The following is a 120,429-nucleotide window of genomic DNA, read 5'->3' on the forward strand; positions in this document are numbered from 1 at the left end:
ACAAAGCTAATTTAAAACATTTTCCACTGATTGATCATGGCAACCCGAGCTACTCTCGTCTCATTCATTTATCGATTCTTTCAGGGTGCCATGGAATTTCATTATCAATATTTTCTATTAAACAGATTTAGCTACTTTTTATTTAAAGTAACCAAAAACTGTACTTTTCAGATCACCCATTAAAAAAAAGTACCTAGTGTTAGCTAACATCAGCATGTCCCACAGACAATAATAACATGTTGTGTAATGTTTTTACCATCTTAGCTTACCGTGTTAGCATGCTTAAGTATAGCTGAGACTGATGTGAATTACAATCCTGACCTGTTGATGTTAAAGTCACTGGAAAGTCATTAAGTACATTTACTCAAATATTATTATAGATTACCATAATACAAGATATATTTAATCATCTCAGGCCTAGCTATATAAAGTAGCATGCCTAGTCCAATGCAGCCCCACTATTTAGTCTTTCATGGTGAATTTCATTACCATAAGGACATTCTTGTGACTTTAACCATACATCACAAGGTTACTTTTTATTTAAAGAAACCAATTACTGCACTTTTCAGGTCACCCACTGAAAAATTTATCAGCTAATGGCATGTCCAACAGACAATGCTAACATGGTGATGATAGACACGTCTAATGCTTACCGTGATCACCATCTTAGTTTACCATGTCAGCATGCTCATTTAGGCTTAAGTATAGCTGACTACAAGGTTCATTTATTGATCCCTGGAGGGAAATTCACAAGCTAACCAGCAGTAGGCTAAACAAAGTAGCCTAGTTACATTAAGCTGCATTTTTTATTCTTTATCTTAGAATTTCATGATCAATTCTTTAAGTTATCACTTTCTTAGATTTTTACTGTAGCCTTCATCAGAGTTACTTTTCATTTAGCCTATAGTAACCAACTAGGCTACTGTATGTTAGTTTTAGCTGAACATTACCATCAACATGCTCACAAAGACATGCTAACATGCTAATGTTTAGTACTGGAGTGTTTACAGTGTTCATTGGCTTTGTTTACAATGTTAGCATGCTAATGATTGCTAATTAGTGCTAATGTAAGGTTAGCTGAGGCGCAGGAGTTACTCAACCTGTTGATGGTGTACTTTACCTGGGTAAAGGGCATCACAGTACTTTCAGCATTATAAATAGGCTACATGTTGTTGCTAAGACTTTTGTGCTTTTACTTCCTTAGTTCACTTACTTGTAGGCTGCTAAATTCTGAATGGACATTTTTCTACTTTTTCCTACAAATTAGTATTGCTACTTTTATTTAATTAAACTGGTAAGAGCCAAGTTTTTTTGCTTCAACATTTCATTATGAAGTAAATGTTGATTGCATAATTTAATGGATATAGAATAATGAAACTTTCAGCATTTATGTTGGTTCCCTTTAAACCTTGCTGTTTACTGGTGATCCATTTCTCTTAGACTAAATGATTGAATGAGCTCAATCATTAAAGTTATTTCAATTTATCCTGAGGGGGACATTATTATTGCATTATTTTGCACCAAATTTTTAATGGCAATCCATCCGAGAGTTGTTGAGTAATAGACACACATTTATCGCTGTCTCCTGAACATCACGTCATCAGAGCTCATGGGGTTTGCTCAAAGTCACCTTGAAACCTCAACCTGCTCAAATGTTGTCATGACAGTTGCATTTTTTCCCCTTCGGTGAGTATTTTGTTGTGTCCTCCAAGTCAGTCCAGCGTACAAGTGCATCTAGGAGCAGCTGGGTTTGAAGTGCCTTGCTCAAGGTCATGTTGACAGTTTGGGTTAAAGGAGGCGACAGCACGTCTCCTTCATTTCCTGCACTCTGATTTAGCAGCTTGCAAGGAGATTTAAGCCGATGGCTTTCCAGTTTCAATCTTTACCTCAAGACTGCTGCTGCTGCTGCAGCGGTGACTCTGCAAAATGCTGAAGTGGGTTATAAACCGGACAGTGATGGATTCATTTGGACTGCTGAGATGAAGACTTTCACACTGCATAATCATCAACGTCTCATCACTTCATGATTGCAACTTACAACAAATTGGAAGTGACGGCAGTCAGCAATAAGGGTCATGAAGAAGATTGTGTTTCGCCACTTTTGGGAGTCATCATCAGTTGGCTTAAAAATATTAAGTGAGACCATCTCATTCATCACTTTGATGTGGTGGACAACACCACATGGAGTCACATTGTGTCTCAGTGCAACAAAGACTTTTAATGTGGTGCCACAGTGACTGATGCAGTTCTACTCACTTGGATTCAGAAAAGTAATATGGGCTTCATTTGGGTTTCATTCACTAAATGATATGACAGTTGTATTGAGATACGACATCTGATATGAGACTCCAGTGTTTGCGTTCTATATGCAAAGCCCTGCTTGGCTTCACAGTGACTCTGCAGTCCCACTGTGTTCCTGGATGTCCACCTGTCTCTCAGTGGCTCGGCCACTCCGGGCCTGTCTGCCAGCTTGTGGACATCTGTTTACTTCCTCCTCCATCAGTCGTCATGGCTGCAAACCCCCTCCACCCGCCCACCAGACCCCCTCTCCTCCCCTCGCCCCAACTCGCCGGCCGGCCTTCTCCACCCCTCTCTCGTGTTTCCCCCAGACACCAGCTGTGAACCACTTATGCTTATCCTGCAGTCCACCTCATTCAGCCCTGTCATGTCTCCAGTCGGCACGGCACTCTTTCTGAAATCGTCAATGTGTTTATTGTTTGTACTGGTTTGCTGATTCACAAATACGCACACTGAAACTGGGTGAAACTGGGTCCATTCGGATGTGGATTAAACAAATTAGATATGGGAAAGTTTGCATATGGTTTAATGTTAGAGATAGGCAAATGCAGTTTTGAACACATCCAGTGTTTCTGTTTACTATACTGCAGGAACTAGCCACTGACACGACGATGACACCTGATTCTGGTGAATTCTGACTAAGCTGCTTCACCAAAACACACCATGTCGTAACATTTGAGAGGCTGATTTTAAATAAATTCAAATGGTCTGTTATAATGAGGCTCTGTATGTGACAGTAATGATGCATGCAAGCAATTGAGGTCATTTTGATTTCATAGTCTTGAATCATTTCGGAACTTTTATTCTTTAGTCGGCTTCTTTAAAGTGTTAATCCTCATTTAAAGATGCTGATGTATATCTGCGCTGTGCATCTGTAACCTCAGTCAGCCCAGGATTGGTTTTACGTATATGGGTGGCCATTTCCCTCCAGGCAAAACATTGGTAATATGAATAGAAAACAAGAAAGAAGTTATCCAGTGTATTCCATATAGCATTCAGGGAACTGTCATTCAAACTCAAAAGATTAGGGAGCTTAGGGAGAGACCATCAGAGAAATGCCTCTAACAAAGCCTTTCATGATGATTTCATAGCTGAAAAAGAAATTACGTGACCAGATTTGCAAAGTTACTGAGGTCCATGTTCAGTTTTGGCCTGAAACACGGTGTGACACAGCACCATACTGAGAGCCAGATATCCAAATCTGCTCCTCTACCCATACGCCCCCGACCTAATAAAGCACCTCCTGCATTGACACTTTCTTCGCCGTCCCCTCTGACAGACTGCAGGCAGTGGACAGCAGCCCATGGGGAGCCCGCTGAGGGAGGTGCGGAGCAGCCAGTGATCAGAGTGAATTAGAGTTATGCGTGACATGCAAAGGAGAGGCTCCAGAATGTGACAACAGCTGAGTGTTAAAGTGAAGCTTTTCCGCCTGAGGGGAGAGGAATAGACGACAAAGAGAGCGCAGCCTGCTGTGAAAGGAGTCAACTCCTTTTGTTGGCTCTTTAAAAACACAAACCTGTTATCCATTGGTCTTCTTGTTCAAAGCGGTGGGCTACTGAAAGACGTCTTTGGCATCAGAGTAGATCAGTCAATTAATGAACATGGCTGCCACATTATAAATCATCTTTACAGCCGGCACTTGTTAACATCCTCACACCTTCAACAGTTTAAATGTGCAAATATCTAAATAATGGACAGAAAGGAGAGCTGCTTGATACATTTCCATCTTTGTCACTTTTATCTATCTCAAATGAAAAGTATGTAATTTCTGCCACTGCAGTCTTCTCAATCAAAACAAAACAAACAAACAAAAAAAGACATAAGTAGCATGGGATCATGGGATATCTTCTTCTCTTCATTTTTTAATAACCAAAATTGCTGATGAATATCTGCATGACTCAGCAGGATTCTTCCTGGATGAGGTCATGTCTTAAAGTTTTATTCTGGTTATGCTTCGTCACGTTAACCGACTTCTGTCCTCAATCCCTGCGTCTCTCCTGGAAGTTAAAGCAACAGGCGACCAAACGAAACACACTGTTACAAGTGCACAGGAAATATATCTCGAGAAAATATACAACACAGGTCTGGTCGAAATGTTACATATTACATCTTTACATTTCTTACGAAGGACTATTACACTTAATTCTGACTGTAAAGGGATCAGATTTATGTCTCTGATTTCAATCCACAAGATCCACCGTGAGTCCCACTGAGGATTTTGTTCGAGGCTTTTACATTTTTTAAGGGGGATGACGTCATACAGTATAATGAAAGACATTTGAAGCTTCATTCAAAAACCTCGCACCTCGTTGACCTACATATCAGTGTCACAAAGATGGACCAAACACATATTTTCATCCTCTGTCTGCGCTGAAGTCAGTGCTGTTCAAGCATTCGCCCAAAGATGAACTTTATGGAACCTTATACATTTGTACTGCGGCCCAGTTTTGAGGCCCAGAAGTCGTTACCGTTCAAGGAATAACATCACAATGGAGTCCATTTGTTTGGTGATGTTACGTTAGTGTTTTACTTGCCACATCTGAGCCTGTTGGGAGTATTGTATGACACCTCTGAAGCTCTACATCTCACCTTTCACCCTGATCTGTGACACTTCCTATGGAGTCTCCTCTAACCTGACTGAGCTTGTCGGCGAAACCGACACCACACTGCAATAACTAGAACAGAGCCTTTTTTACTGAAATCAGTTACATAGCCACAAGGTTCAGAAAAGTTTTCCCTGAGCTTGTAATCTGAATAATGTGGGCTTAACAGTGACGATGTGCTTCGGTTTCTTCAGTTTGACAGTTTCTCCCTGTGTAATATCTTCTGAATGAGCCTGGCAGCCTTATCCACATATCATGCTGCTGCATCTCTCACACAAAGTTCATGCAAAATCAACCACAAACATCAGTTCCCCTGGTGCACAGGGATCAGTTGTCAGTTCCATCACCAGGTATCTTATTTTTCTCCTTATCATGAAGTGCAAACATGTCAAATTACTTCAGCAACTTTGCTTTGGAGCTGTGTGACATATTTTCAGGCTACAGTGGAGGTGTTCTGGTGAAAGCAAAAGCAAGAAAGTAGGCTGAATATGTGTCATGAGTACATGAGCAATATATGAGTCATTCTTGACTAGCTGAGTAAAAATAATAAATACATGGTCCCATGATTATGAAATACTCTGTTAAAGGATAAAGTCACTGAAAAAGAAAATTCAGTCATTATCTACTCACCCCCATGCTGATGAGTAGTCGGGTGAAATTTCATGGCTCACAACACATTTCACAGCAAAACAGCGTTGCAGAGTTTTCCTGAACAACAGAAGTAGAAGTAGTACCCCCCTACCCTGCCCCAAAAAGAACGTAGAGAACGTAGAGATCCCATAATACATTATTTACACTCGGGGTGTCACGATATACCGATAATGACGACAATTATGATATTTAAAAATTAAACATTGATACTGTGACGATAACACGTACATGATAACATTGTGTAAATAATCCAGCGCCTCTTAAATAATCTGTTTCTTTACATTCTCGCATTATCATAGTAGGTGGCAAATGCACCTTTTTCATTTGTTTTTTACGTTTCAAAACAAGTCCCCATCCACTTTGGTTGTTAAGCAGAACGCTGCAACGCTGTTTTGCGGTGAAGCTCCAGAAATATGTTGTGATGTGTACGAAACTTCACCCGACTTTCCAATCGGCACGGGGGTGACTAGATGTTGACCGAATCTTCCTTTTTGGGTGAACTTTTCCTTTAAGAGAACCCAGAAAGGCAGGGAGGTCAAACACAAGCACTGTGGTGGTGCAGCTTTTATTTTCTCTCAACAAAGAGCTCCACCAGACCGAGAGCAGCACACTGCGGTTTGCCTCCCTCGTGATGATCTGCACTGCTGTCACACACAGAAAGCACAATATTTAAGAGTGACGAGAAACTAATATCAGGAGGAATTCCTGGACAAACTCAAGAAAAAGGACATTTAGTTTCACCTCTTGACATAAAGTAGAGCTGCTTCATGCACACATGTGGTCAGATCTCTCAAAGGCTCTTTCATCCTCCACACATCACTCTTAATAACAGCCTCTTTTAAGCCTTGTACTGTCCATCCACCTTCTGCTGAGGCTGCTGTCAGCTCCACCCCAGCTCCACACTCACTGGTACCACCAGCATTACCACAGTGGGCGGGTCCGGGGCTCGTTGGCTTTAGGACCCAGTGGCTCCTCCAGCGGAGGCAGGCAGCGGCTCGGCTCTCAGACTGAAGCAGACAAAGGCGAAGGGAGAGACGGCGTGCCGCTATCCTGCAGCATAGACTCACACATCCACACACACTCCCCCCACGGCGCACACACACCCTTCACTCTGCAAGCAAGCAGCGACGCAGGTGAGTCCGCTTCTGGGTGGGATTATCCGCAGACTTTACGGAGGAAAAGGGAATGAAATTAGTGTGATTTTGCTTTTGGAGTGGGCAAGTTGAGGTGACATTTTAAGGGGGTTTGCGCGCGGAGGAAAATGATTTGAGCTTTTTCTCAGATCATGTGCGTTTTGAGCAGGTGGATGGTGATAAGGTGTGCGCACCACCCAGCCAGCCTCCCCTCCTTTTTCTTTTTTCCTAGAGAAAAAAAAAACTTGACGCTCTTTGCCATGTGGCCACACTCATCCAGCATAAATGAGAAGTGTGGGCTCATGAAACTTTTTTTTTTTCCCCTTCATTTTTGTGACTGATTTAAAACCAGCTGGGTGTTTGTAGACGGATGCTGCCGGTGGATAGATGAGCTCTGACGGGGATGGCTGGAGAGTCGTGGTGTGGTGCTGGTTTGTCAGGAGTGTGTTGTGTGGGTGGCTCAGGCAGGAAGACAGAACCAGCCAGAAATATCAATGATACGGCACAATGTTGCTGCAGTGCTGCTTTTAATGCTCAGGATGAATGCCTTCTGCTGTGGTGGTGATTTATTTATTTATTTTTTTCATTCAGCTGTTGATTGAATACTGCAGTGTGTCAATCAAACATACAGAGATGGCCATCATGTAAAGCTGTAGTTTAACATTAAAAAGCTTTGACAGCATTATTGCCTCTGTTAAGACTTTCTGGAGAATGAGCCGGCTGCTCAGGAGCACTGATGGTGATGTCACTCTGAAGGCAGGCACCCTGTAGGAGACAATGGACTGTCCTAGTTGATGCTCCACTGGGGAAGGGTCACTGTTGGCTCTGCCCATTAGTGCGGCAGATGGGCTCGAAACCTGGCCTTTGTCAGCTGAGGAGCACCGATTCCACAGAAGGCCCACCCCTATCAGTGTGCCTGTCATAAAACCCAGCACAGCCAGGGGTTAGCAGGGGATTGGAGGGCCCCGCCACATGGATGGGTGGCGGCAGCGTGTTTCCTTCTGTTCTGCTAAATAGCCTTTTTGTCATTGTGGTCCTTTTTTTTTTTTTACAGTACTGTAGGTTATATGCACCGTATAGGGCATTAAATCACAGAAGACAATGAAGGATTGCAAAGTGTTAAAGACTCTGTGAGCACATGAGCATGATGAGACGTCGTTTCATTCACTGGTTTGCATGCATGGAATGAAAAGATTTAAAGAGGCTCTAGAGGATTCTGAGGAGATATTTATTTGATTTTCTTTTTTATATGATAAATGTTCATTAGAAGCAGAACTGTGTGATATGTTTGAGATCAATATCACAATTTATTAGTAGAGTGATGCAGTGCTGCAGCTAATGATCTTATTCAATCAGTCATTAGAACATCAGAAAATGTCCACGGTGACATCCTCAAATGGTTTGTTTTGTCTGACCAATAGTGTAAAAGAGATGGATGTATGTTCGTATCGATATAAAACAGAGAAAGCCGAACCCAGAGGTTGACATTTTAGCTGGGAAAATGACCATATCAGTAATAATAATCATATCTTGATAGTTGAATCGACTATTTTGATACAGAGCTCCAGGATGTGACTACTTTGTTATTGGTGATGTGTTATTGGGTGCGCCTAAATAAGGCGTAAGAGTGCAACCAGTTCAAAAAGTGAGTCTGGAGTCCAGTGATAGTTGATCCTCAAAATAGTTGCTGAAATGACATATTGTAACTGTCATTTCAGCTCCATTCAAAGCAGTGGACCGTGTTGAACCTGCTTTGCATATGTCAGACAAAACATCTGAAACATGAAGTGAAAACCTCTTTTTTGTTTCAAAATGTAGTCAAACAATAACAAAATACTGTAAATTCATATTATGACGCTACAGTTCCACTCAAAGTCAGTAAAAGGCTTGAGGCCCTTCTCACTGAGGGTTCGGTTGAGAATTGGTTGGAAGTTCAGTGACAGAAGAGCCAAATAGTGATGGTCTAACATGTCATTTAGGTGATATAGGTGACTAAAACATCGTAAAACACAGTAAAATATAAACACACAGTGTACGTGTTGTTAACGAGCCACTCTGAAATGAGATGTGAATGATCAATGACCTCATAGTCAATATTGTTGGTCCTGTAGGCTCACTGTGACCTGTAAGAGAAACTTGCATGACCCTGTTTCCAACTGGGCAATGAAACTTTAATGACAAGACTATTCACCAGAAAACATACAATGTTACGAAGATAAGAACGTGATCACTCTTTTTTTTTTCAGCATATTGAAATTATACTATGTCAGTGGAGCACAGCTTTAATCTTGGCACAGACAACTTCCTCTTTTATGTGGGTGTTTTATGGGTGTGTGTCAGGGTTCAGTTTGAAGTATATGGTTCAATGATCTTCTTTGGTTTCAGAGGACTGAGCTCATCAGGTGGCGTGTCAACGGGAAGAGAACAGTTTTTGAATAGGAAAGCCTCTGGCCAGTCCCTCCAGTAGCATAAGTAGTTTATTGTTTATTGTTTATTGGCAGGACAGATGCATCGTTTGCATAATTTCCAAGAAACAGGAAGACCGGATCTCCTGTAACATTCAAATGTCCACTATTCAAAGAATCAGGAAAAAAACAGGGTTGACATTTTCCTTTTAAATAATGAACACTTCAGCTAAGGTTCAAATCTAGTCGTGGTACGGCGAAACCTGAACTTTCAGCAGAAATGCACTGATAACACACTTAAATATTAAACACAAGTCTGAGAATAGAGTGTAGATGTACCATTGTGCAACATCACAAGACTGAAACATCTGATCTTATACATGTAGCTTAGTTTCAAATTCAGAATATTATACCCATAACCAGAATCTTGTTGTTGAATACTCAAGTACGTGATTACTGAAGGAATACTCAATAAATATTACAGTTTAAAGAAAACATGCTATACTTCTCTTTAGGGTTACTACTAGAATAGGTTTATATGCTTTAATGCTCAATAAACGCATCAGGTTTCTCATTCTGTCCAGTGATGCAGCGCTGTATTCCTCCTCTGTCTGAAACGGTTTCTGTCCTGTTTCCTCAGGGCCCCCTCCCAAATACCCAGCCTGCTCTGATTGGTCAGCTCACACACGCCTGAGTCAGCAGCACAAACGACAACAGAGCAGCTGTGCTAAATCAATTCTTACGTGCCAAACCAGCCGCTATGCATAAATTATGAAAATGTGTGACTCAGTGACTTGACGTGATGGCGCAAAGTCACAGAATTAAAGGCGAGACTACTGGCGAGGCATTTAGGAGCAGGGTTTTCTGTGGGAGAGAGGAGCTTCTGTTGGTGCGGACTTTGATCTTTTTGACTTTGGAGGTCGTTTCCATGCACAAGAACATATATAAAACCCTGATGAAAAAACAAAAATGAAACGGCATAATAGGTGTCCTTTATACCTGAAATTTTAAAAACCTTTTCCGTTTGGTGCCACAGACACAATGCAGCATATTAACAGCTGGATATATGAACAACAGCAAAGAAACAGAAACATTGATTTCAGTTGTCTGAATCAACGATCAGAAAGTTATCAAATCTTCTACCAAAGGATCATTTTGGATCTGTAAACCTTGAACTTTATTGCTGGCCAAGCGCCAGTTACTGATTCATCTGGGCGAGTGAGACAACTGCTCACAGGTGTATGTAGGCGGAAGAGGAGACAGAGACATATCATATGTGAACCTGCTACATGCAGCCGTGGCCAAAGCAGATGAGACATTGGATTGTTATCTTACTCTAAGCAAAATATAACCAAACACAAATTTTGACATATTTCTGGGTCTAAGCCATTTATGGATGCGTCCTGGCTCAAAGTGTTGAATAAGCAACAATAAATCTACCTTTTTAAATGCATTTCTTTCCAGTTTAGTAAATTATAGTCTTACAATGTTGTAGTGATATTCTACTTGTTAATCATTAAAATCTTTGCCAATGAAAAACCAAATTATTTTCCATTTTCGTGAGTCAGGTAGCCATCTTAATCTCATCCATGTATATAATCCTATTTTTGCACACTTAAATCGACACCATTAGCATCCCCGACTGTAGCTTTCTCATAATTTAAACATGGATTTTAAAGGATTTATCATCGCCAGACCTCCTCGTTAAAAATATGTTACCACAGGGTATCAAATCTGCAGGAGGTGGAGGGGAACTGGATCATCTGTGAAGATGAATTTTTCGTGGAGACTTTCAAACTTTTATCGTATAATCACCACGATGTTCAGCACAATAGTGGTTCGAGGACTAAAAAGCTGCACTGCAGGATCTTTTTTGATAGTACAGCTGATGGTCTTTGATGTGGTCCCTGTTTGAGGCGAGGCTATCATCCGCGGCTGTCAGAAGGACACGTTTGTCTGGAGCCTACAGGACAGTATTCAAAACCAGTGCTTTAGTCTTACTGTAAATAATCAGTGGTTTCATCCATTGTCTGTCTGTATGCAGATGAGACATTTGAGGACGTCATCTTGGGTTTTGGGAAACAGTCATGGACATTTTTCACCATTTTCTGACATTTTGTTGACCCAACAAATTGCCAATTGACAGATTGACAGAATGGAAATAATAGTTGCAGACCTACAGTTGAGCTCACCGAGTGTTTTAGTGAACTAATCTATGGCTGGTGACTGCTAGCAAAAATGTTGTTCCATGTTATTGGAAGCCAAAATAGCAAATCACAGTGTCTTTATAATTTTAGTTATTGCAGTATTTGAGATTACATCCATTGTGTTCTTTCTGTCCGTAGACTCTCCGGAGCTAGTCACCACCACCACACATCTGTCACAACCATCACAACTTTCAGTCATCATGGAGCTAGACTTTGGACATTTTGACGAGCGGGACAAGACGGCCCGTACCCCGCGTGGCGGGCGCATGAACGGACTCCCCAGCCCTACCCACAGCGCCCACTGCAGCTTCTACCGCACACGCACCCTCCAAGCCCTCACCAATGAGAAGAAAGCCAAAAAGGTGCGCTTCTACCGCAATGGAGACCGCTACTTCAAGGGCATCGTGTATGCTGTGGCTGGCGACCGATTTCGCACCTTCGACTCGCTGCTGGCCGACCTCACGCGCTCGCTGTCTGACCACATCAACTTGCCACAGGGTGTTCGCTTCATCTTCACTATTGATGGCATGCGCAAGATTTCAAACCTGGATGAGCTAGAGGAAGGTAAGAATGTTAGGTCGAATGCAGCAATCACTTATTATATTATATTATATCTGATTAAATGCATCAAGGTATCATTTGGATTGTAGGTTTCTTTGTTCCCCAGTTAAGCTGCTGTATTGAGACCAAACTGAAACATTATAGGCCACCATGTTCAAGATGATCTGCAGTTTCTGTGCTGAGAAGATTTGGAAGCAGAACATTTCCGCTTCTGAGATTAGAAGTCTTATCTTTTCGGTCTAGACTCCTGTAATCTCTTCGTGTGATGTATCGACTTCTAATCTGAAGCATTTCTTTGGACATGCGATGTGGTCCACTTCTCTCAGCTATCTGCACATTGTACATTTTGTTATAAGAATGTGAGAGAATGACAAAAACAGACAAATCCTGCTTTGTTTGAACTTAACAGCCACCTTCTCAGAACGCCAACACAACATATTTCTCATATTAATAGCTCTCTCTCATGGTTCTGCTTTCAAAGAATTGTTGAACCTTTGTATCAAGCTGAAAGCAGGTCTTCTTTCTGGGCCTCAGCGGTCTCAGATTTTACATGTTTAGCTTTATACTCTGGCAGGGGATCACACTGAGCTGTAAAGTCAGCTCTCTACAGCTCAGCAGGATGAATGGTTCATTAACAGACAACATTAGTGTCTGATTCTTCAGGCACAAGTGACTTTTTACTGTCAAACGTCTCCATCAGCATCTGTAGTAACAGTGGGGGGAAATCTCAATTAAAACTGCACCTTTCTGCATTTTATAGTGGAGAAAGAGGATTATTCTGATTCAGCAGTCGACATCATGAGATATTTTACACTTTTACTGATCGTTTTTTGATTCTGTCTGATAGATTCATGAGCAGCTGCCGTCATGTCTGCTGTAGTCTATATTTGGAGTCAGAGGGCTGATCTGGTGTGATTTGCGCGCTTGCAGATCCATGTAGTAAAAGTCGCCAAAGATGATTTGGAATCCTTTTTGGTAAATGAATGAAATCTTTACTTGGCACCAGACAAGATGATCCACGCTTTGGCCTGGATGTGGAAAGTCATATTTCGATTAAATCTTCTACTTTGACTTTTCCTCAAGAAGTCAACCAGGGTGCTTGGAGGATACAGTGAAACAGTGAAGGATTACAAAAGGAAAAGTTCTATAACATAATACTGAAGTTGTACTTTGCAGTCAGCTATATTCGTTGAATACTGTTTAACCTGGCAAATCCCCTGTAATCACATGTGTGTCAAGAACCATTTCAAGACCCTGGCCAACTTGCTGACAAACATCACTCTATGTGATTCTTGAATAAGGGGATGAGGTGGAAGGAGTGAACTTGGAGTCGAGCTCGACGATAAACTGCAGCTTAATTTGTTCAAAATAAGATGATCATCTCTGCTTCTTGAGCTGCTTAGGAAAGATAGGAGTGCGTGCGCCTCTATGTGCACTTCTGCGTGGTTGTGTGTGGCGACTGCAGTAAAGACGGGGCTGCACACTGTGGGTGGTGGGGGGCATTTCATTGTGCTTCCTCTTGCGGGATATAATTAATTGCTCAATCTCCTCTGCACTGTGTAATCCCGTTTTGTGCCTTTTGTCTTTGCCGTAATTTCTCCACATTTGGCCTAATTGTTGCCTTCTGGTCCCCCCCCCCCCCCCACCTTTGTCAAAATTTCTCTTTCTCTCCATCTCTCTCGCCCTGCTACATTTTGTCTTTAACTCCTCTCCTTGTCTGGGCAAGTACAGCACAGTCTGCTGTAAAGACTGGAGGTCGATAATGACGAAGAAAATGGAGGATTATTTAGAGAATTGTAAGAATGATGGGCCAATTTAGGAAAGGCTGTAGATTACTTAAACTCCCGGACATTTTCATTTTGAGGAATGGTAAAATAACGCAGAGCCCGTATATGACCGATGTCCTACAAAGAGGTCTGTCATTTTTAAAGCAGGCTTCATCTGGAAGGATGGTTGCTCTAATGTAAATTAACCAAGAGACACATGCTTTAAAATCCAAACACAATGAATTTTTAATAAGTAAAGATGGGTCTCTGCTGTATTGCTGTTGTATTCTTTGACTGATCTGTGCTGTGGTCTCATGTAGTTTAAACTCCAGACAAAGACATGCAGAAATGAGCTACAGCACGATATTAAATCAGTGTCACAAATATCAGCACACATTTCTTAGCTTTTTTCCTTCCCCAAAGGGATTTTGTAGATCACTTTAAACTAGGGATGGACCCAAATATTTGGACTATTCGGGTATTTGTTCAATGGGTAGGTATTTGGTTTTCAATTCAGATATTCATATTTTGTCTTTTTTTTTTTTCACTTTTGCTAAATGTAGGCAATCAATAAAACGCAAAATAGCTTTTATTATACCTTCTTTCTTTAAACAAACCGTTGGGATTACAAACATGCATTTACCTTTGGAAAATGTCCTTTTTATTCAAAATAACAGATGACAATAGAAACAGCAATAGGATCCTTTTAAAACTCTGCAGTCCATCTCAGGTGAGAACAGAGAAATGTCTGGCTAAGTCCTTCCCGTCAGCACTCCCTCCTTCTCCAACCAAAACTTTGATTATTTACTGTTTATTACTGCCGAAGCTCCGGAGCCCCAAAAAATGGTGTTGAGGACAGCCCTACTTTAAACCACATTTTTTCAAAACACATAAAACAACACATGCTTCTCATTTATACTGTAGTTTTGGGGTTTCCATTTCTGAGAAGTTCCTGTAACATGATGGGGATTAATAGCATTTGGTTTTCGGTGATCCAAGGATCAAAAATAACGTAAAAACTCAAGAGCGACGTGTCTGCAGAAACAATCTGGTAACTCAAAGCCCTCCTGTGAACAGTTTTCATTCTTAAAACTTCCTCAAACAAACCTGACACCGTTCTGCAGTATGTGCTGTTTACATCAGCAAAGTAAAACGACTTTGGCTGTTACATTAGATCGATGTGAGATGAAATCTAAGATGATGATAATTTGACTTCCTGCAGGTCTAAATGTTTCTCAGCGGACACCCCTGGGACTCTCAGGTGTCAAAGTTGAACAGCTGAGTGTGTTACAACACACTAACACAATTTTTCCTCTGCCGTCACAGGGGAAAGCTACGTCTGTGCATCGGAGAACTTCTACAAGAAGGTCGACTACACAAAGAACGTCAACCCCAACTGGTCCGTGAATGTAAAGGCCTCAGCAAGCCAGAAGAACATGCAGTCCTTGGCTGCCAAAGCTGCCGGCGAGTCCAGGGAGACCAAGGACTTTGTTCGGCCCAAGCTAGTGACGGTGATGCGCAGCGGTGTGAAGCCACGCAAGGCTGTGCGCGTGCTGCTCAATAAGAAAACTGCGCACTCCTTCGAGCAGGTGCTCACCGACATCACAGAGGCCATTAAGCTTGAAAGCGGCGTGGTCAAGAGGATCTACACACTGGACGGCAAGCAGGTACAGTATGCTTTACCTTTAGCCTAGCGTAGATCACATGTGTTCATTTGGTCACGCCGTGCTTATGAAAAACTCCAAATGCACCAAGCTGCTGATGGCTTATTATGTCTGCATTTGTTTAAAGGACAGAGCCCTCTGTTCTAGAAATAACGTGAATAAAGCGGGCACAGTACATGTAAGCAAAGCAACACAATAGGAAAATTAGTGGTCAGGGTTGAGGACAGATTGCCATTCATACATCCACCTGCACACAGACAGGTATCAGGATCAAAGGAGGGCAGGAAGTGAAACTATTTGCACGTAAAAGCAAAAAAAGACAAGCATTATTGTCCGCGCTGTCAGCAGTGACACGGCAGGTTCATGAGAACCTCTAGCATCCATGAGACCAACCTGTGTACACACTGACCTTCATTGTCTGCAGTCATTCAGTCTGAGGCTACACACTCTCCTGTCTTGTGGTTCAGGTCATTAGTATCGTGTCCACCGGCCTTTGTTGTGGAGTTTTTAGGCCATTGGTATGTCTGACTTGATCTGTCAGTGAAAAGCTCCAAAGTCCTGGGAAATTCTGTCATCCACCTATTATGGTAGCGTACAAAGGGCCAAACCCTGTATTGTTGATTATTTTGTCCCCATTGTTTTTCTATTTGGGATGGTGCACGCTAGATCTAGATGGATCTAGAAAAGCCCATGTTAACATGTGAAGGTAACTATTGTCAACTAGGACACTGAGGAATGTAAACTCAGAGTCCTTTACAGTTAAAGAGTATGCACAAAAGATTCAAGTTGGACATGATGCTTTAGAAGCTAGAATATAGCTTTTTCTTTTTTGTTAGCTTGCTGAGACACATCTGAGGTGGGGGAAAACATTTTTGGAAGAAGATGATCAGGTTCCAGCCATCAGACAGTCCTGGAAACAGTTAGGACTTCAGTGTATCTAAGATGCAGGCACATCTGGATTCTCAGCTTGAATTCCCATTTTGAGATGATGCTTTAGCTGTTGTATGTTGCATGTAACAGAAGCCGCAGAACACAGAGCAAGAGAGAGTGTCTTTAGTAACCTTGACTTGTCTCTGGTGCTCATATAAGGGACCCTTCGGCTGTTGAAGCCAAGCTGAATTCAGGGCACTGCAGTCCCCATGAGAAGAGAAAAGGTCTAGTTTCCACTGGCTGACAGTGGGAAGTAACAACATGCATTGACACCAGACCTGTTTTATATACACAAAAGTATGAGAATAAAGTTAATACAGTGTCTCTGGATTTAAAAACAACAAGATTAGGGGTGTTATTTTGTCACAAGTTGGGAAATGCACATCAAACATTCTTTATTTCAATTTTAGCTCATTAACGGGCCTACCTAAATTGCTTTCTTGCTAAATTCAACCTGCAGAATATATTTTTACTTCAGAGATTTCTTTCCCATCGTAGAAAGTAAATGATGACAGTCGAGCTGCAGCTTCTTGCATTCGTAAGGGAACGAAAATGCTTTCACATGTTTTTCCTTTTAAGACGATTAAAAGCAGATTGTGACAGAATGCATGAGATAGTTTACTTGGCATTAATGCCTTGTATAAGCTAGTATCTACAGTAAAGCCATGAAGATTAGCAGAATACTTACTGACCAGAATTGATATAAATGGAAATGGGACACATCTGTAAATTCGCCAAAGCTGATTGAGTGATCCACACGAGGCACACAACATGCTTTATATTTACCTTAAAGTCACTCCCTGGGGAAGACTATTGTTTTCTCAAGACACTGGCTGAAAGGACGTGATGTTTTATTCATGTTCACGCTTTATTGGAGCAGTTTTAAGGGACAACCACAGCCACCATGCAGGGTCACCCACCTGCAAGGCTGTGGAAAGGTCAGCGAGATGGACAGTCTACTTACTGCTCCTTTTATAATTCAGGACTTGTGTTGCCTTTATAAAGCGATGAAGAAAATGATTGACAAACTGTGGTCCTTAATATTTTTCTGTGCAGTAGGGGAGTGACCTCATGCCGACAAGAACGTTCACCGTCTTGCATACTAACACAACTGCTGCTCCTTTCTCTTGTTAACTCGCACCTGTCACACCTGTAACCGACTGCGTACATCAAATACCTGTGCTTTTCACACTATTGTGAATCACAGTTAATTAACAGAGGCGGGGATGTGGAGCGAGCGTGGAAGCATGTGTGGATACGAACACGGACATCTGTTCCTCAGTCCTCTCTTTGATATGGTTAAATGTTCGCTAATTCTCCTGTGGGGACATTTTTCTTGTATTATTCATTACAGATGGACTGGGGATCATGCCCTGCTGAGCTCCTTTAAGGTGTTGTACTTCTTCAGGTTTTTTTCCCCCCCTCTGTATTAACAAGGCCCGAATCACATGTGGCTTGGAGGAGGGGAGGAGCACAGACATGATAGATGGGGGAATTTGATTTTAATGCTCTCTCCCAGGGGTGCAGTCTGCCTGCCCCGGGTCTTGCACGGGGTTTTCCTACAGAAACACTCACTAAGATGTTTGGATATTGTAATCAAATCAAAGAATATAGAAGGGTTATTTTTATATTGTATTGTTTTTATCTTTGTGGTTGGGCTGTGGTGAGGTTTGAATCCTCTCTCTTGCTTGAATTGCGTCATGCATTTTTAATGCTGCGTATCCACAAAATGAATTTAATAGCCACCATATGTTAGCTATCCCGATCAGAGCATATCGATTCTGTTGTCACCACCGTAGATATAGATTAATTAGTTCATGATTAGAGCCCATTGATCGCCGATCACGACGGGGTTTCCCGGTTCCATAGCAATGCACAGACTGGCGAGAAATGCTGCACACATTATTGCGGTGTCTTTGTGTGCAGAGGCACACTGCAGCTGCTCTGTGGTGGAGGTGATATGGTAGAAGCAATATTGATGCAGTGCCCGCCCCTCCCTGACTCGCGCCGATCCTCCTCTTCCCAGTCCATTGCGATAGCTGCTGGGACCGGTTGCTAGGAGACCACATCCCGGGCACAAAGAGAGCCCAGCTGGTGTGGACTGGTCTGTCAGATACCACATCCTGTAGCGGGTGTGAGAGTTTACCATCAATGCAAGCCTTTAAAAAAAATCACATGTCATGTTTTTTGTTTTTTTTACCTGTGTACATCCCATAATTGGGCGTGAATTGGAAGCGTGGTGGGCTGCAGCGTGTGCATGCAGTGTGTAGTTTTAAAGGATCAGTTTGGAGATAAAAGGTGATCAGGTTTTGGTTTTAAAGCATTTCTGAAACGCCTGCTTTCACTCCTCATTTTCCTCTTTCCCCCCGGTGCTGTGTCGACTCTAAAGACAGCCTGCCCTGCTCTCTTTTGTCAGTGTTGTGAACAAAATCACTCCCATTTTCCCCTCAAATGCTGCTGCTTTTCACTTCAATCGGGAAGGGTGGGGCCAGCGGATTCGGGGCTCATTTTCCATTCTTGGAGCAAATTAGGATCGTTTTATTTCCGCTGATGGCTGATAATTATTCGCCGTGCCTAAAACATTACTTGATTTGCCCTCACTGCTTCTAAAGGCTACATGAAATCGGAGAGAGTTTATTTAATTGCTGGCAGCCATTTTGTATTCACTCCTCTTTGATAGAGGTGTCTGTGTAGCATAATAGGTCTGATTTGCATTTAAGATCAGCTGTGTGTTTATCTAAATTGCACTTTGGGAAGGTTTTCATCTAATAGATGCCACATCCAAATGTTATTTCTGAAATGTGGTGAAGGAACAATGTGTCGGTGTGCAGTTCGTCCCGATGAATGATCTTGACCGTTCTGCAGCATTGCTGAGAGCTCTTTGACGGATTTGAGTGGCCATTATTCTGACCTGTTTTAGAGTCAAGGTTTTCTTTTTAAGCCCTTTTTTTTTTAATCGATTTGTCAACAAAGAGCCACATAAGAAAAGAAATGGATGCTTCGAGCATGCTTCAGGCACAAGGTCACACTGTTATTGTCAGAGAACAAAAGATTCCAGTTTGCTTTAAAAGTTAATAACTTGCAGAGTGAAATTATTCACAGAAAAGGATATGGATGAAGGCACGGGTTCAGGGCTTCTTAACGACTAAAATACATCCAGTAATGGGGAAGAAAAGCCTGCTTTTCCTTGGTTATCAGTGCTCTTGCAGTCTGCCTGCTCTTTGCCATGCTGCAGAAGCAGTTGTCATGGCAATAAGCTCCGCCGTGATGGATTCAGTTTGTGACAATGGCTGTAATACGCTGAGTGTGCTCTTTACATCGGGTCTTACCTGCATGCTCTCTCCTCCTCACCCCTCAATCCAGCTCACTGCTGCAGTCGCATTTCAATCACACATGCACGCACCCCCCCCACACGCACACACACATTGTTAAACGGAGGCAGACAATCAGGCTGACAGAGGGGCGTGGTCCCCATGATGAAGCATCCTGAGCAAGCATGGTAGCCCGAATCCCCTCACAGGCTTCCTGCATGAGCACCACATCAACAAGTGAGCATGACCTGGGGGGGAAGAGGAGGAAGCTCAATTTAATAACGCTGAGGCCACATCAGTCAGCCAAATGGAAAGCCTGCTTCCTCGGGGTTGGGGAGGGGTGGGGTTAAAACAACATCATGTACCAGCTGCTCCCCATGACTGTGCAGATATCGCTGCCTAACTGGCTCATCTGTGCTCCAAATGCAGCCAGAGCACCTACAGTAGCACACAGACGCAGTGGCAGTTCACCAAGGTCAGAGACAGGTCAGAAGGCGACTGGTTATAAAATCATCGTTAGAGTCGGACAAATCACTGCAATGCTCAAATTCTTTTATATTTATAATTGATGGGATTTGATTTATGTTCGGTAATTATATTAATCAAGTGAGCTTTTGTAATTAAAGCAAACACCCTGACATGATTTTGAAGCTATGGTTGATTTAAACACCCTGTATTGTCTGAGAGACCTTCAGTCGAGATGGAGAAAATGGAGACGCTGCGTGTATTCTGGAGGAATATTCCAGTCAGTGCAGAGGCGCTGGTATTGATTAGGTCTGTGTGCTCACAGTGAAGGAGATGGTGTGGGAGTTTCCCCCACGGGCTGCATAGAAAGGTCTTTATCTTTTTTTATACTTCACTTTGCTCTCACATAGCGAAGTAATCCTGAGACTACACAATACTACATTTAATAAAAATGTACTTTGTACACTTTCAGATGTATGTTTTTTGCCCTTAAGCTTTCAGTTAATGCTCCGACTTTGTAACCTTACGCCTTACCAAGAATCACACCCTCTGCTAACGTTATCAAAACACAGCAACATGGAACATTGTGATGAATTATCAGAAAAGGACCCAAACGCATGACAAGGAGGCAGGCAGGTTGAAAAACCAAAGCTGTAGTCCATGAAAGCAAATAGCAGGTAATCAAAAAAAAAAAAAAAAAAAAAGACAAACCAGTATGGACCAAGGAGACGTGAGGAGAACGCAGAGCTGGGTATACATGTGAGACGTAGACCAACCAGCAAAGAGTGAAGAAAAACACACGCTTAAATACACAGGAACTGATTAACTAATGAAACACGGGTGTACACAGACAAAGGTTGGAAAACTGACAAAGACAGGAAGCGGGAGGTGGAAAGTAAATGATGACACATGAGGATATAATCTACAAAATAAAAAACTGGAAATGACTAACCCATAAACGCTGACCATGACAACAGTGTCTTAAATTCAAATGTAAGTATGTAAACAAGAGATGTGGAGAAATATCAGTCTGTATAAGATCGTTATTCTAAATGCTGTGTGTCATTCATGGTTTCTGCGGACATATAACGGTCCGGATCATTTATATTTAATAGAGGTTTTATAGTTGCACATTTTAAAATGACAATGTCCTGTTCTGGGCCCTTATCATTTATTAATGTATTAGTTATATCTATTTATTCTTTATTTATTATCTTCTTTTTTCTACTTTGATCCAGATTATTTGACATTATTTGTACATTTCTCTTTCCTTGCATGGTTTTAGTTGAGTATCCTCTGAATGTTAAACATGAGGTGGGGGATATCTACCTGTCAAAATGAATTATTAAAGTTGTATTAATAAATTCAGAAATAAACTAAATGAGTCTCTTCTAGAAATAATTCCACTGGCGTTATTATTCTTATGATGGCAGAAGAGAACGCTCATAAACTGATCAGAGATTACTCCTCTCTGGTATCTCTCCGAGCACAGCAGATTACTGTTATCAGTTATATTGGATTCTACTGACTGGCCATTTGCTGACTCATTATCGCCTGGTAAGCCTTCACTGTGTCAGACATGTACTGATTAGATGAGCCACCCAGGTCACGACAGAGAGTCAGAATGTTATAATGCCACATTGAACAGCTTTACTTCCGCACAGAGATCAATTAACATGGCTGTGCACAGAGATGAGACGGATAGAGGGACCAGGAGAATCATCAGTCGCTCGAGCTGTGCTGCTGAAAGGATGAGCTGAAGTCAAGACAAGCAGCTGCTTGCAGAAGACAAAGGATGTGTGGGCTTTGTTTGGAGATGTTTCCTGCTGCTTCACACAAAAGCTGAGGCGAGCAACTATTGACCTGAGATACTGAATGTTGTTTTGCAGACCAGATTGTGTAATAGGTGGGCACTGGTTGGTTTAAAAAAACAGTTTGAGTTGCACTTTATCAAGGATTGACTTCAGATCATAGACAGAAAACTTTGAGGCACTGCTCGGCCCAGATTATAATCACTCCATCACTCGAGCCAAGAAGTTCAGCTTCTATATTTACCACTCGGCTACCATGACCTACCTACGTTGGCCGGAGTTGGGCTAAGGAAACTCTGAATAATTCAGTTGTTGTAGTTGGTGGATCCCTGCGTAGCTGCTGGTGGTGTTGGTGGTTTTTGGGGGGTCATGTGGTCCTGACAGCTGGTGAGGCAGAGATTAGGGATGGGCTTGGTGGGACAGAGGGTGGTGGGCACCTGGAGTCTGGAAGGAGCCAGTTCTTTAGAAAACCCCACCCGCCTGCCTCCAATAAACACACAAATAGACCTATAGATATGGACTCTGGTGTGTGCATCGCATGTGATATATGTGAATATGCAACATGACAGAGCATTTGATCATCTTTAAGTTGAATGTCACGTCGTTGTTCTCCTGGATTCTGCTGCCAGGTGGAGCTGGTCGACGTAGGCAACTGACCTTTACAAATTGAGAGAGGAAGGATGCTTCTTAACCCACATCCAAATGTTCCCAAGCTGGCCTGCCCTTTCCTCACTGCAGCCGCGTTTCAAAGGGACTCTGACATTTTACAATTGATCTGATCGCATGGGAAGCAGAGCGGCTTTCTATCAACTGTCAACAGATGTCAGATCAAAATAAACGGAGAGAAACAGAAACTTTTAATTGACTTGCTCAGGAAGTTGCACACATGCAGGCCAGCTCTTGGTGATTGCTGAAGTGTCGGCGGGACATTTGACACAAAATGTACATGAATTATTTGCGAGCTTAATGATGCGCAGGTCAAGGAGCTGCACTGTAACTGGACGGATAATGTGGATCTTAAGTGATCCCTGTAGAGAATAGGATTAGTGGGACTGCTTAAAAGGATTCAGTGTTTTTGCTGGTGACCCTTAAGAAGGATGGGTGCTCTCTGATACACGGGGTGTATCATCATGATACAAGCCCAGGTTATCTCACAGCATGCTGTTTGTCGGGTAAAAACGTGTATGTGTAGCTTTTGGCACGTAGGAATATTGTGGATCGTGTTTGCGATTTAAATAGATTGTGATGTTACTGTGTCGAACTTCTTCGTTTTCAGATATTTATGTTGAATCTCCTCTCAGGTCTGTGATTGGACAGATAAAGTAGTGCTGCGTGTCAAAGACATTTTTGCAGTCAGAGACATGCAGAGAGACGGAGTCTTCATTTCAAGTGGAGATTCTGCTAAGAGAGATTAAGGTAGCAGTCTGTTGGATAAACGCTTTATCCCTTTAATCAGCTCTGTTTTTAAAGCTATTAAAACATGGGCTAGCCGCTTCCCTTCCGCCCCATTCCAGCCCATTTCCATCTCCTCTCCTCCACCGTAGGCCGTAGGGGGAAAAAGAGTGCTCTTAATACTTCCATCTTATGATTAACTGTCAGGTGCCCTCGTTGCCACACAACAGTTTAACCTAATGAAAGTCTCTTGATAATGGACACAGAAGGAAACCCAAATTTGCTGCCTGTGAATTAGCCCTGGCTGGAAAACCAATTAGATTTTGATCCCTGGAGTCAAAGCGCCATCTCCGTACCCCAGCCGGGATCTGCCAGGCCTGTATCCAGGGAATCTTGTGGGACACAGAGAGGGTACAGCTGTTGGATGCCTCGCCAGCGAGTCACCACCCCACACTTTTAGCTTGTCGAGCTGGACAGAGAATCAAGATGGCAGCTGCTGGGGTGGGGTGGTCCCAAATTTATCTGCAGCTCATAGTTTGGATGTGTATCACAAAGGAAACCATGATGCATCTTGGCTCTCCTGGCATCATCCCAACACGTGGTAATCTTTAAAACCGTGGACCTCTCAGAGTGACCAGCAGAGAGTCTTGAGTCAGTGATTGCCTTGTGTTTATAGAAAATTAACCCCGAAAGTAGCCTGGTAAATAAAGACAGTGAATGAATCTCCTGCAGCATCAGTTGATTTGTTTTGATCCAGTAATTCAAGTGAGAAAAAAACTAATTTCAGCTGGTGTTGAAAGGCAAACTGGAAATGAGGCTGAGATGCTTTGTCACAAATCTCATCCGCACCAAGAAAAAAAACAACAAGGGGAAGCACAGCTTTTAGCATGAATGGCTTTAATAGGCGTGCCTGAGCTGGTTACAGGGCCTGTATAATGGAGAGCAGAGGAGAAGGTGTGGCCCAAAGACATCTGTCCACTCAGGACATATTGTGTCAACAGCTGCTATAGAGTGAAAAGTCCCTGGGGAAGGAAGTTGAATCACTTAAACATTACAGCAAAGGTGTAACATTATACTCTCTGATTGGGCTTTTTTGTGCCTTTGTGTGTGTGTGTTTTGTTACATGCGCCTACTGTAGCTAAAGGCATGTTAACATGACAAGTAAAGCACAAAGGCGGCCTACAACTATCTGAAGCCGACTAAATCCTTTGGCTGGCAGACATAAAGACCTTCCTTTTACTCAGAATTCATCCACATTAGGCTGTGTGTTTACACAGTTCATCCTTTTTCGTTTTTTACAGTGTAATCAAAATGTAACCTCTTTATTTCTGTCATCAAATCTGTCAGCACATCATCCACGGTGCTTCTTCCGCACAGCTATTGGCAATGCTTCATCATCCTGGAAATGCCTGTGTGCACGTTATTCAATTATGAATAATAACACAGATATAATCAGATGAATCTGAGCAGATAATCCTCTTTGCAGTTGTATAGTCTTGGGTTCTGTAGCTCTCACATGAGGAGCAGTAAAGGCATTGATGAGCATTCGAAACGAGACATCTTTCCCATGCTGGCAGCGTGTCTCCTTGGTGACGATGTGGATCTGTCAGTCAGTTCAACACTTTGTCACTAGTCTGACTCAGCGGATGCAGACTGTTCATATAAGCCACCCATAGGGTGCCTGTTTCAGGCCGTGTTCTCCTCCCTTCCTCCATCTCTGTGTTACTGTTTTCAAAATTCCTGTTGCTACAGGAAACGGCAAGAACCCTGCGGGCTAGCAACATACACACTGAAAATGACAAGTTGGTAACCCTAGCTCTTACCTTTTTATTTTGCAGAGATTTAGTCATTTTAACTCCAAAGCTCACCTCCCACATGCTAAACAAGTTCACCTAAAGAATCTCCAGATCAGCTGCTACTGGATGCATTGCCATACATTTTTTTACATTCATGGTTCACAGAGGATGAATCCCAATGACTTTTCCTCCAGCACCCCCAGCAGGTTCACATCTGTGTTTTCTTAGTGAAATATCGCAACAACTGTTGATTGGATTGCCATTAAATGTAGCACTTACATTCATGTTCCCATCAGGACGAACTGTAATAACTTTGGTGATCCCCCAACTTTCCAGCACGTGGTTCTTGACTAAATGCTTGCAAAATGAATTACGTTACCACTAGCCTCTGCTGTATTAATTGCTAATTAGCAGATGATAGCATGCTAAAAAACAAAAATAAGATAATGAATATAACAAACTTACTTGCCTAGCATCAGTATGCTGCAATAGTCAATCTGAGCATGTTAGCATGCTGATGTTAGCATTAAGCTCAAGGCACTGCTACTAAACACAGCCTCACAGAGCTGCTGCCATGTCTGCAGACTCTTGGTCTGGCTATGACACCAGCTGATTCATTTATACCAGCTGTTTTAGGGTCTCACGTTTTCTGTCTTGTTTTCCAGGTTACCTGCCTCCAGGATTTCTTCGGTGAAGACGATGTCTTCATTGCATGTGGACCTGAGAAATTCCGCTATGCCCAGGACGACTTCTCTCTGGATGATAACGGTGAGTGTGAAAGTAGTAGCCTGTGTTTTACATCAAGTATAGGCCACTAGCCGTATATATAGGCTACATAATATTATTTTGTCAGACATGATGGTGAAACGGTTCAGCTTATGCAGTATTACTGCAAAGCCATGGCACAGTACAGGCTTTGTAATAATCATGTAGCAACATCGACCTAAAGACAGCAAAATGAGATACAGGATTTTATTTTGGGTTACTACTGGAATAGGTTTACGTGCTTTGATGTTGAAAAAACACATGAGTTTTCTCATGAGTCCAGTGTCCATTTAGCTTTTAACTCCTGAATATGTCTGCTCTGATTGGTCAGCTCACACACGCCTGAGCTTGCACCACTAACAACTACAGAGCAGCTGTGCTAAATCAATATTTACGCACCAAACTAGCTGCTAGGCATAAATTATGCAAATGTGTGATGTCACAAAGTAACTGAATTAAATGTGGGACTACTGACAAGGCGTTTCAGGAGCAGTGTTTTCTGTGGGAGAGAGGAGCTTCTGTTAGTGTGGGCTTTGCCCTTTTTAACTTCCAAGACCTTTGACATGCATAAGAACCTGTATAAAACACTGAAGGAAAGTAAAAAAAACCCATAAAAGCATAAAAGGTCTCTAGACATTTGTAACATCTGAAATGTATCCATATACAGTGAGACACAGGACAGGGCTTTTGCACTGTTTATGTCTGCATTTTGATTTAAATACGTCTGTTAAACTGGCTGACAGCAGTGAGTGGAGGCCGTCCAGTGGAATTTGTTTTGCACATAATTGGGCTCATGCTTTCACTGAGTCACTAAGTGTAAACTGCACAGTGCAGCAAGTGCAATTTATGTTTTAATGTTATTGTTCTATGTGTCATGAGATTGAAATTACTGCGGAGGCTGAGTTTTGCTCATATTCTGGACTCTTCCTTGGTCTTAAATCCCATCCCATTCATCTAGTAAACATAATTTCAATAAAATAATTGAAGAAGGAAACTTATGCAATTTACAAGATCCTTAACATTCAATTTAAGAGAACAAGCCCCTCTTATACTGCCCCTGTTCTCCAACATTGTATTTGAGCGCCTAAAATGAAAATGTCTGCATGGAGTGAGAGCTGGGAATTATTCCTGTGGTGTCGGTTAATTTACTGGATATCTTCTGCAAAAGATGTTATTCTCACATACGAAGCTGTGCGCTTGTTTATAGCGTGAAGAGAAATTATGTGTGTGAAAAGGAGGCCTGGAAAGAAAGGGAGTCAAAGAGAGAAGTCTGTTATCTGCAGCCGGCAGCAGGGATAGAAAAAGGTAGAGAAGAAGAAGAGCCATTAATCTGTCCGGTGACAGGTTTAGGCCAGCTGATCTGTTGCTGCTGATACTGCTGAGGAGTGGAGGAGAGAAAATGTAAAACCGATCCTCTAACAGAGTCTCTCTGCTCCCCGCAGACCTGAAAACCCTATTTATAACAACCCACTTCCATCGGATGTCCCCTCTCGAAACATTCAGTATCGTATAAATGTCTTTTGATCTGAACGCAGCGCTGATACAGGACTGATTTGTCATTATGTTCCCTTCATCCCTTCTCTTTCCTCCCCCATGTTCCTTGTCGAATCTTGGTCGGATGGAGATTCCGGTTCATTTATAATGTTCTGGGTCCTTTTCCTTTCAGCACACTCCCCCCATGGAACCAAAGCTAAATTGTTTCATTCAGTCTATAATAACCTCGGGGGCAATACTAAATAAAATGAGAGTCTCGAGCATCCAGACATCACTGAGTCGGCCTCGGTGGAGTAGGGGAGAGAGAGCTGTCTGTGATGCATCACATGGACATTACAGCAGCGCACAGATCACTCTGGCTGATTTTATAACGAAATCCTGACGTTTTCAAGGAGTTAATATCCTTTATCTGCAAAAAACAGAGACAGACGCGCCATAAAATGTTCCATCTATAGTGTTGTCTATACCAGATATGAACTCGAATGTGTTCTTCTTCTTCGCTTTTAAGCTTTGTTTGGCAGAAAAACTAAAACGGATTTAAATCCGTTGTGGTTATTTTTCGCAGTCCTTGCGTCAAACGCAAGACGGACGTGCGCACATGTGTACCTGCGGCTCTGCTTATGCAGCAACACCATCAGTCGAAGCTCGGAGGGAATCTGCGTAGATACACTCGAGGGGGCTATTTCTAGAGCACTGAGTAGACTCGACAAGCTGCCAGTCTGAGGCATTGTCAAAGGCATGGTGGCACACCTAGCAAACAATGGCACAGGAGTGTATCCAGTAGTGTGTGAAGGTTAAGAGAGAGAAGACAGACGTGGTGCGATCCCAGGAGACGGAGGGAGGACAGATAGTATAATTAGCATCAAAAGTGGAAGAGGGGAGGGGGGGGGAGGAAAGAGAGAGCCTGACAGTACAAACAGAGGGGAAGATGCAGAGGGAGGGGTAGCAATGTCTGGAGTCTGTCTACTCTGATTAATACAGTGACCCAGAATATACGACTTACGTTTCTATATGATTTATATAAGCGCTCACTGCTATGCATCTACATGAACTCACAAACAACATATATCACTCTTGAATGATAGCCAGTAAACCCAGGAATCTGAAGATCAAGCTGTTACAGTCGGGGATGAGTATTGGTCGAGACTGTGAAGGTAATAAGGCCCTTTATAAATCTGTGTAAGATGCTTAAAGCTGCTGTGAGCGTTGATGTCATTTTGTTGTCAATCCCTGCCCTCGCTCCTACATCACCACATGAACACACCGCGGTCAGACATACAGTAGGAGCAAACAGGAGGATCCTGCTCTCTGCGTGTACACCTATTTCTGGAGTTCTCTGTCCTGATTGGATAAAGTGGGCAGGGAAACCAGAAAATGTATTTTCTCTTTTGCTGCATGAGGCGGGGAGCGGAGAGACATCGGTTACTGACCAAACACTCATTACTACTGGAATATAGAGCTACACTTATTTTAATTCGACAATATCAGCTACACCAGCTTTAATAGTAAATAATACTCTGGATCGGACAGCTGCCAAAAAGCATAGTTAACTGCTGATAAATGCAAAATAAAGGATGTGTTATCTTTTGTATTGGTTTAGCAATGATGTAACAAGTGAGTTAGTTAGTTAAACTCAATAAATATGTTGGTAATGATATTATAAACAACTATAAGACACTCACAAGGTTTTATTAATGTTTATAAGCAGTCTATAAACTGTTAACAAGTTTAAAAGGTGCAATATGTAAGAATTGGCTACCTGTCTAATTCATACTCCAAAAAATATCTCTAGATTATCCGCTAACTGCTGCTGCTAAACTAAAATTCTTACATATTGCACCTTTTAAAGTGCTTATAACTCTCCAGCGATCAACATGTTTTTGATTCTGTTATTGACCTTTGTATAGCCTTATTAATCTCATTAATGAGGCAAGCAAAAAAGGAATAAATGGCGCTGAACGGTTTCCAATCAAAGACATTAATATAAGAACTCCAAATGAACATCCTGTCAGGGTCACAGCGACTGCCGTGCTGTTTTTCTAAAATCCCACATGTTCTCGGGCGTTGAGGCTGTGATAAGGACCCAGAGCGTATGTCTACTTGCATTACATTTAATTTCAATCAGTCAGTATGTCAAGTCAACATGCAGTCATTCAGACAGTATACATCTAAGTTTTCCCAAACATTTACCCATTTTACATGATCAGGATGACACCAGAGTCAGAATTGCTATTTGAAAAATGCATTAATCCTAATTTACAACAAATAAACCAACATATTTTATCTATAGACCCCAGTGTTATCTAAATGTGGTTCGTCGAGCATTGCCTGCTTATTCTACATTGATCCTAGACATTCTGATGAACTCATATTTTGGACAGAGCATGAACACGTGCCGCTGACTCATTACGTATGGAAAAAGTGATGTTGTCTTTGTGCTTCTTTCCACAGAGTGCAGGGTGATGAAGGGAGCCAAAGCTCAGCGTGGTGCAAAGAGTCCCGGTCCGATCAAGCGCAGCAAGTCTCCTGCCGAGTCGAGTGAGCACATTAATATTATTATTATTATTATATCTCATCATCTCCACTGTAAAGCTTCCTGTTTAAAGTAGAGCAGAAACTGACCTCACCTTGTTCTGTAAATGAAAACAGAAAGAGGGAGCGAGAGGAAAATTGGTGGAAAATTAAACCAGCTCGAATACAACGTGAGATATGACAGTAGAGTGATATGTAGTTATCAGCTCCTGTTGTTGTGTTGCTGGTCTGTATCTGACCTTGACCTCTGACCTTACTCTGAGGGGAATGGTGGGCATAAATATGGATTTTTTTTCCTTTTAGGATGAATAGTGTATGATAGAAGATGGGTAAAATTACCAAACAACCCTGCATCCAATGAGCAGATTTCAGAGACGCTTTTGAAGTGATTTCTTTTCATGTTTGACTATAATCTGCTTTTGGTTTGACAAATGGGAGAGAAGAGTTAAAATCCTGGTTCCTCTCTGTGTTGTCTGCTGGTGTTTGAGAGCTGCACCCAAGACTGCTCTATCTGGGGGGTCCAGATGACGTCAGCACATTAATCTCACTGCAACGCCTCATAAAAACCCTTGAATACTGAGAATAGGGACAGTAAATATCCACACTTTGTTTATTGTACCAAATCCTTGTTTATTATGATAAACCTGGCTTTTGTTTTTAGACCGAATCTGATGAGATTATTAGTATAATGTAGCTAATGCAAATTCCTTTTTTAAAAACCATGAATAAAACATGAAAAGTAAACAAAGAGGGAGCAAATAGCTTTTAGCTGTTTGTTTGACAATCAGGCATTTTAACATTTAATAATATCCAGGAGGCAATAGGACATAATAGAGACATGGGGGCCTGCTCATGCTTGAATCTTTAATGTGAACAACACTGGAACACGGTGCAATAGCTCTTAGTTACAGAGCTATCTGAGTTTATATAGCTTCACTGTTTGTTGGCTGAACAGTTGGTGCAATGAAATCTGATCTGGTGCAGGCATGACAAAAGAAAAGCCGTTTTCTTTGACAGCTTTCACATAAAATTTTGGTCCCTGGTAAACAAAAACAAATTATGCGAGTGTTGGATTGTACATTTTGTCAAACTGTATTTAGTCTCCCACTGGTTACTCACTGTTTAAGCCTGTTTGAAGCGTGAGTAAGTGACGGTGTCTAGGCAGTAGTAGAAAAGACAGATCAGGTGAGGAGTTAAACCCCCTGTAGGATAAAAACAGACAGTTGATGCTCAGAGTTGGTATGTTGTTGTCGCAGCAGGTAGTCCACAGTTCATGTTTCACACCATAGGTGGGGGGAGAGCGTCGGGGTCTCCAGCCCTGCGGGTTCCCTCAGTCCTTCGGCGCTCTTGAATATTTTATTGATCACTATTGGGGGATGCCTGGCCTTTAAGGCAGCAGATGGTTGGCCATCGTGCTGGGGAGGCAGTAAACTGTTGAGCATTAACCACCTCTATAATACCTGAGAGGTCAGCAGGCTGATAATGGGGTTGTGACTGGCCTGTGTTAACTGGGATTAGCACATGTAAATGATGCAGATGAGTTTTCAGCCGTTTCAGAAATATTTACCAGATACTTGACAACCAAACGAAGAGGATCGTGATCACTACACAATTCTGTCTGGTCACCAGGGAAAAGGATGGTTAACTGGCGATCCATCTCTATTATTGACTCAACGATTGAATAAAGTAATGTTTTGTCGTGTGTTGTTGTTATTTGCGACTGAGGAAAAAAACGGAAAAATCGAGTTGTCTTCTCAACAGTAGCATCAACAATAATACCACCTGGAAACGCTTGAGGGGGAAAAGTGGTCTGTGTCCACTTTAACATATCAATTTAAAAAAATATCTACAACAACAACAACAACAACAACCATATAAAGCTAACTCTATTCAGCCGTTTAGTGCATGGTTCACTTTAAAATTTCCCAAACATGAATTTGAAGGATTACATACACAAAACCTGCACAATATGACCAAAAAGTGTTAATTATTAGTATTAATTTAGTTAACCCGTGAATGTCCACAGTGGAATATAATAATTTGCCTCACAGCACTGAAAGTAAAAGCTGAGCTCAGCATAAATGCATTGATATTTTTCAAATCGGTAAAAAAAAATGAGACAACAATGCAAGTCTTTCTTTTTGTGCTTTTTAAAGTCTACCAGTTAAGACATGATAAATATGTAAAATAAAAATAGATATTCAGTTTTGTCACGTGTAGCCACGTCTTGACAGTTTCTATGGCAACCTGTCCACCTCTGACAGAAAAGCTTTTGTGTGGCTTTCCCTTAACATACTAAATATAGTAGTTAACCATTAATCGGCTAATTATAACAGATTCAGGGAGCAGGCAGAAAATGTGTACACTTTTATATTATTTAAACTGGACCCAGCTACAGCTCTTCACTGTGCAACTATAATCGAACATGAAAAACTATAAGATACTATTAAGTATGTTACCGTCTGTCTCTGACGATTCTCCTGCCTCTGATTGGTTAGCAGCTAATTCGGTGGCTTCTTAGAGAGGTGCGTGTGCCTTGACTTGCAGACTCATGTTAAGTCAGTCTAGTCTAATTTAAAGAGCTGCTACCAGCACTTTCTTCAGCCTCTGGCATGTAAAACAACAACTTGTATCAGGGTGCACTGGGTTCAATGAGTTGAATGCACTCAAAGTGTGTTTGGCATGGTCCAAGCCAAAATGAAACACAGGGATCTTCAATTTTACATCGCCACACTGGAATGAGATTTTTTTCCCCACAAAGGATTGATAAATTTCTGAAATGTAAAAACTTCACTTTACAAAACAAGGTTCCCTGCCTCTGCTCCAGCTGAACTCAGCAGCATGTGTGGCAGAGCTGCAGATGTTTAGATGTTCTGATTTTAAGATTCCAAGATACTAAGACTTGTGATTTAAGTGTTCAAACAGCTTGTTTAAGTCTACATTTGTAAGTCTTGTTTATGTGTCTGAGTGGTTAAATGAAGCCAGTGGCATTAAGTCGGTTAACAATGAAGCTTTATCCACGTTGTGTTTTCAACACTCGTTGGCTCAAATGTACACCGGCCATCTGGCTCATAGTCCTCAGAATCCTTTTCATCTCTTATAGACAAAAAACTCTTTTAGAGCACTTAACACACACAGCTACATCACATCGCACCGCTCTTAGATATAAACACAATGTTCCACACAGAGGGAATCCTAGCAACGCGGCACGACGCAGAGTTGGTGAATAAAATGTCATCTAACAAACGCAGAGAGCTTGTCAGCCACCTAAACCTGGACCAACAGCGTCCCTCTACGCTGGAGCCAAATGAGGCCACAGTTCAGGAATGACTTTTCTCCAGAGCCAAGAAAAGAGGTTACACACTCTCTAATCCACACTACTGTTTACCTCTTTTTCTCCTCTTTCACTCCTCTTTCACTCCTCCTCTCCCCTTCCCTTCCCTCCCCTCTCCTCTCCTCTGTGGCCTCCCTCAGCCAACGGGACAGGCTCCAGCAGCCAGCTCTCCACCCCGATTTCCAAGCATTCCCCCACCTCCACCCCAAACAGTCCAGGCCTCAACAACAAGCAGAAGGTACCCTGACCTCTCTCCCTCTCCTCAGCTGGTATCTCCTTTCCCTTTTTGTCTCCAGATGAATCATGGTGTGATTTTGCTCCTCTGTGTCTGCAGGAACTCTACTTGCCCTTATCTCTGGATGATGATGACTCTCTGGGCGAATCGATGTAGACTCTCCTCCTGCAGCCTGCCTCCTTTTATGGCCTGAAACACAGAAGTTTTTATACCTCTGCTGCTTTCCACCTTCACTCACAGTGCCACCTGTTGTTTAGGAGAACCACTCTTTGTCTCTCTTTTTTTTTTTGAAGGCCTTAGCCACCAGGGCTATGACACCATTTGCTGCTTGAGAATAACACAAACCTTTTTTTGAAAAAATGATCAGTTTCGACTTTGTTGTAACAATCAGCTCACATATGTTTCTATGTACTTCTCAAAAGGGCACACAGTTCATTGACCAGCAGGTTTCACGGTGTAAAAATCTCACTATGGTCTCAAACATTTTGTTAAAGGTTGCACTTGATATTTCAGACACAGAATTCCAAGCAGCAAATGGATCTTTTTAGGGGTGTTTAGTCAAAGCTGACTCAACTTTTGTATCACTTGTATTCGTGATGTTCCTCTTCTGTCCTCCTGTCCTTCTGCCCTCTACGGTTAAAGGTGTGAAAGGTAATGGGTCCTTGTCAGAGGAAGTCTGTTAAGCCAGATAAAGTCCTTCTAACCCGCTGTAAATACTGTGTATAGCTATCCATCCTGACATCTCTGCCCAATGTCCATTGCTGTGCTTCCATAACGTCACTACAACGTCCGTCTAACATTCGCTCAACATGATACAGGGTATGGTCAAAGTAGAGGAAGAACCAAAATATGAAGTCCCACCACAGAGGGTGAGGATGTGTGGGACGCAGCTCCTGACTGAAGAGGATTATTGGTCTGAAGCAAACGCCTCCTCAATGAGAATTCATGTTCCCAAGCGAACATATATATGAAAGATTATAAAACCACCACGGAGGCTTCAAAATCCTTCCGTTGGCAATAATTAGCATTCATATTGTCTAATCAGAGACAAGAAAATGTAAGAAAAAGCATCCCACAGAGCCCTCAGTGAAGTCTTTATGTTGGTGATTCCTCTATTCTGACCCTCTACATAGACAGTAGGCCATACATGGTGTATACCCTCTGTGTTTTTAGATTTTCACAAACTGCAGTGCATGATACTGATGAATGATGATGAAACTTTGGGCATGTAAAAAGCTGAAGGACCTAATGTTGCTTGAAAACAACCAAAGGAACAAATATTAGGCCGTTTTTTAAAAAAAGAAAACTCGACCCACATTCAGTTTACAGTTTTTATCGACCAAGTCTAAATAATTCCCTTTTTAGGCCGCAACTAGTGGTGACGTTTTATCGTATAAGGTGTGAAATTCAAAGATGAATGAATAAAGGTCTGAAAGCCAAAGTATGATTTTTTAGAAAGCGGAAAAGATGTAACTATATCAGCTGTAAAATTCATTAAAAATCTGGAGGAAGCACATCTGGAGAGTTCTGCATGTTACTTTTAACACAAAATAAGGTTAAATCATGCTCATCTGAGGCGATTAGAGTTTTTATCAGGGGGCTAAACAGTAGTAGGGTTTCTCCTATTTTGCATGGCTCAGCATAGTTCTCAGATACAGGGGAGATGAAAACGTAACGTTGTCTAAATCTATGTGTGGGTTTTAAAATTTTTATAAAGTCTATTAATTTATATCAAGGGTACTCATCTAGGACTTTTATTTATAGTTTTAACTCGCTCACGTGAGCTCTTAACACTAGTACTTTTTTCAAGCCTCTGTGTGCAACTTTCTACGGCCATACTTCTTTTTTCTACTGTCACGACTTGCGTCGTGAGGGAGTTTTCTCAGATTTCTGCAGGGAATTGAGCCTGAGAATCGCTAAAATTGGACGACACTGAAGCACAAAGCAGGGAGCTACTTATTCATGACAGTAACAGTGTCTACTTGCCAGCATTACAATGCGTGACCACAATTAACTTCTCAATATATTTGAAAGAAAAATATTGCACATGTAGCTTCCTTTTAAATTAACATCTATGCATTCGGATTCAAGAATAGTTCAATCTTATTTTCTGTAGGAATGGCCTTTTTATATCTAATGATAGCGTAATAAGAAATGAACTAAAACTGATAATTTCCATGCAGTTATTCCATTGTGATAATGTGACAGTCTGAAAGTTTTTATGTCTCATGAGTGATCCGGTGCCCGCCCTGTGGATATGCTTTGAATAGCTGTTATCATTACAAGACAAACCATCACCAAACTATCCGGTGCTGTGATTTACACCTTTCTCCTGCAGGGAGCGCTGTCAGACCAGCACAACAATAGCCAATAATATCAGCTAATCCAACAGCAGGGACGCCTCACTGTACCCACCATTTTGTACAAATACTCCCATTTGTTGTCATTTTTCTCATCGGTTCTGTATAACCGTACATGCTAATAATGTTCTTGTTTGGTTTTTCTACAGCTTATTACAGCATATAACACATTAACAGGAAATGTTGGTTGTCTTGTGTTAACCGGCCCGCCACCATGTAAGATGGATGGTGTGAATTCATCACCTACAGTGGTGCCTTTTTTTTAAGATTACTGTCTTTTGATAAAGAAAATGAAATGGGACATCAAAGGCTCGTTCTTTGTTAACAGCTGTTTGTAAAACATTTTTAAACATCCTGAATGAGGAGGCCAACACGCTTTGTTTTGTGGAGTTACGGGACACTTGATCATGGTGTAAATACGCTCCCCTCCTGTGCTCTTTCATATGTATGCCTTTCTGATTGAATGAATGACATTTTTTTCTTGGGAATTTACAATGTCCTTTTTAGTGGTATTTTGCAGTGTCACAGTGGCTTGTTTCAGTGCTTCATTCAATGTATTAACCGGTATCCTTTTGCAATTAAAACAGTTGTATTTCACCTCTCTGGACTTGAGTTTTTTACAACGAAGCTGCCCAACTAGAGTCTCATCGTTTGTCTCGAATCGCCGCAACAATACATTTCCCTTTCACTGACGAAGGAATAGTACAGTTGTGTGTGAATGTGTGCATATTGTATGTCTGCACCACTGCTGGCCATCACTCAATGTGCGCTAAGAATCTATCGAGAAACGCATAAATAGATGAAAGATTTGTGAGTTAAAAATAGTATTGTGCTCATGTTGAGATCACTACGCTACATGGCCATCTTCATCACCATGGGAACAGCAAGTCTGTCTCACATATTCAGTAGTGGCCAAACATGTCAAACAACACCCAGACTGTAAACATTCCCTTTTTAATTAATTGGAACATAATATTGATGATGTTGTTGAAATACATGTCATGTTCTTGTCTTCAGTTGTTTGTATTGTTTTATTTTGATTACATCTGGCAGTGTCTTTGAGATTCAGCTCTCTCCTCCAACAGAGACCTGAGAACAAGAAACATTCACAAGAAAGCGATCAGCAAACGGACACAACACGAGTACGCAATAAACAAGGAACTAATAAAAACAGTCTATATATCTGAAAGTGAAGCTTTAAGCCAGTTCGACCAACAATAGTGAACAGGCGGGGTAAGGTGAAGTAGTTACTGGATTGTGTTCTGTGCTCACTGGATTTAAATAAGAGAAGAGCTGTGAGGCAGTTTGGAGGCTTCAACAGCAGAGCTTTATAAATGAACATTAACACATTATCAACATTTCCTTAAAAAATAGCTAATTCAAATCATGATTTTTCAAATCATAAGCAGCTTGTAGTACAAAATATGCATGTGGATATAGTGAGATAGTGATATTAACACTACTCTCTAAGCCTGATTAGTGCATACACAAGGTGAAGAGATGTGAGGTAGCGTAGAAGCTTCAACAGTAGAACTTTATAAATGAACAACATTATCAACAACATTCAAAGGCTTTATTGTCATATGGAGAAATAAGCAGGTTATTCATTCAATGACATTCTTAGTCCACTATGTCTCTACCTAACGCCATCAATTAACCTACTTAAAATATACTGGAAACAAACATAAGAAGAAGAAAAATAAATGCACATTCGTATGCACAACTCACACTGTACACTTTGACATGCTGAGGTTGACGGCTGCAAAGAACAGTGTTAAGATACGTGCAAAATGACAAACGAGGTGTTGCATATACAGACGTGCAACATGCCCTTGACATTCACACCATCAAATATATTAAAAATGCAACATTTTGATGTAGATTTATTGCTGCACCTTCTTTTCAGACCAGAGCTGCACCTTTTTTTTATTGTGCCGCCTCCTCACACTGCTCTAATATGAAAATGGATCTGACATGTTGAAGTTGAGAAAACCTGATCTGGCGGCCTCTGCTGCGGGGCTCAAGTACGGACACACAACACATAAAAACACATATTTATCTCGATGAATGTCCTGCCATCTGCTGGTTACGATGTCTGCATACTGTAAAAATGGACAATTTTCCCTAACAGGAAAGGCCAACATTTAAATTCCAATAAAATTGACTTCAACTTTGGATCGGCATCTGGCCAAGAAACAAAATAAATGTTATCAGTCACTATCTCCTACTGTAAATGTGCAATAAAAAGAGTGTAAATGTTTGACAGAGGCACTGAGAATTGATTGTCTGGCTTTGTTGCCAACCTTTAGAGGTCTTGTGTGCTCACATGCTTGTTTTTAAGAACTTAAAATCGTAAAAAGTGAGGCTGCATGATGTCTGACTGTTGTCTGGGCTGTTAACCAAGAAATTCCCCATTTTTAGCAGCTCATGTGGATCTTTCATTGTCTGGTCTCTAACCCAGGAACAGTTATTTATTGAATACACATTAAAAATCACTCAACACAAGCAAGCATGCAGTTTACGACCCATTCTGCATCGGTCTTCGAATGACAGAAAACTGTTGAATTCAAGCTAAAAGTAGAACAAAAGCTTTAATAAATAGCTTTGTAAGAATGTAGGACTCCATACTTGTAATTCCTGAGGCCCAGAGCAGTAAAATCCAATCCATTTCGTGAACAAAACTATCTGATGACATTATGATTGTGGGCAGGTCGGTTGACATTGCAGAATTTTTCCCGCTATTCATTTTGTTCCAGAGAATGTTCCCTTTATTCTAGATAACTAACGCACTCGTCATTGTCTGGAACAGTTTCTCTACATCGTGACGACATTGAGGGACAAAGTTCACCGCCTTCTGCCATTGAGAAAAATGGTTTCATGTCCACAAATATTGGCTGGGCAGATATTTCTCTTTGACCTGACCTGCTCTAATCAAATTCAGACACAGTATCCGTTATAGTGTCACCAAAGGGTGTCTCTGGGGTGATGGAGGGTGTTTAGAAAGATGAGAAGGGAGTAAGATGAGTTATGACATCTATCAGCGTGGGACAGATCTCAGCAGAAAGCTATCAGCTGTTGCACAATAAAAGGTCAAAATCTCTACTAATAGCCCCAAGGGACTGTAATGTTCCTCACATCCCACACAATAGTAAAGCACTGGATAGACTGTACAACACAGTGATGCAGTAACTGTACATGTGCGGAGCCTCAGCAGTTGGGTTGAAGATGTAAAGTTTGGCTTAGATGTAAAGTTTGGCTCATAAACATCTCTGTGGAGGATAAACATCTCTGTGGAAGCATAATCCAAGTTTATATCTGTGTGCTTATCAGTTCATGAAATATTTTGTGTATATGTTTTGGCCTGAATGAAAGCCTGTGGAGTGTCAAGGGAGCATGGATGTGCTCAGTAGTGTCATAGAAATCTGTGTGTTACATTTTCAGGACGGGCCAGGAAGTCACTGAGAGGGCTCATCCTCTGGGGAGCGTGAGTATCCACAGTTCATTTTGTGAAGGTTTATTTAGGCTGTATGTGATGAGACATTTTTCTCTGGAGCACATTGTTGGCAGAACAGACCAACTGACTAACATCATCCTCAGAGCCCGCTGAGTGACCGGATGGACCAACGCACCCTCAGTTTCAAAGCATGTAGATGTGAGCTAGTGACTGTCAATGGGAATAATGACAATTCTTATGTTATTCCACCAATATTGGTTGACTGATATATTTTACACAGTGTAACCATACAGCATTTCATGATTTATTGATTTGATATTGAAGTTAGTGGTACATGACTAAGAGGGAATTGATATATGATTAACATACAGTATATTGAATTGAACATTTAAATTTTTAAAGATGCAATATGTACATTTTGTGTTAAAGGCATCAAAATGTAAGAAAGATAGTTGATTGTTGAGTCCCATCCCCAGACAGCTAGGGTCGTACGGCAACCCAAACATGGGGATGAGAATCACTGATCAACCGATAAACTACCTTTTTCCAGGAAGTACAGGACAGGTGCATTTTTTTACTTTAAAATCTTTAAAAAAAGAACTAACATTATCAACAGAAAGTGAAGAAATAGTATGCAATAATATGCTAGCACCTAGCCTCTGTGTACCTGAAGAGGTGATAGTCTAATAGTAAACAACAACACTCCCCCGGCGCTCCGAGCTCCCGCTATCAGCAGTTAGCAGCAGTTAGCGGTTGCTCCGGTGACATGCAAGTGGGAATTCGACAGGTGGCCAATTCTTACATATTGCACCTTTAAATATTTTTTGAATGTTATGAACATTTGTTTTTTTGACAATACTGTTTATAATTACATTGCCCATGAAGTTCTGTGATTGCCTCCCACTTGCTTTTGTGTTTGTGAACTAAAAAAAACAACTAATTTCTAATGAAATCTACTCTGAACATCACGTTATATCACAACGAGGTGGAGCCCTTTTGACTTTTGTGACCCTGTGACTCTTTGCCTGGTGCCACGATCAGCACTTTTTATAACTTCAGTCTGTCAGTGACCCAGAGGATTGTTGACAGTGACAGTGCAGTGCTGTGGTTAATTAGGCCTCACTGATGGTCTGCTCTCTTTTACAGTGCTTTCCTCTTTACTACACTGTGTGACAGGATGTTTCTCCTCCCCTCTCTCTAACATGCCTTTTCTCATGAACTTGTGATCATATCTGAAACTTGCATCGGTCCTCTCTAATTCACTGCTAATCCAAATGATTTGGGATTTTCTTCAGCCTGTCTTCTCAGCTCCGGCATGGATTTACCTTATTACTGTTGGCTCTAACCGAACATTTTTGATCAGCTTCCTCTCTTTTGCCCTCAGTTTCAAAGCCCCAATTATCCAGACAAGATGCGTCTGTTTGAGGGAGTCAAAGTGCTTCTTGTGCTCCTTAAGCTCAGACCACTGAGTGTCTGCCAGTTTGTTTTATTGCCACAGTTCACTTACAGCTTACAGTGTTTGTTCAATTTAACTGACCTCTGGCTAACTTGAGCAGTTTTCCTTTTCACTTGCAAGGCAAACTCAACAAATTATTCAACAGTGTGACAATCAATGTATTAAACAGGCGTTTTCTGTTGTTGTATTTAAAGAACAGATACTAAACAAGACAAGAAGGTACTTGTTTCACCTGTGAGTTGGTGAGCGGTGGGCGTGAAGGTGTTTAGTTTCAGTCCCTTCCCTGCCTCCTTGTAATCATCATTTCAGCCATTGCATAACACCTCCTGCCACAGAGAGGTGCTCGTCAGACCGGTTTTCAGCCAGTGTTTTTGTGTAAATTTGGGGGAAGCCCTAGCAGCCAGACGTTCAAGCTGAAGAAGTTGGATCTGGATCTGGTTCTGTGAAAGGTTTAACTGTGACTTTTTATATATCAGATCTTGTGCCAGCAATGTGGGATTGATTTGAACGTCTCACAGGCGCCTGAGAGGACTTTGAATGTGTTTGAGTTCGTCACTGCAAGGATAAGACAGCTCACCACAGGCAAGTGTTGCTTTTAACTTTAATTACACTTTGTCCCTTGATGAAAATTTTAACATTCTTGTATATTTTTCACTTCACTATGGCTTCATAGTATTGGCTATCTGTACATTTATTGAGTTTTATTTTGACATCTTCAGCTCTTTTCTTGCCTCGAACACTTAAGCCTGTTCCTTCATACTAAATGAGATGTGCTGACTTGTGTCAGAGAGTCTACAGGTAATGTTTCACACATCCTTGAGGGCAAGTCAGGACGAACTTCTTTTTGAAATGTGAAAACACATGGTAGCAACCTGATGTTGTCTTATCTGATGGGATGCGTTCATTTTCTGAAGAAAGAGTCAAGCGTGTCTGTAGCATGACCTGGCGCGTATGACAGAAATGTCTGGAATGTAACCTGCTGTCACCTTTATACATATTACAAAGGTTAAACAGAGAATATGAGACCTGATGCTGCGAACAAACATTCTTAATGTTGAAACAAACGTTTCACAGTGCTGTATAACACTCACGGTCCATTCAAGAAGAACAAACCACCGACCAAAAATAACCTGCCTGACCACATTAGCCAGGAACTCTCAAACAGATAACACGAGCACACGCGAGCACAAAGAGACTTGCAGCCGTGTCTACTCCCTTACCCGCTGAATGACTTATTGTCTCAATCAGAAAATGTGGAGGCATTTCACTCCTGCTTCCTTATTTCATATTCTGGAGTTAAACAACAACAGTGAGAGGTAATAAGACACTAGAAACACACACAGGGTGTGGCTCCAACAATGCACATGCATAAGTAGGTTACTTCTGTGTGGGCGGGCGTTACAGGCAGGTACTACACCTGGAAACTTCCTTATTGTGGAGCAGGAACGAATCCTGCTGTCTGAGAGGTACGGTGGGCATTTATTGTTCATTCTTCCCCCTGTTTCTTTTCTTTTTTCAGGGCTTATCTATACTATTTCTCTCTGTGCCTGCTTGACAATATAGATGTATATAAATACATGTTTTTGTGAAGAACAAACTCTACGTTACAAGCTTGTTGCTTCCAGGGAATTCAGTTTGGTTTGCTGTAATGTGTTATTCTTGGCAAAAGTGAAATATAAAGATTTACTCAAAATGATTACATTGGCGCATCCTGTCCAAATGCAGCCTCGAGCGGTCAGTGTGAGGGGACTATAAGGTCAAGAGTTACAATATCGTCTCTCTCCAGAGAATACAGCTGGGTTGTTCATCACTTCCATTAATACAGTAATTCTCTTGTGAGTCTGGCCTTCAACGCAACTCATGTTATTTCTACTGAATTTAACAGTTTCAGTCAAAAGCCCCAGTTTCAGGTTGTTAACGTGCGAAGGACACGCAATCAGTCTTGAGGGATAAATAAAAGTTCAACCACCAGGAAATTGCAGCACTATTAAAAATTGGTTCACAAAAATGTTTAAGCTTTTGTGAAATACTTTCCATCTGTGGGCTCTTTCTGTATAAACCCAAGAATACCCTTTAGTCACAGCCCAATTTTTATGTGGATGAATAACTTGTTTTTTACAACGCTGTAACTATGCTCATCAGTGAATCCAGACTATCCTGAGGGACTCTGGGTCACAGGGCACTCTGCTGATGTGGAGCAGAGATTTATAGGATGCACGTCTGCAGGATTTCTCAGAATCAGAGGTCAGAGGGCGATCCTGCCCACATGAAGTCCTCCTGAACACTTTATAAAGTCAAAAAACGTCTGGTTTGTGTCATTGATCCGCAGCTGTGAGGCTTCACCGTCTGGACCATGTTCTCCTCTGCCGTCCCGTACAAGAACCAGCACTACAGCGAGCTGAGGAGTGACTGTATCAAGGACAAGAAACTGTTCGAGGATCCAGAGTTCCCAGCCACCAGTACATCGCTGTATTTTAGGAAACCACCTCCTGGTTTTGTGGAGTGGAAACGACCTGGGGTGAGTGGCACAGGTGGAGGCCCATCGCTTACATGCATCAGGGAATTTGATTATTGCTGCAAATGAACGTAGTCACATTTTACTGTCCAGTGTGGGATTAAATGTAATTATTTAGATTTATTTAAATATATGACAATGTAAAATATGCTGGCATACACAAAGATTTGGTAAAATACGTATCTCACAGATATACTCTAAAAGGCTTTTAAACTTTACTTTTCTGTTTTTCTTTTTCTTTTTTTACACAAAAGTCTGAGGTATAAGTGTATTAAGTCCATTGCGTTAACTTTTTCGTTGTAGGAGATAAGCAATGAACCCCATCTGTTTGTGGAGGGCATCAGTGCCCATGACCTGAACCAGGGAGTTGTGGGAAACTGCTGGTTTGTTGCTGCCTGCTCCTGTCTGGCTTTGAAGCCAAACCTCTGGAAGAAGGTGAGTTACTTTAGTTCCTTTATTCTGAACGTGAGAGCCGAGGTGCTGGCATATTTAAAGTTGGAAATATTATTATGGCTTATGAACTCAGCACAAAGCAAATTGCAGCAGCACCGAGGGGTGAAACATGAAACCAGATGACAGAACAGGTCAGATTTTAACATTATTCTAAAATTTTCGAATTAATAATTGCAGGTAAAATTGCTGTTGAACCTGAGTGAGATCAATAAACTCAACAAAAAAGAAACACACTTGTATGCTTAAGATTCAAAACAAAAATACAAATCATTTAAATATAAAACAATAATTTGGGGAAAGTGTCCAGTTATAATAGTGGAATAATGATGGAAGAGGAACTGGAGAATTTGGAAGATGTTCAGCTTTGTGTGGAAAGTTTGGTCAGAATAATCTCACAGAACAAAATGTAACAGATAGAGCCAGAGTGAGGGGTTGGAAGTCATCCAGTGTCACATATTTTGCTCTTATCTGTTAATAATTTCCTGTTAAAAGTTCCCAAACATACTTATTCACAAAAAGAAAATAAGCGTGCATCTGAAACATGTTTACAGTAGAAGCTTTAATTAAAGAAGCAACAGTATAAACGTTGTTAAAGCTGGAAATACCTTCAGGATGATTGGATTAACTTGAGTGACAGTGTTTTGATTCTGAAAATAATCACATCAGTCTCAAAACAATTTGTATTTGGGAAAATACTGTGTGTGGAAATATATTACACCTACATTCATCCTGTGTGTTATAATGATTATTTTGTGTATATGTGTATTGGCAGCATTTAATGGTACACCTATAGGTTCTGATTATACTTAATGTGCCTGTCAATTACATCACATGAGGGGCCACATTTGACATTTGACATTTTGTGTGTGTTTTTCCAGGTGATTCCTGATCATAAGGATCAGGAGTGGGACCCAAAACACCCGGAGAGCTACGCTGGAATCTTCCACTTTCAGTTCTGGGTGTTTGGAGAGTGGGTGGATGTGGTGGTGGACGACCGGCTGCCTACAATCAACGGAGAGCTCATCTACTGTCACTCGAAGGACAACAACGAGTTCTGGAGTGCTCTGCTGGAGAAGGCCTACGCCAAGTCAGTACACCTGAACCACACTGTCCACTAGAAAGTAGAACGTATAATAAAAATCCAAATATGTCAATTCTTGTGTTCAACTGTATTCTTAAATATAATGTTTTACATATTCTTATATTTATTATTTACTTAAGTACATAAGTAAACTTATGATTCCCCTCCACCCTCTGTGTCCAGGCTCGCTGGCTGCTATGAGTCCCTGGAGGGGGGAAACACCGGAGACGCTGTGGTGGATTTCAGTGGAGCCGTGGCCGAAGCCATCAACCTGGAGACAGGAGCTTACTATAAGGACCAGACAAAACAGGACCAGCTGTTTGAGGATCTACTGAAGGTCTATGACCGTGGAGGAATCATAAGCTGCTCCATTAAGGTCTGTGCTTTTCTTGGATGCTTGCTTCTCTGTCTTTTTTCCTCAGAGAGAATCTGGCCATAATAAACAAGTTATTTATAATTTCATCAGGCAGATCCTCATGAAATTGAGCTCAAGATGGCGAACGGGCTGGTGAAAGGCCACGCGTACTCAGTAACTGCAGTGAAGAATGTACGTCTGGGTCACGGGCTGCTGGCCTACTTCAAGAACGAAACCATTCCTATGATCCGCATGAGGAACCCCTGGGGCAAGACTGAGTGGAAAGGAGCCTGGAGTGACAGGTTGGTAGTGTTCACCTTCTTACACATCCTCCACTTCCATCTGCTATTCAAAACCAGCTTCGTTAGTCCCAAATGGTCATATTTTTGTAAAAATATAATTCTGACCACAGAATGAGCAGGAAATAGGAGCTCTGAGGTCCGCAAACCAACAAACACTTGTTTTTTTTGTGGATTATAATTGTATCTAGTACTAGTTCAGAAGTGTGTTAACAATCTTCACTTGCCTTGCTTGCTGATCATCAGCTCTGAAGAATGGTCAAAGGTCGGAGACACAGAGAGAGGCAACCTTGGCATCACAGTAGAAGACGATGGGGAGTTCTGGTGAGTTTCTCTGGTTACTACAGCCCACCTGTGGAGTTTATCTCGTCTTTCAGAGTCTAATAATGCATTTCCTGTTCACATCCACAGGATGTCATTCCCAGACTGGTGCCAGCACTTCACAGATGCAGATGTTTGCCGTCTCATCAACACTTCGCTAATCAGTGTTCACAAGACGTGGCATGAGGTCGTGCACTTCGGGAGCTGGACCAAAAACGCAGAGCCGCTGTTAAACCGCTGCGGTGGCTGCTCCAACCACAAGCGTACATTCCTGCAGAACCCACAGGTACTGAATGCTCTGGATGGACTCTTGCGTCACATGATACACATTCATCAATATATATATTCACTTCTTCATCTTCTTTTACAGTACTTGTTTGATGTTACAAAGGAGGTCGATGAGGTCCTCATCTCCTTGCAACAAAAAGACCTGAAGAGCCGCAGAAATGTTGGTCAGGGAGAAAATCTAAGCATTGGCTTCGGTGTCTTCAAGGTAACATATAATATCACTCTTTCTTCCGTACATTATTATGAAATATTGCACAAAGGTGGAGGCAAGACGAGTAAAGATGAGTTCATCACAGAGGAAATGATGTTTGTCTGGGGCGAGGACGTCAGTCAAAGGGTCAGTTAGTTTTGGGGGGAAACAGGGTCATGTCATTACGTTTTGGCTCATTCTGGATGAAGATTTTGGCTTCGTTTGACTTTTCCACTCATTTGTTGAGTAGTTGTTGGATGATTGTAGTGACAGGCAGACATTACTAAATTGGGTTATCAGAACCAAAACAGACAATTTAAACAAGAAACTAAATCATACGTTAAAAAAAAGCACATACTTTCACAGATTGTGAAGTGCAGCCAAACACATTTAGAAACTATTTTTTCTGAACTCCCAGAAAGGCGAGAAGAGTTCAGACGTCTGTGTTCTAGTACTGTGCTTCTGCTGCCGTTATAATCTGATGCATTATGGTCAAATGTGGTGGCTGCTGGAGATGAAGAAAGCCATGCATTTTGCATTCCTTCTGCATTCGAATATACTGTACGCAATGTATAGTACCTGAAAACAAAACTTCACAAAAAAGCCAAAAAGAATAAATAAATAAATAAAGGAAAGGGAAACACTGTATGAGTTTTGCAATAGAGATAATTGTGTCTAGAACAGTTTTCACGTGAGAGGCTGGCCTCCACAGAAATCTCCAAACTTGGCATAGAGAAGCCTACATGTCTGTGATTTGGTTAAAGAGCTGCAGTAGTTTTGGGAATTGTTACTGTTTCTCCCACTTTCCCAGACTCTGAAACTAACAAATACCTTAGAAAAGACCCTTTTTCATGTATTTGGTGCAGTCTGAAGTTATGTCAGACAACACTATCTTGGCTCAGTTGTTTAGTGTCCAGGGGATCAAACAACATAATCATGATCCCATAGGCATCCAGGAATTGAGTGAAACTAATCAAGTAAACAACAGGGGTTGAGTGCAGGCCCACAGTCTCAGACTTTAAAAACCCCTGGTCTAGCACATTTATAGAAACAAACCAGTAAACTCAGTAATGTTTTCCAGCAGTTCTTAACTGACTTGTAAAGTCAACACAGTCCTCTCCTGCAGCTGTAAAACTTGCCAAACTAGATTTTATCCGACTTGCTGCGATTAGATTGTCACATTCAAATGAGGCCACGCAACCATATGTGGTAAAACTGACGTCACATTTCCCGTAGTGTGATTTACTTTGCAGAGATCTAAGTTTAAACACACACACACACACACACACACATACACACACACACACGAACACACATTATTCACTCTTATCATGCGATAGAAGTGCTGCCAAAGGGGCAGGCTCTGGACACCAATAAATGTTAGGGCCACAAGGAGCAAGTGATTAAAAAAGCAACTATGTGCACACGTGCTGATGAGCTACTGTGAGCCTGACCCAGGATTTAACCCTTGTCAACTACTATCATCATACAAGTGATGGATCCTCCATCTGACGGACTGCAGACACAATTTTTATGTTGTCACCCTCTGCACTTTATATTTCCTTGTTTGGGAAGTATGTCAGTGGTGAAAGAAAAAAGACAAGTGTAGAAGTTTTGATCAAATTGCCAGTTATGATCGTTTCGATTAGAAACACAGCATTTCAAATATGTATAAGCCGGCATCTAAGGGCATCACAGCAACTCAGTGAAAGTCTGAGTTTTCAGTACTTCCTATGCTAACCTGGGGCTGTTTGTGCTCAAACAAGAAGGATATGCAGTGTCATCCAGGGGCCGGTCCAACAGGATTTCTTGCTTAACTGACACACAGGTCATCTTACTAGTGCAAGGATTACATTAGTCTTCACTGTCAATGACACTGTAATAAAAAACACACTCATATTAAATTCAAGTTCTATTCACTATTCTGCCACCAGGAGGCACAAGAATCTGTGTGTTACCTATTGTATGTATTTTACAGTTTTAACCTAAGAAACCTGGTTATTCATATCCCTGTTTACATGATTCTCACAGTATCCAGGGTTCTGATCGTCTGTGTTCAGCTATGTCTTCGATCTGATTCAGACCTGGATCAGGTACATGCCACAGTATCCTGGATAAGTTACCAGGATGAGGCCTTATCCAGGTTTCAGGAACAAGGATACATGCCCTAAGACATAATACTCATGGATATGAGTGTACATGTTAATGTTAAAATCACCTGCCAGACTGTACACCTGATGAGTTAGTGATTTATTTTCATTTTGTTTTCTAAATGACACCCAAATGCTTTCCCATTCCCAGGTGGAACTGAACAGGAAGTATCGGATGCATGACATCCTGACCCAGCAGTGTGCGGCCACGTCCACCTACATCAACGCCCGCACAGTGTTTATGAGAATCACGCTCCAACAGGGCCGCTACGTCATCATCCCCACCACCTTCGAGCCTCTGACGCTGGGGGATTACATGCTCCGAGTTTTCACAGACGTGGACTCGGACTGCAGGTACGACCGTGATGGAGGTGTGATGTCAAACCAGTGAGGGTAAATGAGCAGCGAGGCTGTCAGGCAGAAGTGTAATGTTCACATATCATATAATTATCAGCTCTTAAGAGACATTGCAGGGAAATCGAGAACACAGCTGTTCTCTGGCTTTTCGTTTCAGACACTGGTTTATGGAAAATATCCAAGAAAAGCAAATGAGTGTTTTGGGGGAATGGAGACTATAAAACTATGCTCGTACTAAATCTCTTCTTGGCCAAAGATTTTGTTTTGCCAGATTTAGAGGCAGGCCTTGTTGGCAGACCTTAACACAGACCCAAATCATGTTTGCTCACATGCAGGTCATCAAAGCTGGCTAGCTCAACTGCTGTTGTGTTAATGAAGCATAATGTCATTCCCCTGGTCTTCCATCTTGCTGATAGCGAGACGTAGGACAGAGTGCCCAGACAGAGGAACGCCATTTTCTCCCAGTCCTTAAATTCTCCTCTACTCTCACAGGGAGTTGACGGAGGATAAACCAAAAGTAAGATGCTGGAGTTCATTCCTTGGATACCCACAAGCTGTGAGTCACATCTACGTCCATGAAGCCGAGGGGCTGCAGAACCAGGACAACACAGGAGGTCAGAGGACTTAACTCCAAACCTACTAATCATTGTGATCAGCCTGTAATCCAATATGTTCTTTTGCTGAGGTGTGCCTTTACATGTTTTCATGCAGGTGCAGACCCCTATGTGATCATCTACTGTGAGGGCCGCTCAGTAAAATCCACCATCAAGAGGGACACCTTGAAACCAGAGTTTGCAACCAGCGGCATTTTCTACAGGAAGAAGCCCAGAAAGCCCATAACTATAGAGGTGAGATGGCAGCTCTCAGGCCCTGATGACTGTAATTAATCTTAGTGACTGCCTGCCACTGTCCTGTGGAAAACATCTATCTCTAGACAATGACAAAGACAATGCATATTTTTATTTAATATACTTGTTAAAAGCAGATTTTAGTGTTCTCATATTCTTCTCAGAGCTGCAGCACTGGACAGTATGAGAACACTGATGGGTTTTTTGTGCATTAAAGCCTATAAATATATTCGAGTAGTAACCCAAAATAAAACTACGAACCTGAAAATGTGCATAATACAATATAAGTATATTCTGTAGTCTGTTCTGAACAGACTGAGCCAATGGACTGGAAAAGCTTACATATAACTCAACTGACAGATGTAATGGCAGCTTGTAATTGGCTGTAATTAGAAGCATCATCTTTTCCTGAAGACGTTATCGTTCAGCGTGGTCCAATCAGCCATCAGCCCTGCAGCTCTACCATGTGGTCATCTTGTAACATGTGCCAGTAGCATTCAGACATATATTTCACACTGACTGCTCTTCCTCAGGTGTGGAACAGCAACGCAGTGAAGGACGAGTTCATGGGCCAGGTGTTGTTGTCCGGGTCGGTGAAAGACCCGGCTTCCCCTCAGAGGCTTCAGCTGAGGAAACGTGGACGGCAGACAGCAGATGAGATGCCCGGTTACATCAGTCTGAGGATTGTCACTTCCACTCAGCTGACCGCCATGTGACCTCGTCGGTGACCTGAGAGAGAGCTGAGTCTTTTTCACTCCTGAACTATATGGTGGAACTTACAGGACAAGAGGCATCATCAAAGCACCAACACCACCACCACCGCTGGATGTCCATGCTTGATGAGAAATTTACATTATTAGCTGCACGTCGGTGAATTGTTTTTAAAGTTGAGGGGTGAGCAGGGCACTATTGGACGGACTGAATGTCAAATCCTATTTTTTTTAAAACCAGATGTTTAAACTTTCTACTCACAATTTAAACCATTTTGTGTAACTTATGAAATACTTTATATTGACGTTTTGCAAGTTGCTTGTAAAGATATCAGATGTGACACTACAGATACTGTGAGGGATGTAATGGCGGAAATTTGTCGTTCAAGTCTTACCATACATTAGTCTCTTTAATGCATGTACGACACATAAATCATGTATCCTCTATTTCTTTAATGCATCTTCTGTTCCTCTCCTCGATCAGTTCAAATCATCATGTTTTATCCTCATTATCGTCACAGTCACCAGAGTAAGATTTCAGCAAACTACAAATATGTTCAAATTTGCACAGCTGGGTAAGACAGCTGCTAAACCTCGGACCAATGTTGGAGATGGCATTTCAACAATTGTACGCATGTAACCACTTGAAATTTTAACTAGACATCGGAAAGTTTCCAACAGTGTTGCATGAAGTACTTAAGTCATACTTCAGTAAAAATAAAGGTTTTGTGTGAAAATGTTACTTTTGTAAAAGTGAAAGTCACCCATATGAATAAAACTTGAGTAAAAGTGTTAAAGTATCAAATATTAACTGTACTGAAGTATCAAAAGTACAAATAAAGAAGTTATACTTTTATCTATATGCACGTTCTATGGGCCTGATTATTGACCTGGGAGATTATCAGATCTCATATTCAGCATTTTTCTGATTATCAGTATCAGTGTTGTTTAATGAGATTGTTGACAAAATAAATTAATTAAAAAAAATGCTATTTTTGCTCTGACACAACATGTAATCTGCCAGCAGTAACTATTAACTAAAGTAATCACATAACTGTAGTGGAGTACAAGTACAATATTTGCCCCTAAAATGTTGTGGAGGGGAAGTATAAAGTAGAAGGAAATGGAAAAACTCAAGTAAAGTACCTAATAATTGTACTGTAAGTGCAGTTTTGGTTTTCTTCCTCTTTTTATTTCAGTCCAGTTCCCAAACTGCAATATTTTGTTTTTTTACACTCAAGACACAGCCATGCACAATTCAAAGTTCAAAAAGTCTATTGCTTCAACCACAATTAAAAATAGTTTATCCAAAACCTCATTTCCCCGTCGCTCGTTTGTCCTTTTTCAAAGATAGGGAAAGGCCTGCTGAGGTATGCCAGATGGATCAGCAGTTTTACAAAGCTAGACAATAATAAGAGTAATAATAATAATAATAATGATAATAATAATTTAAAAAGTAACATTTTTTGTCTTTGTTCCATTCTCTTGATACACATTAATAGAGGAATTTTCACACCACGTGTACAGGTTTACACATTCAGAAGATAGGAATGTACAGGAGCAACCACAGAAAAGGGGCACGTCAGCGGTGTCTCTTGTCCCGAACAAAATTCACCTTTTTGTGCTCATAGTTCCGACCTGTACATGAGACAGAGGCCAAACGTCCCAGGGCCGGCGGAGCTTCCTGACAGGCCACCCACACCTACCGCACGCACACATACATGTACTAACACTCAGCAGTGGTACTCGGGACAGACTGTGTGGGCCCGCACACAGAGTGCTGCATCCAATCGGCTCTCTGTCCAGATGAAGGAGTGTCCGACAAAGCCCAAACAGCAGAGCTGGATCCAGGAGTGCGGAGAGAGCGTGTGTGTGTTTGCTTTTCTCTTTTTTAATTCCCCAGGGTGCAAAACATTTATTGATACATAGAGCAACCTGAATATTGTCATTTTAAGTTACATAATTCTGAAAAAAGGGGGGTTTCCCATCATATTTACATACATACATACATATCCTAACAATCTTAACCTATTTGAAGATGAGATACAGTGTATAGTTTGTTTTACATGCATGAATTCTGTTGCGTCCTCCTGTCTAACATCACTCCTTCATCTTCTGTACATTTGCTGTACAATGGAGGTACAATATGACTAAGCAGCTACCCTGCACCTCAGAGTCAAGGTGGACAACACGAGTGAGGCATCTTCTAGTGCAGATTGAGGTAGCCCCCTAACACACACAGACACTCACACACTCACACGCGGAGGGATGCTACATGGGAAATGCCAGACGAAGCTACCAAACACTGACACAGAGTAGATAACTTCTGTACAGGAGTTTAAACGCTAACCAGGTATGTATGGAGGGAATGTGAGCAAACAAAGTGAACCTCTTACTACGGATTCTGTTTTCAGTGCTCATCATCAGGACAAGGTACAATCATAAAATGGCACTCAGCGCTTCGCTCAGTGGATAACATTCCCCCTCTTTAATCTGCCACACGTTCAAAGACACCACTACAAAACGTATGGAAAAAAACTCACATAAGACACAGTCAAAAGACAAAAGGACACTGATGAATGAATGAGCAGCATCTTCAACACCAAAGGAGAAGACTGGGAGGGTGCAGGTGGGCAAGGGACGGCTGGTGCCCAGTGTCATGGTAGATGTGAATGTTTTATATTCAGTACTTTCATCTGAACGGGCAGCTTTTTGGTTGGCATCTAATCCAAATTCATATCGTCACAGTCACATAACGTGTTCAGCAGTATGAAACTTCTTTTGTCTGCATTATACATTTCTCTTCAGACTTTAAAGTTTGGATGTCTCTCTAAAATGATGTTAAGTCACCACAATGAATTCAGGATATTTTATGTTTGTATGTTTTGTTTTGTCAGGGTGCATCTTTCCTGCTTAAAATGTAAGGTCACAGGGATGCTGGGGGGCGCTTTGTGAATCTCTAACAATGTGTGGCATGAGACCTCCAGCTCACTGTGGATACATGATATCATGACCTTCTGTTCGCCAGTGTTAAGGCTGAAATATTGTCCACCGTGTGCCAACACTTTAAAAAGAACAATCCAACACCAAATATAAATATTTAAATGGAAATATTTACACTTCTGTTGAGTCTCTGAATCAGCGTGTCTTTCCTTCTATTTCATACTTAAAGGTGCAATATGTAAGAACTGGCCACCTCTTGAATTCATACTTCAAACAAATAAGAGGCAGCATATCACCAGAGGAACCACTCAGTTATCAGTGCAGTTAGCGGTCCAGACTAGGAGCTCGGGGTGGTTTTATGAGAACGGAGTGGCTGGGGCTAGCTGCTTAGCATGCTAGCTTCAGTAGATATTTCTGCAATACAATATATAGACTGTTGTTTCTTTACACTCTGTTGATAATGTTAGTTCACTAAAAGTTCTTACATACTGCACCTTTAATTGTCTGAAGAGATTGGCATTAACTAAAACAGATGTTGAATTTACCAAATTCTGAGTTATTTACAACATGAAAATAAAAAAAACAGAAAGCCACGCGTACTGAATACCTATGGGTGATCCTGTTTGAGATGCTTCTTCACAGTGACTGCTTGAATTTGAACATTGCACAATGAAGCTGGCACCATTTTTTAATCATTCTAACAGTTTCTGCAGTGTTCAGCACCAAGTGTTGATTTATCGTCACACAAATGTCATCCCCAATAACTAAATATGTTACACCTTCCTACATTATATCTAAAATGTACAAGTTTACAATTTGCAAGTTTGATCAAAGTAAAGCCACTATAATTTTAGACGCTGTTGTAATTCTGGTTAAATTTGATCTTTAATTCAGGCAAATTTTGCACCAACAGTGTTGGTGTTGATAATATGTAGCCAATTCTAGAGAGAAAATCAGCAAATGAACTGCAGCTAACCTGAACTCCAGTGACTCCACGTCAGAGACTGTCTGACCGAGGTTGCTTCAATTGTTATACGAGACCCGTATCTCTTCACCGATATGAAGCGGATTAATGAGGGATGTTTAAAGCTGGCATAGGTCATGTGAAATCATTCTCGACTGTTTCCCCTGTAGCTGCACCCCTGCACACATTCACACACACACACACACACACACACACACACACACACACACACACACACACACACAAATGCCACCTTGAGGTGTGACAATCTGCAGAGGAGTAGCAGTGTTTCTCCACAGCGCCATAGTCATGCAGGCAAAGATTGGGTCCCAGAGTCACTCTCTCACATCAGCTGGTCACTGCGGGTGCAAGTGTGGCCTGATTGTGCTCCACGGAGGGACTAGAAGAGATAAACTAAGCCTAGGGCTGGACGGGGAGGGATTCACAGGCTCTTTAGTTTTGTCAGTCTCTCCTCCTCAGGTTTCTTCTTAAATATGAGCACGTTTTCTTTTCCATTTTTGTTTTTCTCAGTTTGGGGAGCAACTGCTGCCAAACAAGACATATGACACAAAGAGATGTGCACAGTTTGTACACACGCACACACACGCACACACACACACATACTTGTGATGGACTGCTCTACATGTACAGAGTGCTGGAGAAGTAAACGAGGAGGCAAGGTCTGTTCAGCAGCATTGGGCCGAGAGGCTGCAAGGCCAGATGTCCGTCCTACATATGAGGCCTGGGGGTCTTTTGTCCTTGTGCTGTCACTGTAAGTCACACAAACCCCCTCCTTGTGCTGTCGCCGTCACGTCACCCACCACCCATACACCCAAGCCCCTGCCCCCATGAACGCACACATCACAGGCAGGGCTCCAGCCTTGGGTGGGGACACCTAGGGCACACCCTAGCGACTGCTGTTCTTTATGGCTTCCTTCGCAGCTACAATCAGAGGCGTCAGGCTGGATAGAGGCTTTGCCAGCTTGAGGAAGGAATGCTGCAGAGGACAGGAATGATAAAAATGTTTTAGATATGGAGCCAAAGAGAGAAGAAAGCAGATTTCAAATGATACATCGTTCTGTTTTAGTGATAATTTGGTGACAAGAGCAGGGGTCTCATTACAGAAACTTCCCTTAAATCCATTTCTATCTCAGTTTAGGATGACATTTAGGATTTCTGGTATTTTAGAAAAATGTGTCTGTACTGCATTAAGGAAAATATCTTATCAAGGAAAAAGATATCTGGCTACAGGACCATCCTAATTGAATAACATCCTAAATTCCTTCGCATAGCACAGATCCAGCCCTAAATTTAAAATTACTTCCAAAAATGGCAACACCACTGTTGTTAGGTCTGTGCAGCAATGACACAGCGAACAGCGTGAACACCGAAATATGCAATGAAATCCTGCGGAGGGCAGGATCTGCCTCTACATGTTTTGTCCATTTCCTTTGGTTCTACATTTCATTTTAAGTTACAGTACTGCTTGGTTGATGCTACATCACCCTTACGGTTACAACATATTCCTACATTTAGATGAACAAGATATAACATGTTGCAAAAGTGTGTGTATGTGCATGTTGTTATACTGAGGATTGAGTCGGTTCTACCTGGAGCAGCTCCTTGGCGGAGCCTCTGCGGTCCACATCCATCTCCAGACAGCGGTTGAGGAAGTCTCTGAACACAGATGACAGCCTCTCTGGGTTTTGCAGCTCTGGAGTCCCATTGGTAGCTATCAGGTACAGCGCCTGGAAATATGGATAAAACAGACCACCACATGAGGGAACCACAGAATGTGCCTGCATACTGTATGACCACTAGCGGGGCAACATCATGACTTCTGGCTGCACTTCCTGTCTTACCCTGAGTGGATTCTCATTCAGGTAGGGTGGTTCTCCCTCCACCATCTCTATCGCCATGATTCCCAGAGACCAGATATCCACTTTTGGGCCATAAGCCTTCCGGGTCACCACCTCTGGTGCCATCCAGTAGGGCGTTCCCACCATCGTGCTGCGCTTGTTTTGCTCTGGAGTGATCTGGGCACAGAAGCCAAAGTCGGCTGCAGAGGGAGACAGAGGGAGAGAGGAGTAGTGGTGTGTTATAGTATGAGTTTGCATTCTGCTTTAGCACATAAAACACACAGTTTTTACTTTGCATTTACTCCAGTTGATTTAAGAAGTCTTTCGATTTAACGCACAACCATTGCTCAGAAATGGTGCTTTTTTAAAAAAAACTTTAATTCTACCTAAAAGATAAGGGCAAACTTTAAACGAAGACTTACTGAGCTTGACAGATCCGTCCATACCCAAGAGGATGTTGTCACTCTTTATATCTCTATGGATCACCTGGTTGGAGTGTAGGAAGTCTAGGGCTTGGAGACACTGAAGAGAGAGGAAAAAAGCTTAAAAATATACCTGATAGACACACGGTCATTAAAAAGGGAAGCCTGTGCTAAACATGCATTTGCACAGTCTTTTTCTCTTGGCTGGGCAAAGTGTTAAGGGTCAGACAGTCAAGCCACAAAAGCAGTGGGCGGTGTTGCTGATGACTAAACTTGGCTTCTTACCTCTCTGCAGACCGCAGCAATCTGGCCCTCGTCCATGCAGGTCTCTGTCACTACATCTGTCAACGAGCCACCGGCCAAGTACTCCATCACCACCCATAGCTCATCTCCTACTAAATAACTAAAAAACACAAGACAGAAAAAGAAAAATGCGAAATTTATTGTGGTTTTATGTTGACATGCATTTCGTATAGGGGTTTTCACTTAGAATAAGAGAATAAGAACAAATCTTTCTTTTGAGAGAAGATGAATGGTGCAGTTATTCTTCTTTAATACAGTAGGTGGCAGTAATGCACCTTAAGATGAATGCTGACTACCATTAAAAGGCAAACGGATGAAGAAGAAGAAGGAGATGAAGAAGAAAAAGGATCTGAAACAGGCTGGGAGGATCCCTCAATGTCATTACGGTAACAACATGCAGTGACCTTGTCCAAGATCTGAACATAAATCAGTTGCTATCTGCAAATTAACGTCAGATACATTGAGACTGCTGCATGAACTCATTTATGTTAGAAACTTGGACCATCTTACAAAAACAAAAAATGCTTTACATACAAAACACAGTTATAATAACTGTACTGGACAGTTGATTGTCCTTTATCAGTCCTTTAGCAGGCAAACATGCCAAACATGTGCTGCTTTCAGCTTCTCAAACGTGAGGATTTACTGCTTGTCCCTCCATTTTTTAACAGGAAATTGAATATCAAACAATCAAACAATCACTTAACAAAAATAACCATAGAACGGCCTTGACCTTATATATTTATACTCATGTGTGAAATGTGAGTCTGACCTGTCTAGGTAGTTCACTATATTGGAGTTTTTGTTTTCCCTCATCACCAGGATCTCATTGATGATCAGCTCTTTTTTGGGCTGCTGCTGCAGGTTCATCTGCTTGATGGCCACCTGAGAAGGAAGAGTAAGTCTGATTAGCGAGGACAAAGAAATAATATACAGTATCCGCATGTTGTTTCATCATAAGAATCTGACTTACCTCTTGGCCGGTTGCTATGTCGATGGCAGTGTAAACAGTGCCGGACGCTCTGGTGGAACAAAAGATCATAATCAAATTAATGTTGTGATATTAAAGACACTTGGACATTTAATTTGCCTGAACTCTATCAAATTCACAATTCAAGAGGTGTATTTCCAATCAAAAATAAAGGGTGATATCATCTGATTATTATTTTGTCTGTATAGTGTAAGGTAGCTCTGAAAATTAAAATTTATAATATAGTAAAATAAGTCATAAATTATCCAAAAGGTCTCCTTGTGTCAGTAAAGTTGAGTGTTTATGTAATTTTTAACATAGACATACAGTACATTGAGCAATATTCTTACTAGGTTAGAAATCACTAGGTCGTTTTGTTGTCTTACAAGTCCTATCAACTCTATGTTTTGGTTGCGGCATACCAATATCAATAAATTTGAATTCATTCTTCCTTGGAGGAAGAATTATAAACCATATGAACCGCCTCCCTCCAAAAAGTTCCAATCTTGTTTTATTCCCATGTGCAGTGTATAAACGTTCCTCGTAGAGGGCCAGACTGAAAACAAAGGGTCTGGAGCATTATCATTGAATGTGTGTGCATAAACCAGCTGAGATAAAGACGTTTTAGCTTGTATGTGCTACTTTTACCACAGAAACGAAACTAGCTATTAAACTACCTTCGCAGTGATGAGCTCAGACACTGCATCCACATGGAATTTATGGTTTTACAATAGTTGGTCAACGGAATGGAATGCAGCCACTCTGTCCCTATTTGGAAGTGTAACTCATGATACTAAAAACCTTTCTCTCTTTCTCTCATTGCCAACTACACCTGTACACTGTCAGAAGCTATGAGTAATGAAGCCCAGTTCCTGGTTCTAATAAGTTACAGATAACCTAACAGAGAGTAAATAGACTGTTATCTGCTGCTCAAGATAGGAGCTTCCTGATCAAATATGGAAATAGTGAGCATGAGCAGATAACAACGACCACACAGTTTTTATCTGCTCAGATGTGAACAGGGAGAGTGACAGAACAGCAGCAGCGAGGAGAGAGGGAGACGGCTGAGCTAATCTAGCCCAAGGCCATTTCAGGATACAGTTCTCATTTCCTCTCTACTTAGTTTTCTCTCAGCCCTTCAACCTGACCCTCCCTTTGCCTCTGTCTCACTGAAGTGGTCACCACAGCTCCATCTCCCTCCTGGTGAGAGTGACTGCTCTTGAAATTGCTCTATTTCAATAACTGCGATGACTGGTTCATGGACTTACCCTTGTCCTATTTTCTCGAAGCGTGTGTACTTCTTTTTGGGATCCCCCACGCTGACAATACTCCCTGAGTCAGAGAGAAAGCAGATATATAACGAGTGAGCTTGTGTGGGTGCAAACAGCCATGACAGCGTTCACACAAACACACAAATACAAAGGAAACATTGCTGAAATAGAAAGACAGAGAGGGTTTGGACTTTCTATTTCAGACATACCCTGTCTTAGAGTATAACAGCTCTACCTTTTGATGCATTCTGATAATTGGACTAGTGTAGTGAAGGCCACAAAGTACGTCTAGATCCAAATTAGATTAGATTAATGCTCCCTGTTCCTTTGCATATTATTTTTTAAAAGCACAGGATTTGTGCACTAGAAGTAATAGCCACTGGAAACCAAATATTCAAGCCTGTCCTCTGAATCACCACACGGGGAATTATTAGACATGTCCTTAGTATTGTTTTTGGGAATGTGTGGACTTTGACATTAGGAGGACTTCACATTCTACAATTTTGTATGATTATTATATTCTTTAATGACTCCAAAGCTATAAATGTAATTATTTTAGACAATTAAACATTAATAAATCAAGATATTAAGGATTTCCCCACCTCCAACACTATAAAGTATTAAGCCCATGTCTATAATGCATTGTAACACATTATGAACATACTTGTTATACATCTGAATGCGTAGATTACACTGGACAATCATAGTTATAAGAAGTCATGAATATTCATAATGCTTCATAACATAATCATAAATCATTATTACAGTAATGTCTATAATGCATTATAAGCATTAGTGCAATGGATTACTCTGACTTTACACAACAAACTTGTTTTGGGCTGCTCTTGCATTGACTCAATCTTATTTTTTCACTTTACTCAAAGCAACAGTGACCACTTATAGTCATTTATATATGTATATGCATATATATATTATAATATTTGCTTATAACAATGATTATACAACGCTAAAGGGGCATTAAGATTTATTTACAGGAATAAAAACTAAACAATTATGCTCATGACTAAACTGTGAAAAGATTTTAATCATCAGAAATGTTTTTATTGTTTTGGTGGCTAGTTAAAAATCCTGTAGGACCCGCAGTATTTCTGAAACTCTGCTCCTTTACATGTAAAATTATGCACAGACACATACTGAGTCTCTCCAGAATCTCCTCATCCGTCATTTTGGACTTCTTCCTCTGGCGGTCAGTGTGCCGATACATTGTGTTGGACGTGTTCTCCGGCTGGACCTGTGACTCTGGAGGAGTCACCACTTCTTTCACAGGGGTGGGAGGCTTTGGTGGCTCCATGACGGAGCGCGTGTAGATCTGCAGGGAGGAAAGAGTCAAAGACATGCAGAGAGGACTACAATCACAACAGAACCATCTCACCAATCGCGCCGTGTAAACTCACAGATTTGGTGTGCTCTGGCCGAGGCGCAATGACCGGCGGCAGTTCGTCTTCATCATCCTCCTCTTCCTCCTCCTCCTCCTCTTCTTCTTCTTCCTCATCCTCTTCTTCTGACACAGGTGGAGCGATCGGGGGCTCTGACGATGATGTTTTGGCAGCCTGCAGGGTAAAGGTGCAAGTGAGCGTTGATGTATGAGCCACGTAGCAGCACGGAATGGAAGTGTGTGTGCAGATCCTCAAATCTTTCCCCAATTAAACAAAATTTGTTCTATTATTTTTTGTCTTTGATTATTTGTTGTCACAGTGAACAGCCTGAAAACCCCCAAACCATCCATGTGCACAGTTTGAGTTCTGGCCAGCTGAGTTTCTCTTAAATAATTGTATAATTGTATAAAAAATATAAGAGATTCAGAACATATCATCAAACATGTTATTCAGAAGTGGTAAGAAAAACATCATAAACAAAAATACAGTAAAAGGACCAGTGTGTTGGATTTAGGGGGCTCTATTGGCAGAAACAGAATATAATATTCATAACTATGTTTTCATTCGTGTGTAATCACCTAAGTAAGCTAAGTATCATGTGTTTGTTACCCTAGAATGAGCCTTTTTATATCTACAGATGGAGCGGGTCATGGAAGTGTAATTCGATTGGAAACAGCGTACAAAGTGGGGTGCTGTTACTTCCTATACAAAGCTGCTCAGTGGTGCATGGAACCAAAAAAGATTGGCGTCCGGATATAAAATTACCCTGATTTTCTGCATAGCTTCTGCATTGTGGGACCCACAGAATACGCACACAAGGGACTGCTACCTGCCGAGCTGGCCAACTTCTGGCTTAGCCCTTGGCTAACTTGAGTGGGGCCAATATGATCATTGTGCAGCTGTTCTTTCTGAATGTTATCCAACCAAATGGAACAAGTTATGATAGTAAAATGTGGTTGTAACATTAAAAGCATGTGTCCACCACATGACAACTGCTTCTTTCGCAATGTAAGCTTGGGGAAAAGTCTTTTTGGCTCCTGTGCATCACCTGACATCGTAATTACACAGTTTGGCCTCTAGGAAATAGGAGCAGGCTTTCCTTTTTTTCATGGGTCTGCCATGTTGCACCGCCATGTTTCTACAGTATCTCAGAATGGACAAACCAGACACTGGCTCCAGAGAGGGCCTTTCGTGTTTGTCTGATTTCAGCAGCCAATGTAAGGTAGGGGTGACTAGGTGAGGGGTGTTCAGTTGGTTGCAATCTACAACCTCACTGCTTGATGCCACTAATTCCTACACACTGGACCTTTAAATCTGTTGTGTAACAGTACATCTGATATTTTGTGTAAAAAAAATAAATAAAATGAATGGGTTAAAGTGTTGAGAGCAGTTCTGTTAATAGCGAAGGGAAGTCTTATGAGTCCAGTGAGAGCTATAGAGACCGTTGTTAAAAGAGTGAGGTGCCAGTCAGTGCAGGTTTTTAAGTAAGAAGCTGTTACATATTTAACTGTGCTATAGGAGAAAACATGCTGCCACACTGCAGTGATGTGCAATATGGCGATGAACTGTAAGGTAGACATCCTCCTGATATGGAAGATACCTTTTAACAAGTGTGATTAATAAGCTTCAGGCATATTTATTATGCCTGATGCTCAGCCTTTATTTTCCCCCCATCCAACACTCTGCTAGCCTTGGATCATCTTCCTCTTATGGAATGGAAACATTTCATCCATTTCCAGTCCCGTCATGCATAAATGAAGCAGTGCAGCTTAGTTCTAGTGATTAAAGGGAAAGGGTCTGGCTGAAGGAAAGTCCCAGTCCTTCATTCAGTCGTACTGGGCCTATGACCTGCTCCAAGGAGGGCTGGGCCAAGACTGCAGTGCAGAAATGAGTGTCTAGCTCACTGTAAGCAGTGCCATGTGTTTTTTCTTACAGAGCCATGCGGTAATGTCTACAATGGTGATGAAGTTACAGGCACATTATTGGCAATGTGGATCTAATTGTAAGGAATATGAGCTCATACATGCAGCTTGACAGTCATCACAACCCCTCTGTGGCATGCGCCCCTGCCCTGCCATTTCAGAGACGTTCTATTTGAAGGAAGATAAGAGGTGCTCTTGTGGAAGATTATAAATACATCTATAACATCATAAAGGAACAGATCCAATCATACCCCCCCCTGGAAATTTCAATACAGAGAGTGATGATGCGTCTAAAATCAAATATCCGTACGCATTTTGCATGAGCCAGTTGGCAGAATCATAGTTAAGAGACCAGATTTGGCTTCAAAGCCAATGCAGAGATACATCATGTGGAAAGTAATATGGAGGAGTTACCTTGTCAAATAATGCGCTGCAGGTTCTAAGGCTGACAGGAGGCCCAGATGACAGCAGTCGGTTCTGAATGTGAAGGTTGAGAATGGGAGGATTTACTCAAAACAAACCCACACAATGTTTAAGAGTAAGTGGAGTTCAGGGGAAGGGGGGGAGGGCAGGGGTACGCTACTGAGGGATGGACGTTAGGTCCATAAATTGTCCTCCTAACACCCAGCATGAGCAGGGGACATGATAGAGAGTAATCATGCCAACTGAGGACTGTCCTTGTCCGAGCCTAGAATACATCTTCCTCTCCGCCTCACGAATTCTCTTCAGATTTCTTGTATAAAAATGTTATTTTAATCACCTTCATTTGGATGCCTGATTTCAAATTTCAAAAGATGTAGTCTAATAAACTATGAGATTACACCTAATTTATTGTCATGTGTTGTTGTAGAATACACAAAAGCACACACATACAGATACTGTAGGATAAACTCTCTTTTTCCATTATATTTGTTTGTGTTTTTTGTGAAGCATTTTTTTTTTTTTGCAAAAGTGAGAGGTCGAGAAGTTAGAAACCTGACATCCTTGAGTTCAAACTTGACAGTTTTCAATGTCACCTTGCATTAGCTGGAAGGAAAGTATTGTTAATGAAACAAATGTTGGTGGATTCACTTTGACAGTAAGGTAAACATTTAAAAAGATGTGCTGGTTATTACTGCATTTCTCATGATGAACGTTTGCTGTTTGTATTTGTGTCGGATACTTGAACATAACTGTTTCTCAGACAGGAAAATGGTTGTTGATCGAAGAGAAGGGTCACTGACTGTCTCTATAAACCCCCGATGAAAATAAAGTGGCTGCTCTCGGTCATCTGTATGGATAAATGGTATTTCCTAGCACACTACTGAACATTTTTCAGTCAAATCATGAATGAAGATTTGAACGGAAAATGTAATGAATAAATATTGTGTGACACGTTTTCTTGAGTTGTAGCGCGGAAAAGCACACTTTCTCTGATAAATGTCAATGCTGCGAACCCCCCAAGAGCTAGGGTGCATCGAGGGTGTAAATATCATCTTTTTAAATCAATTTGGGATCTCAGGGCTTCTGAAGACTTGGATTGCACCAGACAAGCTATATGGAGCCATTTTATGCCTGTTTTCGGTTGTTTTTTTACGTTTAAGTCTCCATCTACTTCAGTTGTTAAGGAGAACGCTGCTGCGCTGTTCTGCTGTGAAGCTGCAACAGCAACAAAAGCGATCCCAGCACTCTGCCAGTGCCATTTTTAATCTTCATTTCCGGTAAAAGCGTGTGTTTGTTTCCTGCCAGGTAAAGGTCTTAGGTGAATCTATTGTCCGGTAGAGGCGGACACTGATAGCAGTATTTAGCACATAAGCGTCAACAGCACACACAGGAAGTAAAGTCAGCGGCCCCAAATTCAATTACTACTTTTTGGTCTGACAAAAGCTTTGATTAGGTTGCAACACAGAGATCTTACAGTACAACCATCTTTCCATTTGACTTATCAATACGAAAACAGTTATTTTTCTTCTTTAATCCTTATTGAACAAGACAAGAAACCTGCACGGTAGATGTGGACTGTAGCAAGTGATGAGAATATAAAGCGAGTTGCTCAAGGAAAGCAACACACCAGCTCTCAAATATTTACCTGCATTGCAGGTTAGAAGAAGTTGCTGTTCAACCTGTCAGAGAGCATCAGGTAGCTCATGGTGAGTTACAGTGTCACTCTGAAAAAAGACAGTTTGCTCTGACAGACTGAGTATTGGCACCTCTCCTGTAGTTCTGCTTGCCTGCGGCCCAATCCTAAAATGAAATCTGTGGCACCGTAGCCAATAGCTGACTCACCTCTGCAGAACATGGACCACTGTGACAGTCCAAGGCTGAGATGCTCTCCAATACCTCCACTCTGTTTGCACAACCTTTTAGACACACTGCCACACCCGCCTGCCCTTCACTGGTGAAGAGCTCTTTCAAGCAATAGCCTTGAATTAAGTGATGCTATTGTAGTTCGCCTGGGGCGGCGAATCCCACTGAACAGACTTGGATTCCACTTTTTCACCCGGCTGAGCGTGCACAGGCCGAGGCATTCAAAGCATAGATTACTCTGGTCAAAGCCAGGAATGAGGTCAGCACAGCAGGAGTCCTTCTAGATGCAGTTGAGCCTCCAGTAAAGCTTGTCTATGGGTATTTCAAAATCTGGTTAAGTCGATTGGAAAAATAAACAATGAGCAGCAGTGGCTCTCACAGCAGTCACAGTTTCTGTGCAGGAGCTGTGAACTGATTGGCGTGTACGCAAAATTCAGGGCATTATGTCGCAGAGTGAGGGCAGTAAGCCTCCAGAGGAGAACGCACACAATTTGCCCGTGAACGTGCTGGGAGTCTATCCCAGATATTCCCAGATGGAGTTAGAGAGTAAAGTGAGAAAGATTTACTGCGGTGTAGTCTGAGAGGTTCAAGACGATTAAATAAAGCCACATAATGCTGTAACTTACCTGTTAGGTAATTGCACTGATACATGTATATAAATCATGAAGAAATGTTTTCCCTCCATATATTACGGTATATGGTAGAGATATGGCTCACAACCAGAGATTGTGTTGATTTGTAGTTTAAATATTTTTACTACCATAACCAGACAGTGGGAGGTCAAGATATGCAGTTGAGCAATATTTAACTCCTCCCAACTAAAACTAATTAACAACATGGTTGTTTGTTTAAAGGAGACATATTATGCTGATTTTAGGATTGATAACTTTTTTTTGGGTTACTAGTTTCAATAAACAAATCAGTTTTCTTCATACTGTCCAGTGAAGCAGGCACTGTATTCCCCGCTCTGTTTTAGCTCCTGTCTCTTTAAGTCCCGCCTCCTGAATACCAAGTCTACTGTGATTGGTCAGCTCAAACACGCCTTAGCCAGCACCACTTACAACAACAGAGTAGCTGTGCTAAATCAATTCGTATGTGCCAAGTAGCTTCTAGGAATAAATTATGCAAAGGTGTGACATTGTGACGTAGTGTGATGTCACAGAGTCACGGAATTAAAGGCGGGACTGCTGATGAGGCGTTTCAGGAGCAGTGATTTCTCTGTGAAAGAGGAGCTTACAGACTCTGACTTTTTAATTTTCGAGCTCTTTTACATGCACAAGAAACTACTGTTAATAAAACACTGAAGAAAAGAAAAAAAGAACAAAGTATAATAGGTCTCCTTTAAACTCAGTAGTAGATAGTAGTTGGGTATTACTAGCTGACACATAATTTGTCAGATTATCATTTTATTGGTTTTTTACATTAACAAATATTCTCAAAAGTCATCAAATGTATTGTTTAGGCTTAAAAACACCAACCAAGTAAGTTTAGATGAAGAAGTACTCACCAGAGTGTTTGCTGCTATGTACCCATGCGCTGATTTGTCTGAAATAGAAAGGAACATTTTTCTTGAGCAGCATATAGAAAATATTTTGTATTAGATATAAGAATAAATATGACAGCTTTATTTGACTTTTTAAAAATATTATGTTTTTGTTTTAACAGTATTTTGTTGTTGCTTACCTCCCGAGGTGAAGCTCATGTACTTCTGGTTGTTGACGGTCTCTTTGGAGTCGTAGAACTTTAAGACGTCCAGCACGGCTTGTGGGTTCTTCTTCTGCTCCAGCTTGGTGATGTTCGAGGTCTGTAGGAGTCGTGCCCACTGCTCTGGGATACCCTGCGCAAATAGATAGAGGTCAAATGTTCAAACATTTTAGCTTGGGGAAAAGAGTGTGGGTTGTTAATAGTCCTTCAACCGCAAACCAGAAACTGTTGAAAAATGTAGATGTGGTGTTTGTGTTGTAGCACGCGGGGGTGGACAAGTGATTGCTAAAGCTGAATGGTCAAGAGTTTAAGACCCCTGACAGTTAAGCGAGCATATATGTTTAACTATAATATAAATAATTTATTTTGGAGTTTTTATGTTGAAGTCATTGAAATAACTACATCAAAGTATTGTCCAACATTTGGGGAATACATGCTCTCTTCTGAGCATAAAGACTAAAAGACAGTGGGAAACATCTAGCCTAACAAATACTTGTTGATTTTAACATTTCAGTTTCTGCAAGATTCTGCAAAACAAGATTTAACATGGCCAGAATATTTTTTCTACACAGCCAAGCTAGCTGTTTCCTCCTACTTCCATGTCTTTATGCTAAGCTACCTGGCTGCTGCAGCTTTAGCTTAATATTTATGCATATATGAAAGTAGTATTTTGAATAGTGAACAATGAATATGTTTATTTCACAAAATGTCAAAATATTCCGTCAAAGCATTTCCACACTTGGTAAGCCTGTGTTTACCATGTTTTAATGTGCATTAATAGACATTAAGCCTTTAACAGAAGCTGAATGTCCATCAACAAAGGGTTTCATTCATGCCATCTTGTAAACTTGTGGTTATTTTTACCCTTAAAGCAACTGTCTGTGGAGAATAGTCTGCTGTTCTGTTGGTGTTATAGGCGTCTTGGATGGGGATCAAGGGGCAAATCAACAGTAATTTACTGTATCCTCCCAGAAAAACCATGAAAGAAGTGGAATCAAAGTGGTTTGGTTTAATCTTGTCTTAATGGGGCTGTGTGTGTCACACAGGCGCACAGCTTATCAAACGAACAAGGAACTACAGTATTTGTTACTGATGTCAGGGACCGAGTGCTGTTCATTTGGAAGTCAAATAGACCAGAATACACACAGTGTTCCTGAGTATGAGTGGTTTAAAGGGGATGATGATAAGTCTTGGCTTGCTCATCCATTATTTAATGAAGTAATGGATGAGAAAGCCAAAACAACGATGAATAGACAAGAAATTTAAGGTGCAGTGCATCTTTAAAGATTCATTATACAACACAATGAACCCTCACTACTGACTGGGTGCTCAAAAAGGAGCTACAAACATCTCTGTGGGATCAAAAACTGGTCATTAAACCTTAATAAACTTTGATTTAATGCTGTTGTACTGAAGAACATTAACAGATAAAATAAACTAAGAAAATATTATGTCATCTAGACTTGTGTCTGAGTAAAATATCTACTGCAAAATGAAACTGCAGGTTGCAAATGTAATTTACCAAGAAACGCTAAAGGATTCTAGTGCAGGCTTCAGCCGACAGGGGAGATGGAGTGATTGTCATTCAAGTCGCTTGTAATACTAACTTTTTTGTGGAGGAAAATATATTATTATTTGACTCAATCACCTCAGGGAGTTGTGATTTTAGAAATGCGTGCCTGAGACTCAGAATTTTTCGAAGCACGCCTGTCCCTGTTTATACTCCTGATTGTCAGGTGAAAGAGATACTCACCGTGAATTCTCCTGTTACAGCATCAAAGCCAACATGAATGGTGTGTTCAAAGTCTGAGGGTAGGGATATCTCAGGACGTTCCTTCTCCTTCTTCTTGTTTGCTACAAGAGACAAAGCAGAACCTGATTACAGCCTGATTTCTAGTGCTTTTATAGACAGGATGATAGTAAATAAAGTGCACCAATGTGGCGCTGAGCGTGAAGGTGACACATGGGGAAGAGATACTCACTCTTGTCTCCCCCTGGGAAGATGGAGCGCAGGCGGACTTTCTTGTTTTTCTCTTCAGGAGCCATTGGAAGCGGTTTAGAGGCGTGATTCAACAATGAAGAGTCTCGGGAACTACTGTTCATTCTCAAGGGGGGGGCTGGTGGTTTCTCTTCAATATCAACACTATCAGACATCTTTAGTAGCACTCACAATGTCCTGTGAGAGAGAGGAAAGAGAGGGGAAGAGAGAGAAGGTCGGTGTTTAAAAGTCTGGGTGTAGATCAGAGGCAGGCGGAGAAAAAAATCTTTCTGGACGCACCTATGCACGTTCACCAGCGGTGTTTTCAAAACTGTTTTGCTTCCCATTCCAAAACCCGAAGATTTAAAATCTATAATGATTTAATACAGAAAAAAAGCAACTAAAATTAATGTGCAAAATTGAATAAACAGTGAATTGTTTTGCTATTTTGCTTGAAACAATCACTTGATTATCAAAATTGAGTTTTGTCGATGTTAATGTCTGATCGTTAATTCTTTTATTATTTTCAAACTGTTTATTTTTGCCGAATTTTTAAATGAGACATGTAGAATAAAGTGATTGTTGGTGAAACCACACTGTTAAGCTGAGATTCGGTTAGGTTTACTGACAGAAGCAGAAGAAAGAGAAAAAAAAAACACTGTTTAAACTTGTCCACAGGTTTCGGGGGTTAATACAGACATGTAATACATATGACACACGACAACATAGACAAAAAAAAAAAAACAACTGAACAACTTGATGGGAAAGAAAAAAATATAATTAGGATCACTTCAGTAATTCAAATAATTAGCTTAGCAGTACATCTAAACAACTGGAGTATACATAAAGCATCTTCAGAGTTTTATAAGGTCCAACATTTTCCTATTTCATATTATGATTTGCATCTTTGTCATGGTTTATAGTTATTATTGTAACAGAAATTTGCGCTGCAATATATTTATTAAAAACTTCTCGATTGACCTTTTAATACACATTTTTTAACAAATTAATTATTTTAACATCACTGCAGTGACAAGAATTTGTACCAGTGACTCAACTCTTGATAACTGCATTCAGACTGATCTAACACTCAAGAGTGTACTTTCAAAGTACTGTGTTTTCAGAGTGATGGCCTATTTTATCATGAGGAATCTTGTTACAGTGACACTGGCTGCAGGTCTGAAAAACGCTCAGGAAATCTTGTTTATTTTCTAACAGATGTGATACTTTAGAGATTATTTAGACACAGCTTCTAAAACTGTGATTGTTATATTAAAAATGAATCTTCTTCCCGTTCTGTTTGAATGGAGGTTATTCAGAGGCGAGGTGGAGCCGTGGTGTCCAGTGGGTCTGTTCAGCTGTGAAAACGGTAACCAGGAGTTGATTCTAAGAGAAACTGGCAAGGGTAAACGTTCCCATCACTCATCCTCTCATCTTTCATCTACCCACTTCCCACTACCATCTTAAACTCCTTCACTGCCTCACCCCGAGGCCAAGCCCATCATGTGATGTGCAGCACGACCGTCCCAGAAAAGCGGGCCATTCCAGGCCGCCCCCTTAGTGGAGACCTACATTATCAACAACAAAGACCACTCCTCGGCTCTTACACGACGCTCACTGCCTCTGACAAATGACACATGTGCCTTCCGAGTGGCCTTTACAATTTTATGTAACCATCTCCTTTACAAGACTAAATCAGGCGTGTTACACCCTACGCTTTGTTAACTTCCCAAAAGAATTGATTATGAATGAAGACACTGAATTACATTGATACAATGATAGGAAGCTCTAGTTTAACCAGATATGTGTACAGTCACAGCATTATTACAGAGCTCTTTGCTTTCCCTTCTGCAGCCTCAAATCCTTGTGATACATACTTGTCAGTAATGTGTTATTTCCTGAGAAACCAATTTGAACAGGACAACCAGAGTGAATATAATCTCACAGTATGTGTTTATTGTCTTTTTAAAGGAACAAAATGTAAGAATTTTAGTTAAAAACATCCCAAAATTAACTAAAATGATCAATAGAACGTAAATCAATGACAGTCTTTACATTTTCGTACATTATGTTGTCTTTATACCTACTGTACCTCTATTGAGGTTAGCATGCTAACCAGCTAGCCCCTTCCCATTCCGATCCAAAGCTCCTGTGCTAGAGTTGTAAACACCAACACTTCCCTGGTGCTCCCAGCTCCCAGTTCGGACCGCTAGCTGCATGGCTAACTGAGCTAACTAGCAAACAACAACTTCAGTTAGTAACAGTAAGCAGTTACTCTGGTGATTTTAGTCAGGTGGCCAATTCTTACATATTGCTCCTTTAACTCCTGCAGAGTGAGCTGTCTGATAAAAACTAAATTGTCAACTCAACCACTAAACACCAGGATTATGAACTGATGGGTGCTGTTAGCACAGTCCCCTGCCTTGATATTTTTAAAGCTCATGTCAACTTAGAGTCCTTCATTTCCTTACCACTGCTGGATTAATTATAAATTATAAATTATAAATAAAGTTTACATAAACAGTGAACTTGATTAAGTCAGCATATTTTAACTTTATCTCCATAAGAGAGAAACAGTCTCTCATCTGATCTAACAGTTCTTCTTCCCTTGAATAGCATTAAACATTAATGAGTAATTAGGCTGATTCTGATGTTTTATTCATATAAACTAGACGACAAAATATTTGCCAATGATGTGAAAAAAGTCTTTAAGATCAAACACTGATGGAGATAAAAGACTACCAACACAGTCTTGATGTTTCCTAATAAACTGGACTGTGTTTTCTGTTCCCCTCTGCTTGCGATGTGACGAGAATAAGAATCATTTTTTTTCAACTGCATTGTGATCCTTCCAATTAACAAACTACTCTATAATCACTGCAGGAAATCATTTGGTAGATAGATAGCAGTGCGTACTTTGCTGCCCTTTCAATGTCAGAGCTCGCTGTAGATGAATTGTTATCTGAGTGCAGATGCAACAAATGCTCAACGACAGTAAAGATTAAAAATACACTGCAGCTTCTGTCTGATTTAGATGACACTGATTGTATCTACGAGAACCAACTCAGTTACCCTTACCTCTCAAAACAGGTAATTCCTGACAGATTGGTTAACCGTGCAAATAAAAGTTACATGTTGATCCACTTCGCTGTCTGTGAATAACCACTCTCTATGATCTTACTATACGAGTACATTTTGTATTTTTAAGTATTTTGCTGGTATATTTCCAGGATATACTGGTGGTGGCAGTTTCTACCATGCTGGGTGAGTCCGGACAACAGCTGCAAACGTGTTCTCTCAGGTTGGAGGATAGGCGTGTCACTGACAACAAAACCCACTAAAACTCTTGTTTACAAAGGAATGTCACAATATTGACATGCAAAAGCAGCACAGAGTCGCTGACAATGTGGCTATCACAACACCTGAGAGGACAAAAACAACAGGAAGTTGCCAGGACAAAAGGGAAGACGTGTTGAAGTCGCACAGTTTGTGCCACTTGACACAGTGAGCCTGGATTTTATCATCGAGGGAGGAGGAGGAAGTCCGAACGAGGAGCACCAGCAGAAAATGTAGGAGCACCACTTAAATTGACATGCAAAGCACATATCTTTTCCATCTTAACTGTATAACTGATCAATCCTTTGGTGGCCTAATGAAAAGACAATTTACAGAAATAACAATGTGTTCAAATATGTTAATGTACGCTTTTTCCCTTTCTTTCAGGTACAGGCTATATGTGTAGTACACGAGTATTTATGTTGGGAAAGAAAATTAGCTTGGTTTTGTGTTTGTTTATTATTATCATATGTATTGAGTCCTTGTGATGTGTACCCTATAAAACATTAAAACAGGTCAACAGATTTGCTTAAAGCGCTTGATTATAAAATAAATCTAGCGCTTGGTCTAAAATATGGAGGTTTGGCTTATTAATTTAATAATATTAAAAAAAACTGTATTCCATGGGTGAAATACAATGATGATTTAAAAAAAACAAAAACACGTGGGAATATTTGCAAGTCACACTGGTGCTCCTGTTTATAAAATTTAGTCTGTCTCCAAAAATGGTCAGGATATGCAACTAAATGGTCACAGTCTAAAATACTGCTAAGTGTTAGCAAAAAAAGCTTAAACTCCTGTGAGTCTTGAGTTGCATATATTTGAAAACCAAAAAAAGAGGACTGGAAAAATAATGTATCCCCCTTATCTCGAGCCCCCATGATGCCTTGCATGAATTATGGCCTTGTCCTTTGGTTGGAGGGCCGTATCATTAATTTATGAAGATCTAGGTTAGTAAATGTATCTAGTGAATTATACTAGTTTCTAGTGAAACAATGTTATTATTGCTCAGCCCACGCTAACACCAATTTATGATACTTTGTTACTTACACTAGTCCAAAGGAGCACTGGAAGTATCACCCATTATAGTTTCCCTAGTAACCTCCCCAAGAAACTGACCATTTAAGCAAGATTTAAGTTTTCCAGATTCACCACCCTGACAAACAGTGGCTTCAAAATCCTATTTCAGATTTCATTTAAAATGCCAGTTATGAAGTGCCAGTTACCCTAACCCTCATGCTGCCTGGCTTCAAGGTCGCAACCGTTAACAGTTCCTGTCTCATTTCCTGTCTCTGCCTCTTGACCTGTCACTGTCCAATAAAGGCAACAAATGCCCAGAAAAGAATATGCTAGGTTATGGATCGATGCTAAGTCATCAACTAAATCTAAAACTAAAACTAAATCACTCAACCAAGTTCACAATGAAACAATGTAAACCTTTATTAGCTTTGCCACAAAGACAAGCTAGTTTACCTCCCCTGGACTGCTAGTCACAGCATATCATAACTTGTACTGTAACTGTTTCATCTTCATCAACAAGCATCCAAATCTGACACAATGTCACAGATAATCCCTCACATACTGTACATCCACCTCGTCTAGACTTGTCTTCCCACTACTAAAACACATACATGTGCCTCTGTCCTGGTGGGACTTATGCAGCTGTGACTGTTAATCCATTAACATAATCTTCTGAGCACATACTACAGTATGTCATACAGCTTTTATGGGCATGCACAGAATTGGATGTGCACAAGCCAGACCTGACAACAGCGACTGGGATCCAATCAATCAGGTCGCTCTCTGGTCAGCAAATACAGAGGAAAAAAATCAATGGCTGCAACATCAAATAATGACGATGTGACAGGAGGTTCTAAACCCTTTAGACACAGAGCAGACATTTTCTTAGGGCTTATTGGGTGAGTCATACTGTACGCCCCTGCCTCATCGATACTGATGCGACACAGACTGCACTTACATAAAACAGTGGAGGTATAGTGCATGCTCATAAATATGATAATTTCAGTAAAACTTCCATTGGAGAGCCGTGTGGATGAATTATGTAGCTGAAAAACACGTCTGACTTTGGTCATTTCTGCAGTAGTGAGGTCCTGAGCCACCAGCTGCGGGAGACAACAGCAAACCACAAGAAACCAATTTTATATATTACGAATTAACTCATCGCTGCTGCGTGGCTATTTGTCTAATCACCTGACCGACTGGCGGCTGCTGCAGCAGCTCTGCTGATCGGTCAGAGTGCTAAAGATGGCAGTTTCATGGAGGCCCAGACATTACTGATTCTTCACTCACATAAAACACTGACCTATTTACTGTGCAGACTGACAGGCAGGCAGGCAGGCAGGCAGGCAGGCAGGCAGTCAGTGAGCCACTGTCCCTGAAACAAGCAGCTCCTATTCCTGGAACACACACAGGCTTGTCTCTAAACATGATAAATCAACTCAACGTCTGCGTTTTGCCTGATACTGAACGTAGTCTTTCATGAGGCTGAACTCAAGGAAAAAAATATCATGATGGCATCAATTTTTGTCAAAATGTTAAACAGCAAAAAATGCAGCTGCAACACTGATGCACATATGCTAATTCGTCAAAAATTACACAACCACAACCTCGTTCTGCGTGGCCTGCTCTGGTAGGTCGTGACGTTTTGACAGTGATATGAATGTCTAAAAAAAACACACACACACACACACACACACACACACACACACACACACACACAGAACCACCACAGACACACCACCTCGACTCAGACATTACTGGGGATGTTTTCACATTTCTCCCCATGAAATATTAATCTATCCACGAAGAGCAGGCATTTTCTCTGCTCTTTCAAACATTAATGCTGAATTTGAATGGCTAACACAGGAAGAGGCTCTAATCTTGAGCCCATGGCGGCCCAGTAATGGCCCCCGCAGTGGGGGGAGGGCTCCATAAGCCCGGCTCTTCATGCCCCTGATTAGGACACGCTCTCTGTTTGACTTGGCTTTGGCTTTGGCTGTGCTTCTTTGAAGGATGCTGATTACTTGGATGGGATGGACAGTTAGAGGACATTCAAAGGATAAGGAGGAAGGAGGGGGGACACTCCAGAGCCGCAGTTTAGCATTGTTATCTTCTTTATCTTGGTGACATCCATACAGTACTTCTGCTAAGATTTATAAACACTGAGTCAGAGAAGTTGGCCTATTCCAACCAACACAAAGAAAACCTGAAAGACTCAACAAAACACAGACTCTCCGCCCAGGCATAAAGCACCGGAGGCCGACAACACACAGATGTCAACATGTTACTGCACAAACGCTCCTCTCTCACATGGTTGGCCTCTGAAGGTCACAATTAAACACACAGAGTCACTGTGTAGATGCCATCTCCCTTTAATTTCAAATAAAGGTTGGGGGAGGATGAGGAGGAGGAGTCTGGCGCTGTGGTTGGGACTCCCTTTGAAAGAGACATGAGCAGAATTTATGGTCACAAGATCAAAACTGCATGTGGTCAAACATGCCACAGCATCGGAAAGGAAATCATCTGATCTAATTCTGGTTTTATTTATTTTTCTTATCAAATACAGTTGATATTTTGAGACATTTTCCCAAAGATTCATTCCTTCTACTTCTCTAGATTCCAGTCTGCCTCTGACTGGGCGTGTCAGAGGGCATATACAGACAGTAACTAACCTAAAGTTAACCATAGCTGTAGGGCAGATATCATAGAATTTTAAAATTGTTGCCATTGAATGTCAAAAAACATAAATGTGATCCAGACTTTTGCAGAATGGTTCAATATCAGCACAGTTGTCAGGCGACAACAGTGCTGATAGTTTGGGTTTAAAGTGTTAAAGGTGCAATCCGTTAGAAATGGCCAGAATGATAAGGTTTCTCTAGCTATCTTTGGCTGTAGTGACTAGTCTGAATGCTGTCTCTGAGACCAGCAGATGCCAGTTTGATTACAGGAGACACGGTAGATGGAAGACAAGGTGGGCGGGGACACCTCACCACACCTCTATTTGAATGTTTTAATCTAAGATTATGGCCATATCTTACAACTTGCCTTTCATTTTGGGAAGCCAGATAGCCTTGCTTAGCTTAGCTTACAGTAGCTTAGCACAATAACTGGAAACATGAGAAAACTGCTCTGTTGGCTCTGTCCAATGTTTAGCCAAATCTGCCTTTAAGCATCTCTAAATCTCATTCACTAACATCTTGTTTAACCCGATTTGTGCAGGTATAAAAATCCAGGTACTTACAATCAGATTGGCACCTAAAAGAGCTGAAACACTGTGACGGCAACACATAAACACACAAAACGCACACTGAACCAGACATTTCCTAAACATTACAATACAGCTGGCAATAATAATTTCTGACATATCAGCTTTTGTCTGTTGAGCCTCCACCTCTGTGGTTTGCCCCCCTTTTTACCAGACTCTGTAACTCTACTTTGCATACAGCTGCCAACGTCTGGTTCATGAAAGGGACAAGTCACAGCTACCTCATCAGTCTGCTTATAACAGGTGGCAGGTGAGACAGGGGTGTGAGTTTATTCTCAACTCATGAACTAAATCTTATTGAGTTCAGTTTAAGTACAAATGTTTCTTTTGTTTATATTTCATTGATTGTAGAAAGAGCAGCAGTAAGCATCTAGAGCAACAATTTATATAAACTCTAATATAAATATATTAATGATGCCTGAGCTTGATTAAAGCTTCATTACAAATTTGTAACATTGATTCAGTTGTTGTCGCCTTCCAGAAAGTGTGAAGTCATTTCTTTCATCGTGTGTTAATTGCGTTGCAGCAGGAGAATTTCACTACGAAAAAAATATGCCAAAATCAAACTTTTTCTTTCTAACTTCTATTTTTAGCTGATACTCATGCCTTGGGATAAAAACCATGAAAATGTTGAGCATGAACATCTTTTAATCATGTTGGTATAAAAGGCTTATACCCGTTCATAATATGCTAACTAGAGCATGATTGCACAATATCAAAGGCACACTGCTTTAAATGGCTTATTCACACTGACCTATTACATCCTTCTGAGGTCTGAAAAACTGTCGATTCACATACAGTTTGTTATCCTACCAAGAGTATTTTTACTAAGCCAGAAAATGACAACAAAAACTTTGATTTCTTTAAGCAATTTTGGTGTTATGCAATCCTATTTCACACACAGCAAAGTGCATAAACATCTCTAATCAGTAACCAGTCATCTATTATTAGCCACCAGCCAGATGTCTGTGTGATCGTGGTGTTTTTTGTGTTTTTTTATGGACTCACTAAAAAAAACTCTAGTTAGACAAAAAATTACGCAGCAGTGAAACTGGGTCATACAGTAGTTTTCTATTGTGGATATAAAGATGAAAGAAAAATCAAGCTCTTCAGAACCAGGCATGGAAGAAGTACAAAGATATACCACTTAAAGGAACAGTTCACCTAAAAATGAAAATTCAGGCATTATCTACGTATTCACCTCCGTGCTGCACTCTCCTGAACAACTGAAATAGATGGGGACTTGTTTCTAAACATTCAAAAAGCAGCCGAATAAAACATGAAATGGCTCCATACAGCTAGTCCAGCGTAATCCAAGTCTCTGGGAGCCCTGAGATCACAAACTGATTTGAAAAGGTGTTATTTACATTCTTGATGTGCGGTCAAGCTTGCACAACCACCTCAGAGAGGGTGCTGCACGCTAACTTCTAACTTAGCAGCTACAGTGAAGATTTTGGCTTTCAATTTGTGATCTCTGGGCTTCTTGAGATTTGGGTTACGTCAGGCTGTATGGACCCATTTAACGTTTTTGTTTAGTTGTTTTTTCATGTTTTAAAACAAGTCCCCATCTGCTTCAGTTGTTTGGAGGAATGCTGCTACGCTGTTTTGCTGAGAAGATCTAGAAATATTATGTGGACAATAAAACTTCACTCGACCTTCCATCGGCATGGGGTGAGTAGATAATGACTGAGTTTTTATTGATGGGTGAACTGTTCTTTTAAGTAGAAGTAGCAATACCACAGTGTCGAAATTATGAGTAAAAGTCTTACATTCAACTTTTTAAGTAAAAAAAGTATTAGCATCAAACTATTTTACGTAAAAGTACGGGCGAATGTATATTTATGATATTATTGGATTGTAGTAATTAATAAATGAGGGGCTGGGTGGTTTTAATCACTTCAGGGAGCTTGTCATATAATAAGAATACATTTATTTGCACTACTAATCTGAATCTGCAAAGTAAGTTATTAGATGTCAAATAAGTATTACAGTAAAAGTCGTAAGTGGCAGAAAATTCTTGCGTAGAGTACCTTAAAATTAGGTACAGTACTCGAGTAAACATACTAATTTATTACACAGCGTGAAATCCACCACTTATCTCAGGTTGAGCAGGTTCAGGTTTGAGTTTTGATGTTGTTACACATCATTTTTTGATTCAATACTCATTTAATCTAAATTGGATTACTGAAATGCACTTTTTGTTTGTCTGCTTTGTTTACTCTACATGGATCTTGTCCCAGTGCTAATCAGCAACAACACTTACGAGACATGATGAAGCATGATGATAAAAAAAAACAAAAAAAACACTCCTGGGATGACTCAGTTACTATTAACTAACTGTCTGCTCACATGTTGTGGGACAACACTCCTCATGTCCAAAACAAAGGAGTGAAAAACTGGTTATTCTACACACAAAACCCATTTATTCACCATGACTCTTTTTTTACCAGGCAGGATCCTTTCCCAAACCCCCCTGCTGGGGAGGCTTCAGAGCTTGCTGTGTCATTTAATATTTAGTTTGGGTGAACTCCCCCCTCCAGTGCTGCGCTCTCATATCCACACATGAACGTGTATGCACAGGCCAACCGACACACGCACTTTGGCTACATGTCTTCAACCTGTCACGTTAGTTTTCCCGTTTTCATTTTCTTTGTTCCAGCATCTCAAAATAATAGTTTTGGTGGGTGTTTGTCTAAATGTAATCAGCAGTGTGCACAAGGCTTTTTTGATGTCAGCAGCAGAGGTAGACAACATTCAATTAAAAGCATGCAATAAAACTATTGAACAGACACAGCTGACAAATTGGTGACACACTGTGTTCTGACGGTTTGAGTTGCTCTCTCTGGATGAGTTACCAGTCGAATTAAAGTACTCGACAGTGGAGCAGTTTTATCTGTCAGGTGGAACATTTCTATCAAAATGGACTACCGGTAGTGTAACAGTGCTTCAAAACATGGAGGCTCATTCTGACAAGCGGACAAACACTTTTATTTCTAAGCTCATTGGCAGTACTGTGTCTGTTTTGATGAATATTCATTCCTGACAGAAAGGTTTGATTTTATTCAATGCCCATTTCTGTAACTGTTAGTTTATTTTGATTTGGCATTTCCTGTCTGACAGACTATTTGTTATACCAAAGCATTGTGATAGCTTTTCTATTCTCCCTGACAGAATGAACCACTGTACCTTACCTGAGAGAAAGATGTGTCTTATTTTCAATCACATTTCATGGTCCATCTTAAAATATGAAGCACTCGGAATGATTTTTTGCATTTATATTCAACTCTTAACCTTGACTTAAAAACATAGCATGATGAAGGCAGAAATGTGTGGCTACCGTTGGCTTGGTCTGGTTAAAGCCACTAATTCAACAGAATTGAATACCTTCTTTTGCTTTTATTTGAAGGTTGGGAGTTCGTGGAGGATTACAGGAAACACTGGCAGAATCAAACAAAAACACTGCAGTCATTAATTATGCATTTTGGACCACTAGGCCACAGGGGTGCCCAAAACCTTGAATACTTCATACTATTTTGACATTCCTTGTAACCCTCATATAGGCTCCGTGTTTGTGGCTGCAACCCATGAATACATGAATAGAGTGAATACACTGTACGTAACAAGGCATACAATATATCAGTCTTCGACATGACAAGGAAGAATCACCAATGGTTCCCTGGAGGCGATCGACTGTCCTTCACACTGTCCAACTGTCCCTGTACATATTTTTCTGATACTGATTTTGGTCAGTTTTAAGTCCATATCTTGGATTTATGAACTTGAGAAAGCGTTGCATGGAGATATGTAAGACATGCCTATTGTTGGTTATCAAAAACTAAGCAAAACCTACTGTGACTAACAGATTCTATTACTGTAGCTACTCTTCAATCCAACTATACTCCGGCTTCTTGAGTTACAGTTTATGCTTGTGTCTTACCAACGTGTGAGCACAAAGGACAGGTAGGGCGGCTCATGTTGTACCGTCCACTTAGAGACACCGGGGGGGGGTTGTTTTTTTTTTGTTTTTTTTTTGCATTAGTGTTGCATGGGTGGGCATATTTGAATGCCAGCTGGAGGCAGAGAGGGGAGTGGATTCCCTCCTGCAATGCCAGCTGGTGCACCTGCTCTGAGTCAAGTTGAAACGGTTAAAACTCCCCCATTGTAAGACATGTACATGCTTCCCCAGCACTGTATAGTTTGCATAAATGCAAAAATCAGTTATATGTTGTTTTGAGGCTATGTAAGTGTTAAATCCTTCATGTATGGGAAGGTATGTGCGTCTCCATTGTGTCTGTTTATCTAGACAGCCTGGCTCAGTCTGCAACTATACTGCACATAATCATAATAGTCTAGCTGTTGTCATTACTACAACTAGCCGTGCGTTTAATCTTGATGAGCTCTCCCCTGCTAAATGTATATAGCAGCAGTATGACTTTGCATAGACAAATACTACCATGAGACTAATATTAGTGTCAACAAGTGAATGAACTGAGAGGCAGTGTGTTGCCACACACAGAAGTTACACCTCCATGCAGCTGAGAAAAGAAACTGAATTCCTTACAGTTTATTTGGAGGTAAAGAAACAGTGTTACAACACTGCTATAGATTACCTTCAGTGTAATTTCTTTCTATCTGGAGTGACAAGTCCTGGATCATATGGTCATGACAACAGTTTTTCTATAAGTTCACACTAAAACTGTCTATGTATATGTTTTGTTTTTGTTTTGTTTTTTTGTTACTCAACTCGTTTAAATGCACATTATGTAATTTATGCTGTCGGGGTGTCTCAATTAAAACAGTAAAAACAAAAGATGTATTTTGATGACATCCTAAAGTAACATGGGGTCATGGGAATTGTTCACTTTATTTTCAAATGACCACCAATGCTGATGAAAATCTACGTGATTCAGGTAGAAATGTTCCCAGACGAGGTAGTGGATTAAAGTTTTATTCACGTTACGTTCACTCATGTTCGCCGACATCCTTCCTCACTCTCTGACGTATCATCTGATGTTTTCCTCAGAAGTGACAGCAACAGGCGACCAAATGAAACAAAATGATAGATTCTTCTGGTTTTAAAGGAGACATATTATGCTTTAGTGTATGGGTTCTTGTGAATGTAAAAGACCTTGAAAGTTAAAAAGGCCAAAGTCCGCACCAACAGAAGCTCCTCTCTCCCACAGAAAACACTGCTCCTGAAACGCCTTGTTAGTAGCCCCGCCTTTAATTCCGTGACTTTGTGACATCACACTCGGTCACCATGTCACACATTTGTATAATTTATGCCTATATTCATGGTGGAAATGAAGCTAACTGGAAGCTGAAAACAGAGCAGACAAGAGACACATTGAGCAGTGGTGGTTCAGGCGTGTGTCAGTGTACAAGCATGCAAACCTATTCTAGTTAAAGTAAGTAGTTTAAATTATGAACCTGACAATGAGCATAATATGTCTCCTTTAACATTGATGGAAATATTTAGTATAATATAATTAAACGACTCAAGAAAATAGATAATAAAGGTCTGGTCATTTGTAGACATTTTAACGTGGATTTTTTAATTTAATGTCAATGACAATCTTGATCAAACTTCAGTTGAAGTTAAGTCTTCCCAGCTGTTTAATACACTGAAGCTGCTGGACTGTATGTGAAGGTCTCACCTCTGGAAACACAGCCAGGGGATCCACAAGAGGGCAATCAGAGCACTTCCTAATAGAAGAAACAGTCCCCTTTTGAACCACATTCGAGGTCATCGGCAGTCTTTTCCTTCTCCGAAAACTCATCTGGCCTCCAACATTTTACATTCTGCGGCTTCTTCCTCTTCAAACAAATTCAAGTTCAGGTGCCCCTCTGCAACTCTCTGCAAACTCTTGACCCAGTGAAACTTGTTAATCTCTTTAACCACCTGAACCCTTTTCCTCCTCCACAACATTTTCACCCTTTCATTCTCAACAGCCCCGATCCATCTGGGGCATCTTTTCCCTGTGCACTTATCCTACTGGAAAGGCTTTAATGCCTCTTATTTTCTGGAGTCTTGATTCCTCCCAAGACATTTCTCTGACTCTCTTGAAGACAAATTTGCAATATGTGTTTGATACATCAGAAACAGTTTAAGTCACAGAAGCTTCGTCCCGAACAGAGAGTGCATAGAGGGACACACAAACACACACACACAGACAAGCCACCCTATTCTAAGTAGCAACAGACATCAAGTAGGGAGATTACGGAGGGAGAGCTGTGTCAATGTGTCAGTGTGTGAGTGTTTCCTCTGTTACTCTCTCTCCCTGTCTCTCTCCATCCATCTCTCTCACTTACTCCCCCTCCCCTTTCTGGGACAAAATGGCCAGATGGCTTCCAATCCTACATGCTAATCCACAACACACAGACTGTAGCCCTGACACACCTACCACAAGACTACTGCTCCGCTTTAGACAGCTATGTCCTTAAACACACACAAACACCCCAGCACGAGGCCACTGCACATTTATAAACTGTCAACAGGAGTCCTAAACGATAACTACGGCGGACAATAGCAGCATAACTCATCTAGACTAAGTCCTCAACAGATGGAGGCCGACTTGTGTGCGCTGTGTGTCCTACTATCATATTTCAGGCAGCCCAGTTAGCAGGCTACAGGCCAAGATGAGGTTCTGTGTCCACTGCTTTTGTTAGCTGAGGTGAGGTAAGAGAAGCTGTGTGTGTTGGGTTACACTGGCCAATGGAAAACATGGGGAAGCCCAGAACTGCACGCTAAGCCATGGAGACATGCAGGCAGACACACTGGAAAAAGAATAGGTTTCACATTGCTTCAGTGTGCAGATGGAGCTGTACAGTGTGTACAAAAATGCTTAAAATCTAACAAATTCAATGTTGAATTTCAATCTCTTTCCTGTGATGGTTTAGAAAATGATGCATCCCTCCCGTCAATCCTGCAGGGTAATTCTGATACAAGGGGCGTCATGGAAATGATATGATAAAGAATATTTGTCTTGAACAAAGCAAAGTATGTGCAGTAATACTTTACTTGACGTAGGCAACATAAATCCATTGTTTATATTTCAGAGAAGAGTACTAATAATTATTCATGAAGTGGATTCTAGAGAACGCACCAAAAGACTGTTCATTAAGTCAGGACTGCTGAAACTTAAAGATTTAGTTGAGGTCTGGGATGCAACTAAATGTTATTTTCACTGTTGAGTAATCTGTCAATTATTTTCCTCGATTAAATGTTTGAACTACAAAATGTCAGAAAGTGTTGGAAAATGTTGATCAGTGTTTCTCAAAGCTCGAGATGATGCCCTTAAATGTCTTGTTTGGTCCACAGCCCAAAGATATTCAGCTTATTGTCATAAGGGACTCAAGAAACCAGTATATTCATATTTAAGAAGCTGAAATTAGACTTTTTTTGACATTTTTTGTTGCTGTCATTGTTAGAGATTATCATTATATATATATACTATCATGTCATAGATTAGAATACAGAGTATTACCTGTAAGCTATTCAAGAAAGCTTTCTGCTAAATTTTAGTACACTTTTCACTGTCTTTTTTAACTTTTATTAACCTGTGTCCCCTTTTAATTACGCTTGTACTGTAGCACTTTGAGATTGCTTAAATGTAAAGTGCATTATAAATAAAATGTATTATTATTATTATTATTATTACCTCAAACTTGTACAATAATTGTTTGCTTTTTAGTTCGTAGGAAATTTCACTATTAAGCATCATTATAAACTTAAAGAAGATGTGTATTTGAGCGGTTGGTGGCAGAAAGGGTTGTTTAAATATGGTTCAAACAAGAAACTGTATAAGGAAAGAATAATTAGGTTATATAGGAAGTTGACAGGTAAAGTGTTTTCTTATTTTGGGGAATAATTGTGTCTGTTTTTTTTTTAATTCTTTTTTTCTGATGTAAGTACAAATTAGGTAACTTTGATTGATAGACCATCTGTGTTTATTCGCCATGTATTTATTGAGTGAGGGGCAGGTAAAATAAGCTCCATTTCTTTTATGGACGGCGCAAAGGGTGTCGTGTTGTGAATGTGAAACACTTTATTTATTTGCGTGCTATAGCTATGCATTACCACGAGTGAAACATATAAAACATGAAGTGAAATAAACAAAGATAAAAGTAATGGTAGCTTTAGTTGTGCTGGTTGATCACAAAGGCCAGTTGTGACAACACTTTAATAAAAAGCCAAGCCAGGATAAGCTTGATTTACGCCTGCACAAATCATGTTTACACAACAAACTGTGCACAAGGTGCAGTTTTACTTTCACTTGCAATATTACAGAACTCACAGTATAACAGATCTGACACATTACCATCTTTTACCCGGTTTTCTTTCTTTGCAAATATAAGAGATTTCATGAGGTGCCTGCAACCTAAACAGGCAGACTGGTCTGTTCTACGCAGACTCATACAGATATGAAAAATACAGACATATTAACTGACCATTTGCCTGTAACAGAGATATAGGTGTGATGAATATGTAATGCTTGTGGCATGTGGAGCATGGCGTCTTAAGATCCAGAACGGCGACCAATTACCCAGCAACGGTTTCACAGATTTGTCGAACAGCAGGATGTATACATACCAAACACTTTCTACTCTACCACAGCATCTCTGTCTGACTGTGACACTGCATTAGATTACTACTGTGAGGCCTGGTGTCTTTTCTGTAGACACAAATGGTTGGATGTACAGAGGGAAGGAAGAAGAGTGCAGTCATGGTGTTGGATGTCTGGACAGATAGATGAGTGAAGGATGGAAGGGCATGTATCACATCTACATCAATATAACAGGCCAATGTTCAGAGGGAGTAGCACCTTCCGCTTCCCATCCCCCAATTCTCCTCCACAATCATCTCACCCTCCCTCGATCACTGACATGACTCCCTAACATCCCTCTTTCACACGACAGCCAGACAACAGGTCTCCCATCAGGCCCTGCTCCTCACAAACCGGAGGATGACTGCGCTTCCTGGGTGAGGAATCTCTCCCTCCCTTCCTCCCATCCTCCACGTTAGCTCTGACACCAACATCCCAATGAGCAGAGGTGATGGGGAGGCACAAATTAAGCTCCAACCTCCTCCAGCGGCGATGGCTGTGGGAGATCCGAAGCAGAATAGCTCAGCTTTCACAGGAACCGGCCCCCGCCCCCACTCCGATCCCCAAAGAAGTCAGGTGACCAGATGTTGTATATCTCCCTGTCACCACAGCCGCCATGAAGCTGCTACACACATCCATGTTAGCGGCAGGAGACGGAGACACGTCTCTGCTCTGCGTGCATGTGTGTTTGTGTGTGTGTGGTCATTGAAAGACAGAAATGGAAATAAAAGCCGTTTCTTGGTGAAACCCTCCCTTGAAAGGCCATAAGTGAGGCAGTGCAGAGATAACAAAAGAGCATCCATCAGCATATTAACCATCCATCACCCCCTCATCCACAGCATATACAGCTCTGATCCATCCATCAGCCTCGGGTCTACAGACCCAAAATAGCATTGCTTCTTTTTTGTTCCAGTGTTGCCACTGCAGCTGCTGCATTTCTCTAGGACTAACACACACACACACACATACACACACACAGAGATACACACACAAGGCCCATACAAACGCTACCATTGATTCTAACACCTCCCCATCAATAAAGATGCTATTTGCGAGGCACAAGGGAGTGCATACAGAGATGATGTGATGCAGAGGGGGGTATATGATCATACACAACATGTCCAGCCCATCTGATGCGGGCATCCATTTCCATCTCGGCCTAACGCACAGACTGCTGATGAAACAGCTGCCTTCTTAGCAGGGCAGAATGCAGAGTGGAAGAAGAAGAGGAGGAAAAAAAAGGCTACAAAGCACCCCTACATACACAGCCTCCCCCTCCTCCTCCTCTCCTCTCCTCCCTCCTCTGCCTCCCCCCCTCCACATCCCATATTGCATACACAGAGAGGGAATTACCTGAAATATGTCTTCACATTCTCTTGCTCAGTGTTTCGCCTTGGAGCCCGGAGCTCTGGTAGATTCATCGTCAGCCGTACAGTCCTAACGACAGTTTAAAGGCAGGAGTGCCATTCTCTTGTTAGACCAGTTCCTGACCCTAAAAGCAAGCTTGTTCGGCAGGCTGGATGCTTCACTGGCTGCTCACTGTTCCCTAGCCCATGATGTCATCCACCCTGCTCTGCCTATTGGCTGAGAGGCTGAATATTAATGCAGGCAGCAGGTCTGGGGGAGGAGGCAGCCAACGGGCAGACACACTTGGTTTTCTGTTTGACAGACCAAACCTGCTGAGTGAGAGGGCCAGGAGGGAGGGATTATATGTCCAGCTCAAAGTCTTTCTTTGCAGACTTGTAAGGCAAGGTCTGTGTTTCTAACCTCTTAATACTACAGGGAGGCTGGTAAAACTTGGTACTACAAATTGAACTAGAATGGCACTCAGTAGAGTGCATACCTCCACCAATGCCCAACAGTCCCCTTTTGTACTTAGCCACCTAAATACGCATGATTTTATTTAATCAAGATTCGTGCATTATTCCTTAAGAAATTAACAAATTGTCTTACAATGTTAAAGAGAGTGAGAAGAGCTTCCTGTATCTATCCATTTATCCAGATTTACACCAAAAGTTAGTGGGGTCTATTCTGGGACAAGACGCATCCTCCATTCAAGTTTCATGGAAATCCGTTCATTAGTTTTTGTGTAATCCTGGTAACAAACCAACCACACCAACGGACACAGGTAAAAACATAACCTCCTTGGTAATAGGTAATGACAAAAGGCTTTGCAAAGGTGCATTTTTTATGTACAAAGTTTTAACTCAAAAGGTCTCTAACGGACTGGATTTGATGCACCTTTTGCTCTAAACCTTTACATTTTCACAATGTGTATGCATGTACAGCATGACAGAGTACAAGCTGCACATGCATAGTTTAAATTAACTATAAATCACTGACATATTCATATTCATCAGTGATAAATGGAATTGTACAGTTTTATTTTGTATAAATAATTAAATAGAAACGTAATAAATAGAAATAAAACACTGTCAATGGATGGAAAGTGTTCTTTTATACAGATGAAAGCTGCTTCTACATCTCACGTAATTCAAGATATACAAGGTTTCACACACCACAGCAACGTAACTAGTTCATGACATTATAACAAGCTTCAAATTATTAACATTCAAATTAAACTCATGTTTACCACTAAATATTTATATCAAACAAGATTCCTTATTACTATTTGGTAGCCTGTTACATATAGCGCCATGGTGTTAGTCACTTTTAAATTATGCATTATGCATGCTCTGCGCACTATTTAAACATTTCAGGTAAAACCATGTATTGTTGTGTGATGCTGTTGTAATGCAACATTTTCAAATCTATATTAAGTTTTGTCTGCGTGGCATGTAGTTTAAATTGCCTGATATACAGTAATTGCATTTTTTTTTATATTACAGGGCTGGTTTTCACATTTGTAAATTGTACTAAAATGTAATTATTATTTTTTTTCCTAAATATTTTCCTGCATGTTAAAAATTATCCACCAAAGACCTACAGATTTCTTTTTTCTGAGCATAACAGCGCTGCCGGGTTGATAAGCAGGCGGAGACGACAACCAAAAAACTCACTGCATTTGCCCTAATTTGCCTATGATGTCATCTTTTTCCTCTATCTCACCTGTGATTGGCTGACTGGCACAGCATCTGCTCAGTCTCATGGCTAGTGCTTCTAGCCCAAGGTGGAGGCCTATCTGAGGCTCTGTGAATCATGGCTGGTTGTCCTGACAACCCCTGTAATGTCGATTCCTTGTCGGAGAGTAATATGGCTGTTCTGTGACAGTGTTCACTCAAATGGAGAACCTGATGATCACAAGAACACAATGTGCCTTATAGTCCTTTAGTCATGTCAGGAGGTGGTCTTTGTGATGTATATAAATAAATTGCAGTCATATTTTCTGAGAAACTCTAGAAAAAAAAAATGCAGGTTGGGAATAAATGGGATTTTAGAATTCAATACTTGTCTGAAAATTGTCGTTCTAACAATCATATGAGACTTTCTAAAGTCTTGTGGATAATAATAATCCAATGTACATCATCTTTTTTTTGACAGTATACATTTCTTCTACAGCTGTGCAGTAGTGTTGCAATGGCACGACCTGATTAAACCTTGCCAGGAAAGAGAAATGCAAATATGAATTCAGTTCAGCAGTGTCACGCAAATATCTGAAAGCAGAGAAGAGGTTTTGCTCTGACTCCTGACAGCAGACACAGAGGATCACTGTACACTTACGCCAAGGCAGGCAGGCACCATTACTACAGAAAAGTGTCAAAATGACACAACTAGCTTGACAAAGCCTTTAAAGTACAGCAAAAAACATCATTTTAATAATATTGGCCTCTTTGATGTTATATTTTCAGGACATTTACTGTATAATCTACTCAGAGTCCTTTTTGTTGAATTTTTCAAATCTAATCCTCCCATGAGTTTAAGACATGAGTAATAACTCATTCATTAATTTTCTGTGCTTATGACCTCCGTACATGTGACTATAATTATGAATAGTCCTTGTCACAGTGGGGCTGGCCTAGCAGACATTTGGCTGATAGAGAGGAAATACCCTGGACAGATCAGCTGCCGTTTCTGGTCCAACACAGAGACAAACACTCAAACATATGACCATTTGAGGATCAACACTAACCTAATCTTCTGTTACTGCAGATGTGTATCTAACAGAAGAGTGTGTTTGTTCGTGTTAGCATATTAGCTTAGCTAAATGACTTTGATTCTGCTTGTGTTGGGTCTTATTGCTAGTTACACTAACAGGCCTTGTACATATTGTAAAGAGGTATCACGTTCCAGATAGCATGAACAGTAGGGGTGGGTAGGTTGTTGTGCCTGTAAAAGGTCTTGAAAGTTAAAAAGGTCGAAATCCACACCAACAAGAGCTCCTTTCTCCCACAGAAAACACTGCTCCTGAAACGTCTCGTCAGTAGTCTGGCATTTAATTCTGTGACATCATAACATCACACTATGTGCATAAGAATTGATTTAGCATAGCTGCTCTGTTGTTGTTAGTGGTGCTGTCTTAGGCGTGTGTGAGCTGACCAATCAGAGCAGACTGGGTGTTCAGGAAGGGGGGCCTTAAAGGGAGGGAATATAGTGCTTCAACACTGGACGGTATGAGAAGACTGATGCATTTTTGAGCAATAAAAGCATGTAAACCTATTCTAGGAGTAACCCAAAATCAAATGATGAACCCATAAATGAACATAATATGTCTCCTTTAAGTTTAGTGAATGACTTTTTCTTTATTTCTTTTTCCTTTTAGGGCTTAGGTTGTTTTAACTGGGAGTTTAGGTTTTGTTGGTTATTTTGGCCTTAGTCAGCTTCACTTGTTGTAAATAGCTCATCCCCCGCATAAAGAAATCAATTGTTCATCATTTGCCCTGGTGTACACTCCTCGTCCTTATGTCACGGTCCGACACCCCTAAAACGGGCCGTACCACAACATATCTTGGAGTCAAGAGGAACCCATAAAAACACAGAGAGCACACTGAGCCACCATGGAACAGGTCAGGAACCAGGGTTTATCAATTCATGGCTTTTGCACTCTCATATTCAATGTTTTTTGTTATTTGGACCACAGCAACCACACACATCCATTACAGAGACAGTTTCATGGTATAATCAGTTTTCTTCCAGTTATAAAGGGCTGTTAGTTCACTAACTGTAACCCTGTTACAACCCTGTAATCTGTTGGATTGCTCCTAATACTTCTGGGGCCAGAAACTGGACTCAACACAGATATAACACACGCATTCACACACAGAGAAAAGCACTTCTTTACGTGACTGCACTGATTAGTCGCCACATGATGCTTCAGTCCATCTTTAATCTTTGATTTTGCCTTAATTTTGTAGATTCAAGCAGACTTAACAGGTGAAAGCAACAAAGGATTATTCGTTTCACCTGGATTAACTCGCTCAGTCCGCTCTGTGAGACAAGCACTCTGAAAGAAACAAACTGGGATGGCAACAATGACAAGAAAGGTCAGACTTTCTACACTGGCTGTGTCTGTCCTTTCACAACCACATGTGTTGCGGACGTGTCCTATATGAGTACTGAACCTATACCTGCTCCCTCATTGTAAGTCACCATAGATAAGAATGCATAAAATGTTTTAAGTAAAAACCAACACATCAGATATGAATGAATAAAATCTCTCATTTACACACAGTGTCTCCGTCTCCGTATCTGGTCTCAAAGACTGGAGGCTCCAGCAGCTGTACTGACTGATGCACTATTTCTTCTATTCCACAATCTCTTAAATATGTCATATTTACACATAAACTCTGCCGAGTATTACTCCAGGCAGATACTCTCCTAAAGCTCGGATCAGTAGCTGACTGAACAACCTGCAGCTGCACTGAGGAGGAGCACGATTTACTAGTACCCATAGGCTGCTGTCAGTGATCAGTTTATATAATGAATCCTATAAATATCCTCACAGGCAGAGCACATCTCTGTGGTGACATTTTATAATAAGCCCTGTCTGGAATTTACTAGTGTTGGGAGCAGAGTTGGGAAAACTGCTTTTTATAATATTTATAAGCTACATATCTGTATTACAAACATATGCCCTGACTAATAATCTAATCAGTAGCATAATTAAGTAGGTTTCTAACAAACACTGTTATAATTGTGTAATATGGCATCTAGATCTTTACGTCTATTTTCATTAGATGAGATAATTGCAAATGAAGAGTGGGAGAAAAAGCCAATTTAGTAAATTATAAGTTCCTTTTCAGCAATGCTAGAGGTGTTGCTTTATGGATGACAATGTGTCAGTGTGTTGGTCCACAAACTGTATTTAAGCCAAAGCATGATCTTTTCCAGCCGGTTCTCATTCCCAACACATCAAATACATCTGCCTAGTAAGTGATCCTGTTTGGCTAACTTGACCGCGGAGCCCTTCACATGCCAAACTGACACTAGAGAGGAAGGTAGTGTCATAGTTTAAAGGTCACTGACCAAGCTGCCTTATTTGACGAGTTGGGAGTGAGAACATGTTTTTCCAAACCCTAACCAAGTGTTATGTGTGCCAAAACCTGACCAGACTCAAGCACAGCACTGTTGCAACATAAAATTGAAAACAACATCAAGAAACATGAAGTTGAAATGCAAAGAAATGTAATGTTTTTAGCATATTTTGGTTTGCAAAAATGTACAATGTCAACATTTATTGTGGGGATTGGGTTGTTTTAGCAAATGATATAATCCTAAAATGCTATCTGAGATCAAGAACTTGGTAAACATTATACCTGCTTACATCATCCTATTAGCATTGTCAGTATTTATTCATGGTGGTGCTTGAAGTTGCCCAAGTACTAAGTAAGCTAGTATGCCTGTAGATGGATTCAAAGATTTGTGATATTGGTTCTTTCTTTATAGTTTTGCCTTCTGGAATAAAATGAAACATTGTGCATTACAGCAGTGCACGCTCAACATGATTTTCTTCAGTTCAGTCTTTCATGTGCTACAGAATCCCTTTGGTTTACCAACTCGGCAAGGCCAGCCATAAGTCCTACAAACGGAAACATCACACAATTTTTGTTGGCAATATGAATCTGAAATGTCATCTCTGCTGGTATGTAGCAGAATTTCCAAGAAGATCCTTCATCAGTGCAAGAAGAATGTCTCATTCTGCAAAATGGAGGAGGAAATTTGAGATGACAGGTTCTTTTGTCTACAATCAAATAATCACAGCACTGGTCAATTACTGCTGTATAAACCATATCATATTATGGTTTTAGATTATCATATTATGGTAGAGTTCAATGTGCCACAGGAGCAGAGGCAGAGGGATGCTTCAGAGAGACGTGCAAGCCTTGCAGGAAATGATGATATATGAGAAGAGAGGAAGTGTACAGGTGAATCCCACTGATCTAAACTTCAATTTCCGCAACTGAGATCAATAAAATCTCTCACCTCTCACCCGTGCAGGAAAATATATCTTGTCATAACAACTGTGCGATTTTCCTTTAGTTAATGCAGACATCAGGTAACGTTGATTTCATTCATCGAAGCTGTAGTACAGTTAGACACTAAATTAAGGAATGAAAGAAACTGATTGTCTGACACATTCAAATAGCTATGATCGGGCAGGTCTGTCTATTATGAGACTTTTTATACAACTATGAACACTATAATTGGCAATGACACTAGTCGTAATATTCACAAAATCAAGCACATCTTAAATAAAGTAATTTAGGGATAGACTGATTACTGACGATGGCCAACAATTGGATCATATTCAGCATTTTCCCAATAGTTAGAATCTGTTTTTTCCCCCTCAACTGCCAATAAAATAAATTAATCTAAAAACTGTTTCTTTCATTCTGATGCAGCTGCCTAATCCTGTGGTGTGACTTACTTTAAGTCCCACTTACTCTTTTTTTCCCACGTTTTTACAATCAAAATGTGTATAAAAACTTTGTTGATTGATAAAATGACGTGACAATAAATTGCACAAATAATCCTCCAACAAAAAGCAGATGGAGCGTTACACATTTGTCTAAGTGTGCTCGTTTGAGTGGATAAAACAGACGAAAGAGGGCTGGTATGGACCGAGACAGTGTATTAAATGCTCTTCATTTTACCACATCAGATTAACTTCTGTAAGCCCTCCACTGGTAACTTGGCATGTAAAAGATAATAGGTCACGCTCATCCATGCTACAGCCTCAGTCACAAACAGAAAAACTACTTTTTGTGTGCGCTGGCACAGCAGAGATTACCCCCAAAGGAAAATAATTGAGGTTAGTAGGCCTCTATCCTGCTGATTATGGTATTGATATGTTACCCACCATGATACGAGAGCTCATTAAGTCTGTTCCCCATCTTTCACAGCGCAAAAAATGCTCAACAGCAATGTAAGCGCTGACAGCTGAGCGCAGTAATTACAGATTACAGAACGGTTTAATGTTGTGCACTTAACACCTTGGCTGTTTTGCCAAGATTTTAAATGTAGGCTATGTTTCATGTTTCAACCTGCTTACTCAAAGAGGATGCTAAGGCTAAGAGGGAGCAGTTCGTCCAACTCTTGCTGCCGTATGTTTTGGATCACGAATGCAGTTTGTGCCTTTACCAACACACTGTTAATCTGTGGTTACCCTGAATGGGGGTGGCATGTGCTGGCGCTTATGGAGGGACTCTTATTGACATTTTGCAGTATCATAGTCCGCTGTGTCTGATTGCTGTGAGGCTGGTGTGACGTGTTGAATGTGAACGGACTATCGTAGTTTTCCTTGTAAATCTATTACATGAATGCGTATGATGCTAAACTCATTTGAAAGGTCTGTGCCGATAAAATACGACGATATCAAAACAATTGTATTTACATTAAGGAAGAAGCAAGTCATTCATTTTCCGGTGAAATATATCTAATCACAGAGCTGTACAGGGAAATTACTCAGTCTAAGATGCAGAATTGTAGAAATATACTGCTGTTGTACTACAACAATATTACATAACTCCCTTTTTGTTTCTATTCTTAAAGTGACATAAAGTCTCATCCTGCTCTAGTATTTTGTCCACTACAATGCAACTTTTCCCATTCAACATACCATAACCTCTGGGTTGTAACACAATCTGGTAAATCCGTTCTTAAGAGGGATCAGGGGATTTTTATTATGACATTTGTGCGACAGTGGAATCTACTATGTACAAATCCATCTTACACTGAAATTATCTTGGACTATAAAAAGAGGCAGCTGCAGACTGATGTTATTATCGGGGGTAAACAAAGGTGAAGAGTGTTGGCATTATACATTCAAAACAGCAAATATGTGAGGTATTAGCCGTGCTGATTAAATATTTATCTCTCAAAGGATAAGTTCATCCAAAAATGAAATATCTGCCATTCTCATCCGCATGTCAGTGAAAAGTCGTGTGAAGTTTTGTAGTCCACAAACAATTCACAGCAAAACAGCATCGTAACAACAGTAGATGGGGACTTGTTTGAAAGCGTAAAAGAACAACAGAAAAAATAATATTAAACAAACTTCGAAACAGCTGACTCTCGATTGTCATGGAGGTGAGCAGATAATGACTGAAATTTCATTTTTGGGTGAAATTATCCTTAAATAAATTCAAAATTACCAGTATTTACCAAACAACTGAATGCAACAATCCGGAGATAAACCAAAATGTGTGCAACTAATAATGAAATAAAACATGAAAATGACAATAACAAATTATATGGATCTGATAATATTCCTGTCAGACAAGTCAGAAGGTGTTGTGTTATGAAAACAGTCTAAATCATACAACCAAAAAACTCTTGTTCTATATTATTTCAGCGTAACAACGCATCATTCAGTGTAGTTGAGTGGAATCACATTGTTAGGTAATTTGAAACCTTTTGCAAGGACATCAGCTGTGATGTGAGGAGGCACAGGGACACACCTTTGAATGTAAAACAGGTGTGGGGGTGGAACATGGGTGGCCTCTGGGGGATAGAGAGAGGAGTCTGTGTGAGTGCTTATAAAGGTCAGGTATAATACAGCTGTTACACAAGTGTTATAAAAAGGATATGCAGGGTCAGTGGCCGGTGGCCGGTGGTCAGTGGTAAAGCAGCATTAGTGCAATCCAACAAAACTCAACATCTTCTTCAGCACAGTGTCTCAATTTTCGTTATAAAATTACTGGTTTTCTTCATCATCATCTCAATATGCAACAGTTGCACACCACCGTCCCTCATCCACAAACCAGTGTGTCCCTATTCACTTCACCTCGGCTGACATGTTGAATACTTAATAAATAATTCTTTACCTCTCCTCACTTGCCTGTTCTCAACCAAGCCTTGTGTCAATACTAATCAGTGCATGGCGGCCGGCCTCATACATGAGCACCTATCGGCTCTCACAGGGCAACACACCACAAACAGTCCTATCCATGACAACCCTGGTCTGAACAAGCCCCTCCCACTGACAGCTGGCTTATTGTGTGCTGTGCCTCTGAAGCGGCCTTGTTTCCCTCCGCTTGGACAGTTCAATAACTAATCTGAATGCAGCCAGCAGCGTGTAGCTTTGAAAATGAGGAGGGCAGGACCGATGGAAAGTCGTAATCTGCTTGTCAGTGTTGTGTCGGGTAACTGGGAGGTTATCTTGTCAGTTCACATGAGGATTCGTAGGTGGGCCATAAACAGCGCACACACCTGGCTGCCAAGTATGACCACCACCAAATCTAACCTGGAGGTTCAACACCTTTCCTTTTAGTTATTAAAACTTTAAAGGGAGCATAGTTGTAACCTATTTCTGCTTAATTTAACTTTCAATATCTGCTTGATTTAATAAAAAACCTTTCTTTCGATTTCCACGGAATAATTTGCAGTGTGATCTAATTAGTTATACCAAAGGTTATCACAGCACATTTCAACCCAAGATTGCAAATGACATTTTGATCTGTCATCTTGTCGTCCTCCCACAATAATGAAATTGAGAAAGGGCAACTCTGGTTTGGTCTCCGCCCTTTAGTTCATTCATCCATCTGTCAAACCTCAGAAAACCCAATTTTGACGGAGCTCAGTGGGGATGACGCGTGTCAACCAAGCTATAATAATTAGCTCAAGTAAGATACCCATCCACTCCCCTTTTGGTTCAGTATATGTAACATCTGTGACCCTAAAAAGCATTAAGTGGGTAGTGAATATTAACAGAACTCCTCTGTCTTATTACACTAATAGAAACCTTTCTATTGTTTCTGTGCTTTATGATTTTATTTTGTGATGTGCTATTTATTTCAAGTTCAGTAGGGATGCACAATATTGGAATTTTGCTGATATTTTCCAACTCATTTTGGCCGATTGCAGAATCAGATACCGAGATCCTCAGATGCATCTTTTCTTGTTGTTCCGGGGTCTGGATTAATTCACAAAGGTGATAGAGCCTTTGCAGTTAGAGCTCCAAGACCTGCCTGAGGAGATCAGGGCTGCAAACTCAGTCTCATCTTTTGAATCACTTTTGAAAATCCACTTGTTTAAAATTGCCTTCCAGTGATTTTATCTGCTTTATTATTGTGTGTGTTTTCTCTCTTTTGTGTATTCTATTTTATTGCTTTTATTATTTTATCCGCTTTGTATTTTACTCAAGGTAAGGTTGAGTTTCTTTGGTCACCTGTTGCTAACTTCTTGGAGAGAGAAAGAGAGCTAAAGTGATTAAACATAACCTTAATAGAACTTTATTATATTACCTTGACTGTGAACATTTCTTCCTGAGTCAAAGAGACAGATTTTCAGCAGCAATAGTGGTTATTTAACAAAGAAGACCGCAACTGTCATCATCCCACACTACGTATGGCATTTGTTTTTGTTTGTTGACTGAGAGACCCCTAGCAGCAGAAAATTCATATTATGGGTGTGATTGTCATTTTATCTGCAGAAACGCTCTTTTTCAGGCTGATGCGGGTATTTGACTTTAAAGCCTTTATTGGCACCTACCGATGACGAGCCCGATGTGTCGTGCAGTCCCTAACATTTTGGTATAAAAAGTAATAGTCATGCAAAAAATGTGTAGAAGCACATACATCAAAAAAGTGGAGGTCTACATGTGCAGGTAATAAATGTTTACAGGAGCATTTATTTAGTGTGCAGACTGGGGTGTCGCGATATTGCTATAATAATGATAAAGGTGATATAAAATAATGAAATATTATTATCGTGTTAAAAATACACATATGATAATATCCTGTGAATAATACAGTGAAGATGTTCGGCCTTGTGCATCTTTTGTTAATGATGTTTACCATCTGGATGCCTTTTCACTAGTAATTGAGTGCAACTGTCTTTTTGTATACATTTTTTTTTTTACAGTTATGGTTACAGACTCTCTCCACCTCCCTACAAGTTGTATTTTGAGGGTCATTTTTTTGCCAAAACAAGAGACAAAACACACACTGAACAATGTTAAAGAGAGATTTGATTGCTTTAATTTTTTCAAATTTGCATAGATATCGCGACAATATCGTTATTGTGAATTTGTTTGGCTACGATAATCGTGTGGTGAAAATCTGATATTGTGACGGCCCTTGTGTGGACTCTATGCGTCTGTATAAAAAGTAATATCTTTTATTTTTTGCAGGTTATGGTGTCTGGGAGTTTGCATCATCACCGCCTTAAGTCTATTCATTTGTTTGTTCACCAGCCCCCCACACATTATTGTTAGATTTTGACAAAATTTTAATGAATTATGCATCATGTTCGGAGCACAATAGATCAGTCAAAAGATCATCTGTTATCACAATATCTCTGCTATAATCTACTTTAGAGAGCATGCTGACCTGTGGATTCATCCCCTCGGCCAACGGTTACTCGACAAGGACATCACACATAAAATCTGTGCAGCCCTCACAGCAGAACAAACGGCGGAAGGCCCTGATGTTACTGCACACGGGGCACGCGAGCAGCCCCCCTCCCTCCGTCACATGTAGGCTAATGAACAGCAGGCTCGTGCTGTTGACGGAGGAGCCTTTTGGGCCACAAGAACCATCCCTACTCACCACTTTCTGCTTGGACACACGCAAACAATGGGACACGTCTGGAGTGCTTGGGGCCCAAACCCCGAGGAAGGGCAGATGGTGCCCGGGATCGAGGACCGCACCCCCATTAACATGAGAAAAGAGAGGGACAGAGGCGGGGGAACAGGTACCCTCTCTCCCCATTTTCCCCTTCTATAGAGATTAGAGAGGGGGTGACTCATTTACCCAACAGAGTCTGTGGCACTGGAACCCAATTAGGAACATGCTGTCAACTCAACAGCAGAGAATATCAAGTGTGGGGATCCTGTTTGAAAAAAAAAAACCCACTCCCATCTATGGTTAAATAAAAAATGCAGCCTTTCTTATCCATATTTAAGCGTTCCAGTTCATCACTTATTTAGGATATTTCATTTTTTCCACCATATTAGCTTCGAGGACTCACGATAATCTTTTTATTAGAACATCATGATAGGAAACGTAATATTTGAGCTTTTTCATTACAAACAGTATATTTTTATGTGTGGTTATGGCTCACGCCGTGTTTAAAGATGTCACAAGGATTGCTGTAATTGTTAAGTGAATAAGAAGTCATATGATAGCTCTTTTATTCAGTTATACCCTGAAGTTTAAATGCCAGCATGTGGTTAAATCAGTAAAAGTGTTCTGCATAAATCTGCATAAATCTCTGATGTAAGTGGATGTACATACGGTGTTGTCATGTTGCTAAGAGAAATCTGCAGCGGACCATGGCAACTCAAGTGGAAAGCTAGACATAAAGCTGCCAGATTTGGGAATATATGTGTGTGATAAAAATCAACACACTTTAGCGCCAACTATTAAAAAAAACTGCATTTTCCTGGATGTTTCTGGACCTGGTCAAACTATCCCTCATCATCATGAAACCTTGTGTTATAATTTGGAGAATGGAGGTAAGCCAAGAAATTCCAGCCTTTAGTATCAATAAAGAATAAACTCTTGTTACATTAGCTATTCAAAACAAAAGCTTGCCAGATTCCTTGAGGGCTGGTAGTGTTTTCCTTTCTTTCCACTAGAGGCATTTCTTACCTAAAAACACAAACACTCCTGTTGCCACAGCTGCAGACACTGAAGCCTCTCTCTGGGTGGACTGAGGCCATTGTTTTAACGCGTGAATCATACCAGCCACAATGTTCATGAATTTCTCATGAACACAATATCACTGTTGTCAAAAGGAATGTCTTCCTTTTTCTCTTTTATTTCATAATAGGCCAACTTATTGGGAAAGCTAAACAGCAACACTTTAATCTGATACAATAATAAAATCGTTACAATTACCAACCGTTGTGTGAATAAAAAGATTAGAGAGAAAGAGTGCGAGTGAACTGAAATACTGCTAAAGTATACACACGCCTATGGTGTACAGCATATCGATAAGCTCATATTGTGTCTCCCCCTAGTGGCAACTTGGAGGACAGCAAGTTGTCAGTAAATTCAGATGTTAACCTTCAGCACAATGTCTTTTTACATAACTGTGTCCCAGTCTGTTAAAACAAGCAAAAAAACGTAATTTTCTTAATTGCAAAGAGTTGGGGAAATGTGTGTTCATTCCCTCGTCCCTTTCTCTTTGCTGCACTTTAAGGAATAAGCACAGGAATCACTGGAGCAAATGCTGTGAATGTTCATTTCATGCTTAATTAGGTATAGCCATATATCTATTTCAGATGTTTACTTTATCAAATAAAGTGCTTTAAACCTTCGGTGTACTCAAAACATTTTTTTTTCTACAAGTCATGATATACTATAATAACTTGCATCCATTTAATAAGGAAAGGTTGTATTGTTGTATTGTTGAACTAACTGGACTAGAGTGAACTACCCTCATGTCATGTTTTCAACAGGGGGTCCATGACCCCTGGCGGTCCTCAGAGTTACAACAGGGGGGGCCACCAAACTATTGTTTGAAATTATTTTTTTTAATTAATTAAATGTGCTAAGCTAGTAATATGTTGGATTTATGTCAATGTGTATCAAAATACACTATGATGATTACTTATGCAATTATGTGAGCAAGCAAACTAACTGTAACATAATGGCTGGTTATCTGTATTATTATCCCAAGTGTACGGATATTCAGATACCTCAGATACCACCAGAGCAAACTGCAGAGGGTGAGGCTAGTGCATTGTACATTAGCCATGCTACAACTGCTGCCGACCTGTTTACATGTGGCACTAAAGCTCAGCCTGCATGTTATTGTAGGTCCATTTTTAATATTTAACAGAATTGTTTACAATATCTAGACTCAACTCAAGGGTCCTTGGTCTGTTGGAGATGAGTTGAGTGATTTGTTTTATCTCAGTGAACTTGTAATAAAGGTCATACTGCTCTGCATCACATTGTGTGTGTGTTCCCAAAGACAGAAACTTATACCATTGAACTAAACATCACTCAATTTGACATATCATACCTTACAACCAGGGGATTTGAGGTGGGATCCAGGGGGATACCAACCCCCTTATCAGCAAAATGGCCAAAATGCATCCCCACTTGTTAACCTGCCATCCTCCCAATCCATCCCCTAGTGGCAGAAACAAACAAAAATAACAGAGAGTCAGTTTGCCAGTCACAGGTTAATGAAATGAACCGGGACCATCCCCCCTGTTAAAAATTAACAAATTGCCTACTGCTTACAAAAGACCTTCAACCTTGTAAAACCTTGTTCTGATATGTATCTGACCGACAGAATGTCTCAGGAATTTTAAAAGAACACACATTGTGCTAACATCAGTAACTCTGCATTAAATATGTAACTTATGTGTATGCAATGATCTTTATCTGTACCATTAAGGCGCAAAACTCAATTCGAGATTCAGATCACAAAGACAAGGTCGGTGAAATAAAAGCTCTAAGTCATCTAGAGAATCTGTTTGGTGGCAGCAGCACTCATCAATTTGCTGCTCTGTGTATCTTTAACATAGGCGTTTATCAAACCCTGTCACCGGCTGCAGTGTTGAATGACCGCAGTTATGTGCAAATGGAAGTGACAAAAAGCCGCCCTGCGACCTCAGCACAATTTCCTCTTAGATCACATCCAGAGCTCTAATTTAAGGCTTACGCTAGACACTGGTCAGGGGAGCAATGATAGGGGGAACACACCTACCTTGTAGATTGTGGCCTTGAAATTGACTGAGAAGGTGTCATCAGAGCAACAGCACCAACAGCTGGTTTGTGGATCGTAGCCGTGGTTGTGGTGCTGCGGTAAACCAAATAACCAAGAAGTCTTTGAGTTTAAAATTGACATATAGAAACATCAAATCAATTTGGTAATGATTGTGTGGGCAATCTTACTGTGAGACCGAAGTTGCATTCAGATTGTCTCCACATTATATAGGCGACTCATCCATCTGTGCAGAGAGAAGACAAAGTGAAAAAAAAAACTCCCTGATCTCCCTGATCTTACTGCAAGAGGCTGCAATCATTACATTTCATTATGGCTGCTCGAAACTCTATAAACATAATTCTAGTCCAGAGTGCATTCCTTCTGAACACTGCATTTATTAATAAACACTTGAAATGTCACGTGGAACATCTCAGAAAAATATTCTTGTTTGTTAAATAATCAAAATTTTGACATTTTTCAGAACAACACTTGGACTGAAACATCTATACCTGTAAAGGTCTTAAATAGGGTTGCAGCGGTACGCCATTCTGAAGGTACACTTTGGTATGAAAATTGACAATTATCATACCGTTTACGTTTGCTTATCTACTGTATTAAATTCTACCGCATGGAGTTAATAAATAAATAAATAATAAATAATAACATTTTCATGTCCAACCAAAAAACCTTTCTTTTCATTCACTTAAAGGTGCATTAAGAGTTTTGTGGAAAAAACTCCAAAAGTTAATGTTTCAATATTAATAAGGTAATAATACAAATTCTGATATATTTCCATATAAACAAGCCGTTCTCGAGGGAAATAAGGACCCCAGAACCCTGTTTGACAACAAACAGATGGCTACCAAGAAGGCTCCTGCTAACATAAACCACGTAAACATTATTAAATCGTGTTGTCCTTTGAGGACAGTTTGTTTATTCAGTTTATTCAGTCATGAAAATCAAATAGCTCAGATTTTTCTCTTCTCTTGAAATTTCTTCTTTAAATCAACATATTGCACCTTTTACAGACAATAGAAATGACAAGAATTGTGTTATATCATGTACCGTGTGACCATGAGACTGTTTTATTATCGGAGATGGATGTCGTACAGTGAAAATCTCATACCATGCAACCCTGCCTTAAAAACGACTTGGCTCCATACATGAGGGTCGTGTAATATGTTAATCTGAATATTCAGGAAGAAAGTGTTCCTGCTTGTCGGTAGTGAAAACATACATTTAGTCCTATGTTTATAGTAGTGGTAGACCGATTATCAGCCCTGGCCAAATATCTGGCTGATATTCTGCATTTTTTTTCGATTATCGGTTTCTGTGATTTTTCTGTCAGATTGCCGATTAAATAAATTAATTTAAAAATGTGCTACTTTAGCTCTGATGCAACATCCTCTCACACAATGTCCTGCCCACAACACAATCCGATCGGTAACATGTCACAGTTAATATCCTCTAAACACTGCATAATCTGAATCTGCAAAGTAACTAGTAACTAAATGTATCAAATAAATGTACTTAAGAGAATGTAAGAATAGTCCTTGAGTATATTGTACGTGGGTTCATTCCACTACTGCTTCTTCAACATGTTGACACAAAGAATTACATTTTTTAATGTAAATGAATATTGGTCCCAAATATCTGTTTCCAGTCTCCTTGATTTCTAATAATCAGTATCGATATTGGACCTGAAAAGCCTTATCGGTCGACATAACAAAAACATAATATATGAAAAGCCTACCACAAAGGAACATCATGTTATTGTTTTTGTTTGTTTGTGTCCTTTTTGTTGTGGTTCTGTATTGTCTTTATATGTGTCTGTGTTTCTCCCTGTAGCCACTGTAAGTTTTTGACTTTACTATCTTCTGAGCAAACAACCCAGCTGAACAACTGATCGATTGATTCAAACAGCTGGTTTATTAATGGCTAAAGAAGGCAGGCCCTGCTTCAGCCCTGATGATAATGAGGATCCGTGAGGCTCATTATAATATCCTAAAGACGGAGTCCTCCTCCCAGTCACAGATCCCCGCCCCAGTCATCTTGGGCTGCAGCTCGGAGCCCGGATGCGCCGCCATGCCGACTCTATCAGCGAATGGAATAATTTATTCACCAACCTGCCTGACACAGGGCGACTAGGAGTTCACTGAAGAAGTCGACAAGACAGTTTGGAGGACAGAGGAGCCTTTGTCGCGGACGGACCGGCACGGAACAACCGCGCTGTGCCTGCTGGCGTGCCCGCGTCGCTTGCCACCGTTGTGTTGATGAAGGGACACTTGTGAGCTAGCAGCTAACGTTAGCTCGAGTCGAGAGAGAGTGCGCGGCAGTGACAGTCCGGCCGGAGGCGGGGAGAGCTGTGAGGTGAGACTGTTACTTTGATGGTGACTACTCTGTTGACTGTGCGCGAATAGGTGGCCATCTGCTAGATTGTAGCACTTTCGTAAACGTGACTCGCGGTTTTTGTGGGGTTCAGGCAGCAGCCTATCGAGGTGGGTACTTGACTGTTTGTCTGGTAACGCTTGTTGGCCGGAGTGGAGCTGAACGTTGAGTCGACGTTTCAGTGTTCTGGCCCGCGATAGAGAAGCTAGGAGCTAGCTTGCTAACTAGATAAACTGTCCAACACAGTGACTGCTAAACTTTTCAGGTCAGTAACCCCTGAGTAGACATGCTTCCGACGTCAGATACCCAGACTGATGATGGTGTAGCCCTGGAGACCCTGCATTTAATAAGGGAGACTTTTGTTATTCTCCCAACACTATGTTAGGAGATGACAGTGGGAAGTGGGGGGTTATCTGGTGCATCCTCCTCTGTGGATACAAAGTGATTGACCACGATGTGAACTTCTGCTGACCCTCATTCTATGAAGATGCATTGTAGAGGTTTCCAGATATGGCTGCAGCTAATGATTATTTACATTATCTCACGTTTCATCCATTAATCCCATAGTCTTTAAATAGTCCAAAAAAAAAAAAAATGTGGAAAATGCTCATCCCAATATCACAGAGCTCAAAGTGACATCCTCACATGACTTCTTTTGTTTATCCAGCAGTCCACAACCCAAAGACTCTTCATTTACTATCATAGATGGCAAAGAAATTCATTGTTTTTAAGAAGGGACGATGCACATTAATCAACATTCAAACAAGAGTAAATGAAACTGAGCGGTGACGGACTAAGGCTGTTTGAGGGGCAGGGGCAAAAAAAATTTAAAAAGACTTGTGATATTTTTATAGTGAAGACTGGACACTTCACCAGTGTTTTTTGCTGGAAGGGCATCCTACGGGTCACTTTATCATGTTTTATCTATAGGGGCATCCAAGAGGGCACAGAGTTTCACAGCGTTTTATCAAACATGGGGGCACCAGATCTCCCCTGAGTACACCAGTGCACCAAAGTTAGCAAAGCAAATCCTTAAATTAAAGAAGCTTAAACCAGCAAATGTTTAGCATTTTTCCTTGGAAAACGACTGAAACGATTAATCAGTGGTCAAAATAGTGGGCAATTAATTTTCTTTTGATATACTAACCCTTGCAGCTCCATTTCAAAGTGTTTCTTTTCACTTTCAGATCCAGAAGTATTTCCATGTCTACATCAGCTCCGGAAACCAAAAGAGATGTCTGTTGATGAGGATACTGTAAAAACTGGCAGCCCACAGGCCTGCTCAACATCATCTCTGCAGCTGTCGGAGTGCACTGGAGGTTACAGCACTATATCAATGATGGTGGAAGGCACCGCCGCCACCCCTGATTTTGCAGCTGCTTGTCCTGTCCCGGGCACGACGGCGTCACCAAAACACACCAGCACAACTGACACACTCACCCACTCAGACGACGGTGGACAGAGAGCCAGAGGGAACGAGAATAACATCAATCGCAGGAACAGCTTTCATCATTCCAAACAGCAGCAACAAACAAAGCTATCAAAGCGCCGCAACACAGCTAACTTTAGTTTCAAGCATCCCACATCTGGCAAGAGGAGACGAAGGGCGAACTCTGAGAGTGACTCCGTCCTGCCAACCAACTTCCTACTGGGTGGGAACATTTTTGATCCACTAAATCTCAACAGCCTGCTGGACGAGGAGGTCAACAAGGCACTGAATGCAGAGACACCCAAATCCTCCCCTCTGCCAGCAAAAAGTCGAGACCCCGTAGAGATCCTCATCCCCAGAGACATCACAGATCCACTGAACCTGAACAGCGGCATAGCTGACAGCAGCTTTTTGGTGTCCCCCTTCAAGAGTGGTGGCAGGAAGAGACACCGCAACAGACACCATGGAGGAGGAGGAGGAGGTGGAGGTGGGGTTGGTGGTGGTACTGGTAGTGGGATTTCAACAGCACAGATCAACCTTTCAGAATCAGGAAAAAGTGAGGTTAAAACGGGCGCCTCTGCACCGCTTCCAGGTATGTTAGCCTCATGCTCTGCGCTAGATGTCTCCAAAGAGTCCAACAGTTTCTCCAGTGTCACAGAGGATTCCCATGAGCACACAGCTGACAATTCATCCAGCTGCAAGGAGGAGATGGCATCTGTATCTATGGAGGATTCCACTTCTTCCGTATCAGGAGCACCAAGCCAGCACACAAGCAGACGCAAGCGTAGGCGCAACTCTGGCAAAGTAGAGCCTCCTGTGACCCATTCTACGCCGATTGGAAAGTCAGGATCTGGAGACAGGAGTTGTGGGGGACAGAGACATTCTCAGTCCTTCCACACACCAAGGAGTGGGCCAGGAGGTCGCCAACACCAGCAGACCCACAACCAGGCAAAGGAGCAACAGAAGAAGAAGTTCCAGTATGGAAACTACAACAAGTATTACGGCTACCGCAACCCAGGCTGCAGTGAAGACCCACGGGTACGTGTGCTTCGTCCAGAATGGTTTGAAGGTAAAGACGTTTTAGATTTGGGGTGCAACTCAGGCCACCTTACACTCTATATTGCCAAAATGCTAAGACCCTCCCGCATATTGGGCCTGGATATTGACAGCGGTCTGGTACATGCAGCCCGTAAGAACATCAGACACTATCTGTCTGAACTGCAGACCCAAGAGGCCAGGCGTGCAGTGCAGAGCACCAAACAGGAGGAGAGGAATGGAAGTGAGAGTCACACAGGCACAGACGAGAAACAAAATGCAGCCGAGAGCTGGGATGAAAACGGGAAGCCAGTGAAAGGAGAAGGTGGCCCTGCAGAGGCTATAAATGACAATGACTCCTATCACACACGTGAGACAGAGACCCAGAGGCAGGACGGCAAAACTGAGGAAATGGACCAGGAAGATTGTGATTCACCCCCTGCTGATCACTCTGTAAGCTGCTCCTTTCCTGTGTCCCTACGGATCTCCAGGGGGCCCATCGCTGCTCCGCCGTTAACAGAAACATCCACCACACGGCCTGGGGAGTTCCCCTCAAATGTGTCCTTCATCAAGGTAAGACGGCACTCTATGTAAACATTTAGTGGTGGTGGCATGCATGAGGTTGCCATGTTATTCCATCTTGAGGGATCTAAAGCAGATTAAGATAAAATCTACATCTATATTTCACCGTTGGCAACTGATATATGTATGAAGACTTGTATGAACAGCTTGATGTAAAGGAAAAAAGCCTTTATCCACCGTGAAACATTTTAAAACGCATCCAGAGACACTTAATAGGAGAAAGGCTGCTTGCTACTGAAACACTCTGAGGCCTGACTGATCTCAGAAGAGGACTTCATCTGTATTATGCGCCCACTTGTTCTCCCTGGAAACTGATAATGATAATTGTCTTGTCTCTAAATTAGGGATAGCTTTGTCGCAGCACAGTCACTTCCATTACAACATGCAGGTTGCACCATGGAGCTTATCTGGACAATCATGTGGTGTTAACTTACCCAGAAAAAGAATAGCAGCTTTGAATTGCAGTCAGATTTAACTTCGTCAGGCCTTAAAAGGTGAATAGATCAAACACGTAGAGTTGATCTCTCAGGATATGGGCCATGTTTACATGATTGGATGCATTATTGGAAAGTTTCAACAACTCAGGGATATTAAGATGTATTCGAGAACATCCTTAACAAATTAATGAAATATTAATGCGTGTTTAACAAAAGCACCCACATTACTCTGCTCCTATAGGGTATGGAGTAATCAGGCCCATAATCTTTTATGGTTCAGTCCTTTGATAAGGAAGTATCTGCACCAGTTTGCTTCTCTGTGTCTCTGCAATTGTCTTGAGTTTATTTTCAGGGGTTCATACTGTGTGAATGGAGGGAATTCCCACTAATTTGTACACCCTTATGTTTGCACACCTCATTGTGTGTTTCCAATCAGCGGCTCACTATTCTCGCAAGCTGCCAAAGAAGTTGGAAACTGCAAGATGGAAGCAGCAAAGAGGAAGCAGCCTGTTCTCTTTACCACATTGATTTGGCTGGCAGCATTTCTAAAGCCATTAGCCCATCACGTGCCACCCTTTGTTGAGATTCTGACAAATATTACAACAGCTTTTAAAACATTCCTCGTTAAGTATCTTCACTCCACTGGCCTTGTGCCTTGCAGGCTTTTTTGGAGGCGGTTACATGAATTGGTTGGGAGCAGAAACAGTTGTGTTTCTGAATGAAATCAATGACTGCCTCCTCCCTGCTATAAGCATTAGAGATAATGGCACTGCAGCACAGAGCTTCTCCTGTTAATGAGTGGAAAGCCTCAAGATGAGCGCCTGAGCCGCCTCAGCCTGCACAATACAGGGTGGATTTTGCGAGAGAAATGTCAGACTGTCTGTTTGACAAACCTACACTGGTATGAACTTACTGTTTAGAAAGGTATCGGGAAGCATTTTTGACCTAATATAGCAGGTGTATTTTATTCCTTATTGCTAAATTCCAAATAATAAAATTGCCAAATAATATTTCAGTGACCCTGTTATAACCCAGCTATTGATGGTAACAACTGTGCTTTTCCTGATAAAACATTTAAAAATATCTACTGTGAATAACATCATCATCAACTCTTTTCTCCGTCCTTTGTTCTGCTTTTTGCCATTCAGCACAGCAGCAATCATCCTGTGTATCAGTCCATGCTTGGCTCTTATTCTTAAACCTGACAGCTTTATTATAATCAGGAATACCTGCGTGCTGTGAACCATTTGCTCTCGCAGTTCTTTATCAGCTCCAGTGTTTCCTCTACATTCATTCAAGAGTGGTGGACCGCCACAGTAAGATTGTTACCACTGCAGCTAGACAAAATGGAAAATTTAACATTTTAATCTAGATAACAATATATAACAAAAAGAACACACACACACAAGGCCTAGTGTTAGAAGAAGCCTGTTAATCACGATTAAGTTAGTATGAATAATATAACTGCTGCAACCACTTAAAGCACTAGAACCAAAATAAGGTCAACAGGGATGGGCATGGAACAAATACCAAGAATTTCTTTCTGCCACCACTGATGGAAAACAATTACGGATGCAGCACTGTGCTCTGTGTTAGGGCAGCAAGTGGCAGTCATTATTAATACAGATTTTAGGTCTTGAAGTAGTTTTTGATTTATGTTTTTCTCTTGAATATCAGCGAATAATGACAAATGCCCATCACCAGTCCCCCATGACAGCATATTGAGGTGGCATATTCAGTTTGCTTTTCTGTCTGAACAACACTTAATTTACAAACCGAGGGAAACAGAGAAAAGCTCTATTTGAGAAGTGAGAGCCAGCTAAAGTTTGGCATTTTTTACTTGATAAATGCATTCTGTCGAGAGGTGTTCATATTAATTCTGCACCATTTGTCAGTCAAATTGCTTCACAGAACAGCAGTAAAATGTGGTGGCTATTCTTCCTTGATAGCTCCTGTGTTTGTGTGTTGCACAGCGCTGTCAACAGCCTGAACTGGAAGATGGCCTATATAATCTTTTATAAGAATCAAATTGTCAGTATCACACATGTTATGGACACTTTAAAAAAAAAAAAAAAAATGTGTATAATCCCCTGTCCAGCACCCTGAAAGAATCATTCCCTTTGCTGCTCATCGACAACAAGGTTTTCAGACCTGCAACTTGCCTGATATGCAAGTGATGATTTGTGGATGAGTGGGTCAATCTGCACTCACCTGTCAAACCTTGTTTTTCTCACTGTACCTCTTCTCTCCTTTAGGCCAATTACGTACTGGAGAACGATAATCTTCTTGTGACTCAGCGGCCAGAGTACGACGTGATCATGTGCCTGAGTGTTACCAAATGGGTTCACCTGAACTGGGGAGACAGTGGCCTGAAGCGGCTCTTCAAGAGAGTCTACAGACATCTCCGTCCTGGAGGCATGTTCATCCTGGAGCCGCAGCCCTGGGAGTCCTACGTGAGGAGGAAGAAGCTCACGGTAAGAGACTGAGAGGACAGGGCTGTTAGGATGCAAACCATGACTTTTGTAGCACATAATAAAATGCCTTGCGTATATACTGGGTGTACTTAAAGTTGGTTTGATTGCCTGAAAAAAATGTTAATATTCCCTTTCACTTGACAGGATAATATTAGCAGGAATTATCACAACATCCGCCTCAAACCTGACCAGTTCTCATCATACCTTACAACGGAGGTGGGCTTCACCAGTTTTGAGTACCTTGGGGCCCCCAAGTGTTCAATAAGAGGTAATTCACTTATTTGCCAGATCAAATTAATGCATTACATGTTACTCACCACTGTAGCTTGATGTCATTTTCAATTTTTCTTTCCATTACCACAGGTTTTCAGAGGCCAATCTACTTATTTCACAAATGACCACTCCTGCCTTGAAGATCTTTGAATGTGAGTAGCCTGAACCACCACCACACATACAAGCCAGCCAGCCACCCTGGACTGCAAGGAATCCTCTGGATCCTTAACAGCTACTCCAGCTACTCAGCAATGCTGAAGATGAAATTCAGGAAGGAGAACAGGACCAAAAGTGGAATTAATTTCTTAAAGATGATATCTGTTGAGAAGAGGCGCCTATCAGAATCGTCTGGGACTGCAAATTCTTAAAACGTATGGAGTGAACTCAGATAGGACTCCAAACATCACTGTTGGGGCGGGGGGGGGGGGTGCTCATCTGATTTCTTTGGACTATCCTAGTGCTAACGATGCCTCAGTTTGATGCACGGCCATAACGTGTTCAAATTTATTTGGCCATATATCTATCTTACTTTCATTACTTTGTTTCGTGCCACCACATCACCATACATATATTATACATATTAGGGTTGGGCAATAGGTCAGACAGAATTGGACACCATCACCCCTTTTCCTGGCGATTCATGGTCTATTCACCACAGTGTGTGTTGCAACTTTAAAGCTGCCGTATACCCCTGGATTAAAAAGCCATTATCAGATCAAACTGACATGATCTCGCCTGAAAAGCCACACAGGAGTGCAGGTAAAGTGTTTTATGACGTGTGTAAGCTATCAGTTAAGAAAGCATCATGTTGCAGACCCCAGTGCAACTACTGATAGCATAGAAATTGTGCTCTTAGTGGTTAAATTTTTGCATCATGTTTGAAGCCTTGAATCCTGCTGGGGCAGGTATAAAACACACATATTGTGGTGAATTTAAAACAGCTAAACATATTTTATCATCCAGAATTAGTCTGTCACTAAGAGCTGAGTTTTTTTTTTTCCTATATCCCAACCCTGATATACAGTTTGTTTCGTCATTATTTTGCAAAATAGGCCTAAGATCTGAATGAACTTTAATGTATTACAGAGCTGTGATGATGTTTAAGTCCACATTTTTAAAAGCTCCTAAATTGCACAAACCTAAGAGCCTATAAAGTGAAAGTGGCTTGTCTAAGTGATAAAGACAATGATGCACAATGAGAGGTACATTCAAAACAGCCAAGCGACAAACATCACTACAGTGTGTGTTGCCAACACGATTGCAAGATGCTTTCTCTTTTTTAGTAACAGTCAATTCTTTAAAAATGTCATGATGAAGGACAATGTAGCCATCAAATATTAGGTTCTGTCATTGGAACATGAAGATAGTTTTTAGTTTTAGCATGTGTACTAGCACTGGAAAAAGTACCTTCACCTATCAGCCACAACTTTTAAACCATCTGCCTAATATTGTTTAGGTCCCCCTTGTCCAGCCTAAACACTTCTGACCCATCAGGTCACGACCACAGGACCTTGGGAGGATCCTTTGGGTCCTCTGGGTTGTAAGGTGGGGCCTCTGTGGATCGGGGTGCATCCCATGGATGCTGGATTGGATAGGGATCGGGGGAATTTGGAGGCCAGGTCGATACTTTTGGCTCTTTGTCACATTGCTTGAGCCATTCCTGATTAGCTTTTACAGTGTGGTATGGAGCATTGTCCTGCTGGGGGAGTGCCATCGCCATGAGGGGGTGTGTTTGGTCTGCTATAGTGTTTGAGTGGGTGGTGCAAAGTAACATCCACATGGTTTCCCAGCAGAACATTGCATTATAACAAGGTGATCAGTGTTATTCTGTTCACCTGTCAGTGTTTTTTATGCTGTGGCTGATCGATGTTGTATGTCACCTCAGACCTGACATCGTTAATTGTTAAAAACAAAGAGTTTTGGCTGTTTTGAATGTAAACCTTCTCCAAACCTACAGGCCTGTGTTATTTACTTGAAAGTTTGAACCATTAAGGAAGCAACAAATCACTTTATGGTTTCTTGAAGCCTTTCTGATGCTCCATCCTAATGGTAGGGGGCACGTTTGAGCTGTGATGACACCCAGGTGTCGACTGAGCTCAAAAGAATTCAGCAGACACCACAAGGACTATTTTGCAAGGTAGACCTGTAGCATGCAGTGATCAATTTTTTTTTCTAATGACAGTTAAGCCATAGCTCTACCTTATGTGTTGTTTACAATGTCCTTCATGAGGTGCGGACTGAGAGTTTAATTGGTGAGTAAAATCAAGGGCAGAGACCAGTTATTATAGAGTAAATACAGCTTCTTCACTGCTGTATAAATCTGACACATGTTGTTTTGTGTGGTCTGATCATCATTACTGGGTAGGCATTAATTCAAACAGCATCACAATCACTCCTGAGTTATACTCAACTTCTGTAACTTCTGAGCAAGGGTTTGACATTTGTAGAAAATGGATTGTTCCTAAAAGCACTGAAATATATCCATATGACTTTTTATCAAATTGAACTATTGATATGCTGTTTGTATTGAAGCGCTGCCAAGGTATTTTATGGGTCTTTCTGAATTTCACAAAATATGCCATTATCATCTCAGTCTTTGGCCAAATGAGGACAGTTAAGAGTTACAGGTAGTCAGTCTTTGTGATTGTATCTTCATTGGTGTGCACTGAGCGCCGCTCATCTTCAACCGTTCATTCTAAGTTGCCGGGACAAAAAAAATCTTCCTTTTTTATGTGACTGGTTTCAATTACAGCATTTGGCATACTAGGTTTAAAGATGATGGAGATGAGATATGTTTCTATTTTAGTAAGTGATCAATGTAAATAAGTTTGCAATTTTTGTTTGACTGTTGTTGTCATTAAGTTCACAACTGCTTTTGTCATTTTCCAGTGGGTTTCTGTTTTGTCTTGTTTTCAAATGTTTGCTGCCAAGTTGTGAATGAGTCATAGGTCAGAGTTTTTGTCCTAAAAAGGATCGCTAATCCAGCTCTGTAACAACAAACAAATATGTACATTGCAAAGTTCTGATGTGTTTGCTTTGTTCTGTCCTGGCAGGCACATGGATTGTTAGATTGGCTCTTTATTTTTTTATAAACTGTTTGAAAGGAGTGTTGTTGTCGATGCACTCTCATTTCACTTCATTAGATACGTTCTAGGTGTTTTAAAACTCTTCAGAATAGCAACGATTTGAATACTTTTTCCATCAAACTTTTTATAACAAGTAGTGGAACACTGATTAACCTATAAAATGAAGCTTCAGGTGACATTTTGAATTCAAAGTGAATTGGCCTCAACCTCAGTCGGCCCTCCAGACACAGGGCACCACATCACACCTTTCTCCTAAGCTAAGACAATCGGATTCTCAGGCTTAGATCAGCCCACTGCTGTGATTTCATGGGCATTTTGCTTTTTGCATTATTAACAAAGGTTTTTTTTCCTTCCTGCAGGTCACATAATGAGCATTTTATTTAGGAAACAAATTGATAAATGCTTATTTGTGCTCTGTCACCAATGTTAACGATTGCACCTTACTGTCTCAGCAGCGGCATCTTACAGATTTTAGCCCTGACTTGTAAGTTGAGGTATCCAAGCTAAAGCATGTCTTTGCTGGAGATGTGAAATTGCATGTTGTCATATACAGTGCTGTATACGCTTTTTGTACTCCCCTTGAGGTTTTTGCACAAAGTAGTGCGAGGGCAGTGTGATGTTCATTTTTATTCAATTAAATTACTTGAAAAATAGGATATGAGATTTAATGCCATTGAGAAACCTTAAAATTTCAAATGTAGGATGCCCAGATCTTATATTCATGTTCTAGTAGTGTATAATACAATTTTGTGCAATATTTGCTTTTCAGAATTGTAATTGTGCCATGTTAGCCAGCCAGAATTGGTACTATCTCATTGGATAAACTTTTAATTGACCATTTGATTAAACTTAGTTTTGAATGTGAAAGCTTTATAGTCCAAGTTTTATGTCACAAAGGAACAAAAAAATACATACGATGAGATACATTGCAGAGAAAGCACATCCTGTTTTTATTATTGTTCTGTATGTACATGTTTTATATTTGCAACTTGAACTATTAAGAGAAAGAGCTGTTCTGGGTTTTATTTAACAATTCATTACAGATAATTTAGTAATCCTGCTTTGTCCAACAGACCTGTGGATGCCACAGAAACACCAGATTCAACACTATGCTCACATTTTCTACATTTAACTTCAAAAATCCCAGAAAATCTTTTAACAGCAGAGCAATTTTAAATGGTAATTAGTGTTTTAAACCTGTAACTTTAACACAATTATAAAATTTGAGCAGAATAAATAATGAACCCTCGTACTTACCATTGTGTAACAGCTTCTCATCATTTTTAGAAGTTTTCTAACAAGACTTTATATAGAAGCGTTCTACAACTGTAGTAAACGGCTAAAATCCTTTTTCAGCACAACAAATGCATAAACTCAAGGGGTGTATGATTTCTAATGGCACTAAAATTCACCTCTTCATGTTCAATTTGCACTGATATGACTCGAGGGAATTAAATTAGTACATTTTTTATAATGAAGTTGATGTTTTACATGTATCTTCACTTTATTACAATCAGTTTTCTGGAAAAACTGTTGGAATAAAATCCCCTCTCTGTCAGGGAAGCTCTTAATGTTCATGCCTCTGAACAACAAGCTATATCTGAATGTTTCTCTGTGTTCAACATTTTGATTAAAAGTGGTTCCAGATTTGGTGGTTCAGTATTTGCTCATACAGCACCTCCATAAGCTTTTTTAACTGAAATGTAATTTGTGGATAAAAGTAGGTGCTGATGTTAAAGGTGCAGTCTGTAAGAATTGCTGCACAAAACAAACAGGGGGCAGCATATCACCTGAGTGACTGCCATTTGCTGCCATTAGCTAGTTAGCTCAGTTAGCCATGCAGCTAGTGGTCCGTGCGGTGAGCCTGGAGCGCGGGGGGAGCGCTGGTGCATACAGCTTTGGACTGGGATTGGCTGGGGCTAGCTCGTTAGCATGCTAACTTCTGTAGTTATCTCCTTAACAAAATAAGTAATAACGTTGTTTCTTCACATTCTGTTGATAATTTTTTTCCTTTTTTGGATGTTTTCAACTAAAATTCTGACATATTGCACCTTTTAAGGTATAATACAGATCAATTATGTGGTTTTGTTCGGCTTCCATCTTTCTAACAACTAGTAAGCGTTGGTTTTGGTTGCCCATAAGCATTTTTATTTAGATGATCGTCACAGCATCTTTGAAGAGTAAGTAACCTACTTTAAATGAACTGGTGAGTGAAAAGTAAATCCTATACATATTGTTTTGGTGTTACTTTTACTGTGTGGAACTATGGCATCAGTGAGTATTCATTCATCTTCATTTTTCCTACTTTTCTGTATGTGGTTCCTAAAAATACTTGTTTTAAATTGAATTATTATTTAGCCAAGAGCGTCTGCACATAGGCTTTAATCATTTACAGAATGATCTTATGTATTTTGAATTCAGATCGTTTGCTTTGGTACTCTATATGCAAACTGTTGCATCCTTAATTAAGACTTCTCTTCATATTGACCGTCCTTTAGCAAATTCACTTCAGAGGATTTGATCCAGCATCAAAAACAAACTATGTAGCAACAGGTGTAGCAACATTCAACATAAAGGTCCATTATTATCAGAGCTTCAGATATCCTTTGCAGTAGTACTTGACAGAAGGACGACTCTCTCTGCAGCGCTGCATCAATCAGGCCTCTATAGTCGTACAGTAAAAGACCTATGACATTCCACTAAGAGCTTGTAAAATGGCTCTTAATGGACCCTGAGAGCATGAGGGAAACGATTCTCTGGTTTGATTACACAGAAGTTCAGCTGTTGCCTGAATGTCAAGAACTACTTCAAATGAAAGCCTGCTTCAAATGAAGTCCAGGTATTGCTCATCACGAATAATACAATCCCTCCAGTGGATAATAGTGGTGGCAGAGGCCTCTCAACTGGTAAAGACTGAGTCTGAGGGAATGATGTATGGGGCCAGAGAAAAAGGTCTTCAAGAAAATGTTATCTAGAGTGCTCTGACTCGGTCAAAGATCAACACATTATCATAACAACAGGCAGAATCACACAGCCAAGACTAACACTGGAGTGACTCAGTCAAGGCCCAGATTTGTACTGTTTGTTATTCTCCATGAGGAACTGGAAGTTGCAAAAGAGGTCTTTTTTTGTCAGGCTGTAAATTTAAACAGTGTCATGTGTTAGGGATGGAGGGCATTTTATTTTGTTCTCCTAGATTTATTCAATTAAAAAACAACGACTTCAGTCTTAGGAATGACTCTCAACAGTAGAGCAGAAGATACACTTTAAAATATATATATCGGTTAATACTGAAATGGTACATTTTTCTACACACTCAACATTTATATTACACACCTTGATTATGTCATGTGTTTAATGATTATTAATTAATATCAATGAAATCTGAGTCTTTGGTATAATGAGATTAACATTCAAACATATCCACAGTTGTTAACACACTTACATCATTGAAATATGCATTGTTAAAGTCAAGCGCATGCATGAATTTTTATTATACTGTCATTTTTAATGTAACTAAAAACCCATCCACCTCATGGTAAACCAGCCCACATCCTGTCCACCCGCTCAAGCCCATTTTACTTCACGCAATAAGACGCAAAACCGCCCAATCCGGCAACAGTAGTGTGAACAGTGATTTCCTCTTTATTTAATAATTTCAACAATAATTTCTATGAAGGCCATGTCTATAATGCATCATAACATTTTCTTTAAACATTATAATGCATTTATAAGGCTTTGTTAAACTCTGTAAATATTGAAAATCATGTAAGGTTTATGAAGATGTATAAGTGGTGGACATAATGTGTTTTAAGTTCAGCATTCATAAAGTTTTATACCTCCATCACAATGACAACGGTGGTTGAAAGAAGAATCTGAGTCCTGGGTTACACAGCACATTTTAACATAATGTTATAAACATAACTTCAGCCAGTCATAAAGACACATTGTTCTAATATATTATTAGTATATATTTTTAATTTGATATAGCTGATATGTTGGTTCCTTGTTCATTTATAATCAATTACAACCCTGAGGAATTTTGTAGCATTAACTCTTTCAATATTAATATTACAGATTTTTAATTTAATATCCCCATTAATTAAACCAAGTTTTGAGGATTTCCAGCTCCCTTTCAATACCACAAAAGTTCCTTTGAAATATTACCAGAACAAAATAAATAGGATTGTCTGCAAAAATTGTATGTGATCAGTGGTATCAAAAGCCATCTGTAGGTCAGTATAATCCATTAACATTGTACTGCAATGTTAGTGGTCATTTCCTACTAGCTTTATAGTATGGCAGTGTAATTAATTTTGTTTTCCAGGTAATAAAAAGCATCATCAGCATCTTCAAACCCTCATTTCTCTACAGTAATACAGGTATAGATTGTTGGGGTTCAAAAATGCATCCATAATGTAATAACTGTGTGTTTTAAGCTGTTGCTGTCAGCTTTGTGAAGACAGACAGCCTCGTGTAAACAGGTTCGTGGGGGTTTACCCCTTTGTAGTTTGGTCACGCTGCGCTGTCTGAATAGCACAAAGATTCAACCCAGATGACAATGCAGGGCACAATGCAGTGGCTCGTGTTTACAAATAGCATCCATGCCTTTAACACCTACTAACCCAGGCCAGCCATCAACCATCTTCAGATCCTGGCTCAGTTAACTCTGGTACAACATTCAGTAACCAGATGGATGATAAAATGTCTGACTCATACAGTTGGTTGATTACTGGATGTATGTATTTTATGATTTATTATAACAGGCTTTTTCTTGCCTCAAACCGAGGTAAATGTTTTTTTTTCAGCTGACAGACATGCTGTTTCCTAAAAAGACTAAACAAAGCCGAAGGTCACCGACACAGACATTTGTTACGATCGGAGATAGGCTGTAGATATGACAATGAATTTGCTTTGCAATCGTGAATGGTGGATTGTGACGTTATCCGTCTGATCCAGACAATGTTGACCAGACGGACGAACAGAGTGGTGAAATAACATAAACACAGACATAACACTTCATTCACAAAAGCTCTATTCCATCACCGCTGTTTGGGTCAGTCACTTGACCATTATTGTCTGCTGTCAGTATCAGCGCCGAGCAAAAGCCTGCCAGACTCGACTCAGACTGCTTTCCATGCTGTTATTTCCCTAAGGTCAAGCCAAGTGGGGAATGGGCTGCTCATGGGAGCATTTACACTTATTTTAGATGTTTTTCAGATGGAAAGTTAAAGCAACAACACGTAACTCCCTGAAGAAAGATAGTTGATTGTTGAGTCTCATCTCCAGGTCGTCAGATACTGACGTGCTGCCAAACCAGAGCATCGGTATTTGACGATCAACAATCTTTCTCCAGGAAGTTACATTTTGTTTCTTTAAAGAACTACTTTGCATTATATTTGCGACAGTGTAATTAAAGCTGATGAAACAGAAGCAAACCAAACATGAGTAAATGTATGTTCTTTTATTTATTGGCAACACAGCATCACAGTAGACTTCACAAATCATTAATAATGAAACATTGTTAAATAAGGGGTACAGGATCAGTCACACAGCTTGAGACAACAATAAGAGATCTAAGAGCAATAGGATTACAGCTGCGCACCTAATAAGTCCACTTCAAAAGCACTCATTGTCAGATCCAAGTCCAAGAGGGGTTGATTAAGAGTAACACTATCATAATGATTTATTCCAGAAGGATGCCGCGTCAGTTCCCAGGATACCTGCTGCCTGTACTGAAGATGTCAGCCCTCATGCAGGGACATCTTCCAGGTATCATCGGAGGACAGGTGCTAAGACCGCGTAGCACAGCACCTGAAAATGAGCCAAGCACAAATGAAGTCAACCTCACACTTAGCAATCATTTGTCCTTTCCTTCTTTAGAACACGTGGTTCTGTTCTGGCAAAACTGAAATAGTCTTTGTAACATGTACAAGTTCTGCTTTGTGATCTTTGCAGGCCTACCTGTATCTTCGAGGGCAACCGTGATGACCAACGATGTACTCCTGAGCATAGCAGAACCGTCTGCAGAGTCCTCTATACCCACATGTCCAATACTGCATTTCTGGATCATTGCCTGTGGATCATTATAAAAGAATCACAAATATGTTCCCACATTCCTGATGGATATTGACTTGTTCATTAACTGCAATCACAATGGTTAAGAAAACAAGTTGTGATTTCATAATTTGATTTCCTTCTCCCGAGAGGCACACAAACAGGCTCGGAATGAGCACAATGCAGTTTGAGCATTTTCCATATCATGATTGTCTTGATTTGATCTCACACTGTAAGAAAATGTGCGTATCCATTGCTTACCCTCCCCGACTGCGAGCATCAGGAGAAGCACAAGGAGAACCAGGCTCAGTCCCCTCATGTTTGGGTACCAATAACCTTTCAGACACTGTTGTGGACAGGCTGATGCTGCATTTATACAGCATTTCAACCACGGGGGAGGAGTCCGTCGTGCTCTGTCCAAATCACAATAACAAAGTATCGCTGAATGATGGCAGTCTGAGGGCTGAAGGTCAGGACTATCAGCTTACTCAGCTTGGTAAACGGCTGCAGCTTCTTGAGAATTTGAGATTACTTTGAGGCATTTTAACAAAGAAAAACACCGTAATTTTCTGCACTCAATGTCCAAAATAATACTTTATTCTTCAAATTCTCTTCAATAGCACAGAAATCTAAATGAAAAAGGACAGTTCTTCGATATTGTACTTACATACACCCCTATGCCTGGACAGAGGGGTAAACACAGACCACAAAGGACTCCTTCAAAACAACAAGACCTTCAAAAGCTTATTTAAAGATGAAGCACTAACTAAACTGTTTGTTTTAGACACAGTAAGCAGTACAATTCTGTCTGTCCTGCTGTGTTTTTAATGGGCTGCCCTCTGTTCGACCACTGCTCTGCCCACATCTGAATATGGCAGTAGTTCATGTGTTATTGCTGATGCTGTGAAAGTACAATCAAACTGCACAAAACATGCTGCTCCAGTGACACAGGGGAGGATTGTTAACAATACAATAACAACACAAGGCATGGACACAGAGTCATGTGCTTGTAGAGCATGCCCCCTAGTGCTTGTGTAAGGACGGTTGTTTGCTTGGTTATTCTCTGTTAGTCACACGTAGAGTACCACCTTAAAGCAACAAACTGTGAATAATCAGTCTAAAGAATTATCTTTAAAATATCTTTTTGCTATGAATTGTTTCAGAAAACCAGAAAACAACAGAACATGAAGAGTCTGGCAGCTTTTCTGTACTAAAGCACAAGGCATGAGCAACTTGCCGAGCACTTTTCCCCAAAAATAGCAAGAACTTATTTAGGTAGCTGTCTCACAGCTTAAATCCTTCTTTGTTTTAGAAATGATACAAAAAAATGATCCACAATAAAAGAAATTTGTGAAATGACAATGTTTTCTGGGCCATGAATAATCTACAGAATGTTAATTCACGGTTAGGATGGATAAAGTGTTATGCTGAAAGCACACCACTTATATATTTGAATCACATAGTGGTACTACAATGGTGCAGAAAGGGGATGAGCTTTATAACATTCACCCTCCTTCTCTCTGGGAATCAGCTAAGTATATGCACACACACAAGAGATTTGGCTCTGGTTTAAAGTTGCTCTCAGTGTTGCACACAGTTCCAAGAACAATTTACAGGAAGATAGAAATAGACATAAGAAAGAAAGAAAAGCTGAAAAAAGGTAAACACAAACTATTATATATAAATGCTCTGCTTCAGCTCCTGTCTGTTCCGTCCCATATACCCAGTCTGCTCTGATTGGTCAGCTCACACACACCTGAGCCGGCACCTCTAACAACAACAGAGCTGCTGTGCTAAATCAATTATTATGTGTCAAACTAGCCTCTAGGCATAAGTTTTAAGTACATAGTGCAACACCGCTATATAGAACACAGAAGGAAAGGAACAAAGTATAATAATAATAGTAGTACTAATAATAACTTTATTTATAGAGCACTTTTAAAAACAGAGTTTACAAAGTGCTTTGGTAGACAAAGTCAAAAGGCAGGACACTCAGGAAGATAATATAACAGGGTAAATGCTTAACAAACACAGGAAAACCGAGATTAAGGAGAAGTTAAAACAAGACTGCACAAATCTAATAGGAGGGTAGATAGATCAAACAAGCAGGAGATGGTAAGAGGACGACGTCACATGAGGGGAATCTAAAACAAATGAAAAGATTTAA

General features: G+C 40.8%; 4 protein-coding genes across 6 annotated transcripts; 3 read left to right on the plus strand and 1 right to left on the minus strand.

Moving 5' to 3' along the window:
- Positions 1 to 6,536: 6,536 nt before the first annotated feature.
- LOC311269751 (neuronal migration protein doublecortin-like) lies at positions 6,537 to 36,310 on the plus strand. Its single transcript, XM_084374128.1, has 7 exons — positions 6,537 to 6,685; positions 11,436 to 11,861; positions 14,951 to 15,291; positions 25,659 to 25,761; positions 29,704 to 29,790; positions 33,259 to 33,356; positions 33,453 to 36,310. The coding sequence occupies exons 2-7, from the start codon at positions 11,498 to 11,500 to the stop codon at positions 33,507 to 33,509; spliced, it is 1,050 nt and encodes a 349-aa protein (XP_084230254.1). The 5' UTR covers positions 6,537 to 6,685; positions 11,436 to 11,497; the 3' UTR covers positions 33,510 to 36,310.
- Positions 36,311 to 40,994: 4,684 nt separating this feature from the next.
- LOC311268865 (calpain-5-like) lies at positions 40,995 to 51,052 on the plus strand. The gene is made up of 13 exons (XM_084372794.1): positions 40,995 to 41,205; positions 42,953 to 43,141; positions 43,442 to 43,573; positions 44,470 to 44,678; positions 44,856 to 45,048; positions 45,139 to 45,329; positions 45,573 to 45,650; positions 45,738 to 45,933; positions 46,018 to 46,140; positions 48,427 to 48,629; positions 49,125 to 49,246; positions 49,344 to 49,480; positions 50,014 to 51,052. The coding sequence occupies exons 2-13, from the start codon at positions 42,977 to 42,979 to the stop codon at positions 50,194 to 50,196; spliced, it is 1,932 nt and encodes a 643-aa protein (XP_084228920.1). The 5' UTR covers positions 40,995 to 41,205; positions 42,953 to 42,976; the 3' UTR covers positions 50,197 to 51,052.
- Positions 51,053 to 51,357: 305 nt separating this feature from the next.
- Positions 51,358 to 85,976, minus strand: LOC311269251 (serine/threonine-protein kinase PAK 3). Of its 2 annotated transcripts, XM_084373310.1 has the most exons (16): positions 85,790 to 85,976; positions 68,214 to 68,407; positions 67,985 to 68,085; positions 66,211 to 66,364; positions 66,035 to 66,072; positions 62,656 to 62,718; positions 60,338 to 60,493; positions 60,078 to 60,252; positions 58,920 to 58,983; positions 57,655 to 57,703; positions 57,454 to 57,566; positions 56,664 to 56,781; positions 56,379 to 56,478; positions 55,960 to 56,156; positions 55,708 to 55,845; positions 51,358 to 55,094 (listed from the first exon to the last, which is right to left on the minus strand). In XM_084373310.1, exons 2-16 carry the CDS (start codon positions 68,383 to 68,385, stop codon positions 55,005 to 55,007), a joined length of 1,728 nt encoding a protein of 575 aa, XP_084229436.1. In that variant the 5' UTR covers positions 68,386 to 68,407; positions 85,790 to 85,976; the 3' UTR covers positions 51,358 to 55,004. The 2 variants fall into 2 exon arrangements, with proteins under 2 accessions (XP_084229436.1, XP_084229437.1); XM_084373311.1 differs by lacking the exon at positions 62,656 to 62,718.
- A 16,567-nt stretch (positions 85,977 to 102,543) lies between these two features.
- LOC311269651 (7SK snRNA methylphosphate capping enzyme-like) lies at positions 102,544 to 112,226 on the plus strand. Of its 2 annotated transcripts, none has more exons than XM_084373961.1 (5): positions 102,544 to 102,871; positions 104,077 to 105,926; positions 108,628 to 108,846; positions 108,991 to 109,114; positions 109,210 to 112,226. In XM_084373961.1, exons 2-5 carry the CDS (start codon positions 104,124 to 104,126, stop codon positions 109,242 to 109,244), a joined length of 2,181 nt encoding a protein of 726 aa, XP_084230087.1. In that variant the 5' UTR covers positions 102,544 to 102,871; positions 104,077 to 104,123; the 3' UTR covers positions 109,245 to 112,226. The 2 variants fall into 2 exon arrangements, with proteins under 2 accessions (XP_084230087.1, XP_084230088.1); XM_084373962.1 differs by lacking the exon at positions 102,544 to 102,871 and adding an exon at positions 102,882 to 102,999.
- Positions 112,227 to 120,429: the final 8,203 nt, after the last annotated feature.

This window comes from Pagrus pagrus, assembly GCF_965226575.1.
Source record: "Pagrus pagrus genome assembly, chromosome: 14".
Taxonomy (NCBI): Eukaryota; Metazoa; Chordata; class Actinopteri; order Spariformes; family Sparidae; genus Pagrus; species Pagrus pagrus.

What these genes read in the sequence shown, in the direction of transcription:
- LOC311269751 (XM_084374128.1), top strand. Translation starts at nt 11,498, where the DNA reads ATGGAGCTAGACTTTGGACATTTTGACGAGCGGGACAAGACGGCCCGT. An exon ending in CCTGGATGAGCTAGAGGAAG is followed by an intron (nt 11,862 to 14,950) that starts GTAAGAATGTTA and finishes CTGCCGTCACAG; the next exon opens with GGGAAAGCTACGTCTGTGCA. An exon ending in ACACACTGGACGGCAAGCAG is followed by an intron (nt 15,292 to 25,658) that starts GTACAGTATGCT and finishes CTTGTTTTCCAG; the next exon opens with GTTACCTGCCTCCAGGATTT.
- LOC311268865 (XM_084372794.1), top strand. Translation starts at nt 42,977, where the DNA reads ATGTTCTCCTCTGCCGTCCCGTACAAGAACCAGCACTACAGCGAGCTG. An exon ending in AAAGGAGCCTGGAGTGACAG is followed by an intron (nt 45,330 to 45,572) that starts GTTGGTAGTGTT and finishes GCTGATCATCAG; the next exon opens with CTCTGAAGAATGGTCAAAGG. An exon ending in TTGGCTTCGGTGTCTTCAAG is followed by an intron (nt 46,141 to 48,426) that starts GTAACATATAAT and finishes TCCCATTCCCAG; the next exon opens with GTGGAACTGAACAGGAAGTA.
- LOC311269251 (XM_084373310.1), bottom strand. Translation starts at nt 68,385, where the DNA reads ATGTCTGATAGTGTTGATATTGAAGAGAAACCACCAGCCCCCCCCTTG. An exon ending in TTCGAGAAAATAGGACAAGG is followed by an intron (nt 57,704 to 58,919) that starts GTAAGTCCATGA and finishes TTGTTCCACCAG; the next exon opens with AGCGTCCGGCACTGTTTACA. An exon ending in TTGCTGCGGTCTGCAGAGAG is followed by an intron (nt 56,479 to 56,663) that starts GTAAGAAGCCAA and finishes CTCTCTCTTCAG; the next exon opens with TGTCTCCAAGCCCTAGACTT.
- LOC311269651 (XM_084373961.1), top strand. Translation starts at nt 104,124, where the DNA reads ATGTCTGTTGATGAGGATACTGTAAAAACTGGCAGCCCACAGGCCTGC. An exon ending in CAAATGTGTCCTTCATCAAG is followed by an intron (nt 105,927 to 108,627) that starts GTAAGACGGCAC and finishes TCTCTCCTTTAG; the next exon opens with GCCAATTACGTACTGGAGAA. An exon ending in TGAGGAGGAAGAAGCTCACG is followed by an intron (nt 108,847 to 108,990) that starts GTAAGAGACTGA and finishes TTCACTTGACAG; the next exon opens with GATAATATTAGCAGGAATTA.